We start from the raw sequence: 141,945 nt of genomic DNA on the forward strand, positions 1-141,945 counted from the left end.
GGCTTAGTGTCTCTGTGAGCTTGGCTCTACTTAAGTTTTTTTCAAAACAGGGTTTCCCTGTGTAGCTCTAGCTGTCCTGGAACTCGCTCTGTAGATCAAGCTGGCCTCGAACTCAGAGATCTACCTACCTCTGCCTCCTAGGTGCTGAGATTAAAGGTGAGCACCACCACCGCCCAGCTTGACTCTACTTTAAAGACAGTGACTGACAAAGGGTTAGGGTTAGACAGAAGCCCTGGCTGCTCCCTCCCATACTGGAGCACTTCCTGGCAGACTCTAGGCAAGATGAAGCCCACTCTCACAGACACAGGCAACACTACTCCTGCCTCACGTTCCCATGCCCTTATTGAACACCATGACTCCATTTAAAGAAAAAATAATATTTATTTGCAATATAAACAAAGTCCCGTTGCTGGCTCGGGATATATATATATATGTGTGTGTGTGCATGTGTGTGTATATGTATATATATATATATATGTAGGGTCACAAATTTTCCTTCATAAGATCATAAAGCAAAACTGGCCACCCTCTGGTATACCCTCATTTACATTCTGATCCATCTTTCTGGGTTTTTCTTTTTAAAAATAAGAGAGAAAGAGAGAGAGAGAGAGAGAGAGAGAGAGACCATGTATACCATGTACAGCATGGATGTTTTTGTCAATTTCTCAACTGTGGCTAGATTTTAAGCTGCTGCCCTAAAGAATCCCTGAAAACCACCCTGTGAGGTAAGCTGTGGTGGGTGGCATTTCTGTGGCCTCCTCCACTGCCCACTGTGGGTGCTGGTTCCAGCAGGACCCCAGCACCCCTCTTCCCATTTCTCATGGTTTCTGACGAGAAGAGGCTTGGAAAGGAACCAAATTAGAGGAGCGTTATGGAACCCGTGGCTTTGGACACTGAGTGGCAGACAGAGCTTCACACTCCCTCCACTGGCCTGTCCTTGCCCCTCCTGCCCCAGCTCTTGGGCTGCAATGGATGTTAAGTTGCCTGCAGGTAAAAGGCATGGGCAACATAGGCTAGGGCAGGCGTGCACCTGGGCAAGGGGGCTGAGAGTGGTAACTGGATCAAAGCCACCGTGAGGATGAGGGACAAGACTGGGAAGGGGAGTATGCCCCATCATCCATGCTTACCCAGGCACTGTGGGCTCCGTTCCCAGGTAGAGACAGAGAGGATGATGCAGGCGGTGGGTAACTTATGAAAGGGCCAGGGCCTAGACTTCTTAGGGACTGAGCCCACACGGCTAATCCTACTGCTTGGCCTTCCCCTGCAGCACCACGCCAGCAAGACATGGCAGAACCACCACCTTCTGCCTCAGAGAGATCTGCAGGACTCTTAGAAGGTGGGTAGGAGGGCAGACAATGCAAAGGCCACCAGTGCCCACCATGCAAAACCCACAGCAACTGGTCAGTGCAGTGTGGCACTGAACTGGGCCGGGCCACAGGCAGGAGATGGTATAACCGGGGGAACTAATGCCCAGAGAGTAGCAACCCACCCTTTCAAGGACACCTGCTGGGAAAACAGAGGCTTCACACATGTGCAAAATGCATTTGGTCAGGAACATGTGGTTTGTCTTTTCCATTGAAAACAAAAGAACACACACCAATGGTTGTTTTTTGAAACAGGAAGAAACTGAGAACACATCTCTCTCTCTCTCTTGCAGATTAAGAAAAGGGTGAAATATTGGTTTTTACAACCCACTGTCGCATGTAGCCTGAAAAATAACACTTTTTGTTTAAAAAAAAAAAAAGAAAGAAAAAACTGAGAAGAGCTTGAACACTCTGCTCCAGGGAGCTTGGATTTACCTGCCAGAAGTAGTAAACTCAGGTCTGTGGATATGTCTTTAAAAACAGTCAGAATGGCCGGGCCATCAGCAGAATGGATGTCCTGGGGTAGAGACAAGGCCCCGCTGGCCTCCAAGCCACAAGTCTGAAAGTTGAGGCCAATGCTCACTTCAGCAACACATGTCTGGAAAGCTGAAGCCACTCTGGCGAGTGCTACCACAGCGGCCTTGCTGTGGGCCCTGCCCAGGACAACATGGGAGCTCAGCCACTGCTCAGCCTGGTTCTCTGGACACAGGTGACATCTGTGGGTTCTTCAGGCCAAGGGAGCAGCAGGCGAAGGCCCCCCCATCAGGCCCTGTGGAAGGCTGGGAGACCTCGGTGCTGCGCCCATTAATGCATCAGGCCTCACGTGGACTCGAGCGTGTTGATCGGGAACAGGTTGTGGTTGGTGGGCGTGGAGAAGTAGAGCTGCTCACTGGGTGCGTGGTTGTCGCATGGGCTGCTGAGCCCCAGCGTCCGCTCAAAGTCCAGCAGCTGCCCCATGAAGTTGAAGTTGGGCGAGATGTTAGACTTTTTCCTCTTAACGAAGTCATAGGCATCGTTGAGGGACAGGTTCATCTTCTGCATCAGGTAGGCTACAGTAACCGTCACTGAGCGGCTGATGCCTGCTAGGCAGTGCACCAAGACGCCACACTTCTTGGAGCGGGCTTCATCTGAAACACAGGGGCATGGGTCAGAGTAGAACCATCTCCAAGCAACCTCCCAAACAGGTGGGCGGATGGGTCACAGAAGGGCTGAGGGACAGAGGACAGCCTAGTGGCCGGCCAACACAGCGGATAAAGCCCAGCACACACAGGGTAGCAGAGAGCAATACCATACTACACAAGTGAGCCCCAGACCACCTCTGTGCACTCTGACTTTATTTATTCTCACTGCTTTCGTAGGGACCAAGCACGAGTTACTGTCTGTCACCACTGGGATCACTACTAGCCCCACCATGGCCACAAGTGGTACAAAGGGTGTCACCCACATCCTCTTGATGGCACCACAGCCAGTTAAGCCCATTGTGTCAATGTGAAAACAGACGCAAAAACAAAGTGACAAGCCACACACACAGAGGGTCCTTCTACTTAGTACCCACTCCCATGGGGAATCCCAGGACATCCTGGAATGTGGGCTTGAGGCAGGCACCCGGGCCCAGAATAGTCATGTACTCTACCCAATCAGTCCCCAAGGCCTTAACTCCAGCTCCCGAAGACCCAGGGATGAACATGACATCTTCCACAGCAAGTCTCCTTTCCTCCTCCCCCAACCCCTCCAGCTTCCCCCAGGGCCATCAAGGGCACCTCTGCCTGGCACATAGTATCAACTCTGCAAACACTGACTGAGCTATTGAATAGTGGCACTGGGATCTTCTATCCTAGACCCTACAGCGGTAGCTTCTTTACCACTGCTGCCAGGGACATGAACAAAAAAGAGACAGTCCCAGGGTCCTTAAGGTCCCACCTCTAAGCCTCCTGGAAGCCAGGCACACAGTAGGGAATTGCTACTCTCCTATAAGATACACTTGTTCATCAATAATTCTTTACTGCCTCTGGTCTGGGCAAGTTTTCCTTCACCATCTCCGGTCACCTGAGGGGATCTACTCCTAAGCAGACAGGAGGACTGACGGGCTGGCCAATGGCTCTGGAACTGAGAGCAACACTGGCAGGAGAGGTGACAGGGATGGCTCTGTAAAGAGTCAAGTGACCTGACTCTGAAATTTGGGGACAGGGGAAGAAAAAAGCCCCCAGAGAGAGTCAGCTTTCAGAGTGTGGTGCAATTCTGTCTCACTGAGTCCTTATGGGAGGCCGGGACCCTGATTCCTTCCCTTGTCATCTGAGGGGAACCTTCCCTTCCACCTCTGCATCCTGTTCCTTATTCCTCACCAGAAATGGAGGAGAGCTTTTAAGACTAAAAACCACCCACAAGCCAGGCCTTAGTCCTGAGCAACCTGGGGTCCCTCTCTCTGCACCTTCCTTTGTGGGAACCCAAACATTGAGGTTAGCACCCCCAGAGTGCTTGGCTCTGTCCCCTGGGGCAGGGCTGGAAACTCTGGGCAGCCCCTCCCCCAGGACTCAGCTTCCTTCCTTCCTCCCAACCCCGGGCACCTAGTTTTGGTTCCCAGTAAGCGGATGAGGCGGGGAAGCCTCCCACTTCCTGTTGTTAAAGTTAGCCAGGCCTAGCTGACACCAAACGCCCTCAGCTGGACACAGTGGCCATCAATCTGGAAAACACTGCCCAGGTCCTCCCTCACCCGGCCACTGGAGGCCGGGCAGAAACAGAAGCACCAGGCTCAGAGAGCACAGGGTTTATGTTTATTCCGAGCCTGTGTCCTTTCCTGGCTGCTTGGTTAGGACTCCAGGCCAGAAAAGATGACCTCCAAGCCAGCTGGCCAAGGAGGAAGCAGGAGGGGGAGCCGGAGTCAGCTGAGGTCGGGGATGGAGGCCTTCCTCAAGCTGCCTCCACCTTCTTCTATATAGGCAGCTGAGACCATCTGGGTCCCATAGAGGCACTTGGGGGCATCGCAGGTCCAAAATTGCCCATTTGGGGTCAGTCTGGCTCCAGGGCAACCTTCTAGCCCTTTCAGATCCACAATAAAGCTCAAAGAGGCATCGTGACAGCCCCATCCTGGAGAGGCACATGTGTCGGGGCGTGATGCAGAGCCAGTGAGACCCGTGGGAGTCTGCGAGCTGTGATGTCTCAGCTTGGTGCATTGAAACTACAGCAAAGCCAGAGAAACATAGACTGGACCACAGAGAGCCCAGGAGGCGCTAAGAGCTGGGGGAGCCCAGGATTCAGGGGAATGCTCAGGTCCTAACAGGTAAAGGGGCCCAAGGGACTCAGTGAGTCACAGCAAGCACGGGTACACCCACGGGCACACGCTGGCACATGCAGAGCACACACAGGTCTTGACAGGCCCGGAGGTACCCAGTTGGGCAGGGGCGACACCCAGCGTCCCTCACACACCTTGCCTCGCCCGCCCACCCACCCACTCTGTCCAGTGCACAAGGATACTTACCGATGAAGCTGATGGCCTCCGGGAAGAACTGAGAGAGGTTCTGGCTCCAGTGGTCAGAGATGGGGATCTGCTTGTAGGTGAACTCACCGCCATGCTCAAAGGCATTGGGCAGGTTGGGTGTGACATTGAGGATATATTTGATGCCGTACTTGCCAAGTACATCCAGGTTGGTAGAGTCCTTGGCACAGCCGAGGTAGAGGTAGGGCAGAATCTGGACTGGGAAGGCTGGCTGACTGGATGGCACAGGGCTGCCATCCGACTCAGTGGCACTGCTGGGCAGCTCTCGGTCTGACTCGCCATCCGAGCAGTCAGAACTGATGCGCAGGCCCCCCAGGCCCAGCACGGAGGTGGGTGGTGAGCCACTCGGAGAGGACGAGCTGTCCACGTTAGTCTCACAATGCTCTGAGTATTCTGTCTGGAACTTGTTGAAACCACCTGTGGCCAGGGCAAAATGGGGGTCTGGTGAGTCCAAAAGGGCCACAAAAGACTATTAAGGCCAGGATTCCCCATGTCAAAGGCCACAACACGTCCACATCCAAGGACAATGTGAGCATGCCAAACACATTACACATGCACCCACTTGTGTGTTCTTGCCGTCAAAACTAATGCCACCTCACAGGTAAGGAAACCGAGGCCTAAACTCTGAGCCCTTTCCCACAATCCTTCAGGGATACTGACCATACCATGTGAAACAGAGCACCTGAGGACAGGCCCAGCTCACGTCCCTTCTGTAGCACCCACATATACTTAACACACCTGGGGGCTCAGCAGTAGCTACTGGGTCGAGAAGAGCCAACAATCCCATCCCAGGCCAGCACCTGTAGGTCAGCAAAGCCCTATTCCAAAATGAGAGACGAGCCAGAGCACATATGGACCAGTCGGAGGCAGAGAGCCTAGGCAACCACACTTTGTAGAGAGTGGTGTGAAGGTACTGTTGGTCCTCTCCCCCAGCAAGGGAGGAAAGGGGTACTAGCGATCCACTTTTCTCTGGAGCCCTTCCTCAACACAAGCACGACCCCCCCATACGTGACTCACAGAGAAGGGCCATGGGGGGCTATACAAGGACAGGAGAGACAAGGAGCACCATGCAGCTAGGCATGGCCCTGCGGCACCCTCGGGTGCCGCAGGACTCCCCTCCCCTCCCTGCCTGTGTGCTGCCAGCAAGAGGCCATTTTGGAATGTTAATTGGAAACACCGGCTGCAGCCACTAGCCCCCCTGCCGACCGCCTGCCAGCCTCTCCCTTCTATAAACTCAGGCGCAACGGGAAGACAAACCCCCCCCCCCCAACACATACACACACCTGGGCAACTGCCCACATCCTGCCCAAGTGCCTCCAAGAAGCCGCAATCCTGGTAGGTAGGGGCCATACTTGGATCCCAGAGAAACAGACATAAAACGGCCCCCAAGCACAGGAGGTTGGGTGGTTCTGTGAAAGGTGCCTTCCAGATCCCAGTCCTCTAATGACACAAATTCCATGCTAGCCTGTGGGCCCTGTTCCTTTCTGGGTTCCAGCTGCGATCTCCGAGGAGCTCAGCGGAAGCCTGTGCGCTGTTGTCTCCCCATCAACAGGGGTAAAAAAATAAATCGGAAGGAAAAAAGTTTGTTTCAATCACCAAATGGTGCTGAGAAAGAGGACACAGACTGGGTCCCCTGTGCCTGGCTAAACCCACACCTTGGGGGATGGCTCCCAGAAGAAGGGCGGATTCGGGCCAGGGGCGACGTGGCGCCCGGCCTGGCCAAGCGTATGGAAAGGAAACAGCCTGCAGCGAGGGCGCCAGGGAGCGGCAGCGCAGCCCCAATGCCGTCTGGGGTCTAGGTTCTGCCCTCACCTTGGAGGTAGTAGGCCTGGCAGCCGTCGTCTCGCAGCTTCTGCAGGAGCAGGCCGAGAACCGAGGCAGGAGCGCCGGGCTCGGGCTGCCACTCAGCCGTGGCCTCGTCGTAAAGCAGCACGGTGGCTGCCTTGCAGCGTGTGGCGAAGCGCTCCTTGTCGGCATGGTTGGGAATGATGGAGCGGATGGGCAGGTTGCCCTTGCGCAGGCGGCGCAGCATGAGACCCGGGATGGCCAGGTTGATGGCCGTCTCGATGTGCGACGACTCGAAGAGCTCGTGCGGCCGGCAATCCAGCAGCAGAAGGGACGCGCCACCGCGCGCCTCCAGCTCCTCCTGCAGCCACTCGGCGCTCTTGCAGGGCATGGCCCCCGCTCCCGTCGTCGCTCCCGCCCCGATGCCTGCGCCGGACCCAGATCCCGCACCGGGCTCCGACCCCGCCCGGGTGCCCCCAGCCGCCGCCGCCCCCGAAGCCGACATGTGCGCCCGCACTGGGGGCCCGCGGAGCTGGTTTTTCATGGGGAGCCCGGGGCCGGGGCCGGGGCCGGGCAACCCAGCCCTGGGACGGCGCCCCGGCCGCGCTGGCCCCAGACGCGTCTCCGGGCGCCCGCCTCCCGCCGAGCCGCGCGCCCGCCGCCCGGGCCTCCCAGCCTCCGGCCTCAGTCCCGCCCGGCCCTCCGCGCGTGCCGCGGCCTGACAGCCCCAATTAAACCGCGGCTCCGGCGGCCGCGCGCCCGGGCGTCCTCCGGGAGGCGGGGCCGCGAGGCCGGCGCCCGGGCTTAAAGGCACCGCGCCTCCGCAGCCCCTCCCCCGCCAGCTGCGCGGGAGCGCCCTCGGCCGGCTCCTGCGATCCCGCCTCGTCGGGACCTGGCTAAGACCTGCCTAGGGAACCCAGCCAAGGAGCCCTCGTGGATCCCCTCTGGCTGAGCGCCTAGATCTGTGCCCTGCAGGAAGACTACACGGGGACCCCACCCAACATTTACAGAAGCAGAGTTTCTCCAGGACTGGGGCGTGGGGGGCGGTCACCCAGAGTCAACCTTCCCTCCTCTGGTCTGTTACCCTCATTCATTCTCGGATCTCGTTCATTCAACAAATGGAAACTGAATTCCTACTACGTGTCGTGCTCTGTGTTGGGCGGCCGCAGTTTTAGAAAATCGCATCACCCCCCCCCCCCCATGGCCATAGGCTCCAGAAGGGTCTTACCCCAGCAAGTCTGCTAAGGGAGTCATCACCTAGGTGACTCGGGGTAGGATAGTTCAAGGACCACTGTCACCTACTGCAAGCACAGCTGAAAAAAAATCTGAAGGGACTATCCCTGGCTAAGGGAACGCGAGCTCTTTAAGAAAGCTTTTACAAATGCGGCTGTGGCTACCGCCACGTGACTTTCCCACAAGGGCGGGTGGGAGGGAGAAAGCGCTCCATAATCTGCTTTTCTTCACCTACCTCCCTTTCCATGCACCAATCAACTTTTGCGGTAGGCGGGCATGGCGCGACAGATAGTCAATCACGGCCGAAAGAGGCTGCGGAGGGGGGGAAGGAGGCGGGGCCCGCAGCGGGTTCCACCCAGCTGGAAGTGGGCGAGGTCTCGCGGAGCTCGCTATATAAGCTCTCAGGTGGGCGGGGCTGAGGAGGTAAATGGTTTTGCAGGTAGGGCTGGAACAAAGCGGCTGGACTCTGGTGGCACGCGTGCGCAGGGCCCACCCGCGTTCTTTACCAAACTAAGGTGGTCTTTCCTGGGAGGGAGCTGTTCCCTCCAAACCCCAGGTGCATTCTCTTGACAGGCAGCGTGGTCCAATTTGAAGCTTAATCCCTCACTCCGCCCTGGGCCAGTCGTCTCTGAGCCACCTTGCCCTCAACCCCGGATGGGGCGTAGTGGTGTCAGGTCGGGCTGTAGTTACAGTGCCCAGCTCCCACTTAGAGGGCTTCCTCCCAGACAGTCTTAGAAGCCCTCTTCTACATTCGGTCTCAGAAAGGTCACAGCAGGGCAGCCAGGGAAGGTCTCGTTGCGGGGTGGGGGGGTTGTAGATAGATGTAAAGGAGAATGGACCCTTCGGGGAGTACTGTTCTGAGATTGCTAGACAGAGCTAGAGTCCGAGTGGCAAGAACCAGTCAGTCTACCCATGCAGAATCCTCCCAGGTAGAGAACAACCTCTCAGACTGTGCTCCTGGGGGCCAGTCAGGGTGCTGGTCGTAGGAGATGGGTACAGCCTCAGTCCCCCAGGAGAGAATGAATGTGTACTGTGAATCATAGACCTGAGGGCTGGGACCCTGGGGCTGAAGCAACACCCCCTCCTCCGTGCACCAGTTCCAGCAACCTGGGTGCTTGTCCCTCTGTGCTACCAGGGTTAAATGCTCGTCTCTGTTCCCCTCAGACCCTCAACAGCCTAAAGAGGCCCTTTGCTTTTTTTTTTTTTTTTTTTTTTTTTTTTTTGGTTTTTCGAGACAGGGTTTCCCTGTGGCTTTGGAGCCTGTCCTGGAACTAGCTCTGTAGACCAGGCTGGTCTCGAACTCACAGAGATCCGCCTGCAAAGGCCCTTTGCTTTTAATTTTTTGTTTATTTGTTTTTCAAGACAGGATTTCTCTGTAGCTCTGGTTGTCCTGGAATTAGCTCTGTAGACCAGGCTGGCCCCAAATTCTTCAGCAATCCACCTGCCTCTGCCTCCTGAGTGCTGGGATTAAAGGCCACCACCACCTGGGTTTAATTAAAAAAAAAATGTTTAAGTGTTCATGTATCACTAGGGGGTGGGGTGCCTGATGCCCACAGAGGCCAGAAGTGGGCACAGGATCCCCTGGGACTAGAATTACAGATGGTTACAAGCCACTGTGTAGATGTTGGGAATCAAACCCAGAGACCTTTTTCTTTAGGAGAAAGATCAGGTGAGTCCATGATTTACTAATATGCTGTCAAGGAGATATCGCCATAGGGGCGAGCTAGAGTCACATTAACAAGAGTCTCCTGCTGCTCTCAGCTAAGACGAGGTCCCACTGTATGCAGGCATGCTTGCTCCTGAGGGCCTGCCAATGGGAGATGGGGAGTTAGCTGGGTTCTGCCCAGTAATTGCTCAACTGAAAGAGACACCTTTTGGGAATACCCCTAGTTCCACCACTTGCCGTAGAGGAGGCTAGGAGGTCTACCATCCCTCATCCTGGTTTGTGATGTCTTACCTGCTGGTCTCTTCCCACTCTGGAGTCCTTCAAAGAGGCATACACCTTCAGGATTATGGGAATTGGAAATGCTCCTGGGTTGGGGTGGGGTGGAAAAAGAAGCAGTTTGGGTGAGGGAGAGCTTGTGGGGCAGGTTGACTGTGGGGACAAAGGGGTGACAGGAGAAGAAGCCTGTGAGATGCTGGCAGGGTCAGGGCCTCCATCACCCAGGCTGAAGGGAAGCTCCAAAGCCTTGGCTCTGAGTGGGCTCTGGGGACGTGAGTCTCTCTCATAGATCCTGGGAGGTCTTGAAAGAGATGTTCTCTCTTTTTCCGGGAACCTGTGACCCCTCCCTTCAGACATTCTTTTTTTTTCAATCTCTCTTGTTATCTCACAGACGTGTCTCGTGCCTCGCTTACCAGGGTGTCCCTGAGGGAAAGGAAGAACACATAAAGGCTTCCATCACAGGTCTGCTCCCCCGAGGTCAGCAGGCCCCAGAAGGAGTCTGCAGGTGGGTTTATCCTAGCTCTCTGCAGGCAGAGTGAGCCTCCTCCACACTTCTAGGCCTTTGCACCATTGCTGTGTGACAAAACTTCCTGAGGAGATGGTAATACTTACATCTACTCACCCTAGATAGGGAGCCCATGACAGACCAAAGTACAGACACCACCAAAGTCCAACTTGGTGAACCATGAGTTTTACTGGGGTTACTTACAGGAGCACAAACGACTCAAAGACACCTGCGTCACCAAAGCCCCCCCTGGTACAGGTGACTGCTCCCAAAAGCTGGGAACTTAGAGCACCCTGCACAGCCTGCAGGCAGATCAGCGGGTTGGAGAGTATCCTTTCCAAGCCACTGTGATCAAAACCCCTTCCAGGCAGCTCAGGTGGCTTCTGCTTCTCCCAGGCAGCTGCTCTGGTCTCAAAGCCTTCTTTGCAGCTTGTCTCTGCTCTTCTGTGAGGACGTCTCAGCCTTTCTTACCCTGACAGGGAGGGGCCTAGTGAATCTGGTTGGTGTCAGGGACTTCCTGCTGCTATTTTGAGTTGTTTGCCTTCCTGCTTATGGAGCTTGCCTGCGGATGGAATATTGGAATCGCAGAGAAAACTCTGCACTAGCAGCATCTCCTGCAGAGCCCTGGATAGTTTTTGCCTCTAGCCATTGCCTACTTTCTGATCTCAGTTTAGATGTCACTTCCCAGGAGTCTCCTCTGATCCTCCAGTCCTGTTAGCTGCTGTGAGTTTCCAGGACCCTTGTCCCCATCCTGTCTGCACTTCATCATGGCTACCGGGCAGTATGCCTATAGACTTCCTCAGTTTGGATGCCCAGTGGCGTGAATGGTTATCCACTTCCTATGTCCCTGGCTCATCCCTAATTACGTGGAACCCACAAGGCACGTTTGAAGCTGCTCTCCCTGTCTGTGCACATCCAACCCAGAATGACGAAGGAGGACAAGCCTAGCCATGATGGGGGGCATTTCCTGCCCTTTGCTGTTTTCTGGGAAGAGCTGCAGAACTCCAAGAACAGGCATGAACTGGTGTGCCCTCCCCACTGTGTGGCTTGGTGACCCCACTGCTGTGTCATTAAACATGCATTTCTTCAAGATGGACAAACATGTCCTGTAGGTAAGGGTCACTTTCCTATCCTTCTGAGCCCAAAGAAGCTAGCATACATTTAGGGTAAGTGCCTATTTACTTTATATATTCTTTTTCCTTTCTGTGATCCCTCCGTCTTTTTTGTTTTTATTTGTTTGTTTGCTTGTTTTTGTTTGTTTGTTTGTTTTGAGACAATACCTCTCTTTTGTAGCCTGGCTTATAGCCCAGGCTGGCTTCAAATTACAACCCTCATTTCTACCTCTTGAATGCTGGGACTACAGGTATATCCTATGATTCCAGCTCAGACGGTGGCTTCTTAGCAGATCTACCTATCATCCCGTTAGGAATGAACAGGGGCTGGGGCTGTGAGGAACACTGCAGTCAATGGCTCCTGCTGCTGTTGGTTCAACCACCCTGCGCCCAGTGGCGCTCCCCCTGCCACCATTGGAAACTCAGACTCACTCTGCTTACCCTGGCTCTTTGAACAGCTTGCTCAGCCCTTGGTGGGTCACTCACCTGGGCAGATGTCCGGACAAGTAGGTCAGCAGTGATCTGTGAAAGAGCTAATGAAAGACTAGTCTTGAACTCTTGCTATATATGCTCATGTGTCCGCATCTCCATTCGTATCTCCATTCAAACCTACAACATAGGCCTCAAAACACCCCTGTCTGGCACTTGTGGCTCCTGTTAGGTGGGGCAGTTAGGCTAGTCAGAGGGGCTGCCCCACCAAACAATGGGAACCACACCCTTCCCCCAACTCACCAGACTCACTGTCTCCTGTTGGTTGATTCTAGGGTCTCAGTAGTTTGAAGTTCTTGAAGGATGAGAATTCCACCCTTGGCTTGCTCCCTACCCTCCTCCTGGCCCCAAATGACAGTCCTAGGGCACAGAGTATCTGGGAGCCACATCTGTCCAGATGTGTGGGCTGAGCAGGTGAGAATGCAGAGCCTTGGGGAACAAATAACCAAAGCCAAGAGACAGGGCCATGTCCAGGTCAATCAGAGCACAAAACATGACCGGACAGAGTGAGGGCCTAGGACATGTCTGTGGGAATCTGATCCCCCCAGGCTGCCTAGAGAAGCAAAGGAGAGGGGGAGAAAAGAGCCAGGTCTTAGGCCAGCCTCCCACCTGCTCTTTCTCAAACACTTGTTTTGTTTTGTTTTCTGAGACAGGGTTTCTTTGTGTAGCCTCGGCTGTCCTGGAAGTAGCTCTGTTCACAAAGATCCACCTGCCTCTGCCTCTGCCTCTGCTGGGATTAAAGGAGCGCGCCACCACTGCCTGGCTTCTCAAACACTTTTTGAGAGCCTGCTCTGTGTCAGGAAAAATACAAGACAGGATGGGCATTCATGTAAGATCAGAATAATGTAAGTCCTTCTCACCCAGCAGAATCGAGCAGAACCTCTCTACATGGAGTCCCCATGGCTACTCACTCTGAGTGAGTGCCTTTCTCAGCGATAGGCCCATTTACAGAAACCAGTCTGCCAATGGGAACTAGGAGGCAGGAATCCACATGGGAAAGTCATCCTCCATATTGTATTCCAAGCAGACATTACTAGTCAATTGCAGCACTTCTTGCTCAGCCATATGCTGGCTTCCAAAATCTTTACAGTGAACATTACCAGGCCAAATAATGGTGACAGGAAAAGGACATAAAGCCTATTTGCAGCCAGGCCTGGTGACACAAGTCTGTAGTCCCCAGCTATTCAGGAGGTTCACAAGCTCAAGGCCTGACTAGATTATGGAGTGAACTGATGGCCAGCGTGAGCAACTTAGTGAGACCTTGGCTCAAAAATAAAAAGTAGGGGCTGGTGAAAGGCCTCGTCGCTTATAGACACTTGCCACTGAGCCTGCGGATCTGAGTTCGATCTGAGGGACCCACATGATGAAGGGGGAAGCACCAAGCTGCTCCCTGACTCCATTCTCATGCCCTTGTACTGCAAAACCAAACAAAACCCCCTCTTGGTGGTGGACTCTTAATTCACAGCTATGCCAGCTCTGTCATCTTGCCCCTCCCACTCCCTGTTCGGGGACACGGACACAGTGTTCCTGTCCCCACTTGTCCTGTTTCATCCTCTTCCCAAGTACTGGGGATTGAATTTAGGGACTCTCTCACGCCATAGACAAGCACGCTGCCGTTGAGCTACACCTCTAGGCTGTTTTGTTTTTGAGAAAGGGTCTCACTTTGTACGTAAGACTGACCTTGATCTCTAAGTTCAGGCGCATCCCCTCTGATGGAATTACACGTCGATGCCACAGTGTCCCTCATCACATCTCAGTTCCCAAGGGACTCCCGGCTCAGGAAGTTTTTCTACCTGGCCGCAGTAGGGTCTGTTATTAAAGGTCTGGTCCCTTTCTTCACTTAGGTGTTACTCGAGCCCAAGCCTTGGAGTAGCCAGGCCTCCCGCTGGCCTGCCCAAGGTCTTGGTATCTCTGAGAAGCCAGGGGCTGCTGCACGGCTAGCTCTAGGCAGGTGAGACCTGCGCCGCCCTTTCTTCACGGCCACCTCTTGCTTCTACCTCCTCAGCCTTGCCGTTGTCCTGGATTTCTCAGTGAGGCGAGCGGAGCAGGGCTCTGACCGTTCTACAGATGGGAAAGCTGAGGCCCAGGAGGGGAAGTGTCTTGCCCATTGGTTTGGCACGGGTCCCAGCCAGTTACTCATATACCCACAGGGCCGGGGGTGAGTCATGGTGGCCCAGGTGATGGGAAGGAAACACACAAACATGAGCAAGTGGGAAGGGCAGTCTAAGGAGAGGGTGGAGGACTGCCTGGGGCTCCCAGTATGAGTTCCCACACACCAGCCCCCTTGGGCTTACTGGCCAGGTGCACCTCTGACTGTGCCCAACATGTTCCCTGGGCTTTGCGTCAGCTCTGGGAGCGCTGCCAACTTCTTTGACAGATGAAGAAACTGAGGCCCATGGTCACAGGCCAAGCTATGACCAAGGCCATGGTCTGGACAAAATTCAGAGCTCCTCTTTATTTGCTAGGGGCTCTTAACTAGGTTCCAGGTCCCCCCTATCTCCCCACATCCTCCCCCACATCCCCAGGTCAGAAGACTGTCGCAATGTGGGAAGACTGAGGGCAGAAGGCAACAGGTAGTTGCATTCCCCCGTAGATGAGCTGTAGGGTGGTTGGTTTTCTGCTTCTATGGCAAACACCTGGAGTCTCAGCTGTCTACCACTCTCTCTTACTCTTTGGCTAGCCTCTCTCAGACACCTTTGCTGGCTCTTGCTTGGGTGCTGATGGCGCTTATCAAGTCCCTCTGCTAGAACGTGCCTTCCCACTTTGTCTTGGACTACCTTCTTGTTCCTCCCCAGACTCACCTGTCCCCTTCTGAGCAGAGTTGATACCTGTAAAGTGGTTGTGTTAGGATTAGAACCCACCCCAGCATGTTTCTAGAAGCTTCTATGTTGTCAGTCATAAGCATGTGCGCTGATGATTTAAAATGTTTTGGTGCCTCCCCAGTCACATGGTATGATTTAGGAAGCCTCTCACTTCCGCTCCCCATCTGACCTACCTGGAGCTAGCTGCTCAGAAGGAGAACCTGGAGAACAAAGGCTCCCTGCCCTGAGCCCCTGTTCTCCCCCATGGCAGGGCATCAAATTCCTGTCAGAGCTCTTCCTTTCCCTGCCAGGATCAGTATGGCATAGCCTTCCTCCACAGGCTGAACCAGAACTCTGGCCTCTTTGTGGAACTCAAATCCTTAGTGCCCTGAGCCTGGGCTCCAGGCCCATACCAGCACCCCTTAAACCAGAAGAAGGGGTGAGGGGATTGACTCAGCCAGATGCTTCATCTGCTGACACTAAAATCATCTCTGGAGAGCCAGGAGAAGCCGCTCCACAGCATGGGGGAGTCAGGCAGACTGCTGAAAATATTCTTGGGCCTCAGAGGCAGGCCGGGCAGAGAGGGAAAGGGGCCCCTGCCCTGAAGTACCCCTTTTCCATCCTTCCCTCCTCTATGAAAGCCCCTGGCTAGAGGCAGCACTTCCATGCGCCCACCCTGGACGCGGCGGGAGGCACAGGTTTGGAAGGCAGGGTATTTAGCTGCCTGCTACTGCTCACCCTGTCATCCTTATCCTCTGGCACTGAGCTTCTGGTCCTTTTATGGCTGCCTCAGCCAGGAAGGGCCTAGGGTACCTATGGGTTAGGCCCCCGCTAACTCCCCTAACTCAACTGTAAAAAGTCGTGATGAAGTTGGGGTCCCCGGTTCTGTCTCCCCAGACACGCTGATGGTTTTTGAACTAGGAAAGCTGGAGTAAAAAGATTCTTGACAATCAAGCCAGTCCCACCTTTGAGGCTGGGAGGGTGAAGCAGGCCAGGAATTCCCAGGGCACCTGGCCTGGGCTGGCGGATGTGCCAGGGGCCTGGGCTGGGCTTGCCTTGGGTGGGCAGGTCTCTCAGTAACTGCTAGGCCTAATTGCCTCATTAGCATGTGCCTGTCGCCTGGGCCTGTCTGTTCCCCTCCCTACCAGCCTACGCAGCCCTGTTTTTCAGGAATCCCTCCTATGAGGCATTGATGGTGACAATGACAGTGACCACGATGATGCCAGGGAAATGGCCTGGGAACCACCTAGCCTGGCCAGACACCATGCTGGCTTGAGGTCCCTGTCCCAGGTCTCATACTCAGTACATCTCATATAGGCTGGTCTATCCTGGAGCTGGACTGCCTGTCCCCAGTTTGGTGGCATAAGGAAACAGATTGGGGGTGCCCCTATCTGGCCTGACTGTGCCCAGTCCTACTCCTGCCACACCAGCAAGTGTCTCAGGGAAGGTCCCCTCCACCCCATGAAGCACACAAAGTGTTGTGGAAGGGTGCAGAGATTCAGTGAATTGGACTCTGTTCTCTAATGTGAGGGCAGGATGGGCAAGAGGCTGACTTTGCTGGGAGCCACCCTGTCTTCCTCCTGGCACCCAGCTCATGAAGAGACTAAGGGGCAGGCATAAATCCCAGCACTCAGGAGCCAGAGGCAGGTGGATCTCTGATCTCTGAGTTCAAGGATAGCCTTGTCTACACAGTGTGATCCTGTCTCCCCAAAAAAAGTAAAAATAAAAAAGAAGAGAAAGAAGAAAGAGAGAGAGAGGGAGGAAGGGAGGAAGGGAGGGAAAAAGGAAACAGAAGAATCAAAACCAAAACTGTTGTTCTGATTCTTCTCTCCAGGCAGGATGACGTGGTGTCTGGACCCTAGGGCAGGGGAAAGGGCCCTAGGGAGGTGTTGGTGATAGCTGGAACACTCAGCAGAGATTCTGGAGCAGCAGCCAGTCCAGAGCCACTGTTCCAGTGCAGTAACTCAGGTTGAGAAGCGGTTGGACTCCCCAGGGCCCAGGCTCTGCCCGGTTGTGGGACTTTCAGGCAGCCCCCAAGAGCGACATGAAGACCTGGAGAGCTGAGAAAACAGCTGTGCTGTAGCTTTGGGTGGCTCCAGGCAGGGCTCCAGCCCTTGACTCTACATCTCTCTGTTTGCCTAGCTAACTCCCAGAGGGAAGCCCAGCAGGTTCTTAGCCGGAAATATTGGGGAAGCACCTCTGTGGCCAAGGGGGCTGGCTGAGCAAAGACACTGCTTTGTCCTCACGCCTATAGGTAGCAGTAGAAGCCTGACCCGGCTTTGTCAGACAAGGTCAAGTATAGATACCTGCCAGGCCCTGTCCTGTGACTTCAGGATAGGATACGGATGACATGGGGTGGGGTGAAACTGGAAATCCCAAGACAGCTGGTTCCAGCCCCAGGCCGTCATTGCCTCTCCCCCAACTTGTTCTTTCTTTGGAAGTGGGTTGTGGGACGCCATTCAAGCCCTCCATGAGGCAGGAAAGGCGAATGTATGTGTGTGCGCGACAGGCCTAGCCTTCCCCTGCTCATCCCTCATTGTGTTCTGACAGGAGAGAGGGCACAGGCTAGTGGAGGACCCTGGTGGGGAGGCCTCTGGAGCAGAGTACCAGAAGGGTGTGGCACACCTGTGCCAGCACGTAGGTAGGGTGGGCTCTGGCCAGAGGCTGGCCCCAACCGGGTGGGAAGCAGAGACAAAGGAGCTCTTTTGAAGCTTGAGCCAGTGGCTGCCCCATCCCCAGGCTGATATTGCCGTGGGGTGGCAGTGTGGACACTCCCAACACCCTGGGCCTGCCCGTGCAGGTCTCATGGCATGGGAAAGGCCCTGCCTGACGGCCCAGGCCTCAGTACCTCTGCTGTCCCACCCACTTGCCTGCTCTCCCATGAGGAAGGAAGATCAGGCGGGGAGTCACCAGGGCCCGGGCCTGACTCAAGCATCCTTCGGCTTCTTTCACACTGGTCCAGTTACCCATTGGGATCAGAGCTCCTGGCCCAGCAACTTGGGAAGCTGGGGTGCTTTAAGGGAGAGAAAAGGAAGAGCCAAGATGGCCTGGCTATACTTCCTTTCAGCTGCACAGCTGATTTTTGGTCACGGCCAGTTCTTTGTGGTCTCAGCTTAGAGCTACTCAGGGCCAGACAGACATGAGGTGGGATGAGCTTGGGGAAGCTGCATCTCTGCACATGGGCTGCGGACGGAGTACCCTCCCCAAGCCGGGGCCAGAGTTGGGTTACTAGCCCTGAGGGTCTCTTAATTAGTTCCACATGGAGTGGATGGCTGAGGAGGAAATGGGAAGGGGCTGGGGAGGGGGAGAGGGGCCTGGGAAGGGATTAGAAACATGTGGCTGTGTAGGAAGCCAAAGCAGGCTCCGTCCCCAGAAGCTCTACAGCATCCCAGATTGGCAGACAGGCTCCCAGGCCCCTGCAGGAGGCCCCAGGCCAGTGGTCGAATGGGGGCGGTGCAGGAGGCCCCTAGGAGGCTGCTCTTTTCTCTCAGCCGGAAAAAGCCCCACTCCTAGCTCTACTTGTTTAGGGTCCTGGACCATAGCGAGTGGGGGTATCGGACCTGGTGAGCAGGTGAGGATGGGGACAGAAGCCTCCTCACTTCCGGTGACTAGTGACAGTGTTCTCTCAAATCCTGCCCTTCCACCAACCCTGCTGGTCTGAGGAGCTAACCACCACCCTGAACCCCACCTTGGCTTTCTCAGATCCTGCATGGGGAGGCCTGGCACATGGGGTTGTGTGGAGGCTCCTGGCTTGGCCTGGACGTCCCATTGGGAAAAGGCCATGCTGGTATGCAGTAGGTGGTAGAGTCCAGTAAAAGACGTGTGGCAGCTGGGCAAAGCAGCGTGAAGGCATCGTGGGGCACAATGGAACCCTCCCAGGAATGCTAGCTGAGCCTCAGTTAGCATAGATAGTCAACAGAGGCTGAGCTGGCTGGCATGGGGACCCCATGAATACAGGCCCAACTCTTGGGTTCCTATCTACTCCCTGGGCCGTGGCTCTTACTCCACTAGAGAAAACCCAGCACTTGGAACTGTGCGTGAATTGTCCCAGCAAGTCTTCCAACAGCCCACAAGCTGTTCCTGGTGTCACCCGAAGCTAGCAGTATGAAGGCCGAGACTCAGAGGCGAAGTGCTGCATTCCTGGCTGCAGGAGCAGTGTATGCAAGGGCCTGGCTCTAGCGGGGATAGGAATGAGGGACCCACTTGGCCTGTCTTTGGAGGAGGCTGAGCAGGAGTGCCACGAGCTGTCTTGCAATTCCTCTGTTATTTACTGTCTTTTAGCTTGACCCTTTGGCAGCTTGGGCACTGGGCTGAGAACCAATGGGGTAGTCTGGGCAGGTGCGGGAGACTGGGTTGGAAAGGCCTTGACTCCTTTTGCCAGGCTTGCCGTTGATCTGCAGGAGGGCTGAACAGGCTCATGCTCTTGGGGAGGCTGGTGGTCCTCACCTGGCATTCCCGCCTGAGGCTTCCCCTCCCATCAGAGGGGTCTATGGAACTGTGTCTCCTTCAGATCACAGGCATTGGTTCTCAACAGGAGACTAGACACCTCTCAAAGGGCTGGGAGCATCCTTGTGGGATCTCAGGACTGACCTTATTCTAGGTGCATCCCAACTCCTTGGAGAAGACGTCACAACTCACATTCCAGGGGCAGCCTCAGAACAGGGGGCCGTTTCCCAGCTCCTGCCGGAGTCCACAGCAGCCAGGTTTCTGGGACAGAAAGTACCTTGTTTCCAGTGAGCAGGCATTAGATGTGGGTGCCTGTGAGCTTCTGCCTGGAGAGGCAGGAGTGCTAACTACACTGCTTTTCAGCTCCCGGTTTCAGAGATTAGCCTGCAGCAGCAGGGCTGGGAGAGATGAACTGAGCAGGCCCAGCGCAGGATCCTAGTCCATCCTCGGCTGGGGTCACTGTCAGTGTGGAGGTGAGCTGGGTTACAGCAGCCATTTCTTGAAGAGCATGGTCCTTCTAGAGAGATCTGCCAAATCCCAGCAAGGCTCTAGGCCAAGGCCTTGTGGAGGACAGAGGGTTATGAGAGGCAGGGGAGCAGAGCATTTAGAAGCAGGGACACCATCCTGCTAGGGCTAGCCCTGAGATCAAGGGAAGACACAGGCCTGGGGAAACATGAGTCCCGGAGCTTAGGGACATCTAAGTCACGAAGTGCAGATGCCCATCTGGAAGGTGGACACGGATGGGGTGTTGGTGAGTGTGGTTTCGTGACACTGACCTGTGGGCCCAGACTCTGCCCACAGGGGACCTACCACACAAACTAAAGGAACCTTTTCCAGTAACACAAGCTGTGTCTGAGAGAGAGAAGCGGAGGCTGAGAACAGGAAGTGGCAGGAAAGCCAGCTTCCTCCCTTCCTCCCAGTGAACAGATTTCTCCAGGCAGTAAGGAGTGGGAGGGGTGGGCTTGGGGGAGGGGCGGGGGTTCTTCCATAACTGACTGCAGGCCATGGGCTGGTGGCCTCACTTTAATGAAAATACCTACCCTTGCTCTGTAAAAAGGTTCTCTGGAGAATGCTTCCACACGCAGGAGGGGCTGGTTCCCCAGGCTTCCTAGCAGCTAGGCGGCAGCAGGCACTCTGGGTTTGCCTCAAGGGCCCATCCCTAGCTTAGCCGTGAGTGCCCCACATCCTGGGACAAAAGGGAGCATTAAGCTTCTCCTTAGTGTGGTGGAAGTACTCACTTAGTGTGCTCACGGTGCCCTGGCTGGGGTGGGTTAGTCTCCTCTCCCCATGCCCAAGCAGCAATGTCACGGGGAGTGGAATTAGGCCGAGTCAACGCCAGTGCCACCAGCCTGACACAGCTCCCTCAGCAAACTCAGTTCTCTTCAGAAGTCGAGGGTGGGGTGAGGCAGGGGGCGTGGGGCTGTTTGGTGAGAAGCTGCCCCTGTAGCACCTGTCCCCCTTGGATGGCTGGGGCCATCAAGGGCCTGTCTTGAGCAAATCATTAGGAAGAGAGAGGAGGCTAATGACAGGGAGCCAGGGTGGTAGGGTGAGGGTGACAACATACACTGGCCTGCTCAAAGGGCTGGGTTTCCGGGATTCTGGGTAATCACAATATCCACCCCCAACCTGTGCTAGCCCTAGTGGTGGCAGAAGAGGTGGCTTTTTACCTCCTCACACTCCCAGCTTCTTTCTTGCCCCTGGAGAAGCCTGTGGCAGGAGCTACTGGCCTAAGAAATGAAGGCCATCTGGAATCGGAGCCAGAGACCCTAGGACCACAAGTCCCCTATTGATATGTAGAGCCAAGTACCAGGGAAGAGACCTGGCTGTAGGCCAGCAGTCAGTCATCTATTGTCCACATTGGCGCTGAGAATTCTACAGAAACCAGAAAATATGAGGGGGCTTCTCTCTCCCTCCCTCCCTCTCTCCCTTCCTTCCTTCAGTCCCTTTCTTTCTTTCTTGAAACAGGGTTTCTCTGTGCAGTCCTGGCTATCCTGGAACTCACAGAGACCCACCTGCCTCTGTCTTCCAAGTGTTGGGATTAAAGGTGTGTGTCACCACTGACCGGCTAGGGGGTCTTTTCAAGGATGTTTGGGTGAAAGCATCACCCCAGCCCCTGGCACCCATCCTTGGAGCAGGAAACTCCATTTCAACTTTCCCCTGGGAGTTACCTTGGTCCATACTCCACCTCTGGGAAAGCCTGCCGACCAGTGACCCTGGGGAGGGTCAAAAAAGCCCACCAAGCTGTGAACCACTCCCACAAGCTATTTAGGCTGCTGCTCAGAAAAGAAACACGTGGTCTCTGGGTTTTGCATGGTTACCCCCCCCCCCCCACACACACGCTTTCCAGCCCATCTGGGAGCGCTGCATTAATTAAACATGGGTATCTTTTATTCGGTCTAATTTGGTCTGATTGGAATAATTTGCGTTGTCAGAAAGGCTTTTCTTAAGAAATATACCTAATATACAGAGGTTTCCACCGAGGGGATCTGTTTTTCCTGCAGGCCCAGCACCGTGTGCTGGGAAAATGACCTTCTCTCTGCTAGGCTAAGATGGGCTTCATCTCAGTGAGTTCCCCTTTTGGAGTATATGGCTGGTGGGGGGGGGCATTCATGCTTATTTTTGTCAATTTTCAGGCTTTCCAATGAAGTCGTGGCCATGCCGGTAGTCTAACCCCCAAGGCGGGCCAGGCCTTGCTGAGATGAGACTTGGTGTTTGGAGATGTCTGCCACTCATTTCTCCTAAACCCCCATTTTTGACTCAAGAGCCCTGTTCGGTGGACGCATTGCTACAGGCTTGAGTCCCAATAGGCCTAGACTTCTAAATGGGTTCTTGCTATTCAAAGTCGAATCCTCAAACGCCCTTGGGCTGCCTTTTACAAAAATCCTTTTAAATTGGGGCTATCTAACATCTAACATAGAAGCAAACAAGGCTCCAAAAGTCCGTGGTTTCTAAATGCATGCTCCTGCCCCCTCCTCACTCCCTCCCCAACCCTGCATGCTCCTGCCCCCCTCCCCGCTCCTCTCCCCCATCCTGCTCTCTAGCTATTTGCCATTTGTCTCACGTTGGGATTTTGTTGTTGTTTATGTGTGTGTGTGTGTGTGTGTGTGTGTGTGTGTGTGTGTGTGTATGAGACAGGGTTTCTCTGTGTAGTTTAGGAGTCTGTCCTGGAACTAGCTCTTGTAGACCAGGTTGGCCTCGAACTCACAGAGATTCACCTGCCTCTGCCTCCCCAGTGCTGGGATTAAAGATGTGCACCACCACTGCCTGGCAACTCTAGGATTTTTTTAAATAAATCTGTTTCCCCGTCCTTCCACTCTCCTGGCTTCCGCCACCTAACTACACTGGGATTTTAAGTTGGTCAGCTGACATAGGTTTCTACAAGTGTTTTATCTGTCTGTTAGAATAATGTGGCCATGGTGTGTCTGTGTGAATATATGGGTGTGTTTTCATAGTATGCTTTGCTTATGTTTCTGTGTGCACGTTTTCAGATCAGTAAAATTTATAACTCCAGACTAAGACAGCTCTGGAAAAATACAAACCTCCATTTTGACCTCTCTGCCATCTTGGGTAAGAGTACTCACGTGTGCTAGTATTCCTTTTTTTGGGGGGGGGGCGGATTTTTGAGACAGAGTTTCTCTGTAGCTTTTGGTGCCTATCCTGGAACTAGCTCTTGTAGACCAGGCTGGCCTTGAGCTCACAGAGATCCGCCTGCCTCTGCCTCCTGAGTGCTGGGATCAAAGGTGTATGCCACCACCACCCGGCTGTACTAGTATCTTTTTAAAAAAATATTTATTTATTATGTATACAATATTCTGTCTGTGTGTCTGCCTGTAGGCCAGAAGAGGGCATCAGATCTCATTTCAGATGGTTGTAAGCCACCATGTGGTTGCTGGGAATTGAACTCAGGACCTTAGGAAGAGCAGGCAATGCTCTTAACCGCTGAGCTATCTCTCCGGCCCGCTAGTATTCTTTTATTTTTATTTATTTTTACTTAAAAATTTCCACCTCCTCCCCTCCTCCTATTTCCCCCCTCCTCCCTGCTAGCATTCTTTGACTTATTAAAATATTCATCTCAATCTTCTTACATTTACTGTAACTAATTGGCTAAATAAAATACATATCTAAATTTAGCTTATATGCCCAGTTTAAATATAACAGGTAATGGTATCCAATTCTCAATTGCCTTTACAGATCTGAGAGTACGGCATTTAACACAAGAGCTTCTAACACAGAGACATGCCAGCTCTTGCAGCATCCTTTAGCTCCTCAAAAAGATGCATGGTTACAGAAGACCTTCCATCTCCAGGTTTGCCTTTGGGTTTGGCAAAGCCACCCACACAGCAATAAGCATCCAAAGTCTGGAGCCATCAGCTGAACTTTTGGAGGGCTGCTTTTGTGTCTGACAGCAAGAGGGAGGGGGTAGAAGTAGAGCAGCTATCGGGTAGGGTTGATAGTATCATTTGGGGAGATAAATACTGCAAGAAAGGCCCAATTACATGACCTCCAACCTTCCAAGTCATCCAAGTAAACCAAGGACCCCTGTGTTGGACCTCCTAGCACTCCAGAGAGCTGTCCAGCTCAGGGAGCCCGTAAGTCTTCACAGGGGTAGGAGTGGCAAGGGGCCTGTAGACCCCCTCCCCAACTAGGTACAACTTGGGTCCTCAGGTTCTTGGAGCAGGGAAGTTTTGAATTGGGACTCGTGGGAGAAGAAAGGACCATTTTGGGGGAGAACTTTAGTCCTTCATAAGTCTGTCCTGGGCATGGAAGGAAAGACCACCATGATCAAGATCATTCCAAGAGCCATGTACGTAGACTGGGGAAGCCCAGTGGTAGAATGCTTGCCTACTGAGAATTGCACTTTCCCTAATCCCTGCGGCTCCACTAAGGGAGGTATGTGGTTTAGAAACATCCTAGGAAGGCCCCTCTCCATCACTCTAACAAAGTACTTGGCAAAAGCAACTTCAGGAAGAAAAGGTTTATTTGGCTCATGGTCTATCACGGTAGTGAAGTCATGGCAGCTTGAACTTGAAGTGTTGGTTACCTTGGACCCACAGCTGGGTAGCAGAAGGGGATAAATGCCAATTCTTGGCTTCCACCTCTACCTAGTTTTGGAGACAGGGTCTCATTGTAAGACCAGGCTCAAACTCAGAGATCCGCCTGACTTTGCCTCTGCCTCCAAGGGAGCCCATGCTGGGTGGCAGAACCAGCATGGGAGGGGATGACAAGACTGGCCTCACAGAAGCACCCTTTGAGTTGGCAGCCAGCTAAGACTCATGGGGTGGTGTGCTCATTACCTCTCGGGGCAGTGGAGGGGCTTTCCTGCCAGTGTAGGCTACCAGGTTCCTACACTGCAGCTTCCCAGGGAACCCTGACAACAGGCTCTGCCATCTAGTGGGACTGGACAAAGTGACAGGTTCCCTTGAGCAACTACTCTGCACTGGGCAGGGTGCAGCACCTAGAGGAACAGAGGTCACTGCTTTAAAATTCCTTAACAATCAGAGTCTCAGCCACAGTCCTGAGGGTACAACTGGGGGTGGGCAGGACCAAGCTCTGACCCTGGAATTCAGCTCTCCTGGAGGAGGCAACCTCCCACCCTTCAGGCTCTACCTCTCCTGGGAGCAGTGACCATGCTAACTAGCCAGTCCTGACAGCTTTGGGTGGGATGGGGGGGTTCTAGCACTGCATCCACCCCCAGGGCAGGGCAGTATGTTAGGGACAAGGACCTCCCTTGTTGGCTAAACCCCAAGATGCTGAAGGCACAGCAATGCAGACATGGAAAGTACACTGGCTTTCCCAGTCCAGATGTGGAGGATGGGGCCCTGGAAACCCTCATGAATGAATGGAAACAGGGTGCTTGGGGTCTCCAAATCCCTGCAAACGCCAGAGGTGAGTAGTATACAAGGTTTTGCACTCCAGCACCCCTAAACAGCTGCAAAAGAGGGTGTCCCTAGTCTCAGAAACAATGCTCATTTTCCCTTTGTGGGCCCTGGGACACGAGGACTGTAACCAGTGTTACCTAGAACAAGCCATTCCTGCAGCAAGATCAGTCAAATTAGTTTTAATTTTCAGATTCCTTTGTTCTCATGCATGTAGACAGGAAGAAGCCACAAGCCCTGGTGAAAACATGGGGTGACAGAAACGACAGCCTTTGCAAGGGCCCTACCCATTCTGCCAAGCTTGTTCCTGAGCATCTTGACTCAGATGGCCCACTGGGGGCTTTCTTTTTTTGTGCGCGCGCACGCAGGGGGCTGTCGTTTGGAGGGAAAATTCTTGGCTCTCCAAGCAATCAGTTGCCAGCTTAGGAGTCAGTCAAGGGACCGCGGTGAGCTGAATGAGAACTTAGCCTGGCTCTCCAGACAGCGTGCCACCATCTCAGGACTCTGAAGAAGTACACAGTTCAGTGGCCCCTTTTTATTAAACTGAGTGTGGTCCTCTCAGCTGGGACTCAAGCCTCCTTTCTGTGTGGCTCTGCCCACTGGGAGCTTCCCATGGCCAGGTGGGGAGGCTCCAGGTACTAAGAGCACTTGGGGATGGGGGAGCAGGAGCACCCAATCCCAGACTGGGTACAGATGTGGCTCCCTCAGGGCCAAATCCCTTTATTTATTTACTCAAGCCCCCGTACAAATCCCTGGCCTGCTGTTCTAATCGACTGAGCTCCTGATTCTTGATGTGCTCCCTGATCACGATGGCGTTCTCCGCATGATTAGCTGCTGGTTCTCCAGACATTGCTTCAGCTTGTCTTCTGCCAGTGTCAACCGCTGTTCCAGGATGGACACCGTCTGCAAAACAAAAGGTGCCAGGCTCAGGATGGAGGGCTCACCTTGCTGCCCTAATGGATAAGCCATCAGCTTCCTATCCAAATGCCAGGTGCCTCCCTTCCCACCAGGCCCTGCCTGGCCTTTCATGCCTTCTGCGCACATCTCTGGAGTTTGTGGGAAGGAAGAGATGCCTTTGAGGGGAAGCAGATTGTAGCTCTCACAGTCCTCAGTCATTCCCAAGACAACCAGGGCAGGAGGAAATCTGACCCCTAGTCCGGGCCATGCACTGTACAACACCAGAAACCACCGACCACTTCTATCTAGGAAAGAAGTTGCGCCATGAATATTTCTTGATCCTGCCCCAGGACACGTCTCTCCCCCCTGTGCTGAGGGCACTCTTCCCAAGGTGGGAGGGTCCTATGAGGGCAGAGTGAGACAGCGCCACCTGGGGGTGAGGGTGATCCCTGGCAAGTGATTGATTGATCCACTTACTTCCACACACCCAGCACAAAGGCTGCCTATGGATCCAGTCTCCTGAGGCTGCATGTACTTAATGGACCAAGACCAGTCTTGCAGACAGGGCTCCCACAAAGGTGGTGAAAACCTGTCTACTCCCTCTGGCTTTGGGCGGTATCAGTAGTGGGAGCTGCATACTTCTCAAAGGCTACCCATCCCAGTTTGCCCCACCAGTCACACCTACCCTAACACTTGCTAGGCTGATCCATGTTCAGCTGGTCATTTCACCACTGAGGGCCGCTGAGGGCCTACTGCATACATGAAGGCCACCCCAGCCACTGGGGATAAGGTCACTGCAGGGAAGGCCACCGTGAGCACAGCAGGCTTGATTCCTACAGGCACTAGGAAGGTCACATAATTTCACCAGGGATGTCTCTCAAGAGACATTGTCCCCTTCCCCGAGGTTCCAAGAAGGTTCGAGCTTTCATGCACTCGAGAAAACGGAGACATTTTGGGAGTTCCCCTTTCTGTGCAGATGTAAATTCTTACAGCATCCTGCGCTGTCTGATGGCTGGCCAGGGATGGCAGAGCTAAGCTGAGGGAACTCATCATATCCCCAGTCGGCCAGGCAGCCAGGACGGGTCTGCTGTAAAAGCGGCAGTGGAAACAGCCCCGGGCTGGCCCAAGCAGCATTCCTGGAAGTTCCCATTGCTGCTGTGAAACTCCCTCTGCCAAAATCATTCTTCTTCCAGACCCTTTCCACAGTCGGGACTCGAGGCCACAGTGGGGGAGCCTGGCTGGTGGCATTTCCTTTTCTGCTTGTCCCCCCCCCCCCCCCCCCCCCCCCCGTCCTTTAAAAATTTTAACAGGAACCCGGTTTCCAAATGCAGAGATCACAGACTCAGAAAACAAGAGCTGCTGACCGACGGCAACATGGGGGCTCCACCTGGTTCCCTGGGAGGGAGGCCCATACTTTAGTCCAGCAAGAATGTGGGCACTAAATGTGTTCATATTAGATTAAATCGAATAGAAAAGCATCCTCTGTTTCACAGCCAGCCCCTCACTAGTGGAGGGTGCTGGGCCCACTGGGGGGTCACTTTGCTTCCAGTTCTAAAGGGAGACTCCTCCCTTGTTTTGTAGCCTTCGTGTAGATATTCCAAGCTAATCTCAAACTCAATCCTCCTGCCTCAACCTTTCCACTGCTGGGATGATAGACAAGCACACCATGCCTGGCAAGGGACACCTCATAGTGTGCCCGTCATACCTGCATCTCCCCCACTATTTCTCTAGCTTCACTCCCTGCCAGGCAAGCTTGAAGAGGCATGCCGTCTTGTGTTTGGACTACACTGTCCAAACTGTCTGGTCTGCCCCAAGTCTGTTCTGCCAACGGGTCAGGAGGCAGTCACCACCAGGCGGTTCCAAGATCCATCTGATATCAGTGTGTTTTGAGCCTTGAAGATGGGCTTTCTAGATACTTGTCCATTAGATGCCGCCTGGCATCTCTGGCTTCATATTGCTCCCCTCAATAACTCTACCCTAATAAAGCACACAAGTTCATTTTCACAGAAAACAATGATTCCCACAACAGAGCTGGGCCCTGGGAACCACGTTCTTGACTTCGCTGCAGTATCTTAGTGTGAGACTATGACTCACATTAATTCAGACTCTATACCATCCCAGAAAAATTCTAGTTTTTTCTTTCTTTTTCCTTTGTTTCAGACAAGGGCTCCTGTGGTCCAGGCTGGCTTTGAACACACTATAAAGCTGAGCATGGCCTTGAACTTTTTTCCTGTCTCCCCCTCTTAGTGTTAGGATCATAGGTATACATGAGCCACTAAGTTCAATTAATGCCCAGTTTGATGCTAGGTATCAAACCACGGGCTTTGTGTATGCTAGATACATGCCCTCTACCAACTCAGCACATCTCCAGTGCACAATGTGCTGTTCTTCTACAAAGAAGAGGGCTTTTCCAGCAATGGAATGCCCCGCCAGGGCATCTGATGATGCGGCTAAGCAAGGCCCTGGCAGGGTCTGCGTCCACCCCAGCACTGCAGTGCAGGATGCATAGACTGCCACTGTAGCAGGACCTGGGGGCCGGGGGGAGATTACATCTGGGGTGACATGTAAGACATCTGGGACATCCCTGGTTAAGGACTAACCTTAGGCCACTTCATGTGGCCTTTTCACAGTGTGACTTTAATCCGTGACGAGCACATGTCTACACCAGTGTCAGTCACTCAGAGGCTCAATGAATATGTACTGCCTCAGTACATAGTCTCTTAGTGTGAGACTATGACTCACATTAATTCAGACTCTATACCATCCCAGAAAAATTCTAGTTTTTTCTTTCTTTTTCCTTTGTTTCAGACAAGGGCTCCTGTGGTCCAGGCTGGCTTTGAACACACTATAAAGCTGAGCATGGCCTTGAACTTTTTTCCTGTCTCCCCCTCTTAGTGCTAGGATCATAGGTATACATGAGACGACAAGAGCAGCTGCTGTTCCATTTTTCTGCCCAGCGCCCACACAGGGGAGCTCAGTCACATGGGTGGCTAGCTGCTTACCTCATTTCAATCCCTTGGGTCCTACCTTGGGAATTCTCCTGTCACAGAGGGTCTGGTCTGGCTGGGCAACAAAGCCATACTTTATCCTTAAAGTGTGAGTGGGGCATTTTAAAGGCAATACCTGTGATATTAGGAGCCCACACCACAGCCCCCAGCTTTGATTTTCTTCTCGACAAAGGCAGATGAGAACTAGCCTTCCAGCCTTCCCAGTGTCTCTCAACTAGCCTAGTCCCTCAGAGGGAGCTGTGTCAGGTCAGGTGACAAGGGCGCCAGAGTGGGAGAGTGCCTGTCACAACAACTTTCAGCCCCGTGTCTAAACACCATCAGTCCAAAGACCTTGCTCAGGACTACCCAGCAGCCCTGTCACACACCTCACAACACCGAGGCACACTTTCCAGATCACAAGCGTCCCTTCCCCCAACCAAATGATCTTTATTTGCTTAAACACTTAGGTTTGGAATTATGGCGGAAGTCATAAAAGCAAGGAAAGATAAATGTTGGGGGTTGGTGAGATGGCTGCCCAGGTAAAAGCACTTGCCACAAAAAGCTGCCATTCTGAACCTGATCCTCAGAATCAAATGCCCAGAGTTGTCCTCTGACACATTTTTTTTTTTTTAAAGGAGCCGAGTGGTGGTGGTGTACACCTTTAATCCTAGCACTCGGGAGACGGAGACAGGTAGATCTCTGTGAGTTTGAAGCCAGCCTGGTCTACAGAACAAGTTTTCCAGAACAGCCGGGGTTACATAAAGAAACCTTGTCTCAAAATAAATAAATAAATAAATAAATATATAGAGAGAGGAAAAAAAGAAAAAAGAGGCAATGTTATAGGGACAATCTTATCCAGGAGTCAGTGGGCAAACAGGTGCCCACTGGGTTAAAGAGGCAAATGGGAAGCTTTACACTGGTCAGGGGTTGTGCCAAGGAAATGAGGCAGGGCAGGCAGGAGTTGAGAGGAACTCACTGGCAAGAGAGACAACCACAGGAGGCTACAGAGCACTGCAGACCAAGGAGACAGGTTCTCGGGTCCCACAGCCCCCTGCAGAGCTTTATCTCCACCTCAGAGTAGCAGGAAAGGACTGGGAGACACTGGCTGCTGCCTAGGAACAGTCTGGAAGGGTGCTGCAGAGCTGTGGGGAGGCAAGGTGGAGTCAAGGATGGGATGTGGGGGCTCAGACTGCAGAAAGGGAAGCCCTAGAGGAAAGGAGACAAAATTAGACAGTGCTCTGAAGGGTGAGGCAAGACTCAGGTTAGCGGAGAAGAGAGCGCGAGAGAGTGTGAGGCCTGCAGTGGTCTGAGAAGTGGCACAGAGGGCTGCAGCATAAGTGTTTCTGAGGATGGGAGGGCAGTGAATCCACAAGCCCCTGGTGTAGGAAAGGAGAATCCAGTCTAGCAGGGCCAAGGACCCTGTCAAGGCTCAGGACACTGCCAGGGAGGGACTGCCCGACCCACAGGAACTGACGGGAGGAAAGTATTAAGGTGTTGGAGACCAAAACCAAGAGCACAGTGAGGAGCGGCTGGGCCAGCCCCTGGCTCTGGGCAGCAGATGAGGATCTAGAGCTGGGCTACCAGGTGGGACTTTCAGTCTGACTCATCCCGGGCTTCTGGAGGAAAATCCTCCTAGGATTGGCTCAACATTGTATTCTATTTCCATTCTGGTTTTCCTGCAAGGGGAGGGGAGACAGTGATGTCTCTGGCTAGGGCCACGGGCAAGTGCGTCTTCTCTCACAGTTCAAGGATAGTAAACATTAATGTGACACCCTAAAGGGCTTTCTAAACAGTAAAAAAGGAACCGACTTTAAAGTGACAGCCTTCATATTTAGTCCCCCAAGAACTATGGCAATTCTCAAAACAGCTGAACCAAACGCCAAGCCTGAGATGTCTGGCACCTGGGCTCCCCACCCCAAATGTCAGAGGAACACAGCACCAGGGTCGTTCTCACAGATGCCTTTCTGTACTGGCAGTAGCTATGGGGCATGTGCTGAAGGCTGCTAGGATCCCAAACAACTGAATCCAGCTCCTACATTGTTCTCAACAGGACTACCAGCCCATACAGGCCATATCAGATGCCCTGCATGGGACTGAACCTGAGCTCGGGTATCTGTTGGCCTGAGGTGGCTGAGGAGACAGTTTTGGCTTCTCTGACTGGTGTGACTGGGATTCAGGTATGTGAGAGAACCACAGGAAGCCAGGGCAAGTTTACAGGGCCTCGTGGGGGCCACAGAGCACTCACAGGCTCTTCGTATTCCAGAGAAGAGTTTTCTGAGTACTGAAAGGAGGTGAGAAAGTCCAGAACCCTCAGAAAAGGTGAAAAGTGGAAAAAGGTCAGGTACAACTTGCCTGGTTGCCACAGCTCGGAGCAGAAGAGAGACCATGACAGCCACATACTCTCTCCCTGGGTTTCCCTCTCTGGCCTGGTTTTCTCTTGAGGTGGGATTGCCCCACATCTTTCTACAACTCTTTCTTCTTAATTCTTGTTTATTTCTTCTTTTATCCTACTTTTCACTTTGTGTTTGGAATAAGGCAAGAAAGCAGAGCACAGTGTTTGTCTGACCCACTGGGACAGTGCCCCTGACACAGCTCACCTGCTCTGGGCTTAGGCCACAGCTGCCAGTGCTGGGAGGGGGGGTGCCATCTCCGATAGAAAACTGTGGTGAAATGTTACAAGCCAGGTAGATTGTAGTGCTTCTCAAGTATAGGATGAGTGGGAAGCTGTCAGGAGTTCAGTGTGGTTGGGGAGAAAGCGATATACAATACAAATAATGAAGTTATGCCAGCGCTGGGGGTGCAACTGTCAATCCCAGCACTAGGGAGGCAGGGGCAGGTGGATCTCTGTGCGTTCGAGGCCAACTGGTCTACAGCGTGAGTTCCAGGATAGCCAAGGCTACACAGAAAAATCCTGTCTTGAACCATACCCCCCCCCCCGCAAAAAAAAAGAAAGAAGTTAGAATAGGGATCCCAGCACCTGCAGCCTGAAAGGAAAGGGAAGGAGGAAGCCTCCACTTCCTGCTGCTGTGTCACTGAAACACAGGTCTTAACAGGTACTATCAGAAAGACGATGTGGTGCTGTGACCATTGTGCAGGCTGATGGTTGCTGAGTGAACTCTGGGCAAAGACCTAGCTACTCGGTCCCACAAGTAGAGGAGTAGATGACACTTCAGAATATAGGGCCCATGTTCAGAGCCACAAACCTCAGCAGCTACTCTCTCCCACAGCCACTGTCACCAGCAGCTATGCAGAAGGCCTCTCTTGTGGAAGTTGGAGCCTGAAGGACCACAAGATACTCACAGGGTCCTTCTGACCCACTCAGGATATCTGACAGCTGCATTACCACACACTTGCCTGGTGCCTATGCAGCACAAGGGACTCTGGCTCCTGAGGGCTTCTAGACACTGCTGTGACCAGCACAAGTCTGGAAGGGCTAAGTTTTAGCAAAACTGCTCCACCATCACTGATGGTAAGTGACATCTTAGCAGGAAGGAAGAATTGAGTTATTAGGCACGTGGCAGGCCAGCCACTCTAGCTATGCTTCTTAGACACATGGCTAGACTCTTAGAAGGGCTTCCCTTGGTTACCCTACTCTCATTCGGCCCTGAGGTCCTTCCTCCCAGCAGCTGCTGCTCACCCTGGCCAGTGCACTTCCCTATGCCCAGGTCTTATTCCAAGTAGATTCCTGGGCCTCTGGGGAGACAGTGGATTCCAGGGAGGAGGGACCTTCTTGGCTTGTTCCATGAGTTGGAAAGGAGGAAACACAATAGACAGGGTGCTAAGCCAGGTGATCAGACGGAAGTGGAATGCTGACACCTAGTCACACACTTAGGAAGCCTTCTGCCTGAGCAAGATGGGGGGGACTAGTCTAGCAGGGAATGCTGGGGTCTAGGGTATCTTTCCTAGTCGGATGGGGCAAGACAGGGATCCACTATGGCTAGAAAAAGGCAGGATTGTTGGCGGAGGTAGTACTTGTCTGTTTTTATTATAGCAACCAAGGTAGCCAGACCATGGCCTTTACATGAGGGCTCTGTAGACAAGGGACTATTGACAGATTCAGGGGGCTACCTATGCACCATTGGGGTCCTTCTGCACCAGGGCACACCACATCCAGCCAGCACTGTGGACCTTCCTTGTCCTACTGTGGGGTTTACCCCCGTCTGTCCCCTGACAGCCACATCTTGGCTTCCTAATGACTTCCTTTCTTAGGCCACCCTTGACTCCCATTATTCCTGCTGCTTCTGACATATTCCTTTTCTACCCAAGACTTCAGATTCCTTCGTGTGACACTCACATGGCACTTGTGACGCTGTGTGGTAGCTCAGTACTGCTTCCCAAAGACTCAGTCCAACCTCTTTCCCAGCATTCCCTCCTAGACTTCAGTCCATGCTTGGGGTCTGCCTTCCTCCCCTTCAGCATGCTGTGGCTGTAGAAGAGGTGTGAGCCCCTGGGAAATGTCACAGCGATTCCCACCGAGGAGCTTTGGCTTTCGCTGTGACAAAGGAACAGGCTCCAGACTGTGATGATTCGTATTCAGATTTGAACTTGATCAGCTTGCAACTGGCCTTGGCTAAGTTCCCTGACTCAGTTTCCCTGTATGTAAAAATGCAGCTTTCAGAGCTGCTGCAACGCTCACCCACCCACAGTTCGTGTTTACTCACTTGCTGTTGGCTGTAAATAGGGTGGGTGCACTGTGGGCAACACGATACCCCAGCTCTTGCCCTGGCTGAGTTCTGGGATAGTGGGGAAAGCCTGGACACAGAAGGGACTCACTGGAGTCCCAAAGACAGTACCTGTGGTCAGTCCTGAGAGGGTGCACAGTGCTCTGTGGCTTCTTACAGCTCCCTCACGATGGAAAGCTGTTTTTAATGATTTCCAGGACTGTGGCTGATTTGCACTCCCCAAGGAGATCTCTCTGGAGGGTCTTGGGTTCCCCAGTAACCCCCTCCTTCCCCCACCAAACAGAGGATTCAATTATTAGAGGCTAAGGGGTGCTAGTAGCTCTTGGGTGCAGTTCCCCTGGCACACCACTCTGGGTAAAAGTGGCAGGTGTGGGGAATGTTCTAGGGCTGGCCACCGGACTGTGCTACACACATCTAGCTCCTTTGGTTTGATTTTAAAGATAGAGAATGTGGAAATAATCTCACTGTAGCATGGTTTGACGCTGCTCAGATTCTCGGCATCTAAAACATATGCAGTAAGTGGGGGAATCTCTCTCCACTGTGAGGTCTTATGAGCTATCAAATCAAAGTAGGGACACTGAGTATGCAGCCTGTCCCAGCTCTGCTCTGTCCCTAGCAAGCCCCAGCCTCATGTCTTGGTACACGTCCCTATGTGTGTGCCCACATGTGCACATAGGAAGCACTGCCTTGCTAATGGTGCCCTGGTCAGTCACGTGTCAAGGTGACTAGGGGCTGGAGGGGCAGCTTGGGGACAGGCTGCTGGTTTGAGTTCAATCTTTCCCACAACTCAGTCTGCCTCCCAGACTGGTCACGGCCCACATCTAATGACTTGCTGCAGAGGGGTTCTCAACTCTTGAGGGTGCCGATGCTAGTCTTCAAGCAGCCTGCCAGTTGTCCAGTGTCCGAATCATGAGGGCTAGGTTTTGTACAAGTCTTGTTCATAGACAAGCTCCAAGACACAGGTGGCACTTAGAAAGTGCTTGATGGACAAAGGTTGAGTGCTGAGCGTGGGGCAAGAACACAGTTCCCTGAGACCCAAGACAGCCCAAGTTTGTTGATGAGTCTGCCTGCCTGATGAACAGCACTCACTCACCTTAACCCCTGGATATGGCAAGCTTGAAGGGATGACACGGGAGGGATATGGGTGACAGAGACCTAACATCCTACCCTAGTGTGGCCCTCCTCTGGCTAGCCTGGGGAGAAACTCCCCAACTTCAGCAGAGCAGGAAATGGGGGATACAAAATTAAAGCCGGAGTCAAAGAATCTGTGGGTTCCTCCTTGTTCAACCTCAGCTCTGATCTGATGGCTTAAAGCTTCAAGGCCTGAACTTGGAGGGAAGGAATGGAGGAGGTCCCTCTTATGATGATGTCTGACATGCTGAAGTACCCAGGCTTACACACAGCTGGCCCATAAAATGTAAGAATCTACAGAAAACCCTCAGAATCTCTAGCTATTCCCCACTCAGCCCACAGTCTGCTGCAAAGCAACACAAGCTTTTGGCACCTGGAGCCATGAGTCTGAGCTCTGTTTCACATCATCTCAGGGATATAGGATTTCTTTGATGTTTTCACATGCCCCAGGCCTCATCTCTACTGAGGATTAGCTCTCTTTGGGACATAGAGGAAACACTATTTTCTCTCAGTGGATTAGCTACTGGATTAAGGCATTTTGACTAATTTACCTTCTCATGGCTTCATAGCCATTCCTCTCAAACAGTATCTCCTTCAGAGGAGACACTCTACAGGGCCCACCTGCACCTGTGAAGCCAGATGCTCCCGGGTCCTAAGGAGTGCTGCTCACACCACAGAGGATAGCAAGCTGTAGTCTTGCCAACATGGGCCTGGGTTTAGGTACCTCTCTTTGTCAGCCATGTGTGGCCCACCTGGGAAGTCAGGAGGTGACAGAACCCAAGATACAGTACAGGATGCCAGGCAAGTTTGTCCAGTGGCTTTGCTACACTGATTCTATATGAAGTCCAACAGAGCTAAGTAGGGGCATGAACCTTGAACACCTCTTGCAGCCCCAAGCCTCAGAGACTGCTCTGCAGCTGGGAGGCTTGAAAAATCCCAGTGTAGCCTGGCAAGCTGGCTGCAGCCCCGGCCCAACAGGACAACTGCGGGGACAGAGAAGTGCATGTGTCATCAGGGTGGTTTTCATAATTTTTTCCTGCTCTGCCAGGTATCCACTGATCCACCAGGGAAAATCTGCTTCCTTGCCCTGAGTTTTCTAGAGGTACCAGCTAGAGTGACTCTAGATCAGCCCAGACCAGAACAAGGCAAAGAACTGCTCTTTCCAAGTGTCATGCTAGGTAAAACCTGACACGTCTTTCTCCTCTTGCTCTATCCCCTAAGGTATAAAGAGGGTTTGTGCCTACAGTAAAGGCTTGGATCAAAGTGAGTGGATGGAAAGAGCAGGCCCTATGCAGCTTTTCCCTGGCTTTGTTGTAGTGGAATGTCAGCAGAGAGAGCACCCGGCAGCCACAGGGTCAGCTGAGGCTTGATTAATCTCAGAGCACCACAGGCCTGTCTGCAGCTGCCTGCCATAAAGCTCACACAGGCCCCTTCTTGTGTTTTGTGCTTAACCCTTCCTTTAGAGGGCTCCAGATGAACAAGAATAAATTACCGGAGTCCCCTAACCCATCTTAAGCACATCCTACACCAGCCTGAATGAGGGGTTCATACATGTGTCTCATATGTCTCAGCCTCCCACTCCTGCTCCTCATGTTCCAGCCCTCCCCACTCCTCTAGGCCTGCACGGAGCCTCAGAAGAAATCTCATATGACCAACCGTGAACATTCCCGTTCCGGAGGTAACCATAGCTATTGCCCAGCCCACTTCAGTCTGTTGCTTCTTTGTGTGTGTGTGTGTGTGGGGGGGGGGGTTACTTTTTGCCACAGCCGCAGACAGGATAGAAGATGGAAAGCAAGAGATGTCTGCCAGATCCCCGAGGAAGCTGCCATCCAACCCCCCATGCAGTAATAAACACGAGCTAGTTTTGGAGTACAGCTAGTAAGCTGCGTGCCATGAGGGGAGGCTGCATGCTGTCCTGACTTGGTACTTGAGGAGGGAACAGCCTCCCTGACCCTTCCCTATTGTAAAGCCACAGGAACCTGTGGACTGAATGCCAAAGCCAGCAACAGGGCTGGGGAGGAGGAGCTGGGGAACCAGACAGATGCTCTTATTCTTCCCCGGTGCCTCTGCAACTAGCTAAGGGCAGGCATCAGGCCTGTCCCTACCACAGATTACACAATGTCTTCAGTCCCTTGTCTCCTAGGAAGTAGCCTCTTAACAGAGAGACAAACAAGCCTCTTGTCTGCAAACCCCCAAGTGGCAGGGGCTCAGGCTGTTCTGAACTTGACCGTGGCTGAAAGGGTAGCCCATGAATGGCCATATAGAGAGAAGGAAGACAAATTTGCTCTGGACCAAGTCTGTGTGGTAGTTATGTGCTTGTTAGCAAACGCTGATGTGCAGAGGATGGTTTTGGTGGAAACAAACAAGTACTCACTTGTAAGCAGGGATTGCAGAAGGCACACAAGGGGACTTGCTTTGTACCTTCCTGACAAACTAGGTTTGGGATCCCATGGGAGGACTGACCCTAGAGAAAATGGTATAACTACTAAAAATCCAGACTCTTTTCCTGCAGACAGTGGCTGCCCTGCCTAGCAAAGAAGGACACTGAAAGCCCCATGGAGTAGCCAGGCAGCTTGGCCCACAGCACAGAGACACGGCCTAGTAATCCCGAAGCTATCCCGCTGTGTGGACTAGACACTTTATCCAGTAGTCCTTTAAGCAGGGAACTGCAAGGACTTAGCAAGGCAGGATTAGTTAAAGGTATCCAAAGGAATCAAAGAAAAACCCTTGGCCTTGTTGGGTGATACTAGCAGAGCTCAGGAACCTGAACATTTGGCACACTCAATTGCCAAGGAGCCCCAAAGCAGCAGCGCTTGTAGGGCTTGGTTCTTCTTGCTTAAATTTCAAGTCTTAGATTAGAGCCTAGTATTTTCTATGAGCCATAGGAACCTGACTGTGACATCACAGCATGGCTGGCTAGCCTGAAGTACTGCACGCTAGGAAAAAAAAAAAGCTGGAACAAGAATTTGCAAGAATTTCATGGCTTGGTATTTTTAAAAAGCAGCAAGATGTGGAACTGAAATCAAAAATAACTCTGCTGTTGGCTTCTGAAACAAAACCACAGGCCACTGGCTAAGTCTGTGCTGAGCTGCTCACAGCCGCCTCCCAGGCTCCTGGTCACTATCCACATCTCCAACAGAGAGACCCAGGGCCTCAAATGCTCGAGAGGATAGTTAGGCCCTGCCCAGCAATCCTCTAGGATTCTGCGAGTCCACAGAAGAACACAGAGGAGCCCCTGGAGCAGTGAGCTTGTCCAGGACTCTACCTGCCTGCTAGTTAGGCTTTCCAGCATCTCTACAGGGAAGAAGAGGAAAGAACACGCAGTTCAGAGCCTGTGCTGCTGTTCCTCAGGATCTGACATCAAGTAAGCAGGTCTGGCATCCCAGTGCTCTGGCCTGAGTCCTTCAGATCTTGCCACGAGGGCTACAAAACTGGCGTGGTGGCAGAGCAGATTTTGAAAGGCCTCATGGGAAGACATGGCTCTACCAGAGATGCTGATGTCTGCTGACCACCTTGTAAGATCGAATGGCAGATGCTATGTAGCAGCAAGGTGGTTATGTTCATGTTTGTGAAGGGCAACATGGGAAAGTGGGATGGTCAGTGGGGCGGAAACAGCAGGAATGGACACCCTACAGGCCTCTGACTGCTGAACCAGAAGCTTCACCCTAGAGAAAGTCTTAAGAAGCAAAGCCCAACAACAGCAGCCAGGCCCTTTTGCCCTTCTCCTGGCTTTTCTGTAGACCCTACAGACTTCTGGGTGGAGCCAGCTCTGTCAGCAAAAAAAGACTCAGGAGGCTCAGCAAGAGGGTGATGTGAGCAGCCACTTTGAACAGGCATGCATTGGGCGTGGAGGGAATAAGATTGAAGATGAACTCATAGCAAAGTCCTCCAAGGGAGAGACAGAGGGGGCAGAGGGCAGAGGCAGGCAGATCTCTATGAGCTGAATTCCAGGTCAGCCAAGGCTATACATGGAAACCTGTCTCCAAAAAAAAAAAAAAGGCATTTCAGGGCTAGAGAGATGGCTCAGTCATTAAGCATTGGAGCGTTGGGCTGCTCTCCCAGATGACCTGAGTTTGGTTCCCAGCACCCACAAGGCAGCTCACAACTATCTATAACACTAGCTCCAGAGACCTCATACCTTCTTAGGGACTCCATGGGCATCAGACATACATGTGATACACAGACATACATTCAGACAAAATACCCATACACATAAAATAAAAATAAATAAATCTTACGAAAAAAGAAATCCCTACATTTTCCCCAAGCCAGCTACCGCTGGTGTCTAAGACGAAGACAATAAGTTGCTGGACGGGCCCATATGGCACTTTTCACAGCCGCCTCCCAGGCTTTTGAAGAGCTTCAGTCTTGGCCCTGAGGGCCATAGTCCAGGTTCAAAGACCGATCCCTAAATTTCAACAGCCTCACCCCAACTTCTTGTGTTCCCTTCACAACCTAGACATGATGTGGGAGGTGATGTATGCTGTGAATGTTTTATTGCTTTGGTTAATGAAGAAGCTGCTTTTGGCCAATGGCTCAACAGAGTAAAGCCAGGCTGGAAGAGATATATAGAGAGAGTAGGTGGAGTCTAGTGAAACACCATGTAGTCGCTGGAGCAGATGCACTAGAACCTTGCCACAGTCACATGGCGATTCACAGGTTAATAGAAATGGGTTAACCAAAGATACAAGAGCTAGCTAGCAATACATTTAAGTCACTGGCCAAGCAGTATTGTAATTAATACAGTTTCTGTGTGAATATTTCGGGTCAGGGCAGCCGGGATCGAACAAACAGCCTCTGATAATCATAGACAGACACTGGCATTTCCCTGGCAGCTCACAGGATTCCTGGACTTGAGTGTCCACTTCTGCTGCTCCCATGCTATAGGCTATCTCAGGGCTTCCTCACAGTGCCTCAGAAAACATTGGAATAACTGCTGATCTTTACCAAACAACTGTCGCAGTCCAGTTTACAAGTTAACCAAGGACCACAGCAGGTTTGGCTATCCCCATTTATAAGAAAGGTAACTGAGGCCATGGGAATGATACCAAATGTCCAAGATACCCAGGATGCCTCCAAATCCAGGAGAGGAAAGGCGCCGAGGCATCTGATAGGCAGGTGGTTCATTCAGTGAAAACATCTGTGAATCCCAAGAGGGAGCCATTCCTCTCCATACTTAGTGGACAAGGCAGCTGAAGAATCCTGGCTACTCCGAATATGGATGGCATCCAGTTGGGATCAGATCCTCCATGAGCTAAGCAGAGGAATAAGTGAAGCCCCAAGTAGCAGCCTCAGAGGGGTGGAGCACATGTCAGTGTAAGAGAAAGAGAAAGAGAAAGAGAGTGGCGGCTGTTCTCTGCAGGTGGCCTCAGGGGCAGGCCTTTGGGCTCCAAGAACTGGGGCTTTTTCCTTCAGGAAGGTCAAGTTTGTTCCAAAGGGAAAGTTTGTGGTGGGTAGTAGTAGGAATGGAAATTGGGGTATTGTGATTCTGGACAAGCATGACCACCGAGCTAGGTGCCCAGTGTTTATGATTTACGCTTTCTTACCTGCTGAGCCATCTCTCCAGCCCTGAACTACAACTTCTTCTTCCTCCTCCTCCTCCTCCACTATTTATTACTGAGGAAAGGGGCACAAAGTCCACAGTGTGTGTGTGGAGGTCGGAGGACTCTGAGGAGCCAGTTTTCTCCTCTCACCTTCATGTGGTTCCAGGTGTGCACAGCAAGTGCAGGAAACTTCTTGATGAAATCCCACCCAAACTGTTTAGCGAGAGATGCAGAGGATGCTCCGCCTATGCTATGATCAGGACAGGGTCAAACACAGGCTGGCTGAACTCCAGGGTGGATCCAGGTACAACAAGTCATTATGAAGGCCTTATCAACACCTGACAAGATGCTAACTGCTGGGAAACCCCAAGGCGAGATCAAGTGAGGGCTGCAAAGGACATCCCTGGAAGAGCTGAGGCCTCAGCTAAGTACCAGAAAGATGCTCTCAGGGACTCGCCATCTAAAAAGATTGGAGGAGACCTGAAAGGCCAGGCGAACCTAAAGACGGCCTATTGGAAGTACAGACAGCAGGAGACAGACCAAAGGGTCCATACCTTGCAAGGTCATTTCAAAAGTTATGTTCCTCTCATAAATGCCACCCCCTTTCGAGACAGGGTTTCTCTGTGTAGTCCTGGAACTTGCTCTGTAGAACAGGCTGGCCTTGAACTCAGAGATCCACTTGGTTCTGTTGCTTGAGTGCTGGAATTAAAGGCATGTGCCACCACCATACCTAGCTCATAAATGCAATTTTGAAAAGTAATGAGTGCATTTTATAAAAATGGGATTCTCTAAAAGGTAAAACCAGCAAGGCCCAATGCACATGTGCATGTGTTAAAGAACTGATTTCTGAGCCGGGTGGTGGTGGTGCACGCCTTAAATCCCAGCACTTAGGAGGAAGAGGCAGGTGAATCTGTAAATTTGAGGCCAGCCTGGTCTACAAGAGCTAGTTCCAGGACAGACTCCAAAGCTACAGAGAAACCCTGTCTCAACCACCCCCCCAAAGAACTGATTTCTGATGCTGCACAAACCCCAAGGCCAGTTGGAATTCTGACAGACCTGCAAGATCTCTTGGCTTGGGGCGGGGGGGGGGGGGGGGGAGTTGCTTGCTAGGGAGGCTAGATGCCTCACTGTTTTGCTGATCTCACCATGCGCTTCCTTGACCTGCCCTAAAATCTAGCTCTAAGGTTTTATGAAGTTGCTTCCCAGGAGCAAGCCCGTGACAGCTCTGCCTCTTGCTAAATCCTGACCTCTCTTGTGTCCTTCCTATCTCACCCTGCATCCCTCTGGCTTCTGCTGGGTCAGGCTCCAGCTCGGCTTTGTTCATTGTCTAACCACGCCTGGGCTTCTTATGCATCCATTGCTCCTAGCTTTCTCAATGGCTCCATCTGCCCGCTCCCTCTTAAAGCCTTGCTCTGGCATCAAATTCAGTCAAGGAGACTTCTCAGGAAAGGGACTGGGTTTCACACAGGAGCAAACAGAGAATGGGCTCAGTAAATGTGTGTGCATAGAGAGAACCACCACTTCTACTGTAAGGGCTAAGAAATGGCTTTCTGGGTAGGGGGAAGATCTAGCTTCTGTGGTGGTGTCATATAGAAGGCTCTGTCCCTAGCAAGCCAAGCAGTGGCAGCACCAGGGGTGGCTGCTTAACACGACAGGAATACACAGCATTGCTGGGCACTGCTTGATGAGCTCCACAGGTGGACACATTTTATATTCCCAGAGGCCTGGAGAGTGGGTGCTGGTAACAGCATTGCATTCCAGGCTTAGAGATTAAGGCACAGGAGGCTTAGGTTTCCCTGAATCACCAGGTAAGGCTGCAATGAAGCCAGACACACACTGAGCCCCAAGGGGGACTTGCTTAGTTCCAAGACTTTTCTTTCTAGAAGAAATAATGTGGGAGGGTGTCTCCCTAGAGAGGGCTGAGGTTTTTTCATCTGTCCCTCAGACTGGTGGCAAACAGACTACAAGCATCCTCAGAAGTGGCCTTGCCCCACTGAGCTGTATACCCACACTCCCAGACTGTTGAACAAGGAGGTAGGTTTTTATTTATTCATAATTCTCTAGTATTTTGAGAAACCTGTTGGTTTATGCTGTAGACCAGGTTGGCCTTACACTATCGGTCCTTTTGGCTCAGCATTCCAAGTGCAAGGATTGCCAGTGTGAGTTAAGAATTTAGCTTTTAAGAACTAGGGTCCTACCTGCGCAGGTGTGGGGCATGTGCCTTTAATCCCAGCACTTGAGAAGCAGAAGCAAGTGGATCTCTGTGAGTATGAGGCCACCCTGGCCTACAGCATAAGTTCTAGGATAGCTAAGGCCATACAGAGAAACCCTGTCTTGAAAAACCAAAACCAAAAAGAAACCTTAGTCCTTTTTTTTTTTTTTTTCCCTGAGACAGGGTTTCTCTGTGGCTTTTGGAGCCTGTCCTGGAGCTAGCTCTGTAGACCAGGCTGGTCTCGAACTCACAGAGATCCACCTGCCTCTGCCTCCCGAGTGCTGGGATTAAAGGCGTGCGCCACCATCGCCCGGCACCTTAGTCCTTTTTTAAGGTGGCACTGGAGGACCTGTGTGACTCACTCAGGAATCATCCCTGTCCACTGCAATATCAGAAAGGATGTTCTGTAGGACAGAAATGTAAGGGACCCATCTCCTAGGAGACCACGCACAAGTAGACTTCCTTGAAGAGAAGGAAAAGGCCAGTAAAGTTCAGATTGTACAACACATGATTCATACGGACATCACTGAAGCAGGAGTCTGTGCTGAGGTGGCCAGAGCACAGAGGGCTTTAGGATTAAGCACATAGTGAGGAATAGCTGCTGAGGGGGTAGATCCCAGGCCAGACCTCACAGACTAAACAGGCAGCCTGGTTGAATGAGCCAGCTGAAGGGAAGGTGGCAGTGGCTACCTGGTTTTAGGGCTCAGGAGAGAGCTGGTTCAGTTTGGACTAGGTCTAAAAAATAGTTGATGACCAAGCCTCCAAAGAGCTCTTGGAGGACCCAATGTAGCTTGTACAAAAGTGGGCTGGGCCTATGGCCTTGTGTGCGGCTCCAAGGAACCCAAGCTTCCTCAGGACACAGTGGGACTAAGGGGGACACTTTTCACTTCGTGGCACCAAGGAACAGAGGATAAGACCACCGTGGATTTGCAAAGAGACCAAACACTGTCAGGTACTGAGCTGTGGGCTACCCTGCCCTCTATGAGTGCCTTACAAAGCTACTATCATACTCCTGACTGCTAACAAAACAAAGCCTTCCACGTGCGCTCTGAAACCAGCAGCAGGAAGAGTTTTCAGTGCTGTGCTTCTGCATTTTTAGCCACCTTCTCAGACTTGATTGCCAATTTTAGCCTGTAAGGTCCTAAGGACTCTACCTCCCCCAACCTCTCACTCCACGAGGCTGTGAAGAGCATGAGGCGGTTTCTGTCAGGCGTGAAGTGGGGTTTTCACCTTAAAGACGTTGCACGTTGCTCACATCTCTTCAGAGCAGCCTTTCTTCTCGGGGGCTAACAGGCTTTCCAGAATGTCTCCAAAGTGTGCTCTGGAGTCCCACACCCTGACACCAGCCTCTCCCTTGGGTACTTCCATCTACGGACCCAAGGTTGACATTCCGCTAAAGACAGACACAGCCCGAGGTCCAGAGTCAGGGAACAGCACCAGGTTTCAGCTCCATTTCTTTTGGCCATCCCTTGCATTCCCTCATAGGACTGAGCTGGGCTGCTCACTCCTCTCCCGCTTTTACAACCCATCCTAGCAGACCATGTATCCCTCACAGCCTCGTTAACCACAAGCCGGCATGGGATATAGGGACCTATAGAGTCCCTGCCTGGCAGCTAGTGCCCAGGTTCCAGGCGGACAGAGGATCTTTCAGACTGCCTTGCTCACAGCACCACACGTCAGCTACCCCGGGATTTGCATGGTCCCTCCAAACCATAGGCAGGTTACTCTTTTGTCAGGGCCTCCCTCATGTGACTCTCCTCTGGGCATTCCCCAGTGCCGCTGCTACCTCAAGTCAGGATATTTTGTTCATCCCAAAGCTGCTATGCTATAAATTGCAAGTTGCTAATGAAAGTTAAGCTCTGGAGAGTAGGAGCCACATTGACCTCACTGATGAAGATCACGGGTAGAAGGACCACAGTACACACTCACTCAATAGACACACTTAGAGCCAGGCGTGAGCCAAACTCTGCACTGATTCAAAATCTGCTAACCCTTACCACAAACATGGAGGCCAAGAGCCCAGGGAACCTGTGCATTACAGGTCAAGGCACTGGAGTTTAGAGAACTAAAGGGGTTGGGAAACAAAGCACACCTGGGGAATAAAAACCGACACTGAGTCCAAACCCAGGCTTGCAGAAATGGCCACTTAATGCTCCTGCATTCTGGAAGGCAAGAGGGAGATGAACGGACAGGACTTCTCCCAAAGCACCACTGTGGCTCCAGCCACACCAGGATGGGCAAACTCAGGTGGAAACTTATGTGTGATTTTGAGTCTGGTGGTTGCGGTTTACATAGCTCCAACAGCCAGGATCCCAGGAAGACGCTGATATTTCATTAATGTAGGTTGGAAAACAGGTCCATTTTTTTTTCTCTCTCTCTCCTTTCTCTTTCCCCTCCCCCTTCACATGTGCAGAAACATTTTGTTTATTTTAAAAGCCAGATCACTGTGAGTTCAACGTCAGCCTGGCCTACAGAGTAAGTTTTAGGACAGTCAAAGCTACACAGAGAAACCCTATCTTAAAAACAAACAACCCCCAAACAAACAAACAAATAAATAAAGACTGTGCAAGTTCACACTATGCAGCCTTGGCCAGTCTGGAAGTTAATATATAGAGCAAGCTGGCTCACAGACTCCCACATACCCCTGCTTCCCCAGGGCTAAAATCAAAGGTGTCAGCCTCTTTGCTGACTAATTTTATGTCAACTTGACACACACCAGAGTCATTGAGAAGAGAGACTCTCCACTAAGAAAATGCTTCTGGGTTGGGCAGTGGTGACGCACTGCCTTTAACCCCCATCACTCGGAAGGCAGAAATAGGCGGATCTCTGTGAGTTTGAGGCCAGCCTGCTCTACAGAGTGAGTTCCAGGATAGCTAGGGCTGTTACACAGAGAAACCCTGTCTTGAAAAACCAAAAATAAAAAAAAAAAAAAATTTAAAAAAAAAAAGGAAAGAAAAGAAAAGAAAATGCTTCTGGGGGCTGGAGAGACGGCACAGTGGTTAAGAGTACTGGTTGTGCTTCCGGAGGTCCTGAGTTCAATTCCCAGCAACCACATAACCACATGAACAATGCATACATAATAAATAGATAGATAGATAGATAGATAAATCTGAAAAAAAAAAGAAAAGAAAATGCTTCCAGTTGGATGGTGGTGGCACATGCTTTTAATCTCAGTACTCGTGAGGCAGAGGCAGAAGGATCTCTGAGTTTGAGACCAGCCTGGTCTACAGAGTGAGTTCAGTTCTAGGAAAGCCAAGAATACAGAGACTCTCCACTAAGAACATGTCTTGAAAACCAAAAGAAAATGCTTCTGTAAGATCAAGCAGCAAGTACGTCTGTGGGGCATTTTCTTAATTAGTATTTGATGGGGGAGGGCCCAGCCTATGGTGGATGGGACCACCCCTAAACTGGTGGTCCTGGAGTCTATAAGAAAGCAGGCTGAGCAAGTCATGGAGACCGTGCAGTAAGCAGCACCTCTTAATAGCATCAGCTCCTGTCTCTAGGCTCCTGTCCTACTCGAGTTCCTGCGCTGTGTCTCTTCAGTGACAAACTGTGATGTCAAAGTATAAGCCAAATAAACCCTTTCCCCCAACTTGTTTTTGGTCATGGTGTTTCATTGGAACAACAGAAAACATAACCAAGACAGTCAGCATGCCTTTGATCCAGAGAAGGACACAATGAGTCCACAAGGGACACAAAGGCACTGTGAGCTTCTAATTTAAAAAAACCCAGCAGTTCCTTGGGCATGGTCTCTATTCTCTCTCTCTTTCTCTCTCTCTCTCTCTCTCTCTCTCTCTCTCTCTCTCTCTCTCACACACACACACACACACACACACACACACCCTGTTACAGCAGTGCTCAGGAGACTGGAGTAAGGGAATTTCCAGTTCAGGGTCAGCCTAGGCTATGTAAAATGACCCTGGCTCATTAAAACAAAACTCAGTACCAGTACCTGCCAACCAACATCAAACGGTTCAAATGCTAGAACAATGCAGATAGATGAGCATGTTTGTCTCTCTGTGTGTGTGTGTGTGTGCGCACACGCATATGAGCACCTGTTCCCATCAGAACCTACCTGTGTGAGGACATCCAGTTGGCCCACGATGTGCTCCAGTGTGCTGGTCAGTGTCTGGGGCATACTGACAGGTTCCTGGGGCTGGCATTGCGCTGACTCCAGACTCTTGTCTCTGCCTGGTGGGCCAGGCAAATCCATTTCTGGCTAAAGACAGAAAGAGAACAATCCCTCAGACTAGTTAATACTTTAGAAACAAAAGGAGAGAGGGTCATCTTCAAAGGTAGATTATCTGAAGCCGGATGGTGGTGGTGCACGCCTTTAATACTAGCACTCAGGAGGCAGAGGCAGGCGGATCTCTGTGAGTTCAAGACCAGCCTGTTCTACAAAAGCTAGTTCTAGGACAGGCTCCAAAGCTATAGCGAAACATTGTATTGAAAAACCAACCAAACAAACAAAACAAAGATAGGTTATCTGAGAAACCAGGAAACCTGAGGAAATGGCTTCTCAGTGTCAGCAGGGAAAAAGGACACATACCCTTCCAACACACTGAGATTCATACACCCATCTTTCACAGCAGGGGCTGAGAAGTACAGTTTAGTGCCTGGCAGTCCAAACAAGATGAGGTCCTCAGGGAGATTGGTTCATCTCTCAACTCTTCACTCTCAGGCACCATCCAGGATGCATCTTGGAGGAACTAGAGACTGCATGGCCCTGAAGTCTCCCCTTCTCCCAGACTACTGTTTAACCTCAGTTCCACCCTCCCAACACTGGCTGCCCCAGGTTTCACTAATGCTTTCCTAAGGGCCCAATAGCTGTAGCCCAGAAATGAGAGGCGATGGTCCAGATCTTGCCCTGCCCCAGATCCCCTGGAAAAACAAAGATCCCTGTGTGGCTGTTATACCTAGATGGCTGGCAAGAGCCAGAACCCACAGGACAGGCACAGCCAGCTTGTTTCAGACAGGACTGCAGGAATGGGAGGCACTTGGGTTTTTAGCGGCTTGAAGGGTCACTGAGCCCCTCTCTATACTCAGATGCAGGCTTCTCCTGCCCCAGGAAGGAGCCTTCATGTGCTGAGCTGGAAGATTCTCTGAGCATGGGTGCCTGGAGGCAGACCAGCAGTGCCTGCAGCTCCACTTGACAGCCGATGCTCTGGGACACCCCCAAGTTTTGTAGACCCACAAATGTCTCATGGACATTACAGATGTACCATGTCCCCCTCAGGGCTCTGTCCATCTAATCTACCTCCTTCCACGTCCCTTTCTTGCCTCTGTGCTCTGGGCAAGAAAATGTGCAAGAGCACCACATTTTCCTCTACATGGGGTGCTTTCACCTACACTTCTTCCTCTGCTAAAAGTTCACTGCCCTCCCCCTCAGGAACTCCTTCTTCCAGCCCTGTTCCTCTAGCCATTTCATCTTCAGAACAAGGGATAGAACACAGGCAGACGAATCAATGTTGGCTTCTCCATGGGCCTGTCCATGGGTCTGTCGCTCCCTCTTGCCTGTACTCATCACTCTTCCCCACAAACCCAGGATGTCACTAGGTTCAAGGCTTGTGCACCAACCATGCACCAGAGCCAAGCCTTCTCCTCCCAGAAGCCGCCCACCTCCAGAGTCACAGGCAGTGGATTATGCTGGGTGCATCTGGGACTCACCTAGGATACTGCTCAGCCCTGACAGTGCTGGGATGCCTGTGGACCCACAATCAGCAGCTGGCAGCTTACATCTTCCCTCTCAGACTAAGCCATAGCAACCCAGTCCTGGAAGACGATCTGGCCTGGACATGTTCACCTGGATCACATCACAGTCCTTGAAAAGAAGGGACCCAGGCAAGGATTCCCAGGTGACAGAGGAGAAAGGCAAGGACAATTCAGCATATGGAACCTACCTAATATTTCTCTTTATTAGAAAAGAGTCCTGATCTCATAAACCACAAACTCTCAAGGACATACTGATGTGAACTTGAAAAATGCCAGATCTGGTAGCCAAAGAACTAGAATGTGAAACACAAGCCGGAGGTGCATTCTTGAGAAAAATCAGTGCCATGCCCACATGCCCATGGCGGGCATGTCTGCTGGATGATGTGGCCATTTCCTAAGGTCTTGGCTGTCGGGACCAGGGCTCTTCCAGGCCTTCCAGGGATCAAGTGCTTCAGGTCTCAATGCCCACCAAGAAGCCCATTCCAAAAGGAAATACTTAAGAAGTCTACTAGCCTTGCCAGGAAGGCTGTGTCAGCCACAGTGATCCCCAGGCTCAGGCAGTTCTGTCACTGGTGAGGAAGGAGAAGCCAGAGAGGCCTTGGCTCCACCACTGACCAGCTAGTGCCTCCTCTATCCTCTACCTTCTTTTTTTTTTTTTTTTTTTTTTTTGATTTTTCGAGACAGGGTTTCTCCGTAGCTTTTGGTTCCTGTCCTGGAACTAGCTCTTGTAGACCAGGCTGGCCTCGAACTCACAGAGATCCGCCTGTCTCTGCCTCCCGAGTGCTGGGATTAAAGGCGTGCGCCACCACCGCCCAGCTCCTCCTCTACCTTCTCATCTGAAAAATGGAGCCAATGACTGAACTCATCTGAAGTCACCAGCAAGCCTTGAAAATTGTTTTCAGTCCTGTGCCTACTCGTTCCAGACAGACACACTCTTCCCCTAGGTGCCGAGTCCCCATGGTCCCACCAGAAAAGACTACTGAGAGAAGGTTACAAGCTTCCTGCCCCACAGCAGGCATCTCCATGAGGACAGCCAGAATGGCGCTGCCTGCTGCCTGGGAAGGAGGGAATGGAAATTCTGAGTGTTGTTGCAGAACAGCCCAGAAGCTGCCAGTGCTGAACTGGGCTTCTGGAAACAGTGGATGATGAGGTGGGGGAGGGGAGTGAGCACAAACTTTAGCAATCTCCCTCTGAGCCAGAGCTGAGCAGATCCAAGGGAGCAGCAAGGACTGGAGCCATAGTATTTATTCTAAGCTGGAGAAGCGGCTTTAGGAGAGAAATGTGTTCCCATGGATACCATGCGTTCACATGGGCTGTCCTCATGTTACAACAAGGGAAACTGAGGAAGGAAAGAAATGCAATCCCAGCACCCGGAGGCTAAGGCAAGAGGCTGTGAACTCCACAGTAGCCTGGGCTACATATGGGGATTGGAGTAGCGGGAAGGTGGCTTAGTGAGGACAAGCACTTGCTAAATTCAATCCCAAACCCATGACAAAGAACTGACTGACCAGAAGTTGTCCTCTAACCTCCATACATGTGGGTGTGCATTGTACACACGGGCTAGTGTATGCATACATACTCAATAATAATAAAATTTTAAATAAAGAATAAAGATATAGTAAGAAAACAAAAGAAAAAAATTTAAAAAGAATCTGGGGTTTCTGGAAGCTGAAATAGGAGGATCACAAGTGTGGAGGCTAGCCTGAGCTACACAGTAAACTTAAGGCCATGGTCTAGGCCATCCTGTCTCAAAAGAACAAAACCCTAGCACCACAGCACTGAAGGCTGACCGGGCTGTCACTGCTGTTTACCTACCATGATTGCAGGCCCTGATTTAATGTCACCTCACTAAGTCCTTGAGGGTCCTTCACAGTAGGAACTGTTTTATTATTTTTCAGTTAGAGAACACTCAGGCTAAGTGCTCTCTCAGGAAAGATCACTCTGGCAGGTTACGGTACTTTTCTCAAAATCACCAGGCTGAGATCTAATCTCAGAGCATAAACTTCCTGGGTATCACATAGCCTGTGACAGGTGACAGGTCATACTGGCTGCAGCTGGACTTCTCTGTGCATTTTCTCTTTAGTGTCTCTTGGAGGTCACTAGGTCCTCTGAGCCTGTTTCTCCATCACTGCTCCCCTGCCTGTCCTGGAATGCCTGGAAGCAGAGAACAGAGGCCCTCCACAAATACTTGATGTCTCAAAAGGCCCACCCCACAGGTGCAGTGGAATTCCTGTGACAGAACCTCTTCAGTGTCTGCACTGCAACAGAGGGCCATGGCCCTGCCCCGCAGCCCTATGGCCACTCATCTGCACTCCAGCACTTGAGAGCTGCGGCATTTCCTGTGAAGCCTGGTGGTGAACAGGGACGGACATGGGAAAGCTAAGTGCCAGGGCGAGCACTCAAAGTAGCAGGGCCTTGAGTAATGACAAGGGCAGAATGACCACAGCAGTGCTGAAGTGGAAAGATCACACCTGTTTACATCAAAGCATCCTAGGGGCTTTAGCGGGTCTCAGGTGTGATGCTTATTCTTGATGTCATCAGGGCATATACCTTTGGTCATGCTTGTGAGGTGTTTTCAAAAGTTTAACCCACCCTGAACGTGGCAGCAGCATCCCATAGGCTGGGGTCCCAGACTGAACAAAAAGAAAAACTGCGTGGAACAGCACCTTCTGTCTCCCCTTCCTGACTTGCAGACACAGTATGAGCAGTCATCTCATGCTCCGCCACCTTGCCTGCCCAGCACGATGGACTGTATCCTCTCAAACTGTGAGCCAAAATGAAGCCTCCTTCCTTAATTTGTTTCTGTTAGGTACTTGTCCACAGCAGGAGGAAAGAAACTAATACATTCAGTGTATGATAAGCAAATTCCCAATGAAGACCAGCCCACAAGTACAGTTCCACAAGCATGTATACACACATCCACAAAACATGTACTCACACATTTACATATTACTCACACATATATGCAAAAAAACCCCAAACAAACCCACCTCACAACAGCTGGGCATAATGGCACATGCCTTTAATTTTGGCAGAGGCAGACAGACCTCTATGAGTTCAAGGACAGCCTGGTCTACACAGCAAGCTCCAGGCCAGCCAGGGCTACACAGTGAGACCCTGTCTCAAAAACTAAAACCCACAACAAGCAAGTCATTTAGTAGTTGCACAAAGGAAACTTTTTGGAATGAATGAAATATTCTGTACCTTGATTGTGTGTAGGGTTGTGGTGTTACCTAACTGTATCTGTTCGCCAAAGCTCAGAACTGATCATTTTTTTCAATGTGAATATTACTATTTGTAATGACAAAGTTCTATCAATCTTTCAAAGATACTATTAGATCTACAATGCTCCTAGGAGCCCTCCTGTCCAGCACACAACACACTTGACATTCTTAACATCACTGCCGCTCTGCACTCAAGGAGAAAAGCACCCCCCCCACACACACACACAGAGCATCGCCAAGGGGCTAAGCCAAGGCTGACAACTCTAGAGGCCCAGGAGGCTTGCCATCAATATGGGAGTTAATTTCCACACGTGTAAAGCAGAGAACGTCATTTCAGTGCAGTCTCCCCAGTGGAAGGGAGGAAGAAGCTGACCCCAGATGCAGGGCTTCCCAAGCAGCCCTTAGTCACACAGGGATCCATGCCGAGTCAAGCAAGGTCTGCACACAGTGGGCAAGAAGCCAGAAGCGGCTGTCACTTGACGGGAAGATGCTGAGCTGAGCTAACAGAATGGGTCCTGCAGGCGGGTGGGTGGGTGATGATTAACATTTGCTCAAAGTACATTTCTCCTTTTCTTTTAATTGTTCACCCTGGACCTTGTCCTCTGGCCAGCCTGCTCCTAAAATGGACAAGAGTCCAAGAATTGACCCATGGCTTCAGATGGAGCCAGAACGGGGAAGCTGAGGTGACCCAGGTCTGGGCTCTCAGGCTCTAATTTCCTTCTTGAACTGCCTGTCTGATCACTGCCCACTTAACACACCAGAGCATATCACTGAGTTTCCGAGGACTGGCCGAGTGCCACGCTGGAAGGAATGATGGACACATACACACAGACACGCACACACACACACCTTTCACCATAATTTGCTCACTTAGCAAGAGGAGTTCAGAAGGTGTTTCTTTGTCCTGATGTCAGGCCTTCAGCTGCTCTCAGAAGCTAACAGTTGCCTTCATGTATGCTTAACCTGGCCCTGGGGAGGGAATTAAAAGGCAGAGTTCATTTGGACTCAGCCTCAAGCCCAGCTTCTCACGTGGAACAGGCAGGGCTATCTTCTTAAATCACATATATTTGCAGACTGAACATCCTATAGCCATATTTGTCTTGTAATTTAGGGTTCCAGCCTGAAATCCCACAGGAGAAGAAACTTCTGGTTCTAAACATAGCTCTGAAGCCACAAGGAATTCTGGTTTCCTAAAAGCATCTAATTGTTTGGCAGTCTGGCCAATGTTTGCCCAAGCATGAGCCTAGGATTTGTTTACCACTGCTGGTTTTCTAGACTTATCAACATGCCCGGTCCCTACACCAGTTCTGGGGAGGACAGAGTGCTGGGCCGTTTGCTTAAGTCCTGGAATAGAGAGATACAAGGTCTGGGGTCTAAGTAGTAGCCTCAAAACTGAATGGGACACTCTGCAACCAAAGACCTCAGACAGGTCTCAGGGCTACACCCTGACTTAATAAACTCTCACTGCTGGGAAGATGAGTACTTGTCTTTAAATGGATTGCAAGGAATTCACAGGCCTGATCAACACGTTGATGCCAAGCCCTCCCTGCCACGCAGAACCAGTGCAATCTGGGTTTCGGGACCATAAGCAACATGGTCCCCATTTCATGACATGCTTGGAGAGGTAGGGAGTGCAGGTGATTCCACTACATCTGGGCTGCTCTCAGGCCTGTGGGCATGGGCAAATGATACACAGACAAAGCACAGAGCCCCACTCTGCTTGCCCTAGGGTCTGGAAAGTCACTCCGGGTTTACAACCAACCTGGCTCCAAGAGTTTCCAAGCATTTCCCACACAGAATGGGGAGTCTTCAAAAGGGGGAAGGAGCACCCTGGCAGGCAGGGTTCACATTGACTCTCAGGAAAAGTAAGGAGGTCTATCCTGAAATGACACAGGGGTAAGGGAGAGGGGAGCAAGATGAAACCGAGAAGGGTAAACAGTTTAAATCAGCGGAGACCTTAAGAAACAGCTGGTCTTCTGGAGTTGAAGTCTTCATCACTGCCATCGCACAGCCAGAGCCACACACTTCTGGCAGCAAGGTGGGGGGGGAGGGGTCAAGACCACACACAGAGAGAACTGGGGCCTGGCGGCAGCGGTGCACACCTTTAATCCCAGCACTTGGGAAGCAGAGGTCTACATAGGGAATTTCAGGCTAGCCATAGCTACTTAGAGAGACCTGTCTCAAAAACCAACCAACCAGGGCTGGAGAGATGGCTCAGTGGTTAAGAGCATTGCCTGCTCTTCCAAAGGTCCTGAGTTCAATTCCCAGCAACCACATGGTGGCTCACAAACATCTGTAATGGGGTCTTCTGGCTTGCAGGCATACACACTGACAGAATATTGTATACATAATAAATAAATAAATATTAAAAAAAAAACAACCAACCAACCAAACAAGAAAAATAACCCAAACAAACAAAGTCTTAAAAATGAGCGAATATTACATGGTTAGGGAAGACAAACCAGAATAAAGGTGAACAGTGAGACCACAGGGACTTTACGAAAGAAACAGTGCAGCTGATCTGCCAACTCCAGACTCACTCCTGGGAAAGAGCGCTCCCTTGGAACACCGGGTCTCCAATCACGGTAGTTCCTAGTCAGGTCAATCCCACAAACATTCCTGAAGGTCTACTACAACTATACTGAATCTCTCAAGGTTATCTAGAAATGTTTGCCCTTCATATGCCAAGTGCCTGGAGGCCAGGGAGAGAGCAGATCAAGAATTCTAATAAGGCCTCAGTGTTGACTATAGTTGGATTAAAAAAAAAAGCTTAAATTATTTTTAACTAATTTTAGACTTATAGAAAGGTTAGAAAAAGGAGCACAGGGAATTTACAATATGCCTACCCCCCACCCCCAGGGTTAGCATCTTACAAAACCATAGGGCAGTATCTAGATCAGATTAGCACTGGGAAATACCACTAGCCAAAGCGAATAGCCGTGTGTGAGTTTCACCAGTTTCTGTGGCTAATGTCCTTGAATCGCCCGTCTAGACAGAATATTATCCAGGACCTGTGTGTGTGCATGTGTGTGCCTGCACACTGCGGAGGGCAGAGCTGTCTTCCTCAGGGCTCTCCACCGTATTTTTTGAGACAAGGTCTCTCACAGAGCCTGAAGCTCACTGATTTGGCTAGGCTGGCTAGTCAGCGAGCTCCAGGGATCTTCCTACCTCTGCCTCCCACCACTGGGACCATAGACGTGCCCTGCCACTCCTGGCTTCTCACGTGAGTGCTGGGGCTCCACACTCAGAGCACTTTCTGGGCTGACCCAGTCCCCAGACCCTCACTCGTGCTTTATTATTCACTCAGCTTCCCGCAATCTGTGTCAGCTCCTCAATCCTTCTTTGTCCTTTTCAAGAATATTGGTCAGTTATTTTCTCAAGTGGCTCTCTCACTTTGGTTTTGAATGATGTTTCACGTGATGGGATTCAGGTTACACATTTCGACACTGCAGGGTCTGGGCAGACAGGACTGAATGCTGAGGGTGTTGACCTCATCAGTGGGGACTGTCCCTACTCCAAGTCTCTCCAGCGCAAAGCTATTATTTCTCCCTGTGTAGTTAATTTGGAGGCAACTGGATTTTAAAGAGGGAACATGCTGTCTTTACAAACTCCATTGCCAGCCCAGCTTGATGAGGGCTGCAGCTGCCCCACAGATGAGATGAGAGACATCTGATGAAGATGAGTGGCAGAGACGTCTCTGGAAGACGCGGAAGCTTTTGGTGACAAAGAGGAGCAGCAGCAGTTTATTTATAGATCCACTTGAAGACAGATCATTGTAACTACTGGAGTTGAATTTTAAAACTCTGGGAACAAAGGCTGACTATTTTAAGTTTTCTTTGCACTTAGTTCAATGGAGAGTATCAGAGCCACGAACCATACTCCAGATATCACTCCCAAGCTCAGTTAATTCATATTTCGCACAGCATAATAGTACATGAACTAGTCCTGCCAAGACAGACACCCAGGCCCGACTATCCAATCAGCAGAGGTAGCTGGCTTCAGATTAGCCAGCCAGAGTCCTTTGCCAGTGTCGCATGCTTCATGGGAGGCCATACCCCAAGGAGTCTCATGGCCTCTCTGTTTCCCAGAAAATGAAGTTGCAGACAGCAGAATGAACTATAGTTCCTCCCCCTATTCCTACAGGCTTCAAAGAGGGCCAGTACATCTTATCTGATGCCTATCCCGGGTCACTAGCAGCAGCTTGCCTACCTGCCCACCACAGCTCCAGGAAGAGACAGGCCTCCCTGAGGATAGTGGGTCCAGAAGCTCCCCTTGTCACTGGCCTGACCCCAGGTGCAGGTCAAAGACTCTATACCCCTCTACCCTGAACTGCAGGCAGGACCAAGAGGAGTATTCAGATAATAGCATGACACACACACGGGTGTTAATGTTTTTTATATCCTTACTTGAGCAAAGAGAACAAATATGATTTTTCTTTTTTTTTTCTTTGAGACAGGGTCTCATATAATGCAGGACGGCCTTGAAATTGCTATGTAGCCAAAGATGACCTTCAATTTAGGATCCTTCTGCCTCTGCTTCCAAGGGCTGGGATTACAGACATTCATTACCACACCTGTTTTTATTTGGTGCAGGGAAACAAACAGTACTTTAGACATGATAGGCAGGCACTATGCCAACTAAGCCACATCCCCAGTCCCACAAAATGACATTCTTGACACAATATGGGAAAATGTGAACATGCTCTCAGTATTGTTAAGAAGAAATCACTAATTTTGCTGAATTTGACAAGAGCTTTACAGTTACATAATTAGGGAAAACCCTTGTTTAGAGTAAAATGCGGTATCTGGAATTAGAGGCACGCTCTAGGGCTTCTAAGGCGTGTGGGAAAGATGGAAGGCTGGCCTCTGCAGAAGCCAGGTGAGGGCTCCCAGGCCCATATGCTGCTTCCTGCTCCACTCCCGGGCTAGGCTGAACATTTCTGTCACACAAAGGCTTTGTTTGTTTTGATAGCAAGTGCTGTGGGCTGATGCCAGGCTGGAGAACCCCAGCAGAAGCAGAGCTACAGGGTTACCTCCACCTTTGGGGGCCCTGAGTCTGCAAGCATGGGAGACAGTTGGCTTTGCCTAAGCCCAAAGAATGTCTGCCTGAGCCTTTGGCACTGCACAGAGAAAGCCCCTGATGGCAGTGACAGCGTTCACTGAACTCACAGCAGTGTCCAAACCTTCACAGAAACTAACTGTAAGATAATCTCCATGGAAACCATCTATTCTGATTTTTTTTTTTGCCATGGTAACCAATAAGAACATAAACATAAGTATTATCCAACACCCTTACACCACATGGTCAACACTACTAGCCAATCTGGAAAATATAAAATGCAAAAAGGGTTTTTCCATTTCAAATGAAAAGAAATTCTGGAACTCTAGTCCAGACACACAGTTCTACCAACCTTTGTGGCCTGCTGGCTGCCTGTATCACCCCACACCACCTGCTGCCAAAGGGACAAATGAAGCCAGAAAGTTACTTTCTTCATTTAGTCAGGGACCATGAAAAATACTTCGAGAGGGCCAAAGGCAGTCAGAAGGCGCACATACTCAGCCACACTGCTCAATGATCCAGGCATGTGTCCTCCACACCCTGATTTCCTGAGCATCCTTTTCCAGGCACATGCTGGCTGCTGTGGGGAGAGCACAACTCAGTCCAAGGGCTATGAATAGCTGATGGTAGAAAAGAGGGGCTACTCTGGGGAGGGGACTGCTCTGGGCGTGGTTTCTAGGGCTGCTGAGATGGCTCAGTGAGCAAAGGTGCTTGCTACCAAATTTGATGACCTGAGTTCAAGACCCACATGGTAGGAGAGGACTTCTGACTTCCACACTTGGACTGCAACACACATATACCTATTTAAAAATAAAAAAGGCCAGATTTGGTGGCATATGCCTTTAATCTTAGTACTCAGGAGACAGAAGCAGAGGCAGAAGTAGGTAGATCTCTGTGAGTTCAAGGCAACCTAGTCTACATAGTGAGTTTTAAGACAGCCAGTGCTATGAAGAGAGACCTTGCCTCAGTGAATGAATGAATGAATGAACGAAAAGAAGCATTTCCAAACACCTGGGGAAGACCACACAAAGGAGGAAAGAGCCTCAATGGCTGAGAGCAACTGCTGGGAACAGGTGACAGTGTCCCAGAGGAACAGAGCTAGACTCAAGCATCTGGGCTTTTTCTACGTGTGGCCTGTTTCTTCTACTTTCAGCTTTCTGGGTTTTGAAAAATAGAATAGAATCAAAAAGAGAAAGAGTCTTAAATGCCCGAAGCCCCAGTTCTCACGTACTCTCTACTTTGCACTCAAAGCTGGCTAGATTGTGCTGTGGCCTCTGCTGGCTCTTACATAGAAAAGTGACTTGCAAGTGTGAACTGACAGGGCTATAGGTGGCTCGGCATCACCGTTAGCAAAATGGCAGTAACATAGCAGTGGCTGAGATGACAGGTGTTTGAGGGCTGTGTGTGCCTTACAGTGAAGCTTAATGGTCTGGCCACCCCATTGTTGTCTCTGACTTGGAACCATCTCCTCACATGCAAAAGTGGGGCTACCAACAGCCCTGAGCCCACAGTGGGGAGGAAAATCTCCCAAAGGAGTTAGCAGAACTCAAAAAGAGGTATGATGGTTGGATTTACACGCTGGGTAAGCCCTGATACATGCAGAACTGAACCTGAGGCCTCTGGACTTCGTGTGGATTCAAGAGTCAGCAGGCTCTCTTCAGGATAGGAGCTGGCCTAGGTACCCACAATTACAGTGTGAGAGGTATGAGTCAGAGTTAGCACAAAAGGAGACACTGAGGACAGTGCAGAAAGCAGCAGCCTGGCCGGGCAGTGGTGGTGCACGCCTTTACTCCCAGCACTCGGGAGGCAGAGGCAGGGGGATCTCTGTGAGTTCGAGACCAGCCTGGTCTACAGAGCTAGTTCCAGGACAGGCTCCAAAGCCACAGAGAAACCCTGTCTCGAACCCGCCCCCCCTCAAAAAAGAAAGAAAGAAAGAAAGAAAGCAGCAGCCTGGAAATGGAGATTTAAGAACAAGGGACTAGATTAGAGGCAGAGCATCTAGTGGCAGCCAGGAGGCAAGAGAGGAAGGCAGGCCAGCAGAGGCCTATGGCAGGGCAGCATTTTCCTTACTGACAGTTGCTTCTGGTAATAAACTGTTCTAAGCAGACTAGAAGATGCCCGTAGGTTTAGGGGCTCATGGGACAGCACTGGAATCTCTCTGAACAATTCTGAAGATTCTAACCAAATCTACACCCCTTCCCCTACAACCCTTTTCCTCTAGAGTGGAATGAAAGGGATGCTGGGTCTTTAACTGCCTCTCTCAAGCTGTAGCTTCTACCAGCCACAGAAATGTCTAGGATATAAAAAGACTCCTTGTCTAGGATGCCAGACACTGCTGGATACTGCCTTTCAATAGACTGATGGTTTGTAGAGTGGGGCCCTGCATGAGCAGCATCAGCATCTCCTGGAAATGTGTTAGGGGTATAAGATCTCTACCAAATCAGACGCGCTGGGGATGGCCCAGCCAGCAGCAAGTTTTCTTGTTTATTTTGTTTTGTTTTTTTCAAGACAGGGTTTCTCTGTCCTTGAACCTGCTCTGTAGACCAGGCTGGCCTTGAACTCACAGAGTTCTGCCTCTGCCTCCTAAGTGGTGGGATTAAAGGCATGAGCCACCACTGCCTGGCTCAGTAGCAAGTTTTAACATTCCTATGTGGGCTATGATGCACACTTGAGTTTGAAAACCAGTTGGAGGAGCTCTGGATAATAAATGTCAAAAGTTAAGAGGACTATCTTGGCTGGGCATGGTGGTGCACACTTCTAATCCCAGTACCCAGGAAGCAGAGAGAGGTAGGCAAATCCCTATGAGTTTGAGGCCAGCCTGACCTCCAGGCCACATAACAGGATTACATAGTGAGACAGTCTAGCAAGCTTGTTTTGATCCCAATACTGTCAGGAAAGTCCAGCTAACATGGCCTAGGGATGTCTGCAAATGTTCCTTTGTGCAAACACAAACACATCTTTACGTGGTCGGAGGCTGCTCATTTGTTTCCCAGCCATCCAGACCCAAAAAACCACATAGAAACTGTATTATTACAACACTGCTTGGCCTATTAGCTTACACTGCTTATTGGCTAGTTCTTATATCTTAAATTAAGCCATTTCTATTAATCTGTGTACTGCCACGTGGTTGTGGCCAACCAGTAAGATTCCATTCAGCATTTGTCTCCTGCGGAAGCTCCATGGCTTCTCATTGACTCTGTCTACTCTCTCCTCCTCTATGTGCTTGGAACTCCAGCCTTGCCCTACCCTTCAGCCTTGCTCTATTCTGCACTGCAATAAGCCCAAAGCAGCTTCTTTATGGCATTCACAGCATACAGAGGAGAATCCCACATCATCCTTGTAAGATTTCCTTCTTCATGACAGGAAGGCACCTGAGCAGCCAGATTACCTGACTGACATCCCCTGTACCCACAGCACCTCATATCTGTAGGGGGGGAAATAAACAGCAGTGGGAGGCACTGATGATCACACCTGACCAAAGGTGGTAGGAATGTGACTCCCTCCATGAGTGTGCACTCAAACATACACTGAGCCTGTGCATTTGTCCTAGGTCGGGGATGCTGAGGAGAACTGGGGGACGCCTTTGCTTCTTCATTCAAATGCCTCTTGGTTTGGCTGCACTCAAGCGGGCAGACTGGGTCGAGAACCACTCACCAGCAAGTCAGATGACCTCTGAGTCTAGTTCCTCCTCTACAAGCAGAAGGCATGAATGAATTGTACCAGGAGCCACACAGAGATGCACAACCAGGTAAGTCACAGCATCCCCACTGTCCCCAAGTAAGTCACCCCTCAAAGCCCTCTGAGATCTACATAGTTTCCCAAGAGGCAAACAGGGAGGAATGTGGGCCCTTCAGGAGAGGGTCTGCTTCCCCGTTTTTCCCACCAAGCTTTCATCCACAGAGATGAGGGACACTGTGGACAAAGCTAGTCATTCAGCAGGCGCACAACATACGACATCTGAAGATAAACAGCTCGACTACCAGAGATGCCCTGGACCCAGAGGCAGAGGCAGCTCTCTGTGTCAGAGGATGGGCCCAGTGAAATCAACCCTTTTCCAAGCTGTGCATCTGATTCACTGGCAGCAGGCAGAAAGCCAAGAATTCCCTTTAACAGTCTTTTAAAAAGATAAAGGAGCCAGAAATGGGGTCAAGTGGAGAAGGGAGAAGTTCCTTTTTAAGACACATAAATCTGGGGTTCATTCTGCTTCAAATACACTCAATGACCCTCCTGCTAAGCATGCCTTTGAATCTAAATTTCTTTTTTTATTTTGTGGTGTTTTGTTTTTGAGCTCAGGCTGGCCTCCAACCTCTTACATAGTCAAGAATGATCTTGAACTCCTGGTCTTCCTCCCACCACCTTCCAAGGAAGGACTGAGATTGTCATTGTACCCAGCTTGAATTATTATTATTTCTCACTACAAAAAGCAAATGCCAAAACAGAAGTCTATATTCTAGGAAACAGACCCAAGTCTGGAAATCAAATTGCTAATAGCTCCAATATCTGTGTCCCCTATAAAATTTATGTTAGAATCATAATCCCTAACATATTTGGAATTGAGCCTTTGGTGGGCAACTAGGTCATGAGGACGGAGCTGCCATGATTAAGATTAGTGCCCTTATAAGGGGTTTCAGCCAGCACTGTCTACTACAGGAAGACACAGAAGGAAGGCATTACTTCTCTACTACCGGACCATCACCAGTGGTTATCAATGCCCTGCTTGCACCACCCAGCCTCCAGAACTGTGAAACATGAACTTCTGTTTAAAAGCTGCCCTAGTCTATAGTAGTTGAAAGGCACAAAGATAAGACCTGAGAGTCAGTGGAAATGGGTCGCTTCTTTGCCTTCTTAGGTGAGGTTCCCATAAGGAAAATCTAGGTCTTCAGAAACCACCACAAGCACTTAGGACCCCCCAGATCCTCAGCATGGGCAAGTATCTATGGAGTAGGAACCAGATCCCCTTAGCACCCCAAATCAGAACCCCATGGCAGCAACCAAAACAAAACACAGGTATAGCAGGTGATGAGACCTTTGTCATCAGATCCTGGGGCACAAGGCAAAAGAAAGAGGCAGACCGTAAGAAGGAGGCCTCAGACTAAGGGCAGATATTCTTGACTGGGCCAACCCCTTCTCTGGGGAAGGTTCTAGCACCAAGGTTCTGAGATTCCTGGGCATCTTGCTCTAAGGAGTGTTGAGGGTGACAGAAGGGTGTGTGTTGTTTTTACCCATCTCAGAGGTTTATTTTCTTATCTGCAAGCTCAGAAGACTTGGGATATGTCATTTAAAAATACAACATATGCTTGCAGGTGTCTAAAACCTACCCCTGTCCCTACAAGGACCACCTGTAGGGAGGAGCCAGCACCAAAAATTATCTCAGTCAGCAATCACCCACACCCCTGTCCAATGCCCCCACCCCAAAAGATCTGAACATTTGATCATTCTGACTGGCTCTTAGGAGACGGAAGAGGGAAAAAGGAACATTCTTGAAATAGCTACAGCTGGGTGAGCACCTGCCATGTGCCAGGAACAGGGCCAAGTGCTGCTTGGCCACCTGCTTGACATGCCACCTGTAAAATCTCATGGAAGGAGGAGGACCCAGTGACTCCCAGGTTGACAGAAGAGGAACCAAGACCTCAGAGATCCAGCCACTGCCTGGGGTCACAGCACAAACAAGGTAGGGACAGGATTCAATCACTGGTTGGTCGGAAGCCAGAAGCCAAGGTCTTAACCACAGGTGCAATTTTCTCCTTCAAATGCAATCTTGAGAAGTGAGCAGAGAAAAGCCCTCAACCCTAGAGATCAAGGTTAATGTCTAAACCGGAGCAGTCAACCCTGAGAACTCAGGAAGTGGGTTGGCTTTTTTTTCTGTCAGTTTCATTGAATTACCTAGAACTTGGTGTTCTTCCTCCTTACCCCACTAGTACAACCTTCTCAGTTGCATAATGGGCCTCTGACTGTGGCAAAAATAAGGGTAGATCCAAATAATGCACCTTTGTTAATTAAAAGTAGCTTTAAAAGCTGAGCATGGTAGTGCACACCTTTAATTCCAGCATGCAGGCAGAGGCAGACAGATCTGAGATCAAAGTCAGCCTAGTCTACATAATGGGACCTTGCCCCCCCCCCCTCAAAAAAATGTTAAAAAGTACTTTTGTAGCTGGGGTAGAAATCTGTTCTGGAGAAGCTGAGATCTGGGGTAAGCAAGATGCTACTCCTACTCTAAAATCAGCTAAGACAACTGGGTCCTTCTGCCTAAGGGACAGACCCTTAAGAACAGAGAGCAAGGGGGTAAAAACAGAGGGCTGAAGGCCAGGGCTGCAGCAGGAAACAGGGATAAACATCAGAGCCCTGAAACACCAGTACAAGCACCTGCTACAGAGAAGCCCTCTGCAGTACCCACCCATACCTCTCTAGGAGACACCCATCTGCCCCACAGCAGCCCTTCCCACCTCCTTTCAGAACAGAGCATGGAGATTCCTGCCCCCCTTCAGCCCACAGCATGACCTAGAATCCTTCATGTGCAACTTTCCAAGCAGAGAAAGTGTTCCAGCCACAAGCCCTGAAATCCCTCCTTTAGACAACTCAGCCAAGAACAGAAGGAAAATGGCACCCATTATTCTCCTTCTGAATGGCTGGGAAATGGCTTTTGCTTTTCAACATGAAATGTGCCTAAAAATAAGCTGTGAATTTCAACCAGAGGTTGAAAATAGCTCTGCAGTGAACAGAGCTCTGCTTGGAGTGAGTTTAAGGACAGCCTTCATTCCAGGATCTGAAAGCCGAAACGCCACGGAGAAGAGGTCACAGGCAGGGGGGCTCAAGGGTGAAGGAACCTCCACAGGCACAAGGTTGTCCTTGACATTCTCTGCTAGTGGGGGAGCAGCGTGGGGTCCAGGCAAGGTCTGCCCCTCAGGCTTCCAATGGACACAATCGAGAGAGTACATGGTCAGAAGTTCCCACGAACTCCCCTGCAAACCCCAAATGCCCAGGAGCATCCACCGTGTTTTAGTGCCTAAGGTGATTTGGAGATAGGATATGAAGGGCACTGGATACACAGCACAGTTTGGTCATGGTTGCAGTGTTCATGGGTTTTTTGAGAAATCAAACCACTCGGGCCAGTCACTAAATCTCTCCTCAGGTATTATCGCTGAGCCAGGTAGCCTTGGGCAGGCAAGGCAAGAAACACGCCCAATTTGAAGAAAATCAAGTTGCTAAAGGTGAAGAGTCTTTTCTTATTGTTTACCAACATCTCTGAGACCCCGAAACTTGATAGCCAAATAGCACTCTTAGAAAACGGACTACCAGAGACTCTCCGAGAGTTCTGGTGCGCACCTGGTGGGAGCCAGAACTCAGCCAACTGAGCGGAGTCCTTGCGCAAGCTCCTAGACGCTCCCCTGAGTCTCTCTCCACACTTCTCCCACGGCCTTCCTTTTGGGCTCCTCCTGAGGAAGAAGCTCTGCAGTAATTCCTACCTGACAATATTTGAAGACATTTCTGGTCCCCAAAACTGGGGAGCAGGATGCTACCAGCACCCACTGGGTAAAGGCCAGGGATGCCACTAAAGATCTCAGTACACAGGACAGCAAACACTCAAATATCTACTCCAGATATGATTTGCTGAGGTTGAGCAGCTCAGAGTTACTGAAAGGATGGGATGTGGGCAGAAATGAAGCATGGGAGGATGTCAGACTCAGGTCACAGGAACAGCAGTGCTTCTGGGCTCCCCTGAGGAACAGAGCACTCTGGACAGTCAGGGGATCTGAGTGCCGGGGAAGACTCAATACCCTGGCCTTCCTCCTTTTCCCTTTCAGGGAAGCCTCTAAGACAGCATTAGGAGTGGGTGTGGGTGCGTGGGTGTGTGAGTGTCTAGAAGGCCTACCTGTCCTCTCAAGGCTCTAGAAGGACAAAGAACAAGCAGTGCTTATCTTACCCAAGAGTGGTTCTAAGATTACGGTGTCACTTCAGGACTCTTCAGAATCGGTCAGTCCATGGGTACTCTGAACCCACTGGGGAAATGGAGGTTTACAGAGATGAGCTGCTTCATCCCAGGCTATCCAGCAGGGTTCAAAGCCCACTCCATGAAGCCAGAATCTATATCCTGTGCCCTGCTTGAGTGCCATGTAGGGCAGACCATTGGCAGGGCTGTAACAATAGCCCCGACATGGACCTCAAAGTAGTTTGGGGACAACTGGCTGCCTTGAGTCCTGTTGAGCCCTTCACCTGCCAATGCCCCATCCTGTCCTGCTGGCCACCTCTCCCATGTGATTACACCCTAGACTCTCAGGCCCTGAAGCTCTGGGAAACAAGGTGACATGTTCTCCATTCTGAGGGAGTTTGAGGGACAACAAGCAGTTTGTCCAAGTTATTTTCCTAGTAACTATAAGAAAAAAAATACGCAACCTTACTATAGCCATCAAAACTACATTGAGATTTCATCTCAGCCCAGTCAGAATAGCAGCCATTAAGAAATAAACAACAAAGGCTGTTGGTGGCAATGTGAACTATCCACTGTGGAAGTTAGAATGGAAGCATCTAGAACAACTCAAAGTAGATCTACTGTATGGCCCACCTACACCACTGGGGGCATTTACTGAGGAACTCTGAGTCGGTGTATCACAGAGACGCAGCATCACTTACAACAGCTAAATTACGAAAAGAATGAAGTGACGTTGTTTGCAGGCAAATGGATGCAACCAGCAATGCCCGTATTAACTGGATCAAGCTAGTCTCAGAAAGCAAACACCATACGTTTTCTCTCATTTGTGGTTCCTAGATTTCACATAGCCTCATAAAGTTGTATACAGATACACGACACGGAAGTAGAAGTGAAACTGTAGGGAACAAAGAAGCCAACTGGAGGGGGTGGGGAGAAAAAGGGGAGAGCAGGCGGCTGGGAGAAATATGCTCAATATTTGCATGAAATTCCTTTTAATAATAATACTTTTAAAAAATGTGGACTTTTCTTGCACCTACTGGATACTAACTATTCCCAAGAGGCAGATGATGGGACCCTCCTAGGATAGGAAAGAGCTGCCTAGCAGCCCCTGCCATCAGCAGCCTCCAGCATGGTTATTTAGTCTTGCTCAGAGGAGACAGCATGGTTACATCTGAAAGTCTCCCCTGAGAACTAGAACAGGAACCACCTCCCCACTCTGCAAGCAATGAGCACACACAAAGATCTTGGCAGTGATGATCTCACGTGAGTTCCTGACAGTCAAAGAGTCATAGGACAGAGGGCAAAATCGACACAGGATCCTTCTAGGTAAAAAATGAATCAACAAGCTGGGTGGTGGTGGAGCAGGCCTTTAGTCCCAGCACTAAGGGAAGCAGAGGCAGGCAGATCTAAATGAATTCGAGACCAGCCTGGTCTACAAAGTGAGATCCAAGACAGCCAGGGCTACACAGAGAAACCCTGTTTCAGAAAAGGGTGAGGGAAGAATTTATAAGAGGAATATAACTTTTGAAATGATCTTGCAAAGCATGGGCCCTTTGTCGCAAAAAAACCGACAAAGAAATGAAGAAAACAACCCCAAACAACAACAACAGCAACAAAAAAAGGAATCAGCAGCAAGGAGAGCATCAGCACACCCCAGAGAGCCCCAACTAGCCCACAGCTCAGGGCTCATTAGCAAACACTTAGGAGAAATAAAACCTCCCAGCCACAGCGATGAGCCAAGGGGGAGGCCCTTGGAGAACAATCTAGGTTTGTTGTGGCCTACTCTGGAGCAGCTCCACAGACTGGGCACGTGCAGTAGGGAGATTTTAGTTGTGGAGCCACAGTGAGCCCAGACAGACTAAGGAGGCTTCCTGGTTCTATTCTGAGTCCCAGCCTTGACTTGCTGGGGTTTGGGCGAGTCGCTTCCTGTTGTTCAAGCCAGCTTCCTCCTGCTTGGGAGACCATGGTGCTTCTTAGGTTCAGGGAAAAAAGATCTAAACAGTCTGTCACCATAGAAGCTTAAACCTTCGGGATTACAATCTTGACCTGCTTCAACCAAAGTTGAGTATGGGTCTATTTAATGAGCTTTTATCAGTTAACATTTTTCTCCCAAATATTTATTCTACAAAATTAGTTATTTTTATTCAGGAACACTGAATGCCCTTTTACCAACAAAGGTACTAAAAATGGTTTGTGGCTGAGGAACTTCCTCTCCATGGTTTAAAAAAAAAGAAGTGAGAGTAACCAAACCAGGGTCTTTCCCACTCATCGCAGCTGAGGCTTTGTGTCCTGAGCCCTCTAGGAACCAGGACTTGGGTCCTGGGATCCAAGGGCAGCGTCCTTGGTCTCACTCCAGCAGCACGCACCATGACAACACTCCCCACCAAAAGGGTGCTGGACACCACAGCCGCTCTGTAGCTTTTATAGCTCATTTGTTCATTCTAGATTGGAGTCAAGGCCCAAAGTGATATTTGATGGACCTTCCCAGGGTGCCTTTCTTGTAACAGAGACGCCTGCAGTCCTCCTCATCTCCAAGCCCAGTGCTGTTTACTGTGACCATCCCAGAGTCACGTGGCTCAAGCCCTGACTGCTAAGTCGCTTACCAGATTCCCAGTAGAGCTGGCCAGGGGTGGAGGTCTCTGTACTTTCACATCTCCATAATCAGCATCAAAGTTACTCTTCCAAACCATCACCTGCCAAGAGCAATAGGCACAGAGAATGAGGGGAAAAAATGGGACCATAAATCAACCCCAAAGTTCTGAATCACAGTGGTCCCCATTTCACAGCTCAACTCAACTCTAGGACCTGTCCCACATCCCCAGGGCTTCGGGGACAGAATCGTGGCATCAGGATGGAATATCATGATGTTGCCATACAGCACGACTAGGCCTGAACACCTGCTTGTCCCTCTACCTGAGTGTCCTAGACATCTCAGTGTCAGAATCACTATTTAATCCATTTGTTCCCTTTCCCCATTTATCATGTTTCTCTGAAAAGGAAGCTCCTGAGGGTGGTGGCCCTGCTCACGACACTGTGGGAAGTGGTAGACATAAAATCCAAGCCACACTCTGGGTTAACGTCCCGTCTCAACCCTCACTGCAGCAGTTGTCAACCTGTAGGTGAAACCTCTCTGGGCGTCTTTCACGAGAGTCACATAGCAGACATCCTGCATATCAGATATTTACATTATGATTTATAATAGTAGCAAAATTACAGTTATGAAGTAGCAATGAAATTTTTATGGTTGGGGCCACCACAACACAAGGAACTGTATTAAAGAGTAGCAGTGTTTGTTAGGAAGGCTGAGAACCACTGACTTACTGTGAGGCTTAGGTGAGGGGTTCAGCCTATGCCTAGGGCCCTCTTTGAAAAGATCCCAGCTCTCCTCTCACAGGGCTGCTAGGAGGTTCACAGGACACAGTGTGTAACAGTCATTGGCACCAGGGAATGAATGCTAACACACTCATAATCCTAAGCCTAGTAAGTTTAACATTAAAAAAAACCATATTCTTAGCCAGGTATGGTAATACAAACATTGGCAGCAAAGACAGGCAGTTTTCTGAGTTCACGGCCAAACTGGTCAATCAATATAGAGTGAGCACTACAGAGTGAGACTCAGCCTTAGAACAAACAAATAAATAAACAAATACATAAATAAAGTGGCTTCAGTGGTTAAGAGCATTGGCTTTTCTTCCAGAGGACCCAGGTTTGAGTCCCATCACAACTACTAACAACCCCTATTACTCCAGTACTAGGGGATCTGACTCCCTTTTCTGGCTTTCCCAGGCACTGCATGAATGTAGTGCACAGACATACATTCATGCAAAACACTAGTACACATTAAAAACAAAAAAGTTATCAGTGGTGGCGCACGCCTTTAATCCCAGCACTTAGGAGACAGAGGCAAGTGTGTTGTAATATGAGCGGCGGGGCTGCGTCCCCAGCACCCCGGCTGCCTGGCTAGCTTATGTCCCGAAATAACAACACACAAACTGTATTCATTTAAACACTGCTTGACCCGTTTCTATCTAGCCTCTTCTGGCTAACTCTCATATCTTGCTTTAACCCATATCTAATAATCTAAGTAGCATCAGTCTTACCAGGAAAGATTCTAGCCTACGTCCATCCTGGGTCGGAGCTTCATTGCGTGTGTCTCAGAGAGCAGAGTTCTCGCGTCCGCCCAGGAGAGGGGATGGGCACAAGGTATCTCGTTTATCAACTTACAAACAGAACGCTGGCATATGCATACCCCACGTACAAGGTCCTTGTATAGCTGTGCAGACCTAACGCTTCTAGGAGCAGAGTGGCTAGCACGAACACAGAGATAACACCAATACCCGGGAAACACATGAGCAGGTGTAAAAAATCAGGGACTTGATAGCTCGCTGTTTGAGGATGGCCACGGCAGGTGGAAACTCTCCCAGGTTTCCTCTTGTGATATGTGACCCCATTTTAGCATGGCTATTTAACATGTACATCTACTGCACAGTTAACATGTGCATCTGCCATACAGCTTCCGTTTTCCACAATCACTGGAGGATCAAGGCTCTCCTTTACCTTCCTCTTCTTTGGCTGCTGGCTAGGACCTAGTGCTGGGATGGTAAGATACATGCTGGCTGTTGTCCAGGCTGTGGACCTTTAGCTAGTCTCTGCTTTACTGCTTTACTGGAAAATCAGTACATTTCACTGCAGCTGGGACTCACAGAAGGCCACAGGCCTGGCTGGGCTGAGCAGCAGAGCTGCGGGGCGAGGCCAGACCCAAGGATGAACATTCTCGATGTCCACCAGATCAACTGTGTTCACAGCCACTGCTCGTTCCTTCAGAAATAGAGGGCTGTGGAGATGCTATGGGAGACTGCGGATGGTGCACTCCTAGGTGCACCTTTCCTGGGCCAGGCTTTGAGCTAGGCACCAAGGTCAGAGTACCCCCACCCCCACCCAGCAGATAAGCCCTTGGCAGTTAGCAGCCTGGGCATGGAGGCACAGGGATGTCAGGATGAAGGCTCAGTGCCAAGGGTTGAGATGGGACAGGACTTCCTCTCTGCAGTCAAGGATACAGAAAACTCTGACCCTTTAAACATGTCATGAGCAGGGAAGCAAAAGGCAGCAGAGAATGAAGTAGAGGCTCCAGGGAAAAACCAAGACTCTGCAATCATGCAGGCTCAGTGCTTGTCCCTGTCTCTGCCACCTGCTGGGACTGTTTCCTCATTTATAAGAATAAAATAGGAAGACTTGCCCCACAGGACTCAGGAGAACTAAATGAGCTATGAAATCCTTGCCACACTGATGACATTACCAGATCTGCAGTAAGTACCCAGTAATTCTTCACTCTTTATGTAATCAGGAGAAAGGGGGAAAAAAAACAAAACTGAAATCTTCAACTTTTTCACCACGATAATTAGTTCAAACTCCTTCCAACCCATTCTAGTTTGAGATACTTCTACAGTTGTCCCTGAAGGAGACTTGCTTGGGGATAGCCTTGGCCCTGAGCATCCCCCACAAGCTCCATCACCACTGTGATGTGATCTTCACCATGGCTGTAGTCACTGAAGGCCCGTCTCCACATGACCTGCAGCCTCCTGCGAGGTTCTGAGCAGAATCAGCTCAGGCTCCTTAGGCCATTCTTTCTTACCTGTTCATCAGAGCCTCCAGAAGCAAAATACTCCCCCGTTCTTGAAAAGGCAACAGTGGTAGCAGGTCCCTAGCAGAACAAACAGAATAAACACCAAAAGTCAGCTGGACATGGTAACACACAAGAGATCACAGAAGTGGACACAGGGAAATCAGGAATTCCAGGCCAGTCTGGGTTACAAAAGATCCCCATCTTAATACACATCCTACAACCCCCTCCAAAAAGATCATACCAAGTCTAAATGCACAGTTCCTGAATGACAGCAGCAGTGGGCAAAGGTCTGGGTACTCACTCAGCACCCAGTCCTCCTTAGCCTTTGTCCAGGAAGCTTGCATGTGATCAGGTACAAGAACTGCTACTGGATCTCTGCTTCCAGACACCTCAACAGACAAAGGCCAGGCTGTGGGATCAAGGGTGGACAAGAGAGGAGGGAACAGGACATTCACACTGGCAGTTTGGCCAGACAGGCACCATTTTCATGGATGCCCTAATGAGAAGAAGGTCAGAGAGCACAGCTTGAGCTCAACACTGATTTCTCTGCTACAGGCCTAATAGTGTGTAGCCTAGAGAAGTGGAAGCCCCAAGGGAAGCCAATGGCTCAAATGAACAAGGCAAAGTCAGGGGCCTGAGCAACAGGAAGGAGGCCGAGAAAGGAATTACTGAAGGTGCCTGAGGAATGAACAAAAAATGACACCAATGTCCCTGTAATGTGCGTGTCATTTTCTTTAAGTTTGGGCCTTGCAGGGCAATGTTCTCTGCTGGCTTCCTATGTACAAAAGGTCAGAGCAACCATCTAAAGGGGAATTTCAAGTACATGCTATGCAGCACTCTCCAACAAGCACACCCTGGATGGGAGGGGACCATCATCTCCTAGCAGAGAAAGAACATTCCTCCCCATATGCCTGGAATCCATTCCAGAAAGATATGCCAAGCAAGGTCACAGCCACAGATACAACCCTCTCCTTTCCAGCTGAGCATTTACCATAGCCAGTGCCTGGCATTCTGCAGGCAAAACCAGACTAAAGTTCTCTGAGATCTGTCACAAAGATCACCTCAGTTCTTCTGGACCACCAAAGTATAACAAGAACTGCCCACAGCCCGGCGGTGGTGATGCATGCCTTTAATCCTAGGCAGAGACAGGCAGACCTCTGTGAGTTCAAGGCCAACCTGATCTACAAGAGCTAGTTCCAGGACAGGCTCCAAAGCTACAGAGAAACCCTGTCTTGAAAAACCAAAATCAAACCAAAACAAAACAAAACCCAGACAAATTTTAAAAAAAAGAAAAGAAATGTCCACAGGAGGGGCTTTCAGCAACAGAGCCTGGACTAGAGACAAAGGAAACACAAGAAAATACCCTGCACTGAGTGCTAAAAGGACCACGGCTTAGGCTGAAAAGAGACCTCACAGCCACAAGCAGCTTTTCTCCCTGGAGGCAGGCAGTGAGCCATGCCTCCCAGGCTCAGGCACATGAGACAGAAGGGTATACCGCTCTGGCTTCCAGAATCCATTTCTAGTTCTTCCTCTCAGAGGCGCTCATACTGGGGTGACAAGACAGAAAGAATTCCATGTGGCTAGCACTGGCTTGGAGCCCTGCACCTGTGTTAACCCACCTAACGCCCAGGACAGCGTGTGCCTTTACCATTCCAAGCTGGGGGGAACAAAGCTCAAGAGCACCCAATACAAAGCCTACGCCTGCCTGTTAACTCCCTTCTCCACACAAGTGGTTCCCAGCCCAGGAATTCTAACCTATCACTAACCAAGATAAAGTGGACCCACTTTTCCTGCTAGGGAACAATGGCCACTCACATCCACGAGCAGTGAGTGTCAAATACCAGGTGCGAGCCATACTGGACCATGTGGCTCCATTTTGAGTGACACTGACTGTATTTGCAGCATGGGGAATGTCCCTTCCAGTGGAAAGTTAGCAAGGTGTTACAAGGCTGATGGAAGAAGGTGGTACACTTTCAAAGAACATCTACTTGATTCTTGACAATTGTGACAATTTCATACTTGGAACATTTTTGTTATTGTTTGTTTGGTTTGATTTTTGGTTTTTCTTTTAAATTTGGTTTTGTTTTGGGGGGTAAGTTGCAAGGGCAGCCATACTTGGAACTTTTTAATGTATGGCAATGCTGTAATTAAAAAAAAAATAAGACAACAGAACGTTTTTCATTTTGAGGAAAAATACAAAGAGGGAAGAAAGAAAAGGGAAGGAAACCAGTGCACGGAGTTTCAAAAGCAGACAGGCCCTTTGCCCACCCAGAGCTCATGGGAAGAGCTCCAAGAAGGGCCAGCAATGACAAGAGCAAACACACTTGTGGCTCACTCTCATTGCTTGTCATCACTCAGCCACCAGATGCCAAGCTGGGAACAAGATGTCAGCAGCAATAGCAGCAGGCTCCGAAAATGCACCCAGCTTACAGGGGGATTAGGGCCAGAGGGCAGGTGCTAACGTTCTGGGGCTCCCCCAGGAGACCAAGTCTTTCAGGGGACTCAGGGATAAGCAAGCAACCAGGAGGCTCTGTGGGGCCCACACGCTTCCCCAGTAGTGCCTGCCTGTTGGCTAAGAGGCAGCAAGGCTCCTGTAACCAGGAGCCTCTGCATTCCTAGAAAGAACAGTGCTCATCAGAGGCTTCTGCTGGTCTGCCCAGAGCCCAAGCAAGCAGCCTGAGGCCGAGTGCAGCCTGTGTTCCCATCAGACTGTATCACCACGCCACTGCAGCCACCTCAGTTTATGAAAGTATAAACTATTTGGCCCGATGACAAAATCACATGATGTGTTTCTCAGACCATGACTATACAGAGCAGGCCCACTTACCTGGGCTGATTCTTGTGTTCTGGGGCTTGGCTCTCAGGGTCTAGACAAGTCAGCCTCCACTGATCTTGCCCTTCACCAACATTCTAGTCTACTCTACTGCTCACTGCTTCTCAAAGGCTGAGCCAAAAAAAAGTCTTTTTCTCCTGCTTCTCCTGAAGCTCTAACCCTGAGCTCTTCAGTCACTGTCAAATCTTCCTTCATTTTAAATAAACTCATTTAAGGCTACAAATCTGTCTCTGAAGATTCCAGTCTGTACACTTTCGCTGTCATTCCCTTCCTAATGGTCAGTTTTGACTCAAGTTCTTCTTTAGGCTATCAGTTACTGGGAAGTGAATGAATCTAAGGTTTTCAAGCCAAGGGAACTTGGGGAGTTCCTTTCTCTAAGTGTCAGTGATCAAATACAGTACGTTCAAGCTTCATGGTGGCCTATTCCTTTCATTTGATCAATCATTCCTGGTGCGCTGGAGGCCAGCTCCAGCAGGGATGTGGCTTAGTTCTTCCATTCCGAGGCTAGGCCTACCCTGGGGCCTCCACAGGGACTCCAGAGCGTGACTTGAGCATCATCTCTTGCTGGGCCTTAGGCGGCAAAGATTCCAGCTGCACTGCACCCCCAGCAACAGAGTGGCCTACCTGCTGGGGACCCTGTCCCTTGTCTACTCCTGACCATATCCATGCAGATGTTTTACAAGCTCAGCTAGGGCCCCCTCCCGTCCCCTAAAGGTTTTTTTATAAGGTGTTTTATAAGGTGATTTCTTCTTTCTTCTTCTTCTTCTTCTTCTTCTTCTTCTTCTTCTTCTTCTTCTTCTCCTTCTCCTCCTCCTCCTCCTCCTCCTCCTCCTCCTCCTTCTCTTCCTCCTCCTCTTCTTCTTTCTCCTCCCCCTCCCTCTTATTCTTACTTTTTTTTTTTGAGACAGGGTTTCTCTGTGTAGCCTTGGCTGTCCTAGAACTCACTTTGTAGACCAGGCTAGTTTCGAACTCACAGAGATCCACCTGCTTCTGGGATTAAAGGTGTGTGCCACCACTGCCCTGCAAGGTGATCCTTCTTAATCTGTAATGAACACTGTATACACATTGTATCTTCCCTTTCTGTCTCCTGACCCTATCATACTTGGCTGAACTCACACCCAGTCACTTCACCACGCCTCTTCTCCCTTGTCAATTTCCAGACTCGTGAGAGCTATGCTGCCGATTCTTTTCTCTACATTATTTAATTATTTAGCATGCTCACACATGTACCATAGCACACATGTGGAAGTAAGAGGGCAACTTTCAGGAGTCAGTTCTCTTCTTCTACTATATAGGTTCTGGGTATAAAAGTTGGATCATCAGGAGGCTGGAAAGATGGTTTGATGGTTAAGAGCACTGACTGTTGCTGTGGAATAATCTTTTTGTACAATGTAAAACTGTGTCATTCTGGTTGGTTTAATAAAATGCTAAATGGCCTATAGCTAGGTAGAATTTCTAGGCACAAAGAACGCTGGGAAGAAGAGGGGCAGAGATGCCAGGAAATGCAGAGCAAGTAGGATGGGTACTATAGAGCTGAGGTAATAGAGCCACAAAGTAGAAAATAAATGAAAAGAAATGGATTAAGTTATAAGAGCTAGTTAGAAACAAGCCTAAGCTATCAGTTGAGTTTTCATAATTAGTAAGTCTCATAATAAGTCTGTGTGTCATTATTGGGAAGCCAATGGTCCTGACAAAAAAGTCCAACCACAGACTGCTCTTCCAGAGGACCAGAGTTCAATTTCTAGCACCCACATGGCAGCTAACAACTGTCTGTAACTCCAAGATCTGACACCCTCACATTGACATACATGCAGGCAAAACACCAATGCACATCAAGAAAAATAAGAACTCAGGTCATCAGGTTTGGCAGCAAGGGCCTTTACCCACAAGCCATCTGGCCAGCTCCCTGTCCATTTCCTTTAAACACCAAGCATCAGGCAAAAAGAAGCCCATAGTGACTGTTAGATTGCACGCTCTGATACCCTAGGCAGCCTGTCCAGATCTCTGGACTCTCCTCACACTTGACAGACTCTGTGGCACCTGAATTCTGACCATGGGGCCCTAAGAGCTACACTGGCCAAAGTCCAGTATGATACCCTAACACACCATGTACCAGTGAACAAACAGGGCTGTCATCCCACACACTCCCCAGGTATGTGAAAAGGCAGAGTGGCCATCATATATATAACCAAGGGGGCCAAGAGACTTCTGGTGTGGGTGCTCTGACCTCTGACCCTGTACAGAAACAGTCTGGCACACCAGGTGTTTGTATATCCAAGTGGTGAGCCATAGGGAAATTACAACTCTGTGTAGGAGGTGCTGCCTATGGAAAGCAAAGCTCTCCCTCCACCCTGACCCAGGACCCTAGTTCTTAACTCTGGATTGCTAGAGGGTGCCAGAGAGCCAGGCTGACTCTGGGTTTCTTACAATGGCACACATGAATTACTACTCCGTCCTCATGGCCCCTTATACTTCCCAGAGGAGTCCAATCAATACCAGGTAAGACCCTATCGATTATCAAATTACTCCTCAGAACAAAGCAACTAGACAAGGGCTAAGTCCTCTCAAGACACAGGGCAAAGAGACATTCCAGAAGTTTCTTCTACTGTTGCAGCCCCAGGAGAAACCTAAGCACCTAAGATTCTTTTCCTTTACTTCCCCAACCCCAGCTAGGGCCTGGCATGGCCCAAGTGCCCAGAATACATCTGTGGGTCCCTCAGAAGCCTGAGCTCCTGCCACGAGTACAGTCAGCAGCCTCTGCCCATGTCTAGGCCCATGGCAAGTGTTCCCACCCACATTAGGGTAGCTGTCTGCGCTCGCCGGATGGTGTGCAGCTCAGTCACTCCACAGTGACACTCTGCAGTAACACGCATACCAACTGCACAGCCACTAATAGCAGATTTAACTCTGCCCACGGCCCACCCACCATCCTCTCCCAAATAGCTCTAGAGGATTTAAACCAAATGAGCATGGCTCAAGACTATGTTTCAGAAAATACAGAAAAATAAATCTATATTTCTAGCACCTTGCCCCCACACTTGCCACACAGATCTGTGAGGGCCCTGTTCAGGGCATGAGGCTTCAAATGACAGCTGCAGTCGGTGGGAAAGCCCTTCCCTCTCCTGCCGGTGTTCCCTGACGTAAAATGAGGAGGCGCACTGCAGCTCCTGTACAGCTCTCACTTCCCCAAATCTGCACTGCATGGGGAGAGAAGCTGGGACTCGTTCCTTCCTGCTTAACTGCCACCATAGTGGCAGGACCACCTCTACCCCCGCCCAAGCCTCAGACTCAGGGCAGGCCCCTTTCTGGAGCTGACTTGATCCACTGGCCAGAGTAGCAGCATCCACTCAGGGCTGCATCTAGAGGCTTAATGACAGTTCATTGCCTCCCACCTTTGCTGAAAGGCTCCAAGCTAAGGAGTGTTAAAGGGCTAGGACCCATGCAAGTCCAAGCCAGCAAAGAACTTTTCCAGCTCTCTGGTCTGTCAGGTTGCTCAGCAAAGTAATACACTCACCCAAAAGCAAGTTCTTTGCCCCACAGTGAGACCCTAAGCCTCAAAGTGGGGGTCTTTCACCGTATATTGAACCCCTTGTGGGTTCATATGTATTTCATATATATTCAACAGGGGAGGCTGCATATACAGAAAGCCCTTTAAGTGGGCCACTGGGAAGTCTGCTCATCACACACCAGAGAATGACAAAACTGCCATGTGGTTAGACTCCTTGACTGATATTGGCCTACAACCCCACATAGCTCCAATCCAAGAAACCCAAGGCTAACAGGGTGGTCGTGACTCATCCTGGTACTTGACAAGTTACTTCATCTAGTGCCCTTGCACCTAAGGAGATGCTGTGACCTCAACTCAGATAATAACACTCCCCAAAGCACTGTGGCCCTCACCCTTTCTCCTCCTCTGTGGAGAGGACTCCCCTACAGTCTCCGCACAGCTCTCCAGCACACAACAGCCCCTCTCCCTCCTGTCAGGGTCTGCTTCCTGATGTGACCTTGAGGTTGTCCTCCCCAGGGTTTCACCCTTAGCCTGTGATCATCCTCTTCCTACACGTGTGGAAAAGCACAAGAAAGTTGCTGTCCCTCTTGCCAAATGGACTTCCTTGTGACAACTTTCTAGGGATTGCGCCTGGGGACTGCCACTAGTTGGACTTCCTAGGTTTAAGCTGGTTCTATGGGGTCTCTGTCCTAATAGACCAGATCAGGGTGCTGGGATACAGCAGTCATGAGACCTGCTGGCATCTTATCCAGACCAGTGATGCTGAACCAAGGGTGAAACCACAACTCAAATGTCAAAGACATGCGTGACAGGCAAGAGAGCGTAGCAGAAAGTATGGATGTGAGCACTTGTCTCAGCTCTGCTGTCCTGAGAAGTACACAAGGCCCTCAGTGTCACCTGTTCTCAAGTGTTTTCAAATCTGCCATCCTGCTTATCTGCAGTCGGGGACCACTTACAAGCCCAAGAACTGTTAAGTCACACACAGCCGGGCGGGGCTACCAACAGCTGGGCCTCATCCCCCATCATGTCATCACCTCCTGAACAGAGTGTAAAAGCTCAAGTCACCAGAGCCCACCTGCACTTCCGGAAGATCAGACTCCATTCTTGGCCACAGCTCTCCAAAAGCACAAGGAGTTCAGATCAGCTGGTGGGCTTTATGTCTGAACCAGCTATCCAGATAAGCAAGGCTGTTTCACCTGCAACATCCTCCTCTTTGGAAAGCTGACATTGAACTTCCTCCAAACAGGGCAGAGCTGAACTGGACTGGGGTAAAAAAGGCTCTTTTTCAGGCAGCCTTGACCCCCACACGCACTCCCTTGCTTCAGCCCTGATGTTCAACTTTTCAAACCAGAAGCACTCTGTCTCTTTAGTAAGCACCCGAAAGAAAGCATGCCACACAGGGTGAGGAAACTGGCTGTGGAGAACAGCACCGAGCAGCCAGCACCAGCTGAGAGAGTCAGGGGCCTCACTAACAGCCCTTAAGAGAAAGGAGGCAGACAAGGAACAAGTGTCTCTAGAAAGAGCAAGGATTATGAGAAACATGAGCATGGAGTAGAGTCTGGGCAAACCTGGCTTCCTGATCAGCCTGCAGAACTCTAAAGAAGCCAAGCCTAGGGATATCCCGAGCCTGCAGTACCCCAAAAGAAAGCTACGCATCAGAGACCTCAACAAGAGAAACTTATAAAATCTGTGGCAATCCTATTCTGTACTGAACAGGAGTCTAGAGGATGGGAAGAGGAAAACATCCGGCCTTAGATCCCGATTCTCACCTTCATCTGAGCTGTGAGAGATGGGCAGGGAGTGAGCAGGGCCTGCCTACTCTCAGCCAAGCCTCTGAGTACTTTATAGGACACACCTGTCCTTCCTAGTCTCTAACACCTCTGCCTTAACAGAGTCCTCCACAACCCAGGCTGTGAGCGCCAAAGAGTAGGGCCACAACCTTCATTTTGTGTCCCTCCTGTCTGACCCACTAAGCAGGGAGCAGGTGACAGACAGATGCAGGGAAAACAATGTCAGCAGGTTTGCCTTTATGTGTTGGATAATGCACCAGAACATTTGCCATCCATACTGAAGTGTCCTTGGGCTGGGAGAGGTCCCCTCTTCAAAGGACGCTCACAAAGAGAGGGAACATCTGATTTGGTATGCACCTGCTTACATATTATTTCTGAGAAGTGCTTTTGTTCTGCCCATGGAGAGCAGGAGAGGTAGCTTTCATGGGCCCTCCTGGCTAGTGGACCCAAACTGGTTACACATGATCTAATTGCTGCAACGCAAGCAATTGGCTTGCAGTCACTACACCCTAGGACACACTGCACCTGGCTGTGGTGGCCCAGGGAAGACAAGGGCTCACCACTAGACGAGAGACAGCAAACAGCTTTCAGGTCCCAAGAAAGAAGAAAAAGCTATGTCCTCACCTCTGAGCCATGGCCACAAGGCCTGCATGTTCCCCAACAGAAGAGAACAGGATTCAAACATAGCTCGGGGAGCCCTAAGCTAGATAACTCCAGCCTGCTGGAGGGTACGCAAGCTCTCTCAGGGTTCCTTTTAGCCATTGAGGACCTGACCTACTCCTTGTCCTGCCTTCCTCCAGCTCCCAGGTGGAGAAAGGACACACTTAAAATCTCTGCTCTCCACACTCTGGACATCCCACTTGCACATGGTGACTGTGTTCCAACAGAAGACACTTGGAGACTGATCTGTTTGGCAGGAAACAGCTACATCACAACTTCCTGGCGGGGTGTACATGAGAGGCCTAGCTCCACGCCAGCTGCTGGTGAGAACTGCAGGCAGCCCAGCTCTTGTAGATGACCCGCCAGAGAATTCAGAGGGCCAGTGCTCTTTGAAGCCACTAAGACAGAAAGCTTCTGCCCCTTTGACTCAGTGCCAGAAATTCCTAAACAAACACGCAGATTCCCTCTCTTGCCCCAACCTCTGAAACGTCTGTCTTTGAGGTCATGGAAATCAGTGCAACCCAGAACTCCAACGGTGACTAGGGTTCTAAGATGCTACTCACCCACCAAACCAAGGAGCCTAAGCTCTTTAGGGGACTGGTTCCATTCAGCCCACACCTTTCCAATCTTAGTTCCTTACTCCCTTTCTCAGGCATACCAAGTTCAACTCTAGCAATCAAGTGAGGACACAAAAAAGGCCTCTACCAGCTCCTGCAGATGCCAGGCCTGTCTGCATCTCACTGTGTTGTCTAGGCTGAGATGGAACCACAGTGGGCTCCAGGGGAAGAGGACCCCTCAGAAGAACCCCCCTTAAGTGAAACCTAGCCCTGCACCTGCATCAAAGCTGTGCTTCTGCCCCACGCCATGCCAGTACCTCTTACCTGGTGCCCATGGAGTGTGTAGAGCAGCCGGCCCTCCAACACGTCCAGGATCTTGAGGGTTGAGTCACTGGAGGCTGTGATGAGGTAGTTTCCCGAGGGGTGGAAGGAGAGGGCATTCACGGCTGCACTGTGTACTGGAGAAAGAACAGTCATCAGGCACTGGCTGGGAGGCCCCCAGAACACAGCTGAAGCCTGGGAGGGCGATGAGAGTCAACAGTGCCTCAGCATCGGCCTCAGGGGGTCAGGCTAGGATGGCCATTGTTGACTGAGGTAGGGAACTCCTCACGGATTTCCCAGGAAAACAGCCCCATTTATGGACGGGGACCAAGGGCAGGCAAAGAGAGACAATGAAGAAACAAACAGAATACACAAGAGGATAGATGATCCTCTACCTTTCCTATAACTCAGCAGTGAAACTGGAAGAGAACCGGCAATTATAGTGCTAAATCTGCTTTACATTCTGTTACTGCAGGGAAACCCTCGAAATACAATACAATGTGCTATCCTACAGGACAGACCTTGTGTGGGCACAGCAAGCAGAGGATGCAGACTGTCGGGAGCCAGTGGGGCTCAGGCTCCTGTCCTGGTTTTCCCAGTGGCCTGCCTTGTGACCCTGAACAGTCACCCTGACTGACCTGGCAGTTTCTTCATCTGTACCATGGCACTCTTGGGGCTGCTATGAAAATGCTACCAGTTAATCTCTAACTGAACCCTCAGCCCCCAGTGCCAGCATGGGTATCCCTCTCCTTTGGGCCCTGGGCCCTTCTACCCTACCCATTTAGCAGCTCCATCCCATTCATGACTCCTTTCCCCACCATCCCTACCCAAGCCTACCACCTATTCTGGTGTCCCCCATTCTCCAAGAATCAGTCACCCCAATTTTGGTGGCTTGCCCATCTGTGAAACCTTTCACCTCTTGTTCCCAATGGGCTAAAAGTCTCTTGTCCTGTCCCTGATCTTCAAGCTCTCCACTTAAAATCATCTCCCCTGGGAAGCTTTCTGGGGGGCCCCTTTATTTGTTCTTCCAAAACACTACATGGCTCATGCAAATTTACCCTCTCATTATGTGCTGCGTTCAGATTCACATCCACTGTCTTCTGACATCACCTCATCAGACAGAGACTAAGCCAAGGCCTCACCAAGAGGGACACAGAAAATGGAGAGGAAGCAGCTACTTAGGATGGTTGTTCAGAAGGAAGCCCCTGAGGCTACACAGCCCTTCTCTAAGGCTGAAGGCATGTTGTGTACGGAGCTCATAGAGATGGACAGAGCTATGTAGTCCCCATGAGGAAGGAGCAACATCATAGCCAACACATGGATCTGCTATTCACTACCACTAATCTGCTGAAGAAGCCAGTGGAGCTGAGATAACCACGACCCTGATGGGCTGGCACAGCCACAAATAAAGAGGCAAGTTGAAAACCCAGGCTCTCACCGGGCTCCAAGAGGATGCAGGAACCTCTGCAAGGCCCTCAGCAGAGCCCATAAGGATTACAGGAAGCCTCTTAGATGCTAACCACATTGAGGTACTGATATGTTGGGGAGTATGGAGACATGTTCCCAAGCACACTTAGGGGAGACAGCCAAGGCTTTATGTAACCTGGTATTTATATCTGAACAACACGTTCTACTGACACAAGCCTGGAGAAGATCTGAAGGTTTCTGCAGCCCACTCCTGGAGAGAACAGAGACCCCTCAGCCTGCCTTGGAAGGAAAGCCACCCAAGTGCCACCTAAGACAAAGAAGCAGAAGTACAGCCAATGGCAGAAAAGTGGGACATGGTGAGGCATGCTCAGGGAGTCCTGGGCTTCCCCCGAACACCAATCTGTTTGGACACAACTATGGCCTCCCCTCTGGTCAGGCCTACCAGAGAGAGAAAACTGGGTTAAGAAAAAGAGCAACAGAAGCCCCACCCCATTCCAAATGCCAGGGTACACAATATCTACAGTCACTACCCCCAAGAAGGGCTGAGCCTGACATGTCAGGCTTTGGGGGACATCCCTATTCCCCACTTGCTCTCCTGCCTCATCTGCTGGCCACAGTCTCCCCCACTCTGCTTCTAATCAAGCCCGACCTTACAAGCTATCCCTGCCCCACAAAGGGGTGAGTCTCCCCCTCACAATGCCTTGAGCAGTGACCATCCAAGAACAATCTACTTTTCATGAAGTCCTACGCAATGGCAGCTATCGGGGACAACACAGACTATCATTGAGAGCTCCTGGCTGTGATCTAGAGAGGGAAATGTAATTCAGTGTCAGAGATGCACAGCAACAAGCTTCTACAGGCCACCAGGAGCCAATGGGATCCTACAGCCCCATCCCTAAAGACCAGGAAATGGCTTTAAATTGTGGGCAGCAGATAACCTGAAGAGAGACTTATATTTACACAGTCCTTCTGCCTATACTGTTTTGTGTACAGGAAGAAGGCTTTGGCAAACCTGGGCCTGATGGGAGTACAGAGAGGCCAAGGGGTCCAGAAAATGCCTGTGGGCTGGGCAGGATGAAACCTCCTGAAGTAGACAGTGCCAGGGTTGAGTTCCATTTCCACATCCTCGGAAGTGCTGCTCACTTCCAAGTGTCCAGCACGGCTCCTCTTGATGGTGACTAGTGTTTCCAGTGACTCACCGGCCTCTGGACTTCCAGGAAACTTTGTCTATACCTGCAAGGACCCCTCTTCGGAAAGTTCACATAAATGGCCACTTTAGGATGGTAGGAAACAGTGAGGTAGGTTAGCCAGCATTGCTCCTGATCAATACATTCAATCTCAAAACACCAAGTAGGGCCAGAGAAATAACAAGGTGCTTGGAGAGCTAGCTCAGCAGTTAAGAATGCACTGCTTTTGTAGAGGAACTGAGTTTGGTTCCCAGCATCCACGTCAGGCAGCTTACAACAACTTACAACTCCAATTCCAGGGGATCCAACTTCCTATTCTGGCCTCTGCTAGTACCAGGACACACACACACACACACACACACACACACACACACAATTTTTTAAATCAAAAAACAAACAAACAACAAGAAAGCAAAAAAGCCTTCACGACTAGATTGAGGGAGAGGGCTTGGTGACAGCATGCTTGACATCCTAGGTTCACTCCCTAGCACAATGTTAAAAACATAAAACAAGCTGGGCGATGGTGGCGCACGCCTTTAATCACAGCACTCAGGAAGCAGAGGCAGACGGATCTCTGTGAGTTCGAGACCAGCCTGGTCTACAGAGCTAGTTCCAGGACAGGCTCCAAAGCCACAGAGAAACCCTGTCTCGAAAAACCAAAAACAAAAAAACATAAAACAAGGGGCAGAAGGGATGGCTCAACAGCTAAAAGGATTAGCTGCTCTTCTGAAGACCCTGGTTCGAGTCCTAGCACCCTCATAGCTGCTCACAACAATTTGTAACTCCAGTCCTAGGGGTCCAGTGCTCTCTTCTCTTTGGGCAAAACACATACTTGACACACAGACATACACACAGGCAAAACACCCATACCATACATATGAAAACAAAGAAAGCTTAAACAAACACCTCTTGAGTAGGTAGGGGTGCCGAGATGTTCTTAGGAACCAGTGACCAGAGAACTCAGGACTAAGAATTTCAACTGAAGCTCCTGGAAATGACAAAGACTAGCCTGCTTAAAGCCAGCTAGGAAAACCATCCTTGGCCAGCTGGTGATGCATGCCTTTAAATCCAGCACTCAGGAGGCAGAGGCAGGCAGATGTGTGAGTCTGAGGTCAATTTTTTTTTTTTAGTCTGCAGAGTGAGTTCTAGGACCACCTAGTCTACACAGAGAAGCTCTGTCTTGAAAAACAAACAAACAAACAAAAGAGAGAGAAAGAGAACAAGAAACCTCTCTCTCCTAGGAACCCTGTGAATAAAACACTAGTGGGAATGATGGGCAGACTCCCAGGCCCTTTCTACTGAAGAGCTAGATTTGCCTTCCAGCTGCATGACTGTAGGCACGCCGTACACTCTCTGTGGGTGAAGGGGGAGTGCCCGTGTCTTGCTAGTCACCCAGTGTGCCTGGATCATGGACCTGCACATGCCTGTAAAACCACAAAGCAGATTCTGGGTTCTGGGATGGCGGGGGCTGCTGCTCAGATGTTTGAACAGTCTTAACGTGGGCTCTGAGCATATGGCACTTAACCCACCTCCATGGGAACTGGCACTCCCAGGGCTCCACCAACCCGTACTGAATTGGGAAATCCGAACTGCTCCTTGCAGTGATAGGCCAGAGCCAAGAAACTCCTTGCCTGGGAGGACAGTCAGTCAGCCTTAGGTAAACAGCGGTGGTTTATGCTGTAGCTGAAAGCCCAAGTGAGCTTTACTCCAACAACCCAGCCAAGCGCAGGAAGCACGGCCATGGCGGCTGGATGCACACTGCAGGAGCACCAACCACACTCTCACAAGAGCCCACCGTCCTCTCAAATGAGAAAGCTACTTACAAGTGTCTGGCAACCACCCAGTGTCACCAGGGAAGACATTTGGAAATCACTGTCCTTGAAATATCTCACCTGGCTTCCTTAGGGATCTGGGACAGAGAGAGAGATCAGAGGTTTGCCACCACAGTGCTGAGAGGCCTTTCTGAGCAATCAGCCTCCACACAGATCTATGGGCACACTGAAGACGTGTGAGCCTCCCAAGCACTGTTTTAGCCACGGGGCTCTCTGGGAAGGCCCTAGACTTGAGCAGATCTCTCCAGAGCCTGGTGTTAGAAGGTAGAGTGAGAGCTGTTTCTCCTGCCCCTACCCAGGCTAAGGGGTGAGTTTGCCTCATGTGAACACCCACCAGGTGCCACAGCCTTCTGTAGGAAGCACAAGAGAAGATGGCTGTGTTTATAGACTGCACGGAGTCCACAAGGCTCCAACACACACCAGGACAGCTGAGAAATATGCCCCTGCAGCCTTGCTGAGGAGTTCCATCCCAAGAGGCAAGGACAGCAGCAAATGCCCACTGAAAGCTTTCCGGGGAACCTGTGGGTGACAAGTACTCTGGTCCACTTGGAACCTGGCCTTGATGCTCACCCAGGTCCACACACCTTCTAGCTCTGCTAGCACTGAGCTGTCCTTCTGCCCATGACCAAGCCCACTCCCCCACCTCCTCTGTATTGTTCCATCTCCTGAGAGTTCATTCTCCTTCTGGCTCTGCCTTCCCCCAGCTATGTCATGGTCTGGTTGCTTTGGAGACCTTTTCTCTTCAGTGGTCCTCCAATCATAAGGGCCCAGAATATGGCACTGACCCTTCTCATGTCCTAGATCCCAGGGCCCAGCTGGCCCCTCCACCACCAGAGCATCAGCTCCTGCCTCTACTCACTGCACATAAGCAGTCCCCTTGGCCTGACCCCTCTGCACTGGACATCCATACACCAGTGGCCAGGGTCTGTCAACCACACACCCTAGAATCTCACTCTATATTTGTCCTCTCAAATGACCTCATCCATTTGCTTCTTACCTGTCATGCCCCAGAGTTGCCAGCCACTAGTATTTGGAACCTCAGATTTAAAGGTGGCATTCAAGATTCTTCCAATGAGTACATGCAGCTATAACTCATGAACACCAGGTCTAGGCTCCTGATCCACCATGAGAGTGAGACTCCTCCAGAGACAGCTAGAAATGCTCTCCTCCCAGTGTAAGGAGTGTGTGGCAGGTACCACACCAAGCATGAACTACAATACCTCTACGTACTCTCATCAGCTTCCCACCTCGTGCCGGAGGTCCTATTATCTATCCCCCCTTCACAGGACACGGCCTGTACCCCTGGCCACTGCATGCCACTGTCACTTTCCTGCCTCACCTCCACCAGTCAGTGTGGGGTCCAGTCTCCCACCCTGCGCCTTCACTTAGGCCTGGCCGGAACAGAAAACAGTGTAGGGCCCACCCCTCTCAGGCGGAAGACTGAGCTCACCGCTGCTCTGCTCTAGAAGCCTCTGAAAGAACATCAAGGGCTGATGCCTAGGCGCTCTGATTAGGAGAGACCTGGTTCTTGCGGCTAAGGCCTGCCACCTGGTGGTGGCGCAGTGTACTGTATGTCCAGGCCGACCACTGGGAGCAGCAGCTCTGTCACTGCTGCCACAGCCACTTTCCATTCTTTTTGTTTTGTTTTCTCTGTGTAACAGTCCTGGCTGTCCTGGAACCTGCTTTGTAGACCAGGCTGGTCTCGAACTCACAGAGATCCTCAGCCTCTGCCCCCACAAGTACTGGAATTTAAGGCATGTGCCACCACTGCCCAGCACACTTTCCATTTTTAACATAAACTCAAGCCCTGTCTCACCACCTGCAAGACGAACCCTATTATTTTCCCAGGATAATGATAAAGAGTCAACTGACGCGCCCAGTGTCACACAGCTGGGAATGATGAAGCTCGCTACAGAATCCACACTTTTCCCCTTTCCAGGTCTACTCACCTCAGTGACTCAAGTGCTTATGGGGATATTGGGTAGAGAGTGCTAAAGACTGAGCTCCAAACCAGTGTCAACTCCCTGCTGCTTTGCCATCCAAAGGTGACAATAAGGGGCCATGGCCCTGGGCCTGGAAGCAGGTCAACCTTCTACATGGTTCATAACTGTAGGCAGATGGTGGAAGAGAACTGAGGCCAAGGTCCCACCAGTGACCTCTTGAGCAGCCCTGGAAAGTCATCTCTGTCATAGGGAGAAATGAGCAGTGGGAGGCTCTCAAGAAGTACCCTCACGGACAGTCCTAGACAGAAACCCACTGAAGACTCCTCAGCTGAGTGTGTAAGCTTCTGCTACCTCATAGAAGGGTACCTCGTGATCAACATCCCAAGCTAAGATAGCTGCTCCGCCAACTATTCACCCTGGCTAACCCAACAGCCACAAGATGCCTCCCGACTCAGGGCTGGCCTTTGGCCTGTTTGATCATTGCGGCAATGAACCAAATGCCCACATGGTCTCACCGCAGCTCCTTGCCTAGGGTACTGTTTACCACTCACGCTGATAGTGCTGCAGCAGCCGGTGGGTCCGCACATCCCACACCTTCACTGTGTTGTCCATGCCAGCAGCGGCGATGCAGGTACCGCTGGGGTGGAAGTCCACATAGGTGACAAAACTGGAAGACAGGGACAGTCACATAGTGTAAGAGGTCTTCCTTGGTTAGGATGGACACAGAAGTGTCCTGTCCCTTTTCATTTGTTCACACGGCTCCCTCAAACTGGAACATGCTCAGATGCAGGCCACTCCCATTCTCCATGTATGATGTGACAGAGAACAAAGAGCCACTGACTGCTGCAAGAACTGGAGGCTTTCCTTCCTAAATCACTACCCTGGGGGACACTAAGTTTAACATGCAGTTTAGGGAGCTGATTCAATGCTCTGAGAGACACAATAGAATTTTGAGAACTTAGAAACTATAGAGGGAAAAAGAGGCCAAATTATTGCATGACCTTAGGTGAAGTGTTTCTGCTATCCATGGGGTGGGGACTGGGCTTAACTGTCTACCCACAAAGAAAAAGGTTCAAAGCTCATACAAAAAAGCAAGCCAGCCAAAGAGCAGCAAGCAGGGCTACCACATGCGCAGTCTTAGGCCCCAAAGGCCACTGGGACTTCTGTCTTGACCTGTGCAGGAACACCTGCAAACTGAGGATGACCATAGGGACTCACCCGCCATGCTCACAGTAAGAGTGGACACACTCCCGGCTAGTCTTGTCCCACAGCTTCACAGTCTTGTCATCACTGGCAGACACGATGAGCCGCCCATCAGGGGAAAACCTAAGTTAAGTACAGAATAAGTCACATGACTAACAGACTCTTTGACTATCACACCGTGTTCTCTATAGCCATCTCTCCCAGCATGCTGTTACCTGATCCAGGAATTTTTTGGGCATTTTGGGATTCTTGTGTTATTGTTATTTTGACATAGGGTCTCACTATGTAGCCCTGGCTGGCCTGCAACACTCTATGTGTAGATCAGGCTGGCCTCAAACTGTGGCAATCCTCCTGCCTCTCCTGAGACTATATAGGTGTGCACCACTAGACCCAGCTACCTGAACCAGGAACGACCTAGGGTTACATGCCCTGCTTGGTAGGAGAGACCCAGCCAATCACCTTACTTGTAGGGTGGGGTCCCCCGAGGATATTTTTTACTTATAAAGATTGTGGGCGCACTCCCGTGCTCCGGGCTGCCCCTTCTGCTTTCCTGTTCTCCGCTGGAACCTCTGGTTCTGTAAGTCTATTTTCCCAATTAAAGCTGTATATATTTATTACAATTTCTGTCTGCATTCATTTATGCCGGTACACTGCTCTAAGACCTTCAGTGATCCTGGGCAAGTGGCTTCCCTCTCTGTGAGATCCATCCTTTCCAGTGCCCGCAGTAATCACGCAGTAGCATACTGCATAGAATACCCAGAAGGCACATGGTCTGTAGCGATACACAACTGGTCTAGTTTGATGTATGGAGGAGATCGCGAGTCCCACATCAGTACATTAGCAAAACACAGTGGGCCAACAAAAACACATGGAGGTCTGGGAGCTACCATCAAAGGACTACTGTGGATATCATACCCCACTTTGTTTACTTGACCCCTGCCCTCCTCTGTTCTTATGTCCTTGACCATAAGACCTCTCAGAACAGGGCCTTCCCAGAAAAAGAATAGTTCTGTTCTAGGGACTAAGTAACTTCCATGGTATCCACAGAGGAAGATAGCTCAATGGTCCCTAACCTCTGACTTTCATGGTTTCTTTGTGTTCTGGTCACCATAACCCCCTCTTCCGGAGCAGAGCTGTGACATGAGAAAGCTCTGCTGAAAGGAGCTGAAGACGCCACAGGCAGGCAAATCTGTGTCTGCCACGTCGCAGCACTGCCTCCCACACCAAAGCCAGAGCCTCAGCATCAAGCCCCACCTAGCAGCTCTAGAGCACAATTAAGTTCTGAGGAAGTAGGCGAACCCGAGTGCCAGAGAAATGTGGGCTCAGGCCCCAGCTCCACCACGTACCCACTGCAGGCCCCAGGGCAAGAGACTGTTCTGTTCTGAGCCTGTTTCTTTTTCTGCAAAATGAGAACGATGCTACCCAGATAGCAGAACCGTCCAAAGGAACAAGGAGCCACTGCATGGTGGTACTGACAAGAGCTTGCTGCTGCTGCTGCTGTTACTGCTGCTGTCCTGGGAGTACTCAGCACTCCTGACAGAGGGTCACAGCTGACTAAGAGGTATCACACATGAGCTCAGTGAAGCTCCTGACCAGTTCGGTGTAGCAACCACAGCTGTTGACACATTACAGATCAGGAAATCAAGGCTCAGGGATACATTAAAGGGAAGCTGTGTAACTTGCCCAAGGTTACAGGCTGATACCCAAGGGTTCCTCTCTGTCCCCTACCACCCCGACGCCCTCCAGGTTCTCCACTCAGACAATGCTCACTTGGCACAGCGAACCCAGTTGATGTGCTGGCTCAGGGAAAACAGGAATCTCTGGCGATGAGTTGACCACACCTTGACTGTCTTGTCATCAGAGGCTGTCACAAGCGACTGGCCATCACTGCAGAAGTGGACACTCCTCACTGTGGCCGTGTGTGCACGAAACATGGTTGATTCACCTTTGCTATGAGGACAGACACCCAGACTCAGAAGATTCACAGCAGTGACACGAGGACCTACAAGTGCACCAGAGTTCTCTCTACCTCTCCAGGCCTCACTGTCCCGGGGCCCCCGAAAGGCAAGAGTCTCTCCACCAGAAACAAAGTGCTTCTCCCCATCTCTACCCTTACGTGAATCCTTCCAGCTTAAGCAGACAGCCCCAGCTGAAGCCCTCTGCTGGCATCTAAGGTCACATGTCCCAGTGACCAGCTCAAAGCCAGGAAAGGACCTAAGGAGGGACAACTCTTATACCAGGTCCCTCAACACTGTTAGTCCCTTGAGGTCCATAACTCACACATTGGGTACCCAGATGCGAACAGTCTTGTCTCGAGAGCCTGAGGCAAGCAGGTGTCCCGACGGGGAGAAGTTCACACAAGTCACAGCATCCTTGTGGCCCGTGAAGCGGTAGGCACGTGACTGGGGCTTCATGTGCCAGATCATGAGGCATGAGTCCATGGAGCCGCTGGCTAAGGAGAGTATCAAGACGTTTCTCAGACCTCAAGAACCTTGGGTACCCACCTCACTGCTGGGATACAGGAGGCCCAGCTCCACCTTCACAAGCATCTCCAACAGGGCAAAAAGGATCCCATTGGGATGGAAAGGTTGCCAGCTATGGCCTGGCAGTTCTCCATGCAGCAGGCCAACACAGGAACCACACTGACAGACCATTCACATGCCATTTCCGTATTGCAACCCAGGGTCCTATGAAATTCATCCCTATGAGGTCTCCCATGGATACTCTGAGAGCACAGGGGCCCAGTCCTCCCAACACTCCAGAAGCCAATTAGATATAGAAGACATTTTCTATTCAAAGGGCCAACTTGGGGCTGGAGAGATAGCTCAGTGATTAACTATGTCCTCTTCTGGACTCTGGGGGCACCAGGCACATGTGTGGTGCACAGATATACATGCAGATAAAACAATCACATAAATAAAATGAGCCAATCTAAAAATAAAAACAAAACAAAGAACCAAACTTAGTAAGAAGCCTAAGGAGGAACAGACAACAAAATAGCTTCAGTTCCCTCTTTGTTTAGAGCAAACCAACAGCCTCTGGCAGGGAAACTCAGCAATAAGATAAGGAGGCAAGCCTAACCCACGGGAAAAGAAACCTGCAGTCAGGAAAGCTGTTTAGGAACCCTGGTGTGTACAAGGAAGGGGAAGTGGTATGGAGTGGGAGATGGGCCTTGTTAAATATCTTTCTCACTAGCAGGTCTCTATAACAAGAAAATGTGCCATATTACTGTGGGCAATCAAACTGAAGACTCACGAAAAGGAGCCAGTTGGGGGTCCACACCCCAGAGCAGACCCAAGAAGTAGCCAGGATGCACAGAGGAAAACCTAGACCCTGTACTCTCAAAGGATGCATGACCAGCATGCACACAGCCCGCATGGGTCTGCACCAAGTTCTCTGCATATATACTATATGCTTCCAATTTAATGTCATTATGGGACTCCTGAGTGTGCAGAACAAGCGTGTCTTTGACTCTTGTGCCTTCTTCTTGGACTCTTTTCCTTGTTTGCTTGTTTTGTCCAACTCAGATATGATAGTTTTTGTTTATCTTATTATATTTTATTATTATTCCTTAGAAGCCTGGTCCCCCCCCCCTTTTTTTTTTTGAGACAGGGTTTCTCTGTAGCTTTGGAGCCTCTCTGTCCTCGAACTCGCAGAGATCTGCCTGCCTCTGCCTCCCGAGTGCTGGGATTAAAGGCGTGCGCCACCACCGCCCGGCGCCCGGCGAGGGACTGCGAGGAGTAGAGGGAGGGAAACAGCAATCCTATATATATTGTGAGAAAAAGAATCTTTCCAATAAAAGGAAAAAGATTAAACTAAACAAAGGCTGCATGACCCTGACAAGGCTCCTAACCTTTCTGGGTGTTACACTCTATTCACGCACAATGGAGCTTACGGAGCCTAGTAAGTCCAGTGTTCAGAAAGCTAACACATTAGAAGCAAGACAAAGGACTAAACAAAACAGCATGTCCTTGCTGTACTCTGGCGTCCCCACACCAATCCTTGTAAGTTTAGAATCTAGAACCTGAGACAAGATAGATGCCTTCACTTACCCAGCTGCTTTGTGTTGAGACTGAAGTCCACGCAGGTAACTGCATCTCGGTGGCCCTTAAAGTGCCTCTCCAGTGAGGGGTCCTCCTGGGGGAGAGCAAGGTCAAGTGAGTAAAAGACTTCTTTGGGACTAAGACTCTTCCTATAACCAGGAGATGTTAAAAATACTCAAGTGGTTTTTTTGTTTTTTGATTTTCCGAGGCAGGGTTTCTCTGTATAGCTCTGGCTGTCCTGGAACTCACTCTGTAGACCAGGTTGGCCTCAAACTCACAGATATTCACCTGCCTCTACCTCCCAAGTGCTGAGATTAAAGGCGTGCACCACCACTGCCCGGCCCCTCAAGTGTTTTTATATCTTGTATATAAGGAACCCTAAGAAATCCACTAAAAGCTGTTAGAATAAAGGAGTGCAGTACGGAAAGGGACACAGTCTACAAACACACCCATCAACAGATGAATAAACAAATCACAACAAATAAACCACATGTGGGTCGAGCATGGTGCCACTTATCTTTAATCCCAGCACTCGGGAGGCAGGAGCAGGCAACTCTCTGTGAGTTAGAGGCCAGCCTGGTCTACAGAGCGAGTTCCAGGATGGCCATGGCTGTATACAAGACTTAGGAGTTATGCAGAGTTAAGGTATCTCCTTCCACCTCAAACATCAAAAACTTTAGAAGCCCATTTTAGGAGCTCCAAGGAACCCAGATTGGGAAAGGACATTCCTACGGCATAGCAGAGCCACCGTTACTCCACGAAGCTGTACCCAAAACAAAGGTGAGGCCCAGTGCCCAGCTCCACCCCCAACACACCTGCAGGGCCACGCCTTTTAACAGATGGAGTGGTAGTTCAGGGGGAGGGCTCTCACAAAGCAGCAAGTGAACATTCGGCCTCATCTGAACCTCTTGGAAAAATAAGGACAAAGCAGTGTCTATCCTAGGCTCAGTGGGCAGAAAGGTCCAGCCCTGATCAGTGGGGACCCCTTCCCGATGCCCTCTTCCCTGAGTCGTTCATCCTGCATGTGGGCCTCCCCGCCCCTAAAACCAGTGTGTTGTTATGGATGTCAACATATGATCAGATTGGTAATCAAAATTCTAGGTTCCATTTTTGCCCAAGTCTTCAGGTGCACCGGGGCCATCGGCTACCACCTCGTCAGAGCACCAGGCACTTTGGATGCAAACTTTTATTTAAAAGGCCAATTTGGAGTCCGTTTTCTGGACTGGGAGAGGGGTCAGGGTCCGGCCTAGGTCATACTGCAGGTCTCCGACACCTCAGGCATTCCAATGGCCTACTGCTTCAGCCTGTTAGAAAGGATGTTGCTTCCAAGAAGACATCAAGAAGAGGACAGGATGACGAGGCTCACACTGGTCCCAGGCCACGACAAGGCTCGGGCCTTGCTTGTATCTTCCTCGCTAAATCATAAATCCCAGAAGCAGGGGCTTGGTTGTTCGCCAGAGTGGTCCAGCATCTAGTCTGGCACTTGGGACGCTGGGTCAATGCCAGACCCACCCCGTAACCTTAGATGGGGAGGCAACCCCAGAACCCCGCGTCACCACCCGCCCCTCTCGTGGCCATTGCTCCAGCCAGCCAGGCGCCCACTCTCCAGAGACTTACCGGGCTGGGAGCGGCCATGGCGGGGCTGGCGGGGCTGGCAGGACCAGAAGCACCTCAAAAGCCCGAGGTAGCTGGGCCGGCAGTTGTGCCTGTTCAGTTTCCGCGCCCCCAATCGCCGCCAATAGCAACGCCGGTGGCGTCTCCGCGTCCCGCCCACAGCAGTTAAAGGAGAAGAGTCCTAGATTTTTGACCGCCGACCGGAAGTGGGCCAGTTCCACAGTCGTCACGCTCTCTTCCTCCAGCTCCACAGATGAGTTAACCCGCCTAGCAGCCAAAAGCCTCTGTTCGCCGTCACATCTTCCTTCTGAGAACTTAAAAAATCCTAGCTAAAGGTTTAGGCCCTACGGTTCATCGCCTAGCTCAGGTAATAGAGCGCGCAGCCTTCCGGGAAATGAAGTTCTACATAGCTCTTACCGTACAGTCTTAATAAAAGTAGAACTACATTTCCAGAGATGCCCCGGGGCGGGCGGAGCTTTACCATTAGGAGTGGCGGCCTTAAGAATCCCGGAAAGAGAATACTGGTGGTGGTGTTTGGTGATGCCTTAAAGCTTCCGCCGAAGGCGCCATTGAAAACCAGCTCCTAAGTGTCTATTTAAAAGAGCTGGAGTCACTCGGAATCACAACCATAGAGTAGAGAGACCTGTGTTCAATTCTTAATTTTCCCATGGCTTTACTGGGTAACCTCAGGAAAAGCGTGTCTGCTCCGAGGACAGTCTCCCCATTTGTCTTAAAAGTGACTGTGGTTGCAGCCCGGTCTTCTTCACATATTCTGTGTCTAAAAGAAGTCCATGTATTCCCATCACTGGATAGTCTGGGGAGAATCTTGAATTCGTGCGACGTAATCTTACCCTACCTTAAAAAAAAAAAGAGGGTAAACTACGCAGTCCTGGGCCTGACCAGCAGAGGCCGTCCTTTCTCACTTTCTGCAGTGAAAGCCGAGAAGGCCCTGAGTGACCTTTTTTCTACTCGACTTCCTATGTGAATCTTCCCCACGTGCACCTGACCAGAACTGGATGTTTTGTAAGATTCAAGAACCTTCTATCGCCTCTTCTGGGCAGGCCAACTTGTCCGTACTCCAACACTGATTAGGATCTGGCAGTGTCCTGAGGTTTCAACCCACATGTCTAGGCTTGAGACTGTGTCCCTAAATCTGCAGGGACAATAAACTCAGAAACTGGCGTGTGCAAGAGTATATTTGGACTCATTGGTTAAGAGTGTAAACAACTCTCACAGGGGACACAAGTTCTATTCCCAGCACCCAACTGTCTGTGACTCCAGTTCCAAGGCAATTCAACACCTCAGGTCTCCTGGGGCACCTGCCTTCACATGCATAGACACACACGTACACTTAATTAAAAAGAATAATTTTTAAAATGTCTTGAGGAGGGTTACAAGAAGTGGATCTATATCTGATGCTATTTTTAACTATTTTGGCATAGAGTTGGTTCCTTTACATTAGAAATGTTTAGGCCAATTTAACTTAGACACTGTGAAATTCCCAAGACAAAAATAGTTGCTCACGTACACAGAACAGTCTGGATTGTTCAGCACTGTTCAGAGGACAATTTCCCAGCCTTCCAATAACGATACTCAGTTTTCTCTTGTCTATAAGTGTCATGAGCACACCATGCCAGAAACAGGATGAACACATTTGTATGTTTCTACAATTCACAGTGTTCTGAATAGCAATAAGTTCACAAGCTCTGTTAGTTTGTCGTTGTTTTGTTTTTGAGATAGGGTCTCTATGTAGTCCTAGATTTCCTGGAGCCTGCTCTGTAGACCCCGCTGACCTCACACTCAGAGGTCTTCCTGCCTCTGTCTCTGACAGTCACAGGTTCTTTTATTTTTACTTTTTAAGATTTGTGTGAGCTGGGTAATGGTGGTGCATGCCTTTAATCCCGGCACTCACTCGGGAAGCAGAGACTGGTGATCTCTGTGAGTTTGAGGCCAGCCTGGTCTACAGAGTGAGTTCCAGGACAGTTGCTAGAGCTACACAGAAAAACCCTGTCTCCAAATACAAAATACAAACAAACAAAAGATATATGTATATGAATGCTTTGCCTACATGTATGTATATACACCACACATATGACTGGTGTCTTCACAGTCCAGAAAACATCAGATCTCCTGGAACTGGAATTACACATTTAGAGCTGCCATGTGGGTACTGGGAACTGAACCAGGGTCCTCTACGAGAGCAACCAGTGCTCTTTACTGCTCTCCCCAGCCCCCAAACACAAGTTCTTTTTTATTCTAATTTTATTCTAATCTCTTTTTCTTTTTTCTTGATTTCTTTTCACTGAGAATGTTGTGGGGTTGCCACCAGAGAGGACTGCTCGGACCTGGCTTTGAGCCAATAGAAAGTCTTTATTAGCCAGCTGGCAACTACACTGGGTGTTTGGGATCCGAGTGTAGCACTGAGCCTTTCTCAGGGTGGCTTTTCAGCACAAAAACCATGAACTGGGTTGACATACTTCAGTTAACAAGAACAGTTAGCCAGAAGAGGAACTGCAGAAGCCCCAAAGCAAAGTTAGTTCATTTAGAAACTTCTCCAGAACTACGGACTTGAATGGATTAGACTTTTGTTTTAATTTTGGCAGGTGGTGTTGTCTGTTGCTGAATTTTATGGCCTGGGTGGTACAGTACTTCTATCATGAAGTCAGTTGTGTTAAGGTCTGGGAGCCTACTAAGTTCTTGGGCCCTGTTACAAGAAGGGTCTCATGTAGCCCAGGCTAACCAGCCTCCAGATCACTACATATCTGAAGACAACTTTGAACTTCAGATGATCCTGCTTCCATTCTGGGAGTACAGGCTTGTACTATCAGGTTGGGTTTATACAATAGCAAGGATTGAACCCAGGCATTCATGCATGCTAGGCAAGCAGTGACTCATCTGAGCCCCATGATCCCAATCCTAATTACTAATATTACTTCCAGATCTCTTCCCTTACATAATATATATGTAAATATGGGTGTTGGTGTGTCGATACATAAATATGTGCACACACAATGTATTATGTAGGTTACAAAATGACTACAAAAGAATTGAAGAGGCTACAGAGTTCAAAGAAGACTTGCTGGAAGGAGAGACGGAGAGCTGATACCAATGCAGAGAGTTACTGTACATCGTTATATGTGATATTAGTGAGCATTGTTGGAGAGCTGCTGGAGGTTCTTAGAGCCCAGCTGCAGGGCCAAACTGCAGAGAGAAGCATCCTAGAGATGGAAGGACAAGCAGAGGCATCGCCATTTGAATGGGCCAAGTTAATGAGGGGGAATTGTGATGAGCTGAAGCCTTGAGGACAGTGGATTCTCTGTTGGCTCCTTGACACATATGCTCAGTGATTGGATGACTGGTTGCGGAAAGATCGGTGCAGCTGTCACCATTGGAGTGTTAGGTCTTCTTTTTCTGGGACCCGGGTGAGGGTGAGGGTGCTGCACCCTTCATTGGTCTCGTCTGTTTGGGAAGTTCTCAAGGAGCTGGGCATGGTGGCACATGCTTTCAGTGTCTGCGCTTTGGAGGCAGAGGCAGGAGGATCTCTGTGAATTTGAGACCAGCTATTTCCAGAGCAGCCAAGGTTTCACAGTGAGACCCTGTCTCAAAGTAACAACAACAACAACAACAACAACAACCAAGTTCTAAGCCTAGTGGGGTTTTTTTGTTTTGTTTTGTTTTTTGGTTTTTTGGTTGGTTGGTTTTGGGTTTGGGTTTTGTTTTGATTTTTCAAGAAAGGATTTTTCTGTGTAGCTTTGGAGCCTTATGCCAGAACTCGCTCTGTAGACCAAGCTAGCCTCAAACTCACAGAGATCTGCCTGCCTCTGCTTCCTGAGTGCTGGGATTAAAGGTGTGTGCCGCCCCCACCCAGCTCTGGATGGTTGTAAACTCACATGTGCCTGTGTGTTCCTGCTCTACTTTGACAAGGTGGTAACTTTTTACTTGCAGGAATAAGATGTTCATCCGCCTGTGTATCATGGTTGATGCCTAGAAAGGTAGTGTTAACCTACATGCACAAGGAAATTTAGAGTCATTCTGCCTCTGTGTTTGCATTCATAACAAAGCCAGCTGCTGCTGTGTAACATGGAGTTACTTAGGGCAGGACCCAGCTGGAAAGCCACTGACACAGCCTGATCTCCATAGCCAGTTAAATATTCAAGGCATGTGTTGGGAAGTGAAGGGGGTAGGATAGGAGGTGGTGCAGAAAAGTTTTTCTACTAAATTTAGGATTTTTCTTTTTTTTAAAAAATATTTATTTATTTATTATTTATACAGTTAGCCAGAAGAGGGTACCAGACCTCATTACAGATGGTTGTGGGCCACCATGTGGTTGCTGGGAATTGAACTCAAGACCTTTGGAAGAGCGGGCAATGCTCTTAACCACTGAGCCATCTCTCCAGCCCCCTAAATTTAGGATTTTTCTTGTTGGGCAGTAGCAGGTTTGTCTGTTTTACCTGTTAAACACCCTTAGTTTAGGAATCTTCAGTTCAGAAGACTGGGTTTAAGCAGGCCCAGTGCCTCAGCCCTGTAATCATAGTTACTGGAGAAGCTGAGATGGGGTGATTATGGGTTCTTAACCTGCCTGGGTCACAGAGTGAATGTGAGACCAGCCTGGGAAATTCAGTAAGACCCTGTCTCAAAATAAAAAGTCAAAAGGGTAGGTAACTAACCCTTTGTCTATCTTCTGTAACTCACTCATTGGTTCACCCCCTCTATTGGCCTCCATTTTCATACACAGACACATACACACTAACTAATTAACTAACTAACTATATATGCATATATATATATATATATAGTTATAGTTATAGTTATATAGTTATAGGAAAGGGCCAATGAATTGGTTGAGCAGGAAAAAGTGCATGCTGCCAAGCAAGCCCAGTGACTTGAGTTCAATCCCTCGAAGGTGTGGGAGGCATGGAGGTCCTTGTGCTCACAGAAAAGCACTAAGGGAACCAGGAATGTTAAACACACAGGCTTGATCCTTCAAAGGAAGGGATATATAACCTGTTATACACCTAGAAGCCTGGGAGTGAATATGGTTAATAGCCTGGTAACCTTTTTATGTGTGTGGCAAGACCATATGGAATCTTCCCCCAAACCCTTATTGTGAGCTAGTCAGTCTACAGAACCCATCTTTATGGAAGTTTATAAACGGAAATTTCTGTCCCACCCAGTCCTGCAGCTGTCAGTTTCAAAGAAACACACAGAGGTTTATATTAGTTATAAACTGGTTGGCCTGTTATCTCAGGCTTATGATTAACTAGCTCTTACAACTTAAATTAGCCCATAATTCTTGTCTATGTTTAGCCACGTGTCTTGGTACTTTTTATCAGTGTAACATTCTCGTCTTGCTTCCTCGGCATCTGGGTAGCAACTGTGTCTGGCCTTTCCTCTTCCCAGAATTCTCTTAGTCTGGTTTCCCCACCTATACTTCCTGCCTGCCTACTGGCCAATCAGCATTTTATTAAGCCAATGCCAAGTGACAAATCTTTACAGTGTACAGGAGCATTCTCCCATAGCAGAAGGTGTCACATGTACTTTACAAAGAGTTTTGCTCTAATCCTGTCTTAAGGTTTATGGTGCATATGAGATGGAGTTCTGTTGACAGAGGTTTCTGTCCCACCTGGTCCTGCAGTCATTCAGTCCCAAGGAAACACACAGAGGTCTATATTAATTATAAACTGGTTGGCCTATTAGCTCAGGCTTGTTATTAATTAATTCTTTTTTAAAATATTTTATTTATTTATTATGTATACAATATTCCGTCTGTGTGTATGTCTGCAGGCCAGAAGAGGGCACCAGACCTCATTCCAGATGGTTGTGAGCCACCATGTGGTTGCCGGGAATTGAACTCAGGACCTTTGGAAGAGCAGGCAATGCTCTTAACCACTGAGCCATCTCTGCAGCCCCCTATTAATTAATTCTTACATCTTACATTAACCCATTATTCTTGTCTGTGTTAGTCATATGGCTTGGTACCTTTCATCTCTTTCTCATCTTGCTTCCTCTGTCTGGGTGATGACTGCAGACTGACTTTTTCCTCTTCCCAGAATTCTCCTGTTCTTGTCGCCCTGCCTCTACTTCCTGCCTGGTCGCCCCACCTATACTTCCTGCCTGCTACTGGCCAATCAGCATTTTATTAAAATACAAGTGACAGGATAAAAGACTATTGTCCCACAGCACTTCCCTCCCTTTTTTTCAAAACAAGAACTCTGAATCTAATATCCTTTGTTTAGCTTTTTGTCTAGACCATTATCCATAATATCTTGTAACCAACACTCTAAACAAAGATAAATATCTATAATCCATTATTTGGGGAATGTGGGCATAGTTTTCCAGGGTACTTCCTACTGATTGGGGGCACTGATAATCTTATGGAGACCTAAAGAAATTTAGAATTATGATCAAGTCTGACTGGAGTATTTTATGAGGCTTGATCGTCTCATCCAGCAGTCTTGAAACTGTTCTAGATGTAGAACTCAGACATCTGGGCTATCCTCTCCTATTGGAGACTTGGGGGGGTCTTGGGGTCTTCCTTGATCAAACTTGGTATTTCTTAACCAGAAATGAATCCACAGCCTCTCTTTTCCTGTGGAAACAAAAGCAAAGTAACATATCTTTTGACTTAAATTTTGAAGTCAAAGCATTTTCAAAATATGTATGTTGAGTTAATCCAGCAACATTTATAATCAAATAAAATAGTTTTTAAATGTTAGTTTTGCTCCAAATGAGAGACACGGAAGATTTTGCTCAATCTCCAGGTCTCCTCCAGATCTTTCCCAATCCCAGTCTTCTCTACTCCTGTCCACCAGGGAAGAGGGATGAGAGAAGCCACACACCAGTGAGCAGCTTGTCAGCTCCATTGATTGGACAGCAGCTCTGACTTGGGCCTCCGTATTGTGTCAGAGTTCAACATTTGAGGAGCCGCCATGCTGGAGGGAGCTTAATGTTAAGGGAACTGCAAGATGCACTGGCTTTTCAAGCCTCTGAATTAGGAAGTCTCTATCCTGGTATAGAGGGCACAGGCATGTCCACCTACATGAATCTCATCTTATCTTCACTCTACAATCTAGATTCTCAGGACATCCCAGGATGGGATGAAGACAGAAATAGGAAAGAAAGAGAGCCCACTCCCCAACCTAGCCCAGTCCAGTCCGGCGATCTGTTCTACTTGCAGATGGCCCAGGCTTGAAATTCTATGCCAGGGCAGCTCAGGGCTTGTCCCCAGGATTGGGCTGGTCTGAGGATGCACCCAGGCTCTGCCACCTACAAGCTGGATAAGCTAGTAAGAGTCACATCGCCTCTCCTAGTCTCTGTGTTCTCAATTATAGTATACCTGCTGCGTGAGGGTGGGGACATCCCATGAGCTATTAATTCATGTTGAAGCCTGATGTTTCTCTGTCACTTAAATATTAATTGTGTGACTTCATACTTCCTCTGCGCCAACAGTCTAGCCAACACCTGCTGTCCCTGCTCCTCCTACTCTTCCCAGCTCTCGGTGCGGTAACCTCATCTGCCTCAGCAGTCATTGAACACCAGTGTGCCTGGCTCCACGCTCGGGACTTTGGTACTGGGTTCAGTGCCAGTGACAACTTAGTTCTGTCACTTCCATCAATACTTGTTCAAACATCATGACCTCTCAACTTAAAGCGTCAGTCCTCTCCTCCCTTGTCCCTGCTTTGTTGTTCCCCAGTGACTTATTACCATCTGGCACACTGGGTTTATTTCATCATTGTCTTCTGTTGTTGTTGCGGCTGTTGAGACAGGGTCTCACTATGTAGGCTTGGATGGCCTGAAACTCACTGTGTAGACCAGGCTGGTCTTGAATTCATAGAGATGGCAGGCGCATGCCACCACAACCAGCCTTGTTTTTATTTTTGTTTTTTCAGACAAGAGCTCACGAAGCTTAGACTAGTCTTTGATTCACTATATAGCCAAAGGTGATCTTGAACTCCTGTTCTCTTGCCTGTGTCCCAAGTGCTGTGATTTCGGGTGTGGGCTGCCTTATCTGGTTGAGGAAGGACAGTTTGTCTGTAGGTAACACTCTCAAGAAAGATCTGAAAAGAAAAATAAACAGAAACATGGGGATCAGGACAAAGCAAATGAGAGCAGGGTAAAACCAGACTGGAAGGACAGAAAAAGACCAGATCCTTGGGAATCGGTCCCCAGTAAACCACACACCCTGCCCCAGAGCTACAGGGAAACAGCAGTGCTCCCTGCACCCCTCAGATGGGACTATGGCCCACCTGCTGTGGGAGTGACATTGCAGAGTACCCTCCCCAGGGAGTGCCACGCAATTCTGTGTTTCATGGTACCCATTGCAGAGATGGCATGACCCTGTGAGTCAGCTTTCTCTAGAAGGAGGCCACAGCCTAGAGAGAGAAGAGAGCCAATGGGGTTATAGGTCTTCAGCCTTGCCTACCCCAGCTCCTCCTCCCAGCTGCAGTGGTCACTCTGGGAAAATATCCCCTGCCAGTGGGGCGTTAGAGGGGGTCTCTCTAGCTTTGGCCCATCTTCCCATGTTGCAGGCAGTGATGTGACTAGAACTGTATTGTGGTTACTGGAAATAAAAAAAAAAAATCATGCTGGTTTTGAACCATGTGCCCCTCCAATTGGTTTCTAATCAGCATGTGGACATGGAGCTGACAGTTATCCGGCACTGCACCGTCCTCTCAAGCCAGATGGGGGATACTTCTGTGTTCCAGGCCTTCCATTCATAGCCCCTAACCTGGCCTATGCCTTTTCCCTCCTGTCCCCAAAAGTCTCAGGCTAGGGGATGAGCCTGTGAATCCCAGCTGTGATGAGGGCAAATTTCTCAACAGTATTTCCTGCTGTGGGCCTGCAAGTGCAGGCTGAGAGCAGGGTGTGAATACGCACAGGTTGAGCTCAAAGTGTAGATCTTTTCCAATAGCTTCTAAATAGCAGCTCTCTGATTGGTGTGCACAGCCTCTGCGAGGAAAGCTCCAACATCAGTGTTTTAGTTTTATTGTTGTTTGAGACAGGGTTTCTCTGTGTAGCCCTGGCTGTCCTGAAACTTGCTTTGTAGACCAGGCTGGCCTCGAACTCATCTGTCTTCTTTGGCCTCCCATGTGCTGGGATTAAAGGCATGCACCACCATTGCCCCGGTGTATTTTGTTGCTCTAAACAGTTTCCTGTATACTAGGCTGTCAGCAAATTCATCATGTTGTCACTTTAAGAGAATCTTGAATTTCCAACCCCCCCACCACCACCTCTGCCTCCTAAATACTTGGATCATAGGCATGCCTCACTATGCTCAGTTTATGTGGTGCTGGGAATCAAAACCAGGGTCTCATCATGTCAGGATGGCACGGGGTGGTTGTGGTGGTGGCGGCAGCGGCAGCGGCGGTGATGGTGGTAATGGTGGTGGTGGTGTATGGTCTAAGACAGAAGCCTCAGGGCTGGAGAGCTGGCTCAGTGGTTAAGAGTACTGGCTGCTCTTCCAGAGGATCTGAGTTCAATTCCTAGCAACCACATGGTGGCTCACAACCATCTATAGTGGGATCTGATGCCCCTTCTGGCCTATAGGCATACATGCAGATACAGCACCCATATATATAAAATAATAAATAAATACTAAAAACAAAAGACACCAGCCTCAAATGTAAGGCCTTGTACATGCTAGGCAAGCATTCTACTTAGTGAGCTACATGTCCAGCCTAACATCACTGGTTTTGTTTGTGACATGGTCTCACTATATGTCCCTGGCCAGCCTGGAAGTTGCTCTGTAGACCTGGCTGGCTTTGAACTCACAGAGATCTTCCTGCTCAACATGCATAGCCTAACATTAGTGTTTTAAAGCTCTCCATATGAGTCCAGTGGACAGCCAGGACTGAGAACTCTGGTTCTAGGCCAGCGGTGACCAAAAAACTTAGGACTGTGCAAATGTCATGTGCTTTGTCTAACATGCTATCCACTGGTCACATGTGAGGATGGAATATTTGAAATGTGCTTACTGTGGCTGAAGAACCAAATCCTTCTGCTTATTTTGCCTTAATTCAGTTAAACATAGTTAGCTGTGTATGGCTAGTGGCTACTGTATTGGTCAGCACAGCTCCAGAAATGATTGGCTCTGTGGCCTCAAGAAAATTATTGACCACTTGGACTTCAGTCTTCCGGTAAGGTCATGAAAGGGTGTGGTGCCCAATCTATGGTACCTGTGGAAGGTTTTTGGCCTATGCCCCACTATCCCAGGAAAGGCAAGGGTTCAGGTATACTAGTCCAACCTAGATTTCTGGAGCAGGACAGAATGAGATTGGCCATAACTCTTTATGTCGCATAAAAGGACTTCTCTGACTATTTCCAGAGGATTTGAGCTAAGAATATATATGCTCAAAGAGGTCAGGCCATAATGGGACTTCAAGAAGTAGCCTGGAGCCAGACTGTCAGCGGAAAACAACCCTCACCTGCTGAGTGGATAGATAACTAAAGCAAATGAAGTCTTAACCATGACCCCAGTCTTAGTGCAGAGCTAAGCTCATTTTACTGTTGGAGAAACTGAGGCACTAGGAGTAGAACTCGTCTGTCTGCGGGCCTGACTTCTTAGTCCTAATGTATTCAAGGAGAATGACTAGGAGATCTGAGCCAGTCTGGGCTTCTGCAATACTTAAGCGGGGGAGGTCTGGAGACTTACCTGCCCCCACAAAAGAGATGGAGCCAAGACTGTCCTAAAGCAACCAGTCAGTTCGGAGTTGTCACGCAGATGCTCATATTTTGTAATTTTATTTTATTTTATGCATATTGGTGTTTGTATGCATGTTGGTGCACCACGTGTGTGCCTGGTGCCTGTGGAGGCCAGAGAAGAGTGTTGGATCCCTTGGAGCTGGAGTTAGAGACAGTTGTGAGCTTCCATGCGGGTGCTGGGGTCCTCCAGAGGAGCAACCAGTGCTCTTACCACTGAGCTATGTGTGATTCCAGTCTCTGGTCGTATTTTTTAAGACTATTTTTATATTCAGTAGTGGGGATTCAAACCCAGAACCTTGCTTGTATTAAGCATGCTCTTTACCACTGAGCCACATCCCTGGCCATTTTTTTGTTTGTTTGTTTGTTTGCTTGCTTGCTTTGCTTTGTGTTTTTGTTTTTCCAAGACAGGGTTTCTCTGTGGAACCTTGGCTGTCCTGGCACTCACTCTATAGGCCAAGCTTACCTCAAACTCACAGAGCTCTGCCTCCTGAGTGCTGGGATCAAAGGTGTGTACCACCACCGCCTGGCATCTCTGGCCCTTATTTATTTATTTATTTATTTATTTATTTATTTATTTTTGGCTTTTCGGGACAGGGTTTCTCTGTAGCTTTAGAGCCTGTCCAGGAACTAGCTCTTGTAGACCAGGCTGTCCTTGAATGCACAGAGATCCGCCTGCCTCTGCCTCCCGAGTGCTGGGATTAAAGGCATGTGCCACCACCGCCTGGCTCGCTGGCCCTTTTTAACGTGGTACTTTGCCACAGCATACCTGTGGAGGTCAGAGGACCACTCTGTGGAATGTGTTCCTTGTCCCTTCAGTCCCTGGGATCAAACTAAGATCGTCAGACTTGCATCATTGGTGACAAGGCCTTTCCCTGCTGAACTGTCTTGCTGACAGCTTTTGCTTTTGTTTTTTGGTTGGTATTTATTTATTGATTGATTGGTTGGTTAGTTTTTTGGAGACAGGGTTTCTCTATGTAGCCCTGGCTGTCCTGGAACTAACTCTGTAGACTAAGCTGTCCTCAAACTCAGAGATCTGCCTGCCTCTGCCTCCTGGGTGCTAGGATTAAAAGCATGCGCCATCAACACCCAACCTTGTTTTCTTGAGAGAGGATCTCACTGTGGAACTCAAGCTAGCCTTGAATTCAGGATGTAGCCAGGCTGGCCTCAAACTCAGAATTCTTCTACCTCCACATCCTGAGTATTTGTTCAGATTCTGGGTGTGCACCACCATGCCATGCCTGACTACTCAGCTGGTCATTAAACAAAGTGAGTCCACCCAGCCCAGGCCTCCAGGGGATGTAGGGTACAGTAGAGACTCCACAGAGGTCTTGTTGTGCATGTCAGTTCTCAGGCCTGCGTTAGCTGGCTTCTGTCGGGGAAGATGGCAGAAGCGTGAGTTTGCAAAAGTCCCCATCGTGGCTGTGAGACAGTCCTGGGGCCTCACTGGAACATCCCTGTCTTGTCCTCAGGAAGCAGGGGACCATCACCTGGCTGTGAGACTGACCAGAGGTACAAAACAAGTCCCAGCTGTGACCTCATCTTGTTTCACGATTCCCTCGGCTGCCTCCCTTTGCAGACTAAACAAGTCTGGATGGCTGTCTTCTGTGCCATGTCAGTGCACACAGCTTCCCGGGGTGATCCTCGCAAGCTCACAGACTGCCCTGCGGTCAAAGCCAGAAGGTTCTGGGTCTTAGAACAATCAGTTCCAGGTCTGTTCTCCTTCTCTCCGTCCACTGGCTCTGACTGGGCTTGCCCACTCTAGTGGATGGGGTTTAACCTCAGGCCTGCCTGACTGCCAGACACAAGGGAGAGTTTTTTGGTCTTAGTGGATGGATGTGGTCAAGGGACACATCCGGGTCTCACTGCACCACACTGGCCTTTGCACGTGCTCTCCTCTCTGCCAGCCTGGCTCACCCCAAATCATTACTTTGTGAGATCACATTCTCCAGGCCTAGTCTGCACATCACCTCCTGGGAGATGCTTTCTATGACCCCAGACTGCACCCTGAGACTCCAGTCTCCTCTCAGCTTAGGTGGTTGGGTTTTTCTTCCATCTCTAGAATTGGAGCTTCCTGGGAGCAGGCAGAGACTGACTGCTTTTGGGCACTTGCCCCTGACAGGGCACAGGAAAAGCCATCCAGACTTGTCTAACAAGTCAACCCCTGGAATCTACAGACATCTGGAGATCCTTTCCACCATCCCCTGTGAAGCCTGGGCTCAGGGAGGGGCTTCCTGTGTGCTCAGGATCAAGCAATTTAATTCCACAGGTGTTTGTGGAACACTGCTCTGTCCTCAACCTGGTTACAGGATCCACACATTTAGGGAGTAGCATTTGCACCCCAGCTCCTGTACCTGGTTCAGCAGGCCAGGCTGGTGACTAACTGTGTCTGAGAAAGGGAAGGCAGACAGGAAAAGGGCCGCCAAACAGGCTGAACTTGGTGAGTGTTCTGACTGGAGGTCAACTCAGCATGGGGGCAGGGAGGCACTCCAGTGGCAGAGCAGGAGAAACACGGAGGGGGGAAAGTTCAGGGGAGAGTCAGAGAGTCAAGCAGGGACAAACTCTCCCTAGAGGGTGAACTCACTTCTCAGGGACTGTTACCTCTCAGTCCAGCTCTGAGAAGCAAGGGCTCACACAGGTGGCGAAACTCTCTATGAAGGGTCACTTTTGTAGCCCATTCAGGTTCAGTCACGAGTCACAGAACCACCAGGTTGTACAAGGCAAAGATTGAGCCGGAGAGAGAAAGCGCTTGCCCGCCTCCCTGGGCCCACTATGTGGTCCCTCCTCAGCTGAAGTCCGCCTGTGGTTCCCCATGGCCAGGATAAGGCCAGACTCCCCATTGTCCACCTGCTCAGCCCCTGTCACCTCTCTACCTTCCCTTTGTGCTCCTCCCAACTAGGATGACTTCCTGGGCCACACTTTCCCACCCTTATCCCTACTCTATATATTCCCTCTGCCTAATAAATACTTTATGAAGTGTGCAGGGGAAGCCTGACTCCTATCCTGAACGGGGTCTTCAATGTCTCTATGCTCTGTGGATGCCCATCACTGAACATGTAGAGCTTAGGCTGCTCAGACTCCTTCAGGCCAGTTTCATCTCTCCTGGGGTGCCTGGAACCCCATCTTGTTCTAGCTGAGGATCTGATTGCTCCTGGAGGAGTCGGTTGCTTCATTTAGGTCCTTTTTTCATCATATGGAATGGAGTGCAAGTATATGGACAGTTATGTGTGTCACCTCTACCAATGCATGTTTGCATGTCTGTGTGTGCACACATTAATGGGTATTCTGGGGATGGCTACACCTGTGTATCTATGGCTGTGTATCTGTGTGCATATGTCTGTTTCACAGCAGCTGTGTGTGAGTCTATGGATCTGTGGGATTGTACTGTGTCTGAGATTGTGTGTACCTGGATCGGTGTGTGTGTGTGTACCTATGTAAGACTGTGTACCTCTGCCTGTGTGTTTTAACCTGGGCTTTTCTGGCTGACCTGGAGAAAGGACTAGCAGTGGTTCTCAACCCCTTCAACAAACCTCTATCTCCAAAAATAAATTTACATTACGATTCATAACAGTAGCAAAATTACAGTTATGAAGTAGTAACAAAAATAATTGTATGGTTAGGGGGTCACCATAACATGAGGAACTGAATTAAAGGGTCGCAGCATTAGGAAGGTTGGGAACCAGTGGATTAGAAGGTTTTTTATTTATCTGGAGAGTACCTATAGAAAATACCAGGACGGTGTGAGAAAGTGAGCAGGGAAGTGTAGCACCAATTTTAATTGGTCTTAATAATAAAAGCTCAGAGTCAGCTATCAGGAGTGAAACCTGACGGATCCAAGAAGCAGAGCGGCTAGCCACTAGAGAGTTCTTACCTCTACCAAAGGGGCCATCCTGTTCCTGTGAATCCTTAGACTGCATCTGTCTGCACAAAACCTCAGACTGCACACTCAGACTGAATCCTCAGACTGCATCTGAGCTCCTGTCTCCTCCCACCTTATATTCCCTTCTCTCCCCAATCATATCTCTTAGTGCTGGGATTAAAGGTGTGTGCCATCACTGCCTGGCCTCTAGTGGCTTAGCTCTTCACTCTGGTCTCCAGGTCACTTAGATCCCAAACAAAATATCCCTACAGGGAAGGGAAAGCGACAGAAGTAGTTTTGTTACTATGAAAGTTACCATGTTGAGTGGCAAACACTCTTTGTCACTGAAGAGCCCCTGGGGCATGTCACACAACAATCAATGCCCAAGGCTTTCCCTGAAGAGTGAGGGAGTACACTTGTCCACCCATTCTTAACAGGCACAGCTGAGCCCGGCATTTCCCTTCTGCCCTACACTGGGCTTCAGGGTTCCTGGGACAAAGAAAGGCCTCATGCATAGGGTCTCCAGTCCTTGTATTTGGAAGTGAGGCTTGTCTAGGCAAAATGGCAAGACAGAGGGAACCAGATGGAGTGTCAATATAAACCATTATACCCCACGTCCATCCTGTCGAGTGTGCTGGTGCCCTGTCATGCTCATGGGCACAGGGATTCTAGAAACCTCTATTTGTACCAGCCTCTGTGAGTTCACAGAAAGATCAGTTCAACAGCCAGCAGGCCGTGGCCTTGCCCTTTCTTCCTCCCCACCCTCCCTGGCTCGGGGTCTACCAAATCGTGCCAAGCTTCCACAGATGGACCAGGTTGTTCTGGTCTGCTTGGGGAGCAGCAGCAGGGCCTGTCCTCAGGTCAGTATGGAAACTGGAGTCAGAGTGCAGTGGGCACAGGGCTATGGATGGGGACTGCTATTGAGAAGATGCTAAGTCTAGACCCTGGGCCTCCTCTCTCTCAACCTTGTGGGCCCCAGGAGCCTGGACAGTAACCAGGGAGGCTTTGAAGATTATACAGGGGACATGAACCTTCTGTTTATAGGCAATAGGGTGTGCTGGACATGCCAAGGAGGGGCACACTTCTCACCTCCATCTAGACATTGCCCCTGTGAACAGTATCTCTATGTTTTGCCTCCTTTTTTTTTCGCGTGGCTATCTTACCTTATGTGTCCAGATTTTCCTCTTCTGAGCCCAGTCTCATCTAAGATGAATTTATTTAATCTGACATTTGCAAAGTCCCTATTTCAAAATAAGATCAGATTCACTGATAGCAGGGGGATGGAGCTGGATGTATCTCTTAGGGGAATACAACCCTGGGGCATGGGGCTACTCCATGGCCTGGCACATTCTTACCTGTCAACAAGTGGTGTCTGAAACGAGAATAAATAGGGGAAGCTGAGAGAGAACGGACAGGAAACTTTTCATGCAAGTACCCACATATCCATCAGAGCATCCGGGTGTGTGCCTGGGCAGTTACATACAGTCATGGCATTACATCCAAGGTCTGGCTCAAGTGCCTAGAGTACCACAGCTTACAAGCCAGGCCCAGGGCACAGTGTCAGCTTCCTCTGTGAAAGAGCCAGTAGGACTCTGCTCCACAGAACTTTCCTTAGGAACGTTAAGCAAGGCCGGAACTGACGTCTTATGCAGACGCACAGAGAGGAGAGCCTTGGACTTCCAAGGCTGCCCCAAAGCACAGCTTTGACTTGATGGAGGAGGTGTGTGTGTGGTGGGAGGGAAGTCCAGCCGGCATTGCCACTTGTGGAGTCAGGGATCAGGGAACCTCAATGGAGATTATGGATAACCACCTCCTGCTAAATAAAGAAGTGAGTCAGAGGGTCTGCCCCTCCCCATCCTACCTTGGAACGTTCAGATATCTGGAATCAGTCTGGCCCAAGCTAAACCTTTCTTCCTACAGCTGCCCACTGGAGTCCTCCTGGGCCAGGAAGGTGGGTTAGGATGGACAGGCTTGTTTCTGTCAGGTTCCTGTTCCACTCAGAACCTTCTGCCGCAGGGACAGCCTGGGAGCTTATCGGGTTCACTGTGGAGAGCTCAGATCACTGGGTGAGCCGAGTTCATCCGTACTGTTTTGACCCATGTGCGCTGTCAGGAACACGACAAGCTCCAGGGATTAGGACACAGGTTCGCACTGATAAGACTCATGGAGCCGGTTACGCGACCCACAGGGCCACTCCCTTTGTCCAGGTCTAGATACCTGTGCTCCCTGCCTAGACTGTCCTAGGACTCCAGACCTGTCAAGGGGCTGCTCCCTCCTGTGGGAGAATTCCATCTTCTCCAGCCCGGCTGGCCTGAGAGGTCCAAACATCAGGCCTGTAGGGGCTCCTTGGGCTGCTCCAGGCTCCTCTCATTTGATAATGGATCCCTTCCCCCACCCCTGAACTGTGTACTGTGGGGTGGAGCTGTCAACAAGCTTTAGCCTCCTGGAGTTGACAGGGGTTACAGAGATCAGAAAGTTCAGGCATAGAGAGGAAAGTTGAGAGCAAGGTGGGGAGGGGCAGATGATGGCAAAAGCCCTAGTGGCCAGCCAGGGCTTTGTAGAAGAGCAGGCACTAGGATGGGGAAATAGGGGAAGGAAAGCATGAGGTTGGCACACCCTCAAACGGAGGGAAGGAAGATGCCCCAGGGAGGGATTTCTTAGTTGGATAGAAAGATGTAGGGCTGTCAATAAAATAGCTAGGCTTTAGAGAGTCCTATGAGGAAATAGCTTCTAAAATGGAGCCTCTAGTCTACTCCAAGCTGTGGAAGGACAGTGCTAGTTTGAGCTTCTGAAAGGGCTCTTTGATATGATCACTGATATCTGTCCTCTCAGGTGTGGTGGGCAGAGAGGCACCTGCTGCTAAAGGAACCCTGAGACCACACAGATGTGGATCTAAATGGGGGGGGGGTGCCGGGAAGGCTCGCTGTGCTCCAGGGCTTCTAAGGTTTTTTGTTGGTTGGTTTGTTTTGTCATGCTAGGGGTCAGGTGGACAAGTGCTCTAGCACTTCTGGAGACCTCTGACCCCGCTAGACCTCCCTAGATGCTCTTAGGACAGGTTCTGTGCTCAGCTATGAGGGAAACAAAGCACACTTGAGTGTCTCCTCCGCCCACATCCCTAAACAATCCCCATGTACACAGTGTACTCACAACGCCTGCCAAAACCCTCAGAAATGAAGCCGGCTCACCTTTCTTCAGAACTTGTGAATTATATAACACACTAACTTGCTTCACCACAGAAAGCTCGAGGACACCCAGTAAACATTTAGTCACAGGGAAAAATACCAGTTTGGAATGTTGTTTGTGTTCTCTGGCTCCTATAGTGTACCTGGCACTGAGTGACCACTCAATTGCCCTTTGAAGAAAAGTTTCAGTTGTTTCATGGTGACCCTGACAGGACTTGGGTTAGGTACACATCAGTTGACCTTTCCCCAGACTCAGGGGCAAGGGAACTTGGCTACAGAGCTTCAAACATCGAAACTCTGGACTGTCTGTGAAGGCTGAGCATCTGGGAAGAGTGAGGAACAAGAAAGACACCAGGGAGACCACCACCTTGACTTTCCTAGAACAACACCCACCTATGCGTGCCCAGAGTGCCCATCCTGCCTGAGTCCTTTGCCAGGTCGCAAGGCAGCTTCTCTAGAAGGTTTTTCTCCTTTGTTTCTGGAGACTAACCCTCTGAGCTCAGGTGGCATTTTTTCCAGAGGCTTTAGGTGGGTGCCAGGAGGTCACCCAGCAATCTCTCTGCTTGCAAGCTCAAGAGTCATTCTCCCAGCTCTGTAGACAACCAAACACCAGCTCTGCCCCAGGGAGCCCCTCCCAGGCCTCAGGAATGGCTTGATTGGTTAGGGTTAGGGCAAGGGTACCTTGCAGGGATCTTCATTAACAACAGGCTTCGGGCAATACCGTTGGAGTAGAGACTTAGGGAATGTCAGAGGAGCCAAAGAGTTGGCGATGTCCCTATCACAGGAGCTAGAAGAGACTGCCCCCTCCATTCACATTCCCATTGGTGGATGGAGAAATTGAGACCCATAAAGAAAGGGGCTGTGAGGGTCATTCAGCTTGATCACGCTATCCCAGAGTCCATGTTCCAGTCCGATTATACTTTTTCGGGCGTGTTGAGGGCCTTCAGGACAGCTCTGAGCAGGGACTACTGAGGAAGTAACAGGGGGATGACAGACAGGCCTTATGATTCCTCTGGATTCATTGGGAGTGCAGGTGATGACATATCCCAGAAGCCCTTTGCGGTGGTGGTGGGGGGTCAACACAGTGGAGGGGAAGCAGTGCAAGACTATGAGTACTCAACTCAGCCCACGTGTGTATGGTGAAGTCCCAACCATGGCACACTGTGGCTATCAATCCTGGGGCTCACATTGGTTATACTGTCACTTGTAACAATGTGACAGGGTGGCTACCCAAGGCAGCTGGTATTTGTGGTGTTGTCCCTGTAATGGGGGCTTGGGAACATGGCCATATGTGATGGGAGTCTGTGTCTCTCTGCATACTCATGGGCTTAGATTGTGCATGCATTCGAGAGTTGTCCAGGTTTGTGTATGTGAATGCAATCAGCAGGCTGTCACTTATGGAACCTACCATAGCAGGCCCTTGAGGGTGTCCAAGAACTGGGTGGCCTGTGCATGATCTCACTAAATGTTCCCCAGCCTCTCTTGAGGCTCCTTGCTGATCAGCCATCCGCTTCTAGCTTTCCACACTGACTTCTTGACTGACGCAATATGCCCAAAGACTAACAGACTACTCTTTCTCTGGGGCCTAGGGAACCACGTCAAACTCATTCACACATAGTCAGCATACAATCCTCATTCATTTATAACTGCATTCGTTCATGCATTCATGCATTCATTCAACAAGTGTTCACTGTGTACCCTAGGGTTGCGGGGGTGGTGTGCTGGCATGGTGCCCTCCAAAGCCCCAGGTCAGGGTAATGAAGGCACAGCAAGCTCAGCAGACCTCTGTGAAGGGAGGCTAAGCAAAGAGGAACCTGGGGCTTAGTGACCTGTGGCAGTTAGTTGGGGGGAAGCACAGAACTGGTGTCACAACCAGTAACTGCATCAAGCCGATGGACTCTGGAGGTTAGGAAGATAAGTGGCCGTGCCCTCCTGCCAGCAGGTCCCCCACCCCCCAGGCTGGGTCTAACATAGTTCACTCTGCTGACCCTAAGGCCTGCTTTGCCCGGGGTTGAACCCCAAGACTACAGAGCTGTCTTCTCACCCCACAGAACAAGTTGAAGCATGTAATTTTGGCTGTGGCAGGCTAGAAGCTGAAAGCACATCAGCCCAGTCCACTAGACCCACTTTCTTAGTCCCCTCCCACCCCACCATCCCACCATCTTGTCTGTTTTGAGTAGCTTGTAACTTCTGAGGTGACCTTACTTCTGAGGTGACCTCAGGCCTCTCCCCCTTTTCCTCCCCTGTCCCATCGCCAGGGGCTGCTGTCATCATGCCTCCCACCATGGCTCTGAGAAGAACCCACAGGAATGGAAGGACCAGAGGGGATCCCCTCCCTATGGTTTTCAGCAGGTTCTGAGAAGATAGCTTCCATTAGCAAGCCCTGACTGAGGAGCCGCAGCACAGTCCCGAGCTGGGTGGAGTTATTTTCTTGACAATTTATTTCCGAACAGATTATCACTGCAAACCACCTAAGGGTGCCTTCACAATGAGAATGTGCCATCCAGGAGCTGGTGAGATTTCACTTGCTGCTCTTGCAAAGGACCTGGGTTTAGTTCCCAGCACCCACATGAAGTCTTACAACCAGGTGCATATACATACATGCAGTCATTTATAAATACACATAAGAAAAAATAAACATAAAAAGTAAAAGCATTTCCCATCATTCTGGGGATGTAGCTCAGTTGATAGACAGCCTGATTATCGTGTATAAGCCCTGAGTTCAATCCTGACACTGCATAAATCAGCATTTAGATAGAGACAGGGAGACCAGGTGTTCGAGGTCATCTTTAACTAGACCTAGGGAACTAGAGGCCAGCCTTGACTAGAAATCCTGTCTCAAAAAAAGAAAATTAGAGGCAGGGTAGTAGTGTCACACACCTTTAATCCCAGCACTCCAGAGGCAGAGGCAGGCAGATCTCTGTGAGTTCGAGGTCAACCTGGTCTACAAAGTGAGTTTCAGGACAGCCAGGACTATTAAACACAGAGAAACCCTGTCATGAAAACCCCCCAAAAAAAGTTTAAAAAAATCTGGGCAGTGCTTGTACACACCTTTAATCCCAGCATTCAGGAGCCAGAGACAGGCAGATCTTAAGAGTTCGAGGCCAACCTGGTCTACAGAGCGAGTTCCAGGACAAGCTCCATAACTACTGAGAAACCCTGTCTCGAAAAATATAAACAACAACAAAAAAAATAGCAGCCAAATATTAACAGTAGTAGAGTTTGTCTTGATAATCTATGGTCATAGGGTCTCCATGACTATTTCTTATATTTTTATGCTATTATTGCATGTGAACATGATATGGGTGTGTGGGCACGTGTTGGTTTTCACCTTCCACCTCAATGTGGGTTCTGAGGATCAGGTCAGTAGGTTTTCCTGGCAAGTGCCTCTGCCCACTAGGCTGTCGTGCCCTCCCTCCTTCTCCACTAAGCCAGAAGTACTGTGCCCATCTGTTCTCTGTGTGCCCAAGCCCTATGGGTCCCTTAGTGCCTGAAACTGCTCACATCAACCAAACAGATAAAGTCCAAGGGAGGATCTGGGGGAAGGGCTGAGGATGAGGACTGAAGCCAGAGGAACCGGGTAAAGAAGTGCCCTGCTACCCCTTGCACCAGGCTCCAGGACCTCTGAGAGTGTGGAGGACTAGGGCCTTCTGGCTCCTCCACTGCCCTCACCTCTGTGGGTCCCAAAGGCTTCTGTGATGCGGATCCCAGGTCTGTCTCTCAAAGACCTTCGCTCCCTAGGGCTGCTGGGACATGGGCCAGGCTTCCCAGCTGTCGCTGCTCCTTCGTTAACTTCACTTATCTCAAAGCCACAAGACAGTTTTGCAGCAATAAGTCTTGGCAAGCCACCACCCCCAACTGCTCTTGCACAAGAATCAGTTAGTTCAATACCAGAGTCCTAAAAGGGCTTCTGGTCTTACTTCCCCTACCAGCACCTGAGGGCTTTAAGTAAACCAGAAGGGAACCCCTGGGAAAAGAGAGCCCCCGTGGTGAGCCCCTTGGCTAACCTGTGAGGAGGTGGGTGACAAGGAAAAGGCAGGTCTGGCTGGGATCCTGACTCCAGCTCTCTGAGGCCTTAGAAGCCTCACTTTCCCAGCCCTCACTTTTCTCATTTGCAGCCAACAACTGACACTTCCTGCCTGCTGCTCCCGGGAAGAGTTGACTCCAGAAAGACATTGTCCCTTTCACTGAGTCTTCACCCCGATCTGTGTAAACTAGTCAGGGTCCTCCTGAGAAATGGAAGCGATAGGATGGAGGGCGAGGGAGAAAATGACCCGAGTGATTGCAGAGACTGACACGTCTGAACTCTGTAGAAGAGTGGGTGGGCTGGACACTCCAGCCAGACTTCTGCATCCCCAGCTTGTGACACGAAGCCTGCTCCTCCAGGAAATCTGTGTTTGCTCCGGAAGCCTTCAGCTGACTGATGGAGGCCCACCCTCCTTATCCAGAGCAATCTCCTTCCTTTAAAACCAGCTGTTCACAGGTGTCAGTCACAACAACATCTAGACAGTGTTTAAACAGTGATCCCGTGCTCAAGCTAAGGTTACATGGGACATTTGACCATCACAGAAGTATCACTCGCTTTCTGTGTGTGAGGGAAGTGAGGGCCTGTGCTGACTGCTTGGGACTGGAGGGGAAATATTGGATATGGACACTGGATAGGTGCTTGTAAGAATCAGGTTTAAAACACACATGCTAGCCGCCTTTAATCCCAGCACTCAGGAGGCAGAGGCAGGCGGATCTCTGTGAGTTGGAGGCCAGCATGGTCTACAGATCTACTTCTAGGACAGCCAGGGCTACATGGAGAAACTCTGTCTCAAAACACATACACAGACACACAGACACACACACACACCCCTGACTGGCTTTCTCATGTCCATGACAGGTAGTGGTTGTTGTTACCCCTCTATTGTTAGCATGCAGAAGGGATAGAGATGTTGGACCTAGGCAAAGAGGCAGAAAGAACAAGATCCTGTTTTCTCTTATTAGAAGAAAGTTATGTGGTGTGGGGCAGAAGAGCCTGTCTCCTTCCAGAGACTCCCCAAATGGGAAGAAGCTCAGAGTCACTGACCATACACTGATGGGAATGGGTGATGTCCCCAAGTGTATGGGGTCTGGAAGGAGTCCTGCCTCCTGAGATTCTGGCTGGCTACAGTGTAGTCCTCGGACTCCAAATGGACCAGGCACCCAAAGTACAGAAACACCTCCACTGAGACCCAAGACCCTCAATGCAGCTACAGCCTGGTTTCTTGAAGTTTTTCTCTAGATTTGAAAAACTGGTCTTTAAGACCAACAGTCAACCACACTTCCCTCTTGCTAGCTGCATACAAGTTACCTGTCCTGGACTCTGTACCATATAGGGACTAATTGTGGCACTATCCTGTACGGTTGCTTCAAGAGGAACCTGAAGTTGGCAACAGTAACAGCATCTGGCCAAACACATGAATGTATTTGCTAACTAATTTTTAGCAACTCTTCCCCAACTGTCCTCCCTGACCATACACACCTAGATCTACTTCCCCTCTGAGTCCCTAATCCCTCCCTCCTTCCATCTCTCTCTCTCTCTCTCTCTCTCTCTCTCTCTCTGAGACAGGAGGGTCTCAGATAGCCCTGACTGGCCTGAACTCACAAAGATTGTCCACCTCTGCCTTCAGAGTGCTAGGATTGCAGGCTTTGCCACCACACTGCAGCCTTTGCTCACTCTCTTGGCTTCTCCCTCCCTTTTGGTCCAGAAAGAATGAAGAGTTGAAGAGTAGGCCCTTAAATGTCTATGGGATCATAGGCCAAGGTCCCTGTTGTGGGTGATAATCACATTGCTTAGGATAGAAAGACGGAGGAAATAAGGGGACGTGGGAAGGGAATAGAGGGGCTAGTCCCGGAGTCCGCCAAAGCCTTCCAGGTCTAGCACAGGGCTGATGAGATGCTCAGCAGGTAAGGATGCTCTCCACCAAGCCTGATGATCTGAGTTCTGTCTTCCACACAGTGGAAGGACAGAACCAGCTTCTTTCAGAAAGTTGTCCTTTCATGGCCTCGACGTGTGTGCCATGGCGTGTGTACGCCTCCCCCTAAAATAAATAAATGTTAAAAAAATAGCTTAAGAATATTCCAGTACAACTGACAGCATTTGCTATGAAGGTTGCCCATACAGAGACAAGATTCCTTTTATGCAAAGATATTTTAAATAAGAATTCTGAAATAGCAATGAATCATTCTAAGGTCTAGGTGGGGTGTATATACGGTCTTTCTCTCCTTTGCCAGCTATAAATCTGTTGTTTTCTAGAAATATCACAAGAAATTTCCATTTACAGTAAAAGATGGATCCTAACACCCTTGGGAAACCCTTGTGGCTCACTACTTTTGTCTTTCCAGATTGTAGTCTGAGCTAAGCACCTCTAGATCCACCCTATACTTTCATTTATCCAAGGAGAGGACAGGATCTGGTGTGGTGCTGTACTCCTTTGAACTCAGAACTCAGCAGAGGCAGATGGATCTTGATGAGTTCGAGACCAGCCTAGTTTACATAGTGAGTTCTAGACCAGCCAGGGCTACACAATGAGTCCCTGTCTCAAAGAAAGAAAGAAAGAAAGAAAGAAAGAAAGAAAGAGGAGGAGGAAGAGGAGGAGGAGAAGGAGGAGGAGGAGGAGGAGGAAGGGAATGAAGAAGGAGGAGGAGTGTGGAAGCACACACTTTTAATCTCAGCTCTTTGGAGACAGAGGCAGGCAGATCTCAGTGAGTTCATAAGACTAACCCTGTCTATATAGAGAGACCCTATCTTGAAGGAAAAAAAAAAGGCGGGGTGGAGGTGAGAAGAAGAGGAGGATGAAGAGGAGGAAGAAAAGGAAGAAAATTATAATAAAAAGAAGATGGCAAAGAAAGAAAAGCAGATGTTTCTTAGCAACCATTTGGGAGGGACCTTTAAGAGCTCCCAAGTCAGCTCTGTGGCTCTACTCAGAGGGCTGGACATTACTCCTGAAGGGTCCATTGTTTCAGGAGACCTTGTAGTGTTCTGCAGCTGGTTTGACTAGGGAGTGTTAGCAGTATCTGGTATCTTCTGTTTGAAATATGTAAATCTTATCTGAGAGTTTCCTAAAGGTTTAAAACCTCTGCAAAACTTGGAAGCTAGGAATTTGCATTGGCATTACCTCTTTGGGAGCTTCAGATAAGAACTTTTGGTGTATGGAAACTGACTTGCTAAAAGGTGTAGACAGTCACTTCCCCAGAGGCTGACTCCCCTGCAGCTAAAAAGGCTAAAAAAAAAAGTCCTCCAGTGCCTGTTTCTTCTCTCCACATCCACGCTTGGGTGTATGTGGTCTTTCCCCAAGAACTTCTTTTTCTACCAACTCTCTACTTAAAGCTATGTTAAAACAACAAAGAAAACAACGTTCAACCTTCTCCCTACTCTAACTTTGCTTCACACTGGCTCTTCCTAAAATTTCTTCTTCAGCCAAGTCAAGAATCTCACTTCCAGGGAGTAGAGGTCTGCATGGAACTCAGGCCACTGCAGGCGATGGCATGCAGCTGACTAACAGTGGAAATTAGGCTGCAGCTGATTGGGACTGCCACCTTCCCATCTGTGACTATATCTGTCTTCCCCGTTGTCTGATTGGCTCAAGCTTCGCTGGTGTCTATCATGTTCCTCTTCCTCACGAGGCTTCCCAGCCTTCGCAAAATCCTTGGCTTCACTGCTCTGTCTCAGGTTGCCTCTCCTTGATACCAGGCCTCAGCTCTGACCAGAATCTACCTCCCACCTCCTTTTCCTTTCCCCCCAGCACCGTGGCCCACACTGGGTCTTTTCCTGGATTCTGCCTCCCCAACAGCTCAGGAGACCATCAGTCAAGGTGAGAAGAGAGATCAAAGACAGCCTGAGCCTGGACATAGTGGAAGATGGCCAATAGGACAGAGGCTCGGCCTGAGGACCTGCCCATTGGTGAAAACACCTTTACTAAAATCCCTGGTTGATGTTGTCATAAATCATGACAAGAAACAGCTTCACAAAAGAAGCCTACAAGGGGCTGGAGAAATAATGGCTCAGCAGGTAAAGACACTTACTGCCAAGTCAGAGGACAAACCCTTCACATGCATGCACGCGGAAGCCAGGGCAGAAGCGGGCAGATTTCTGTGAGTTTGAGGTCAGCCTGGTCTACATAGCAAGTTCCAGGTCAGCCAGAGCTACATAGCAAAACCTTGTCTCAAAAAAAAAAAAAAAAAAAAAAAGAAAGAAAAAGAAAAAAGAAAAGAAAAGAAATTACTTCTTTAACTGGTAAACAAAACATGAATGTAGATAGCAAGTGTCACTTTCTGGATTACCTCGAGGACAATAGGACAATGTGACCCCCATATTTCTTCAAGGATAGTTTAGAAATGGAAGCAATGATAACAAATTTGACAGTGTCTTTGGCTAGCTGAAAACCCTACACCCAAATGGGACTGACATCATTTTGACGTCATCTATTTTGACCCAGATTTGTTTGCAGTAGAGACATCGGTTTTGTAAATTACTGTTTTTTCCCTCCCGAGACAGGTTTTCTCTGTGTAGCCTTGGTTGTTCTGGAACTCACTCTGTAGACCAGGCTGGCCTGGAATTTAGAGAGATTGCCTGCCTCTGCCTCCCAAGTGCTAGGATTAAAGGCGTGTGCCACCACCCGGCTGTAAAATATGTTTCTATTAATTTACTGAGTGTTTGAATGCATGTGTGTAGAGGTCAGAGGACAATTTGCAGGAGGTGGTTCCCTCCTACCATGTGGATATTAGGGATTGAACTCAGACTGTCAGGCTTGGCAGCCAGCCATCTGGTTAGCCTGGCATTGCTTTTTAAGTAAAAACAAACAAGCAAACAAGTTATGTAGGTTCTCTTTTTTAAAAAACCTAAAAACAAAACATAAAAACAAAAACAAAATGAAAACAAAATACAAGATATCTGAGCCAAGCAGATATCTAGGCTATAATTTGTTGTATATGGCTGGAAGTCTAGATTCTGGGGATCTCTGGAGCCTTCTGAGGATTTCCTGATCTCTAGAATGGGGTTGGGGTGGGCTGTCCTGAAAGAAGCCTATGAAAACCTGCTTCTGGAAGCATTAACAGCCTTGTTCTGATGACTGCTCAGACGTGGGTTTAAGCCAATAGAGTCTTTATTAGTTGGTCCACAACTACACTGGGTGTTTGAGATCTCAATGTAGTACTGAACCTTTCTCAGGGTAGCTTTTTTGGTTTTTTGTTTGTTTATTTGTGCTTTTTTTTTATTTTTTGAGACAGGGTTTCTTTGTAGCTTTGGAGCCTGTCCTGGAACTAGCTCTTGTAGACCAGGCTGACCTTGCACTCACAGAGATCTGCCTGCCTCTACCTCCCGAGTGCTGGTATTAAAGACGTGTGCCACCACCGCCCGGCTTCTCAGAGTGGCTTTTAAGCACAAAAACCATGTCCTGGGCTGACATATTTCAGTTGACAAGAAGAGTTAGCCAGAATAGGAACTACAGAAGCCAAAAAGCAAAGTTAGTACTTTAGAAACTTCCCCAGAATTACGGACTTTGATGGATTAAGCCTTTGTTTTAGTTTTGGCAGGTGGTACTGTCTGTGTGCTGAGTTTTATAGCCTGAATGGTAGGTACTTCCATCATGGAGTCAATTATGCTAAGGTCTGGGGTCCTGTTACAGCTCCCCTCCAGCCAGAGTCCCCAGTCTCACACTCAGCTTCATGAATAGAAGTCAGAGTCTACACCCCTCCCCTTGCTCCAAGATAACCAGCACCTGAAGTCACTCCAAAGGCAGGGACAAAGCAAAGCGGGTACCTCAGTCTCTCTCCTCAGCCTCTACAGCCCATCTCACACAGTGGCTCCTGAGCCCTGTTGTTGTAAACCTGGAGTTTACATTCCAGCCCTCCAGGGCAGAGCCAGGCTGCCTGGTAGCCCTCTCACCTACTTTAACATACGAGTACTGGCCCAAGATGTTCCTCTGCTCCAAAGCTACAGGAAGCAGCAGCAGCCTGGGCTGGAACACTTTCTTTTCTTTTCAATTTAGCTTTGCATTGCTGGGAGTTAAATCTAGGACAGTGAGCATGCTAGGTAGCACTGCCCCCTGCTACCAGGGTCTCCTTGAGGGGAAACTGAGGCCAGAGAGTGGTAATCAGTAAGATTGGCTAGTGAACTTGTTGTGGAGGGGTGCTCCTGAAAACAGCTTGTGGGGCCCAGAGTAAGGAGTGGGGATTCTGGGGGCAAGGGTTGACATTTTCCTTTTGCCTTGACTGCTGGCCGGGTGCTTTGTGTGGCAGTCCTTGACCGTGACAGTGACGCAGGCCGGCTGAGAAGTAGTAAGGTCTGCACGTCATTCCTAGAATGAGGGCTGACCTTGCCTGAACTCTAGCGGTTTGGGCACCCTCCTCAGGGCCAGAGCAATGGATAAAGAGTTCATATTGCAGGTCAGGAGGGGTGGCGGGAGGATGCACGGGGACAGGGTGGGGAGAGAAATTGAAGGATGGAGTACTTAGCCTGGAAGCAGCAACCAAAGGAGGATGGCTGCTGGACCGGCACAGGCTCACTGAGGCACAAACCAAGGCAGGTGAGGTCACCCCTACTTCACAAAGATGGAAGCTGAGGAATGGAGTATCTGCTCAGGAAGCTGGACTGTAGCAGGACTAGGATTAGGATTCTTAAATTTAGCTTTGTCCTCTGAGGTCTTAAACACAAACCACTGGAATGGCATATCCCAACATGTGGCCCTAAGAGACCCAATGCCCACCAAACCGGAAGGGTGGTCTGTTTAAAATACAGACTCCTGGTTCAAAAAATCGAGGCGCGTAAACTGGGCGGTGGTGGCGCACACCTTTAATCCCAGCACTCGCCAGCAGAGACAGGCGGATCTCTGTGAGTTCCAGGCCAGCCTGGACTACAAGAACTAGTTCCAGGACAGGCACCAAAGCTACAGAGAAACCTTGTCTTGAAAAAGCAAAACAAAACAAAACAAAAAACCAACTAAACAAAAACAATCGAGGAGTGTAGCCCAGAGCACTGCATTTTGGGCAGAACCCTGGTAATGATGCTTTGGGTTCTGACCCTGTGGCTCATTTAAGGCCTGTCTGCTCTCACCTCCTGCCCCCGCTCTGGCTGTTGCACACAAGTGGCCAAGCTATTCAGGCTGACTCACACACCGCGCTCCCCTCCCACAGACCTGGGACTCTCCACTCCTTTTTCTACCCAGCATTCTCCCAGCACCACATAGATCCACCCTTCCAGCCAGCGCCTACTTTTCTTCAGGACGCCTTCCTGGTGACTGGAGTCTCCCTCCTTCCTGTTGAAGTAATAGTTCCTCTATTTGGGATTGTTTTACAACATCCTATTTCACTTTCCTTGTGGGTGGGCCTCCTCGTCCCCTAGCCTCCGCCCCTTATTAAACAGGAAATTCCCAGAGAGCTGGCTACCCTGAGTTTAAACAATAAGTCTCTGCAGTCATGACTTCACCCTGACACTGCTGCCCATGACAAGCTGCGGAGCTGGAAAAGCTTCGCAAATGAGGAAATCAAGCCTTAGCTGTGAAGGCCAAAGCCACTGGAAATTCAGAGATGGGTTTAGAACTCATGTCTGCTCCAATACTCAGTTTGCTCTGCTTCTGCTTTGCTACTCACCACCCAAACGGTTCCTAAGACAGCCAGGCAGTGGGCATTATGATCCCATTGCTCGGATAAGCAAAGCAAGGCCCCGAGCAAGTGCAATCAACTCAGCACCAGGTCTAAGCTCTGAGTTCAAGTGCTGGCCTTCTCTCTCCTCTCTGACTGATAGGTGTTACCCCAGAGCAAAGTGGGAGCCAGGTCTTGGACAACTCAAACGGAGCCCTCGTCCTGGCGTGCTCACAGTGCCACTACGGATTAAAGTGCCTCCTTGGCAGTCACAGGCTCATTGTGCCAGCTAACTGGGCATTCGGGGAAAACCAGGAAGTACCCAGGCACACCTCCATCTTTATTACTCTGGACTTTGTTCTGCTTATTGATGTCCAGCTGGGAAAGAAGCATCTAGAATGGTTCTTTCCTCAACTGCAGGAGGGCAGCTCTTGGCCTGGCACAGATCCAGTCTGGGGCAAGCTGAGAAGGGTGTGGAATAAGGAGGCCAGGTTGCCATTCCTGAGAGACTGCCAGGCCCCTCCCCTCAGGTAAGGTCTCAGGAGTCTCAAAGGAGGCAGGACTCAACTCTGATTCTTCCAGGGGAAGAATCAACCTGCCTCCATTTTAGGCTTCAAAGCCACCTTATAGTAAAGACAAACTCAGTTCATTCCTGATTATGACTAAATCTGTTTCTCAAGGATTAGGCTATACCTGACCTGTAACCTTTACTACAAATGGTTCTGCACTGCCTGTTCCAGGAAATGGCAATTGTGTCTTTGTTTCAGTTTTAATCATCTTGCATACCTTAGTTTCAAAAGGTTGTTATGACTACCTGTTGTTATGATCACCTTATGACCACCTTGTAATCATGTCTTTGTTTCAGAGGTCGTTAGGACTCACTTGCTGTGCTATGTTCCGCTGCTGTAACCCTGCCTATTTTGCCTGCCAAATTCCCCACTTGGAAACCCCCTACCCTGAGCTATGAAAACCATGCTTCCTCACATCCAATGCTGACTTCTCAAATCCTGCTTTGGGGTAGGGGGCAGACCATGTACACAAATTTAAAAAAAAAACTTGCCTTAATTAACTGCTTGCTCTAATTAATTTGGCCAAGATGATTTGGGTTGGTGTACTCCTCCCATCTTTGGGATTAATACAGAATGGAGCACTAAGCCATTCAACTGGTGTACATCACGGCCAGCAAGGACTTTGGACGGTGTTCAATAAAAATAAAAATGAGCTAATTAAGTTTTGCAGCACTTTATGTAACCCCAGCATTTGAGACAGAAGTAGGAGAATCTGGGGAAGTCTGAGGCAGCCTGGTTCACAGAACAAGACCCTGGCTCGTGAAAACAACAAAAACAGGGTCTGGGCTGTAGCTCAACTAGCAGAGTTTTTGCCACAAGGCCCTGGGTTCAATCCTCAGTGCTACATACACCAGGCATGGTGACTCATACCTGTAAATCCCAGCACTGGGGAGGCAGAGGCAAGCCGACTAAAAGTTCAAGGTCATCCTTTTTTAAAAACTTTGAGGCCAGCCTAGATTGGCTACAGAAGACCTCGTCTCAAAATAAAAAACAAGAGCCGGGAGGTTGTGGCACAGGCCTTTAAATCTCAGCCCTTGGGAGGTAGAGGCAGGTGGACGTCTGTGAGTTCAGCCTGGTCTAAGAGGCGGGTCCAGAGAAACCTTATCTCAAAACAGCAAACACAACAAAATCCAAGCGCAATAACTTACAGCTGTTAAACCCTGTGTCGGGCCCTTGCTGTAATGTCGCCCTCACCACCTAGATGGCTAGCACTTTGGAGCTCTGGGCTCCAACTAGCGAGTTCCTCAGTTCTCTCTCTCTCTTCAGTTCGGACCAGAATGTGCTACCACTGGGTTCCCTTCTGCTGCTGCTCCTTCAGTCCGATGTCCAAGACCCCTCAGCACATCCTCACCAGGGCCATTCTATTCTTGGGCCATCCATCCAGTAGAAAAGCCCTGTCATTGTCACAAGCAAAACTAAGCCCCTAGCTAATCAGATTTCTAGGATCTGTAACCCCTAACTCTAAATCCAAGAAGCCCTTTTAGTAGGCAGGTTTCTGAGTGGTTGGTTTACGCTCTACACCGGGGCTAGGGGTCTGACACACAGGGCTGGCTGTTCGTGGAAGGTGACAGAGGACCGAAGGATGGAGTCCAAAAAGGGACTTGCCCGTCCGCCCTTGCCCGCCCGCCCACCACCTTGCCCTCCTGGTCTTGGAAGCCTAGGCCTGAGTCACAGTCCACCAGCTGGAGCAGAGCCCCACACGGAGAGACCAGCCTCCCTGCTCTGCCGACTCCGGTGCGCGTGCGCCGGAGAGGCCGCGCCCACAGCGCATGCGCAGCGGTCACTCTGGCTCTATATTAGGGCCACACAGCAGTTGCGTCCCCAGGCTGCTATAGCGGACAAGGGCATTGGTCCATTTAGCGCCCTCCACTCGAGCGCCCACCGCCGTCCCGTCGAGAGCCCGCGCAGGTAAGGGTCGCGCTCGGTGGTCACGGGAAGCCGGCGCGCCCCGCCACCGCGGCCACAAGCCCCATCCCCCTCTGGCCCCCACCTTGGCTCACCGTCCACCACCACCTCATCTTTACCGCTTAGGCTACCTCAGAGGCCCGGTTCCGTCCTCTCGTGACATTCGGCATTTGACAGGCGGCTTCAGAATCTCCTTCCTACCCTTGCGACCCCAGGGAACCTCTGACTCACCGCTGACCCCCTTCCACCAGCCCCACTCTCTGGGCTGGTTAGCCCTGCTCCTGTCCGAGTCAGCCCTGACCCTATCCTTCTTTCTGCTCCCTTTCCCGATTCCAGCTGTAGGGGCATGACCTTGTCTCGGGAACTCAAGGCTGGTCTAGACTCTTTCCCCTCCCTCGGGTTGCTAGGGTCCCTAGGCGTCCTCCCTGCCTGTTCAGGTGACAGTGACTTCTTCGCTAGCCTCACTGTTGTCCCTGTATGTTTGCTAAGGTGCACACTCCTCGAGGAGCCTATGGCCTCCCACACCTATTCTGCTTTGTCCTTCATCTCTTCCACCCCCTTGGTTATTAATCGTCCCTATTTACTGTGGAGAAGTTGCTTTGCCCGAGGGCTTTTATGGAGAGGTGGAGAATGAAGTGGTGACCTGGGTAGAGTGTGGCCGCCACTCCTTTACTGAGTCCTACCTCGATGCAGTCGGTGCTGTCGTTGTTAGTTTTCTTTGTTTGGTTGGTTTGGTTTTGAGTGAGAGGTATGCCCAGGGCACCCTTGACATCACTCACAGTGGGTTCTTCTCCAGGAGCCAGCAACCTCTGCAGACATGGAGACTGTGGTTCGAAGATGCCCATTCTTATCGCGAGTCCCTCAGGCCTTTCTGCAGAAGGCAGGAAAATCTCTCTTGTTCTATGCTCAAAACTGCCCCAAGATGATGATGGAAGTGGGAGCCAAGCCAGCCCCTCGAGCCCTGTCCACGTCAGCAATCCACTGCCAGCAGACCAAAGAAACCCCTCCAGCCAACGAGAGTGAGTAGGGTTAGCAGTGAGACACCTCCTTGGTGGTAAGGGCCACTCTAGGGGAGGGATCAGCACTGTGCATGGGAGGGGGTCCTCTTGTGTAACTGCCCTCTGACTCCTGGATTAGGAGCTTTTGAGAAACAATACAGGTTTCTGGATCTCATGTCAGGTCTGTTGGGCTCTAGTGTTTCCTCATTGTCTGCTGCGAGCAGCCGCTTGCAGTCTGTTCCTCAATGAAGATTTGGCCTTTGACTCGTAAAGTAGTGATTTTAAAATCTGTTTAGTATTTTTTTTTTTTTTGGTTTTTTTCGAGACAGGGTTTCTCTGTGGCTTTGGAGCCTGTCCTGGAACTAGCTCTGTAGACCAGGCTGGTCTCGAACTCACAGAGATCCGCCTGCCTCTGCCTCCCGAGTGCTGGGATTAAAGGCGTGCGCCACCACCGCCCGGCCTTTTTTTTAATTTTTTGAAACAGGGTTTCTCTGTGTAACAATCCTGGCTGGCCTGGAACTCGCTCTGTAGACTAGGCTGGACTCGAACTCACAGAGATTCGTCTACCTCTGCCTCCTGAGTACTGGGATTAAAGGTGTCCACCACCGCCCGGCCCTGCTTAGCATTTTGAGGCAGGGTCTCACACTGACCACATAGTCATGACCCCTCCTCTGCCTCCCCAGTGCTGACATCACAGACCTCAGCTACTGCTGCCAGGTTTTTATTTTTTTAGAAGATGTATTCATTGTATTTTATGTATATGAATGTTTGACTGCACCACTGTATGCCTGGTGTCCAAGGAGGCCAGAAGAAGGGGTCAGATCCTCTGGAGAGTTACAGATGGTTGTACCACCATCTCAGTGCTGAAAATTGAACCTGAGTCCTCTGGAAGAGCAGCAAGTGCTCTTAACCACTGAGCCATCTTTTTTGGTTTTTTTTTCTTCCCTTTAAGTAAAATGTGTGTGTGTATGTGTGTTTGTAAAATACCTATAGCATAAAACTTGCCATTTTAGCTTTTTATTTTTTCCATCAGAGTCTCATAACATAGCCCAGATTGCCCTCCAGCTGTGGCAATCCTCCTGCCTCAGCCCTGTAAGTGCTAGGATGATAAGCATGGCACAACTACAGTGTCCGTTTGAATCATTTAAGTGTGTGAATCCGTAGTATTACAGATGCTTGTATCATTCTGTCACTATCCAGTTCCAGAACTTTCTTCATCTTCCCAAACTTAATTAACCACCATACTCCTTCCCCCAGTGCTTGGCACCCACCACCCTACTGCCTGTTCTTCAGCTTCAGGGCTTGCTCTGGGTGCACTGTGTAAGTGCGGCGTGGAGTTAGTGCTGTCAATGCATGGACCCACTCAGGCAGATAAGCTTTAATGAACAGGCTGGAGTGGTCTTGGTCAGTTTCTGCCAGGAAAGGGGCTTTTTGTTTTTTTTTGTTTGTTTGTTTAGTTTTATTTATATACATTGGTGTTTTGCCTGCAAGTATGTCTGTATGTGGGAATCAGATCTCCTGGAAGTTGCTGACAGCTATGAGCTGTTATGTGGGTGCTGGGAATTGAACCTGGGTCCTCTCAAAGAGCAGTCAGTGCTCCTAACCACTGAGCCATATCTAGGAGAAGGACTTTTCAGAGTCCGCCTAATCCTAGTGAGTGTTTCGCCTTCCTGTAGGAAAGGAACGTTTGTTCTGTAAGGGAGCAGGGCTCAGTCCTTCAGGGGATTTCCTGTCTGGAGTTAGTTATCTTTTCTCAGCGCGTCTGTGGTGGCCGTGTTTGAGTTAGAAGGCTCATTTCCCTTCTGTTGTCTAGACTTTCCACAACACATCTACATTACTTGTAAAATTAAGTTAATTTTAAAATAACATTTCTTAACTTCCTTTTATAGAAAATGTTATGGAAACTGTATTGAGACACCTTACCCAAGTTGTAGAAAGAGTAGCCAGTGACTCATGGGAGTATTCCAAAATGATGAAGGGAGACTTTTTCTAGAAGGAAGGTGAGCACATTGCTCAAGGGATCGAGGAGTCATTGTAACTTAGAGCCCCAAACCAGCCCGTTGGGTTAGGTCAGCAGCTCTGATGAACTTAAACGAGAAAGTAGGTGAGCTGTGTGCGTGGAGCCTGCGTCCTTTCCGGCACACTAATAGTCTGAACCCAGAGAGATCAGTGTGAAGATCTGAGTGATGGCCTCTTTCTTTTTCAGAAGTATTGTTAAAACTGGTTGAGCTTTACTGGGAATCTGTTTAGAAACCGTGAAGTGAGTAACGGTGACTGCTACCAATGCCTTAGGTAGAATTTGCTGACAGTGATCCAAGTCAAGAGCTTTGGGGGCTAAGTGCACACATAATCCCAGCACTGAGGAGGCTGAGGCAGTAGGATTGCCAAGTCAAGTATCATGGGCTGCATAGTAAGACCCTGTCTTAACAAATGGAAAAAGAATATTGGTTTGTCTGAAAGTATAAAATAGTGATCTTGGGTTTAGAAGAATGCCTGTGAGTTTGGGTGCTAACTGGTCTGGGCCAACCAGCCCTTCAGAGGACCGCTGTACGGCGAGGCGGGCGAGAATGGATGTTAGCAGAGTTTAACAAAGGAAACTCGAGCATGGGTTACAGACTAGAACGACCATAAAGTTTGAGGCGCTGTGACTCGGTGACTTGCTTGTGCAAGCAGGTCCTGATGCCTGTTCTTTCCCTTTCCTTCCTCAGAAGAGAAAACTGCCAAAGCCGCAGTCCAGCAGGCTCCTGACGAATCCCAGCTGACTCCAGATGGCGCACAGCTCCCGTCAGGACACCCGTCACCCGCGACAAGCCAGGGCTCTGGGAGCAAGTGCCCTTTCTTGGCCGCACAGATGAGCCAGACAAGCAGCAGTGTCTTCCGCAAGGCCAGCCTGGAGCTTCAGGAGGATGTGCAGGAAATGCACGCTGTGAGGAAAGGTAACAGAAACGACTCTGGCCCATGGGAAGAGGGAGCCTGTCATTTGGGCCCCTGGGACCTCCGGTTTATGTGTGAGCTCTTACTAGGCCAGCATAGTGCTAATGGGAATACCTTCCTCTCTAGTGCCAGAGAGGAAGGGGATCCTCAAGCTAGACCATCCCGACTGTATTGCAAAATGTGGGACTTGCTTTCTGGTGAAGGAATAGGAGGTAGCCAGCTTCCCAAGTCATGCTCACTTTCTGGAAATAACCTGTCGTCTTGAGCAGAGGCCAGCATTCATTTGTCTCTTTGGTACTCCTTACCCTTTCGAAGGATAGAAGATAGAACCATAGTATTACTGCAGTAAGCGCTAGCTTGGGACTCCCAAGCTATTTGTCCTTCTGGTGGTCATGGGAGAGCAACCTTACCCTCATCGAGCTCCCAACCGCCCCTAAAAGCCTCAGCATGCTGAGCATGGCACACAACTTTAATTCCAGTACCTGGGAGGCAGAGGCAGGGGGATCAATGTGAGTTTAATTTCGACCTGGTCTACATAGCCAGTTCTAGGACATCCAGGGCTGCTTAGAGGGGCCCTATCTTGAAAAAAGAAGAGAAAAAAGAAAAAGGGGAGCTGGGCGGTGGTGGCGCACGCCTTTAATCCCAGCACTTGGGAGGCAGAGGCACGTGGATCTCTGTGAGTTCGAGGCCAGCCTGGTCTACAAGAGCTAGCTCCAGGACAGGCTCCAAAGCAATGCAGAGAAACCCTGTCTCGAAAAAAAAAAAAAAAAAAAAAAGAAGACTGCCTCATGCAAGAAGTATTCAGGAGGGGAATAGGCTGTAGAGAGTCCAGAAGGTGTGCCGGTCAGCTGGGAGCCTTAGGCTCTAATTCATGTCCGTTGGGACTATCTGGTAGCTGTGAAAACAAAATGGCACTGAGGCCTGTACCCTTAGCACTACACACGCGAGGCAAGCCTGGGCTACAACAGTACTACATTTCGAAAAGCCCAAAGCAGCCCAGGATCAAATACTTCTATATAATAAACACACTGAAGGAGGAGACATTCTATACTCATTATAACTGACTTTGGTTATGATTGGCTTCTTTTCATGAAGTAGACAACAGTCTATTCTATTGGTTTTGTGTTTTGAGACAGGGTTTCACTGTGTAGCACAGTCTGGTCTCAGATTTATAGAGATCTGCCTCTCTCTGCCTCCCGAGTTCTGGAACTAAAGGCATGTACCAAGATGCCCAGACAATAAGATATTTTTTTTTTGAAAAAGAAAATTGATTTTACTGTTTTGCTTATATATATATATATATTTGTGCACCAAAATGTGCCTGGTGCTCAAAGAGGCCAGAAGAGGATGTCAGATCCTGGAACTCTAGTTCCAGACAGCTGTGAGCTACCATGTGGATGCTGGGAATCAAACTCAGGTCCTCCAGGAGAGCAGCCAGTGCTGTTAGCTGATGAGCTGCTCCAGCTGTGCCCGCCCACCCCCTCCAGGAGAGCAGCCAGTGCTGCTCCAGCTGTGCCCGCCCACCCCTCCAGGAGAGCAGCCAGTGCTGCTCCAGCTGTGCCCGCCCACCCCCTCCAGGAGAGCAGCCAGTACTCTTAGCTGATGAGCTGCTCCAGCTGTGCCTGCCCACCCCCTCCAGGAGAGCAGCCAGTACTCTTAGCTGATGAGCTGCTCCAGCTGTGCCTGCCCACCCCCTCCAGGAGAGCAGTCAGTGCTGTTAGCTGATGAACTGCTCCAGCTGTGCCCGCCTACCCCCTCCAGGAGAGCAGCCAGTGCTCTTAGCTGATGAACTGCTTCAGCTGTGCCTGCCCACCCCTGTTAACTATTATGCCTAGAAGGTATTGTGAACTAAGAATATAAAGTCCATCTTTTATGCCTCTTGTTATTTTTGCCATAGAAATTGCCCAAAACTCTGTGATCCCCAGTGTGACCAGTGTGAAAACTGGTGGAGAGGATCCAAGCCAGCAGCTGAAGAACTTCCAGGATATCATGCGGAAGCAGAGGCCAGAAAGAGTGTCTCATCTTCTTCAGGATAACTTGCCAAAATGTGAGTCTTGTCGTTTGTGAGTTAACCGTATGTCAGATTGGAGGTGAAGCGGCATGGTGAGGGAGAGCCCTGTGGTCCTTGCTTGAGTACTGTTGGGCTCAGTGGCACTGATGCTTCTGATCATTGGCCTCCTCTCTTTTGTTACCCATCGCCTATATACTGGACAGTGTACCCTGCACTTATCACGGTACTGGGACATCATTCTAGTCCTGAATATAGCCATGAAATGGCCAAGCTGAGACCTGAACTCAGGTCTGTCTTTCCCCAAACCCGGAGAGTCTTCTTAAAAGACTGCACTGTCTTTTGTTTGTCTCCATTTTAGCTGTTTCCACTTTTCAATATGATCGTTTCTTTGAGAAGAAAATTGATGAGAAAAAAAATGACCATACCTACCGAGTTTTTAAAACTGTGAACCGGAGAGCACAAATCTTCCCTATGGCTGACGACTACACGGACTCTCTCCTCACCAAAAAGCAGGTGTCGGTCTGGTGCAGTAACGACTACCTAGGCATGAGTCGCCACCCGCGCGTGTGTGGGGCAGTCATGTAAGTAACTGGCATTATTTGGCAAGACATAGATGGCTTTTACAGCTGGATGTTTTGTGGGAGAATATTTAGTCACTGCAAGTGTGCCACGGTGATACTGCTTTTCCCTGTGGACACAGCTCTCGGTCCTCCGGTCCAGGAGTCCCGGGATTGAGTGCAGGCCACCATACTTTACAGCAAAGCCCCTCCCTGCTGAGCCACCTCACTGGCACATGTTCTCAGCCTTTGATAACCACCGCTGTTGACTTTCTTAGAGACAAATATGAAGGTAGTGGAAAAGGCTATTTCAGGATGACGTGTTTAAAAGGATGGAGGTCCCATCTTTGTTCTTCAGGAGGCCCACCATGGCTTGAGAGAGTTGCTCATCAAATTCTCCAAGGGCTTGCTAAAGAGAGTCCCATATGAGGTTGAGCAATAGCATTTGCATGTGTCCTAATGTGTGACTGCTTTGCTGCCTTCTAGAGTGTGCTTTCTCTTAACTTATTGTTGGGGCAATGATTATTCTTAGAAAAAGAAGCCTTAGTTTAAGTTACATGGCTAATATGTCTTAATGACTGTTAAATGAACACTTATGCTGAAAGATTTATTTATTTTATGTGCATGAGTATTTTACCTGCATGTCTGCCATGTGTGTGCCTTAGAGGTCAGAAGAGGGTATTGGATCTTCTGGAACTAGGAATTGAACCTGGGTCCTCTGGAAGAATAGTCAATGCTCTTAACCACTGAGCCATTGCTCCAGTCCCTGAACACTTATTCTTAACAATCGCTCTAAGATTTATGGCCCAGGTTTCATAATGAAAGAGCTCCTAGGTGAGATCAACATAATTTTCATTTTCTTGGGTTCTGGAAAGAGGACCAATTTATATGATGTTTAGAACCATGGGTTAAAAGGTTCTTTTTTTTTTTTTAATAAAAAATAAATTGGGCATAGTGGTGCATGCCTTTAATCCCAGCACTTGGGAGGCAAAGGCAGACAGGTCTCTGTTAATTCAAGGCCAGCCTGGTCTGCATAGTGAGTTCCAGGATAGCTAGAACTACATAGTGAGATCCTGTTTCAAACAAACAAACAAACAAACAAAAAATTAAAATGAAATAAAAATAGAACCGTGAGTTTTCTTGCTTAGTTGAAGTATAATCATGGTTTTGTTGTTGTTTTGTGTGTATGCTGGGATTACAGGCACATACTCCATGTGTGTTTATGCAGTACCAGGAATTGAACCCATGGCTTTTTATATACTAAGTAAGCACTCTACCAACTGAGCTCCAGCCCCAACCCTAAAGTGTTCGTGTGTGTGTGAGAAAGAGAGAGAGAGAGAAGAGAGAGTGTGTGTTATAGTGTGTATTTATGTGTGCTATGTACTTGTATGTGTAGGGTGGGGTGGGGTGTGCTTAGAAGCCTGAGGGCAGCCTTAGGTCTGTATTCCATAGCCTTTTATCTTTGTTTTTTGAGATCCCCTCTGCTCCAGTGCTGGGGTTGTAGGAATGTAAGACCCCTGGATTTTAAATGAATTCTGGGACTAGAGAGATGGCTCAGAGATTGAGAGAACTGGCTGTTCTTCCGGAGGTCTAGCATTCAATTCCCAGCAACCACATGGTGGCTCATAGCCATCTGTAATGAGGGCTGGTGCCCTCTTATGGCATGCAGGCATTCATGCAGGCAGAACACTGTACACATAATAAATAAGCAAATCTTTAATAGGTTCTGGAGATCTGAACCCTGGAGTATTAGTATTTCACTTATTTTTAACAGGGAGACGGTGAAGCAGCATGGTGCAGGAGCTGGTGGGACTAGGAATATTTCTGGCACCAGTAAGTTCCACGTGGAACTGGAGCAGGCGCTGGCCGACCTCCATGGCAAAGATGCAGCACTCTTGTTTTCTTCCTGCTTCGTAGCCAACGACTCCACCCTCTTCACCCTGGCTAAGATGATGCCTGGTAAGGAGGCCTTGTGTCAGCGTCCTGGCACGTTTGAAGGTCTGCATAATGACAAGAGCATTGGCTACTAAGAAGGCCCCTCCAAGTCAGCCTGGCAGCCTGGATCAGCACGAGGTGCTGACTGGGAGTTCCAGCAGAACGTGGTCAGAAGGTCCTGCCCTTAAGCCCCTGACTCGATTGTAGTCATATTCTAAGAAGCTCCTTTAGCAGATGCTTCATTGCATTTAGTCACATCTTCATTGAGTTTAAATGAGGTACCCATTTTTTTTTTTTGAGACAGTTTTTGTTTTTGCACATAATCTCACTGTGTAACACAGGCTGGCTTCATATTGTTGGTTCTCCTGCCTCAGAATGCTGGGCTTCTGAGTATGTGGCATTGTGGCTTTAAGGATTGTTCTCCATGTTCTGTGTTTTTTTGTGTTCTGTGTTTCATGATGCTGGGATAGAACGCAGGGCGTCAGCTCTTTAAATCAAGTGCCTTGCAGCCGAGCTCCATCCCAACAGCCATGGGCTATCTTTGCCTTTGCATTTTCCGAGAAGAGACGCAGTAGCTAGTTACCATGTCAGGACAAATACTGACTCACGGTGTCTTTCATAGTGAACATTTTCAAGGCACTGTCAGCAGGAAAAGGTCTGTTGTACCTGTCCAGGATGTCAGTTGTCTTTGATGCCTCTGCCCCTAAGATGCATTTTTCTCACATCAGGCTGTGAAATTTACTCTGATTCTGGGAACCATGCCTCCATGATCCAAGGGATTCGCAACAGTCGAGTGCCAAAATACATCTTCCGCCACAACGATGTCAGCCATCTCCGAGAACTGCTGCAAAGATCTGACCCCGCAGTTCCCAAGATTGTAGCATTCGAAACTGTTCATTCCATGGATGGTGAGTCTGTGCTGAGACCAGTCTGAAGCCTGGAACTGTTTAAAAGGTGCGGTATGTGGGCCCTGGGGGCAGAGCTGGTCGTCAGGCTTCTGCTTCATGGTGTCTCCAGTGCTACACTCATTGCCAGGAACAAACAAAAATAGAAGGTTTCCTTTGGTTTTGCATTTTTGTCTCTGCTGGGATTCTGTAATTGAGAGACATTGTATGGATGGGGTAACTGGGTTTTCTGCTCTAGCTGTTGCTAGACTGTGACCTCAAGGCAAACAGGTACTGGGGTAAGTTCATTTTCTCTCCAGTACTAAAAGTGACCCCACAGAATATAAGGCAAGCCAGGCATTGGTGGCACACACCTTTAATCCCAGCACTCAGAAGGCAGAGACTAATGGAACTGAGTTCAAAGCCAGCCTGGTCTACAGACAGAGTTGCAGGGTAGCCAGGGTATACAGAGAAACCTGTCTCAGAAAAACAGAAAAAGAATGTAAGTCCTTTGCTTTGGCTCTAACCACGAATACTAATATTTTCCGTGGTTTTCTTTAGGAGCAGTGTGCCCACTGGAAGAGCTGTGTGATGTGGCCCATGAGTTTGGAGCAGTCACGTTTGTGGATGAAGTCCACGCGGTGGGGCTGTATGGTGCTCGAGGTGGAGGGATCGGTGACCGGGATGGAGTCATGTCAAAAATGGACATCATTTCTGGGACACTTGGTGTGTGTGCTTTGTAAATTCCGCTTTTACACTGAACTTCGGATACGTAAGAAGACCAGCGGCTGGCTGGTCTGACCGGCATCAGCATAGGAAGCAATGTGGTAGCATGTAAAGCCTGGACTGTTTCTCTTTGGGGTGCATTTTGTTTTAGTCTATAGCCCAGGCTGACCTCACGATGGCCCTTCTGCTTCAGGTTCCCCAGTGCTGGCTCTGTAGGCATGCCACCACTTCCATCTTGCAGTGAATTTTTTCATTCCAGTGGATGCTAGCCCCGCTTTGGAGCATCCCTGGGGACATCGAGGCTCGCAGACTCCCACAGCTAAACATGACAGGAATTACATTACTTGCCATCTGAGCTCATTCCAGTCATTCTTCTGGCTCTTACTACATACTGTGACAAAAGCCTTCACTCTGTGCTGCTGGATTCTGAAGGAGCGAGCGCCCCAGTGCTCTTCCAGCAGGTGCTGGGAAATGCTGTGCCCTGTGCCTGGCCCAGGGAGCCAGCGCTCCACTGTCCCAGCCTGCTCCTCTCCTCATATGGCACCAAAGTCTGGCCCTCAGTCCCGGCTGTGCAGCTCCCTGGTTGTGTGACCTTTCCATGCCTGTTTTGTTTTGTTTTCTCCCCATCAATGTGATGGAAATAGCACTGGGAGCTGTATCAGGATTCCTGTAGAGAAGATAAATGAGTATTTATAGCTCATTACTGTAGATGTTGCCTTCGCCTGTGAGAATTGCTGAGAGGTTGTAGAAGTTCGAGGGTTTTTCTTTTTCTTTTCTCTTTCTATAAACATTCTGAGTTTCTTAAGGGCAGTGAGAAACCCGTGTAGCAGTCAGTGAATGCTAAGTTAGAACCTATACTTAAGGACCAGCAAGGAAAACCCAGCGTCTTCCAGCCCTGTCAAGGGAGTGAAGCCTCCTCCAGACCCAGAGGAAAGCCCCCTATTCAAATGCCAATTCCAGTGTGTGGGGTAGACATGGTGGAGGTGTGGCCCAGTGAGGTGGAAGTGCTAGGCAGAGAAATTTCCACTCGAGGAGTTTGCCCCTGCTTAATCCTCTTGTGGTTGAGAAAAGTGTTCACTGCAGAGCAGAGTTAAAGTTCCTGAGAACCAACCCTTTTGGAGCCCTTAATCCTGAAATATGAGACACAGATTATACAAGGGCCTTGGCCAGAACTGAAAAACAAGCCTGACCCTAAGTCAGCCCTAACAGGTTCTGAGTGTTTGTATTTATCCAGCAAATGCCAATTGTCCAGACTCTGCCCTTTGCTTGAACAGCAAGTAAGGGTTCAGTCCTTCCACAGACGCTTTAGCCGGGTGACGGCCGCAAAGTCTGCGGTGCCTCTCGGCGCCCATACTGCTGTTGCCAACCTAACAGCTCCTCTTCCTCCCAGGTAAGGCGTTCGGCTGTGTCGGAGGGTACATTGCCAGCACAAGTTTGCTGATCGACACCGTACGGTCCTACGCTGCTGGCTTTATTTTCACCACCTCCCTGCCTCCCATGCTGCTGGCTGGAGCGCTGGAGTCCGTGCGGATCCTGAAGAGTGCCGAGGGGCGCGCCCTCCGCCGCCAGCACCAGCGCAATGTCAAGCTGATGAGGCAGATGCTGATGGACGCCGGCCTCCCGGTCATCCACTGCCCGAGTCACATCATCCCTGTGCGGGTAATGGCCTGTCTGTGGTCAAACTCCACACGTGACGTGCCAGTGTTCTGTCCACCTTCCTAAAGCTGGGCTTGTGCAGGGTGATTGCTAGGGCAGGGGCTACCCAGTGGCCCTCTGTCTTCAGTGTCTGGGCTGCCTTCACAATAAGAAGGAAGTCTTTGAGCTGGGGCACAGATTCCCTCTCCAGAGCAGTAACCTTAACAGGGTAAACACGGAACTTGTGTCTGGACAGCTCTGGAAGCCAAGCACGGGCAGCTTTGAGGTGTGACTTTCCACCTGGTGCGTTTCAGAGCCGGGCTTGCACTTCCCTCTGCAGTCACATCCCTGCTGACATCACGGTTAGTGTAAGGAAATAGCTAGTACCCCAGAGCAGGCAGTCCCTCCTGGGAACAGGATTTGCTTGCGTGAAAAAAACAAAACAAAAGCACCTCCTTGACCATACAGGACCTGAGAGGGCAGCGTGTACACCTCCTTGACCGTACAGGACCTGAGAGGGCAGCCATGTGCACCTCCTTGACCATACAGGACCTGACAGGGCAGCCATGTGCACCTCCTTGACCGTACAGGACCTGAGAGGGCAGCCATGTGCACCTCCTTGACCATACAGGACCTGAGAGGGCAGCGTGTACACCTCCTTGACCGTACAGGACCTGAGTGAGAGGGCAGCCGTGTGTGCCTCCTTGACCGTACAGGACCTGAGAGGGCAGCCATGTGCACCTCCTTGACCATACAGGACCTGACAGGGCAGCCGTGTGTGCCTCCTTGACCGTACAGGACCTGAGAGGGCAGCTGTGTGACATTTCGTACCAGGGTTGTAGCCCGTCCTGCGAATGTTAGCTCCCTTAAACTGCAGGCGTCCAGGCAGCATCGCCCACCTCCTCCAGGCTTGTACACTCGGCTGCAGTCTGGCCTTGAGCCTGAGCCACATGCATGGACACTGTGTTCTTGACTGTCTCTGCCAAATTAGCATGTCTTATCCTGCCCCTGCCCCTGCTGTCACGGACCTTAGGTCGCCGATGCTGCTAAAAACACAGAAATCTGTGACGAGCTGATGACCAGGCACAACATCTACGTCCAAGCCATCAACTACCCCACGGTGCCGCGTGGGGAGGAGCTCCTACGGATCGCCCCCACCCCACACCACACCCCACAGATGATGAACTTCTTCCTCGGTGAGTTGGTGCAGTGGTTCTGGGGAATGTCTCCACCACACTGGGACCGCACGAAGCTCTGGCAGGGTTTACCTGATGCTTCAGGTGGGCAGTAGTTTCTTCCTGTCCCAAGCAGCTAAGCATGCCCTCTGCTGGCACATGACAAAACTCAAAAATTAAACAGTAGTAGCCGGGCGGTGGTGGCGCACACCTTTAATCCCAGCACTCGGGAGGCAGAGGCAGGCAGATCTCTGGGAGTTCGAGGCCTGCCTGGTCTACAAGAGCTAGTTCCAGGACAGGCACCAAAGCTACAGAGAAACCCTGTCTTGAAAAACCAAAAAAAAAATAAAAATAAAATAAAATTAAACAGTAGTGACTCACTTGACAGTGTGCACAGTCTGTTTGGAAGCTCTCAGGGAGCCTGCCCCCCCCCCATGCCCTCTCTTCTGTCATGTGGGTTGTGGCTGTTGAGGGGACTAGAGGCCTCTGATGGTACAAGTCTGCCTTGGCCTTTAGAATCCCGCTCACATTCCTCTGCACTCTCTCCCTTTCCCCATATGTGGTCCTTGAACTACGTCATTCTGGTGGCTCTGTGCTGCTCCCCACCCGCCATGTCCATCCTGAGGTGGACACTGAAGGGGCTTTTAGTTTTAGTTGGTCATTGCCTCCCTAGGCCCTCTTGGACCTTCCCAAGTCAGGTAACTTCGAAGGATAGACTTTATGTTCAAGATACTCAGAGGGTTTTTGTTTGGTTTTAGTGCTGGAGTTGAACTCTGGGTCTTAGCAGGCTAAGTAGGCCCTCCACCCCTGAGCTCCCCTTCCCCAGGTCCCTGAGATACTCAGGTAGCGTACTGACCATGCAGCAGCTACTGAAGCTGCTTTGTAAAGTAAGACCCAACTCTGGGTTGTGTTTTTACTCTTAGAACTGTGTCACTGAGATTAATTCACACACCATAAATTTTACCTTCTTTTTTGTTTTTGGTTTTTGAAACAAGGTTTCTCTGTGTAGCTTTGGTGCATGCCCTGGAACTAGCTCCTGTAGACTAGGCTGGCTTTGAACTCATAGAGATCTACCTGCCTCTGCCTCCTGAGTGCTGGGATTAAAGAAAATTTTACTTTCTTGAAATACAGAATTAAAAAGCAGTGGTGGCACATGCCTGTAATCCCAGCACTCAGAAGGCAGAGGCAGGTGTATCTCTGTGAGTTCAAGGCCAACCTGGTTCTAGAACAGGCTCCAAGGCTACACAGAGAAACCCTGTCTCTAAAAGCAAAAAATGGTTTTCAGATACCTTCATGGTGTTGACTAGCTCTGTTCTTTTCATTGCCATATGATTTCCTATTTGCATCCGTGCATGGGCGCTGGATGCTTGCACTGTTGGAAGTCAGGATTGCTGCTGCCCTGAATACTGGGGTGCAGGCTTCTGTGTGGACGTGCTCTGATTCTTTGGGGCTCAAACACTGTCTTTCCCCACAGAGAAACTGCTGGTCACGTGGAAGCGAGTAGGGTTGGAGTTGAAGCCACATTCGTCAGCGGAGTGCAACTTCTGCAGGAGACCCTTGCATTTCGAAGTGATGAGTGAGAGAGAGAAAGCCTATTTCTCAGGCATGAGCAAGATGGTGTCTGCCCAGGCCTGACTGTGACCTCAGTTACTCACCTAACCCCCGGCCATTACCATATCCAAATAGTAGCCAGAATTGTCTTTATATGTGAAATAAATTATATATTAAATATTAATCTATAGTAAAATTATAGTCCTGAAAATAAATTCTTGTGTGTTGGGTGTTTCTGCTGTTGACTGCTGAATGGAGAAATAACTTAGCTGGCCTGCGCTGTGGCTGTATACACTGATGTCCTGCAGGCCTTGTGCTCTGCTCAGATCTGACCAGCACCGCACTGAGCCTGTAGGTGGGCCAGTTGGTGCCCCGGTAACTGCAAGCAATGATGCCACCTGCTGCTGACTTCCCTTTAAACCTCCTGTCTCGGTGTGCCCACAGCCCCCATCACAGTTCTGTCCTTCCTGCTTTCCTTCAGCCACTGCCTCAACCTCACACTTCCCACCGCAAGTCACACTTCAGTCAAGCCTGAAGGAGGGCCCATCTGTGTTTACCAAGTCTTGTGTCCTGCCCCTCCCTGACCCCTATCATGCCCTCTGTAGAGAATGAGCAGGGCTTTCTGCACCTCGTCTGCCCTCTCCATTTGTATTTGGGTCTTGCCGTTTCTTGTGCAGTCTGAAGCCATCCCTTGTCTTCTGTCATAAACTTCTCCTCTTCTGCTGTCTCTTCTCCACAGCAGACATGACCTGTAGCCCATAGCCAAGCTGGCACCCAGACCCGACCCCTCACAGCTGCAGCTGTCTTTGTCCCACCCTCTTTGCACAGCCCTTGCCACCCCTATTGCCAGTCTTGCCAGACCCAGCCACTGGATCTTCTGCCTCTCACTAGATCCCTCCATGGTGTCTGAGCGGTTGGTCTTGGTATTTTTTACAGTTTTCCCATCCAAGTCTAAGCCACACCGTTCCCTGCTCCCAGTAGTGTCCCTCTGTGCTGGGTGCTCCTATGACTGCTGCTGGGCCTGCTTCACCAGGCGCCCCACCTCACAGTCTTCCTGGGGTCTCCCAAGTCCACGTGGTGTAGAAAGCATTCTGCGCCCCCCCCCCCCCGCACCCCCACAGCCGCTTCTGCACCTGGTCCTCACGTCATTGGCTCAGGGGATGCAGTCTCTCATCTAGAGCCAGCTCTTGGCTCTCTTACATAGCAGCAAACCCATCTTAGGCCAGGCTGCTGCTACTGCTGCCCGCTTCTGCCTTTGCCTCCACCCCAACAGCAGTCTGAGAGGTCTTAGAAAAACACAGAAGCCTGAGTAACAGAGACCTCAAAACCCACCCCCACAGAGACACACTTCCTCCAACAAGGCCATTCCCTTTGGGGGCCATTTTCTTTCAAGCCATCACAGCAATAGATAGGAGTTTATGGCCAAGAGTGTGGGTGACAGCACAGCCACCTGGGAGGTCTACACCCATCTAAGACGACAGTCTATCCCCAGGCCTATGAAGATGGAGTTCCTGCTGGGCGGTGGTGGGGCACACTTTTAATCCCAGCACTCGGGAGGCAGAGGCAGACGGATCTCTGTGAGTTTGAGGCCAGCCTGGTCTACAAGAGCTAGTTCTAGGACAGGCCCCAGAGTTACAGAGAAACCTTGTCTCGAAAACAAAAAAACAAAACAAACAAACAAAAGAGATGGAATTCCCGGGAGCTGGAGAGTTGACTCAGACTGCTCATCTAGACGACCAGAGTTCAATTCTCAGCCACCACCGTCTGTAATGAGATCTGGTGCCCTCTTCTGGCCTGCAGGCATATGTGCAGACAGAACACTGTATAGATGATAAATAAATAAATCTTTTTTTAAAAAATTATTAAAAAAGAGAGAAGATAGAATTCCCTCCTCCCCCTCCTCCCTTCATCCCCCCTCACCTATATCCTTCAGCCCTTCCCAGACACCCCCAGGCCATGCGCAATTAGGGCAGAATTACATAAAAGTTAAAGAGGTTTCTTAGGGTTTCTATTGCTGTGAAGAGACACCATGACCATGGGGTGACTTATAGTTCATAGTCTATTATCATCATGGTAGGAAATATGGTGTGCAGGCAGACATGGTGTGTAGGAGCTGAGAATTCCTATATCTTATCTTTTTTTTTTTTTTTTGGTTTTTCAAGACAGGGTTTTGCTGTAGTTTTAGAGCCTGTCCTGGAACTAGCTCTTGTAGCCCAGGCTGGCCTGGAACTCACAGAGATCCACCTGCCTCTGCCTCCTGAGTGCTGCCACCACTTTAAAAAAATTTTTTTTTAAAAATTATTTACTTTGATTTGATTTGTATTGGTATTTTGCCTGCATGTATGTCTGTGTGAGGGTGTCAGATTATGGATTCAGAGATAGTTGTGAGCTGGCATGTGGATGCTAGGAATTTAACCCTAGTCCTCTGGAAGAGCAGTCAGTGCTCTTAACCACTGAGCCATCTCTCCAGTCCCTGAGAATCTTGAGTCACAGGCAGCAGGAAGTGAACTGAGACACATCATGTTCAACTTATATATGTTGAGCATATATAAGACTTCAAAGCCCGCCTCCACAGTGGCACGCTTCCTCCAGTAAGGCCATAACTACTCTTACAAAGTCTCACCTTGTAATATTGCCACTCTCTATGAGCTTATGGGAGCCAATTACATTAAAACTACCACAGGAGGGGTGGCTGGATTCTTGAGTACGGGTCCTGAGAGACTCCCCACACCCTTTTCGAAGTTAACAAGCCCAGCTGTGA

General features: G+C 49.9%; 3 protein-coding genes across 3 annotated transcripts; 1 reads left to right on the forward strand and 2 right to left on the reverse strand.

The window, feature by feature from the left end:
- Positions 1-367: 367 nt before the first annotated feature.
- On the reverse strand, positions 368-7,715 carry Dusp7 (dual specificity phosphatase 7). Its single transcript, XM_041677447.1, has 3 exons — positions 6,670-7,715; positions 4,840-5,274; positions 368-2,491 (listed from the first exon to the last, which is right to left on the reverse strand). Exons 1-3 carry the CDS (start codon positions 7,184-7,186, stop codon positions 2,184-2,186), a joined length of 1,260 nt encoding a protein of 419 aa, XP_041533381.1. The 5' UTR covers positions 7,187-7,715; the 3' UTR covers positions 368-2,183.
- A 17,484-nt stretch (positions 7,716-25,199) lies between these two features.
- Positions 25,200-93,334, reverse strand: Poc1a (POC1 centriolar protein A). Its single transcript, XM_041677241.1, has 11 exons — positions 92,965-93,334; positions 91,357-91,441; positions 89,585-89,756; positions 89,075-89,254; positions 87,320-87,427; positions 86,653-86,768; positions 79,715-79,848; positions 70,052-70,120; positions 67,023-67,112; positions 46,574-46,717; positions 25,200-25,949 (listed from the first exon to the last, which is right to left on the reverse strand). The coding sequence occupies exons 1-11, from the start codon at positions 92,980-92,982 to the stop codon at positions 25,851-25,853; spliced, it is 1,215 nt and encodes a 404-aa protein (XP_041533175.1). The 5' UTR covers positions 92,983-93,334; the 3' UTR covers positions 25,200-25,850.
- A 31,318-nt stretch (positions 93,335-124,652) lies between these two features.
- Alas1 (5'-aminolevulinate synthase 1) lies at positions 124,653-139,399 on the forward strand. The gene is made up of 11 exons (XM_041677291.1): positions 124,653-124,781; positions 125,575-125,797; positions 128,485-128,712; positions 130,608-130,757; positions 131,080-131,302; positions 133,053-133,237; positions 133,942-134,121; positions 134,659-134,823; positions 136,214-136,482; positions 137,492-137,654; positions 139,108-139,399. The coding sequence occupies exons 2-11, from the start codon at positions 125,596-125,598 to the stop codon at positions 139,266-139,268; spliced, it is 1,926 nt and encodes a 641-aa protein (XP_041533225.1). The 5' UTR covers positions 124,653-124,781; positions 125,575-125,595; the 3' UTR covers positions 139,269-139,399.
- The last annotated feature ends 2,546 nt before the right edge of the window (positions 139,400-141,945 follow it).

Source organism: Microtus oregoni, unplaced genomic scaffold (assembly GCF_018167655.1).
Source record: "Microtus oregoni isolate MIOR12 unplaced genomic scaffold, Mior012 000028F_ref0000031, whole genome shotgun sequence".
Taxonomy (NCBI): domain Eukaryota; kingdom Metazoa; phylum Chordata; class Mammalia; order Rodentia; family Cricetidae; genus Microtus; species Microtus oregoni.

Coding starts and splice junctions, on each gene's coding strand:
- Dusp7 (XM_041677447.1), bottom strand. CDS start 7,186: ATGAAAAACCAGCTCCGCGGGCCCCCAGTGCGGGCGCACATGTCGGCT. Junction 5,275..6,669: donor CCAGGCCTACTACCTCCAAG/GTGAGGGCAGAA, acceptor CCCTGGCCACAG/GTGGTTTCAACAAGTTCCAG. Junction 2,492..4,839: donor GGAGGCCATCAGCTTCATCG/GTAAGTATCCTT, acceptor CCTGTGTTTCAG/ATGAAGCCCGCTCCAAGAAG.
- Alas1 (XM_041677291.1), top strand. CDS start 125,596: ATGGAGACTGTGGTTCGAAGATGCCCATTCTTATCGCGAGTCCCTCAG. Junction 128,713..130,607: donor AATGCACGCTGTGAGGAAAG/GTAACAGAAACG, acceptor TTTTTGCCATAG/AAATTGCCCAAAACTCTGTG. Junction 137,655..139,107: donor GATGATGAACTTCTTCCTCG/GTGAGTTGGTGC, acceptor CTTTCCCCACAG/AGAAACTGCTGGTCACGTGG.
- Poc1a (XM_041677241.1), bottom strand. Junction 89,757..91,356: donor TCTCAACACAAAGCAGCTGG/GTAAGTGAAGGC, acceptor TACTCTCCTTAG/CCAGCGGCTCCATGGACTCA. Junction 25,950..46,573: donor AACTGGATGTCCTCACACAG/GTAGGTTCTGAT, acceptor TTTGTTTTGCAG/ACGGTGTCCATCCTGGAACA.